Source organism: Poecilia mexicana, unplaced genomic scaffold (assembly GCF_051168715.1).
Source record: "Poecilia mexicana isolate PSO_F unplaced genomic scaffold, ASM5116871v1 scaffold_18, whole genome shotgun sequence".
Taxonomy (NCBI): Eukaryota; Metazoa; Chordata; class Actinopteri; order Cyprinodontiformes; family Poeciliidae; genus Poecilia; species Poecilia mexicana.
In genome coordinates this window covers 26406788-26539682 of record NW_028263387.1, presented here as the reverse complement: position 1 = coordinate 26539682, position 132895 = coordinate 26406788, and the positions used below count along the sequence as shown (strand labels likewise).

The 132895-nt window shown below is 43.1% G+C and overlaps 8 protein-coding genes and 2 pseudogenes across 8 annotated transcripts; 4 read left to right on the top strand and 6 right to left on the bottom strand.

Moving 5' to 3' along the window:
* Positions 1-6042: 6042 nt before the first annotated feature.
* LOC148154375 (uncharacterized) lies at positions 6043-6904 on the bottom strand. The gene has a single exon (XM_088015933.1). The coding sequence runs from the start codon at positions 6901-6903 to the stop codon at positions 6043-6045; it is 861 nt and encodes a 286-aa protein (XP_087872059.1). The 5' UTR covers position 6904.
* A 4931-nt stretch (positions 6905-11835) lies between these two features.
* Positions 11836-12732, bottom strand: LOC148154374 (uncharacterized). The gene has a single exon (XM_088015836.1). The coding sequence runs from the start codon at positions 12730-12732 to the stop codon at positions 11836-11838; it is 897 nt and encodes a 298-aa protein (XP_087871962.1).
* Positions 12733-18174: 5442 nt separating this feature from the next.
* On the bottom strand, positions 18175-19073 carry LOC148154373 (uncharacterized; annotated as a pseudogene).
* Positions 19074-21908: 2835 nt separating this feature from the next.
* Positions 21909-22901, bottom strand: LOC148154372 (uncharacterized). Its single transcript, XM_088015215.1, has one exon. The coding sequence runs from the start codon at positions 22797-22799 to the stop codon at positions 21909-21911; it is 891 nt and encodes a 296-aa protein (XP_087871341.1). The 5' UTR covers positions 22800-22901.
* A 1715-nt stretch (positions 22902-24616) lies between these two features.
* On the top strand, positions 24617-46722 carry LOC106903912 (uncharacterized). Its single transcript, XM_088015787.1, has 20 exons — positions 24617-24959; positions 25466-25566; positions 26228-26297; positions 26378-26508; positions 26592-26680; positions 26872-26971; positions 28141-28184; positions 28516-28593; positions 29061-29257; positions 31593-31657; positions 31748-31854; positions 31975-32077; positions 32722-32821; positions 34914-34953; positions 35021-35072; positions 35200-35311; positions 37011-37094; positions 38615-38732; positions 39919-40009; positions 42901-46722. The coding sequence occupies exons 1-20, from the start codon at positions 24737-24739 to the stop codon at positions 42973-42975; spliced, it is 1980 nt and encodes a 659-aa protein (XP_087871913.1). The 5' UTR covers positions 24617-24736; the 3' UTR covers positions 42976-46722.
* A 2985-nt stretch (positions 46723-49707) lies between these two features.
* On the top strand, positions 49708-56212 carry lratb.1 (lecithin retinol acyltransferase b, tandem duplicate 1). The gene is made up of 2 exons (XM_014976806.2): positions 49708-51177; positions 55463-56212. Exons 1-2 carry the CDS (start codon positions 50611-50613, stop codon positions 55613-55615), a joined length of 720 nt encoding a protein of 239 aa, XP_014832292.2. The 5' UTR covers positions 49708-50610; the 3' UTR covers positions 55616-56212.
* Positions 56213-56467: 255 nt separating this feature from the next.
* On the top strand, positions 56468-61136 carry lratb.2 (lecithin retinol acyltransferase b, tandem duplicate 2). Its single transcript, XM_014976807.2, has 5 exons — positions 56468-58136; positions 58478-58583; positions 59055-59129; positions 59391-59543; positions 60531-61136. Exons 1-5 carry the CDS (start codon positions 57943-57945, stop codon positions 60684-60686), a joined length of 684 nt encoding a protein of 227 aa, XP_014832293.2. The 5' UTR covers positions 56468-57942; the 3' UTR covers positions 60687-61136.
* Positions 61137-63437: 2301 nt separating this feature from the next.
* On the top strand, positions 63438-77401 carry rbm46 (RNA binding motif protein 46). Its single transcript, XM_088015932.1, has 9 exons — positions 63438-63615; positions 64267-64447; positions 64524-64680; positions 65043-65172; positions 66006-66103; positions 66555-66915; positions 72128-72327; positions 72834-72936; positions 77139-77401. Exons 1-9 carry the CDS (start codon positions 63531-63533, stop codon positions 77390-77392), a joined length of 1569 nt encoding a protein of 522 aa, XP_087872058.1. The 5' UTR covers positions 63438-63530; the 3' UTR covers positions 77393-77401.
* Positions 77402-115565: 38164 nt separating this feature from the next.
* Positions 115566-118102, bottom strand: LOC148154371 (uncharacterized; annotated as a pseudogene).
* A 70-nt stretch (positions 118103-118172) lies between these two features.
* On the bottom strand, positions 118173-120663 carry LOC106910866 (uncharacterized). The gene is made up of 7 exons (XM_088015214.1): positions 119963-120663; positions 119575-119870; positions 119285-119463; positions 118847-119095; positions 118588-118773; positions 118448-118546; positions 118173-118346 (listed from the first exon to the last, which is right to left on the bottom strand). The coding sequence occupies exons 1-7, from the start codon at positions 120622-120624 to the stop codon at positions 118173-118175; spliced, it is 1845 nt and encodes a 614-aa protein (XP_087871340.1). The 5' UTR covers positions 120625-120663.
* Positions 120664-132895: the final 12232 nt, after the last annotated feature.

Below are 132895 nucleotides of genomic sequence, written 5' to 3'. Positions count from 1 at the left end.
AGGAAGCATAAAAACAGAGACAGAGATTCATTAAACTGGAAAAAGGTTTTAAAATGTGACTGTCAAAGGTCAAAGGTCATGAGAGAACTATCTGTACATAAAACCTTCCAGGAAACTGAAAAAACTGAATTATTTAGACTTTGATCAATAATAACTGGAACACGTGATAAACTGGATTTTATGATGACAAAATGTCCTGTAAAGTATTTATGGCTGGTTATTAGTTTTGTTCAGATTAACGTCATCGTGACTCTAAATCAGCCGTGGAGCATCCAGACCATCGGTTACATTTGTCTTCAACGCGCAGCAGCGATGTGGGAATCACATTCACCAGATTAAATGTAGCGTAAACAGCAGGTGAAACACATGAGCTTTGAAAAACGCAAACATTTACGTCCAGTTTGGTTTTCGTCGCTCAGGTCGGTGGAAAGCAGCTGCAGGATTCAGGTACGTTGTTTTTAAAAACTTTGTTTCTTTTCATTGTTCAGATTCTCAACACTTAATCATTTTCACTTATTTGTTTATTTTGCCAGTCGGTGGGAGGAACATAAACCCAAAAAATGAGGAAATGTGAGTTTGGTTCATTCAGTTGGTTTGTTTTTATCGCTGATAGTAATAAATTATTTAGCAGAATCAGCAACTTTTACAATCCAACAAGTTAATTTTATTTCTATTAAATATAATTTGTCTGGAGCTGTGAAATCACAGTTGTATTTCTCTTTTACAAATTAAAGCAAACATAATTCCTGGCACCTTTAGTGCATCTCTGGAGATTCTTTAGTTTTCTATGAAAACACCTTTTTGTTCTGTGTCATTATGGATGAATCGATCAGGAGCCACTGTGGAAAGTCTGATCATTTTAACCACATTTATTTTCATTTTCTCAAACTGTGCAGTTAAATGGTGGAAAACAGATTTTCTCTTTATGCTGAGCTGCAGGTTTGCACAGTTTGAACTAATTAATCTCAGATTAACTCATAATAAACGGTTTTCATTCCCTTTTCCCAGATGTTAACCACCAGGAGCTGGGAAGCGTCTTTAACTCGCCCTGCTGGGACTTTCCGCCGGATCCAGACGGCCTTCACCGCCGTCAGCCTCGCTCTTCTTCTGCCTCTCTTCGTCACCGTGGTAACGCTGGGCTGCCGGCGGCGGCCGGATGTTTCTTGCTGCTTCCCGTCCCTCTTCCTGTCCCACTGCCCGTCTCACTTCCCGTCCCTCTTCCTGTCCCACTTCCTGTCCCACTGCCCGTCTCACTGCCCGTCTCACTTCCCGTCCCTCTTCCCGTCCCTCTTCCTGTCCCACTTCCTGTCCCACTGCCCGTCTCACTTCCCGTCCCTCTTCCTGTCCCCTCGGTGTCTTCTTGTCGCTGCACAGCTTGAATTTTATAAAACGTTTTGAAGAAGTGAAACTTTGTTTAAAATGATTCAAACTTTTGCACATTTGGGTTGAAAATTACTTTTATTCAACAAAACTGATTAAATGAAATGAAACACTCGTCACTCAAAACGTTAAAACAACACAAAAGGTGAATAAAAAGAGATTTTTTTCATTCACTGTGGGATTAATAAAATTTTCTTTTAGTTTTTATTTAATTTTTTAATGATGTGGAATCATTTATACCCTTCTTAATAATCAGTGTTAGATATTTTATTGTAATTATAGAAATCAAAGCCTTCATAAAACCTCTAAGCAGCTTTCTGAATATTTTCTGAGATTTTAACGATGTATCTTTGGTGAGCCTCTTTGCCATCACCCTAATCTCCAGCTTCTTCCACACATTCTAAATAAATACATTTATATTTAGGTCTGTAAAATTAAAAGATTACTTTCAGCATAAATCTGCAGGCATATTACATCACAGCTCATCAGGTCAGGATGAGTTTTGGCTACAGACTGAAAAATAAGAATTTAAGCCCAGAGAGAAAAACCACAACCAAAGCAGAAACAAATCAGGTGAAGCAAAGGGAGCGAGTTTCTGCAGGTGTTTCTGTTTCCATAAGAGGAAGGAAAAATGACTGACATGTTTTTGCATTTTACATTTGCATCAGACAGCAGCAGAGTCGCATTCCCTCCTTTTACATAATGTCAGAGCTTTATGTAATAAATCACAACATGAGGAAAAAAACACACTTTGTTTTTTATTCCTTATTATTATTAGATGTGTGGAAAAAAATGTCATGAGACTTTATTCAAAGTTGATGCTGATCAAGAGAGGCTGCAACTTCTGACATTTTAAATTTTACGACACAAAGCAAAAATAAATAAATACACTTCAAATACATCACCAAACCCCATATATATGAGTAAATGGACAGAAAAATGGATAATAATAAAAATAAGACAAGTAAAATATTATATTGACTATATATATAGTTGGACCAAAACACAGAATAAATAGTGAGAGTTTAGTGTAAAGGTCATGGGGTCGCTTGGTTTTCATTTGGGTTTCTGTTTTGATCGTTTCCTTAATTTTGTCCTAAAGGTCTTGCCATATTGGTTCTCTGTGTTCATTATTGCTATTAAGGTGTTGCCATACTCATTCATCGTTTGTGTTCAGGTTTTTAGTTCAGGTTTTTAGTTCATTCTTGCGTTCTGCTCCAGTTCTTTTAGTTGCGTCTTTTTCACCTGATTTGTGGTTAATTAGTTAATTTGTGTTTATTAGTTTTCCTCACTTTCCTGTTTGTTTTCTCTCAGCTGTTCCACATCTCCCCTGATTAGTCCGTTTGACTTCCTGACCAACATCAGGACTCCAAGGACAATCCCAAATAATATTCATAAGACATTTAAAACAGTTTGGATTAGTTGTTCACAGCTGAGTGCATGTATAGATAAATATTTAAATTAGTAACTCTTTAATGTTCCTATTCAGCTTCTTCTTCTGCGTCACTCAAATGATCATCTCTGGATCCAGTTAGAAAAACTGAATTTCACTTTTTCTCTGTTGACCTGTGGTTTTGTGCATGTCGTGTTAATGCAGCCGATAAAATAATGTGGAGGTAAATTGTTATGTTAGAGCCTGAATGTCTGACCAGAGCTGCTGTTGATGCTGTTATTCTCAGAGACACACCAGACTACAGCTGAAAACGACTTTATGTTTGTAATGAGGCATTTTGAATCATCCAGACTCGTTGGTCTGCTTACCGCAGGACAGTTTTCCTGCTCTGTGCAAAAACAGGAATGGGAGAACCAGACTGCTGGGAGCCGTCAGCCATATTCCCAAATCGATGAAGATGCAGAGACCCTGTCGGTCAGTAGTTTCAAAATCTACGAGGCCCAACCAGAACAGGAGGCCGACGGAGCGTAAAATCAGGGCGCCTGTGATCGCCATGATCATTTGGAAAGCTCTCTTCTTGGACTGGTCGACGTTTTGCTTCTTACCGCCTTCCTGGCCCGGGCCGGGCCGAACCAGAGCGCGGAGGACCAACACGCAGCAGAGAAGCATACCGAATATCGCCACACCGAGAAGGGAAAACATCGGCACAAGAGGATAATCAGGGTAATACTGCCAAGCCACGACCATACCGCCGCAGGAAAGCAGCCAGACGACAGCGGAGCTGATGTTCCTGATTCGCACCCGAACCGCGTCTCTCACATGCATGTATGCGATGGGGTGAACCACGGCCAGGTGGCGCTCCAGGCAGGTCAGCAGGTGAAACAGAACCAGGCCGTCCATCGGAAGGGCAGAGAAAACCACACCCAGCATCAGCGCCAGCTCTCCGGTGAAAAGATGCCCTATCGTATACACGACGGTGCCAACGACGCCGAAGAGCTCCATGGCCATCATGTTGTAGGTGAAGAAGTCGGTGCTGCTCATCGCCGTCGCTGCAGGCGAGGAGCGCTGGCGCCGCCATCGCTGGAAACCCAGGAAGAGGATCAGAGCGAAGAGCGGGCCGAGGATGAAGATGACGAACACGGTGTAGAGGCCGAAGACGACGCTGCTGCCCACCGACAGCTGGCACAGCACGTACAGGGAGTCGGAGGCATTAGCGAGGGAAACTCCAAAGGAAACCATGATCTGTCAACGGAAAACCAGAGGAAACAAACCTGATGATCTCCGAGTCGGAAACGTATCACGTTTTATGCTGATGATGTTCATGTTTTCAGTGAAAGCCTGTTGGTTCTTTACATGAACTTGGGCCGAATGTATTTAACAGAACCGGTTTTACACAGTCAGAGTAACAAGCAAACCAGTTTTAATGTTTCCATGTTGAAATAATATGATCTTCAACCAAGTTTTACAGATTCAGCCAATTTAATCTTCTCAGTCGATGTTAAACTGACCAATGAAACAAAACGTAAAACTGCTTTCATCTTTACAGTCAAAGTGACCAAAAACTGATTTTTCTGCTTATTTACTCTGAAGTTTTAATTTCCTGAGAACAAGTCTGACTATTTCCACAAACTCAGAACAATACTTTCTGAAAATAAACACTTCTGTCCATTTCTTGTTAAAATGTTTCATCCTTTACATCATGATGTTAAACCTGCTTTAAGTACCTTTACAGACGATTCCTCTGCGTATTCAAATTGATGACGGCTGGTTCCCGGTTCCTCCTGACAGTGACTGATGAGCCTCCTGTCAGGACGCGTCATGTTAACACGCCGCTGTCTGGACTAAAACAAACATCTTTGCATGTTTGCAACAACAAAACACAAACCTGAGCCCAGGGTTCGTCGGAGCTGAAAGGACGGCTCGCTGCGGCTCCTTTTGTTGTTTTAGTTTCCATTACATGTTATGACAGACAGAGTCTGAACATCAGCAGGGAAATGAGACACACATTCAACAAACTTCTCATTTTTTCTTACCAACCCATTAAAAATGTGAAAAAAAAATGTAAAACTAAAAGCGAAGATGGATTTTGTTAAACCTTTTCTGTCATTTGGTTTGAAAGAGATTCTGTTAAATGTGAAAATGATGCCATGTTCTCATGTTTCTGGCAGATTTTATTTCATTTTTAAAAACATTCTTTATGCTATGAACATGATTCCCAAGGCCTTTAGAGACCAAGAGGCCCACAGCATCACACATCCTCCACCAGGTGATTTTGTTTCAGACTAGATGTGACTGATCAGAGTGTTTAGTGTCTGAACTTATTAAATGTTTGTCCTAATTGACACTATATGTCTGTACAGACATATAGTGTCAAATGTCCCGTTTGATTCGGACGGATCTGGTGGTTTTCTAACTCCAGTGAGGCGCCGACGTCCGGCTGCTGAAATGACATTTAGATTGAGGTTTAGGAAACACATCTCTGATCTGGACAAGTTCATTCCTGTTTATATCAAGTTTTACATGATTTTGTTTCTTTATTGTTCATTTTTATTTTCATATTTGACCTAAAACTGTGGCTCATAATCAGACTCTGGTACATTGATTGAGCCTGAGTGAAGACAGGAGACTGTGAAATGGCCGGAGCTCTGCCAGCAGCAGGTTCTGCAAAGTTGATGTTGTTTCATTAAATTTGGCTTAATTTCATCTTTATGACCACAGTTGGGTACTAACTTTTTGTTTTTGAAAAAATCTACTTTCAGGAGTATTTTTACTAAATTTCAAGTAATTTTAATGTGAAGTTTTTCTGCTCTTGAATTAAATTTCTGTATTTTCTACCCACTGAATGAAAATCAAACATATTTTAACCAGAAGTTCCCCAGACACACACCTGCAGGTTCTGTTTAAGTTTCATCAATTTTTTGCTGAAAATGATTTTGAAAAAAATATTTTTGCATTACTTATTAATAAGAAACAATTTGGTCCAACTTTTCCACTTAACTTTATATTTTTGTCTGTCGCATTATGTAATTTTTAAGTGTTAAATGATTGATATTCTGATCAGTTAATTGATCTTTTAACAAACTTTTTCACTTTTGCTTGAGTAAAAACATGTTGAAGTCTTTCTATAACTTTTGCATATTTTGCCCACCTCTCATTCGGACTTTTTTAAAATCCAGTTTAGATTCTATGATCGATTAATTTCTGTTAACTGATTACTGGAGGTGTATTTTTGTGTTAAAACCCTCAGTGATTCTTTCTCCATCAGTTCTTCACTCCGGTGGTTTGATTCTGCTGCATGTCAGTTTTCCTGCCCTGTGCAGAAACAGCAGCGGTAGAACCAGACTGCTGGGAACCGTGAGCCACAGTCCTGAGTCCATCACCACGCACAGATCCCCTCGCTCCATCGGAACCAGCTCACTCAGACCCAGACACACGGCCAGGCCGCCGACCCGCAGCAGCAGAGCGCCTGTTATGGCCAGTATCATGTGGAAAGCCTTGTGCTTTGACTGGTCCGTCTGCTGCTCTCCGGGTTTTGACCCAGTCAGAGTCCAAAGAACAGACAGGGAGAAAAACACCATTGCAGCAACGCAGAGGCCCAGCACAGAGAAGAAGGGGATTGTGGGAAATGTAGGATTGTACCACGCTGTGACTCCTGCCCAGCCGAAGCCCAGCAGCCAAACACAAACGGAGCTGAAGTTTCTGACTCTGAGTCCGAGTGATTCTCTGAGGCGCAGATAGGTGACGGGGTGAACGACCGCCAGGTGGCGCTCCATGCTGGTCAGGACGTGAAACAGGGTCTGCGCCGGTAACGTGACGCTGAACAAATACAAGCCCAGCATGAAGGTGGTGAAGCTGTTGATGTACAGGCTGAAGGTGTTGAGCGCCGATCCCAGCACAGAGAAAACCTCCAGGACGATCATGTTGTGGGTGAAGAAGTCGGTGTGGCTCATCCTGAGGCGACGCCTCCATCGCTGGAAGCCCAGGCAGAGGATGAGGATGTAGAGCGGCAGCAGGAGGAAGATGCTGAGGAGGGAGAACATGGTGTTGGTGGCTCTGCTCCCTGTGGAGTTCATGCAGGCCAAATAAACCAGAACAACAGAGGAGCTGGAGGAAGACGAGTTGGTAGACATGACCTGCAGAAAACAACAGGAGGAGGAACTTCAGTTTCTCTGCTTGAGGATTTTGCAGCATGTTTTGTTGGACAGATGAACTAATAAATATCTTTGCCTGGTTTTGATGCATCACTTTCTAAGGCTGATCACTAATTAAGGTTAGCAGGTCTGAGCAGCAGACATTCAGATATCAGGATGATTTCCACGTCTGTCACTTCAGCTGTAGGGAAACAAAGATTTACTCTCCTGTCTGTTTCATTTCATCAGTTTCTTACTGTACGTCGTTCTGAGGCCACATCAGTTAGTTAGTGGTTTGTAAATACAATTCTGGAAAAAACTAAGAGTCCACTGCACTGAAAACCTCCTGTTATTCCTCCAAACATTGATTCCTGAACTATTCCTAAGTTAAAACATTAGTCTTGTTGTTTCTAAATGAATATTAACTTGTTTTCTTTACATTATTTGAGGTCTGAAAGCTCTGCATTGTTTTCAATGTTTTGACCATTTCTCATTTTCTGCAAATAAATACTAAATTTGTGTTTGTAATTTCGGGGACATGTTGGTAGTTCAAAAACAGAACAATGTTCATTTTACTCAAACATGAACCTATAAAAAGTAAAATCAGAAAAACTATTGCATTATTTCTACTGCACATTTCTCAGTAAACATGAAATAAGACAAAACTAACTTGTAACTTACTTTACAGCAAGATACAGGAGATTGTTTTAATTTCTCACCATTGATGATGAAGTGTCTCCATTGGCAGATCATTTCACATTAAGACGTTTTTCTCATGTTTTAAGTGGAATAATCTGCTAGTGATATTAGTAAGACTTATGAAATGTCTTTGCATCATGACTTGATTTTTTAAGGTCTTTTTTTGCTAAAGAACAATTTTAGAATGGGTTAATGCACTGAAATGGAAAATAAATGTTTTAACAAAACAATGATTTTATTTTCTGGATTTTTCAGAAACGATTGAACCTAAACCAGAATGTATTGAAATAAAATCACATCACACATTTCAAATTAACTTCAACTAAACATTTGGTGCTACTGGTTTAAACTACAAATAAAACTCTGAAATGTTTAAAAACAAGATTTATCTAAACCAACCATGTTGGATCTATTTTCATGAATGTAGAGGAGAACATGAAAAGGTCCGACCGTCTCTGCAGGAGCTTCCTGTTTCCTCTGCTCCTCACACACTCCGACTCCCAGCAGGTTGAGTTCAAACTTTTTCTCCTCTAACAGCTGGAAATGTGCAGAACAGCATTTTGCATGTTATAAAAACCATGAGTGATGAGAGCGACCCGAGTCAGATCAGTTTGTTCAGCTGCATGAAACATGTTCACAACAAACCCATAACTTTACATCAGAGGCTCAGGAAAACCAAACCAAAGTGACCGGTCCATTCATAATTATTCATGTTACAGAATGAAGTTAATTACTGAACAATAAAACTGTTTGTAAGAAACTAATAACATTTAGAAAACAACATTTGTCTCCTTTGTTTTCCTGACATTCCAACATTGTCATCTATAAGTTAAGTATTGAAGTTGATTCTGTATCCATATTTATTTTGTATCGATATGATTTAATTTATTTCTCACCACTAGATGGTGCTGTGTCTGTTTGTTTCTCCTTTTCTATTTTCTTCATCCTTCAGCATGTCTCTGGTCCGATGTGAACCTGGGCGCTGACCGTGGTTCTGATCAGAGAGATCCAGTTTGGTACAAAAGTATCACAGTCTGGTCATATAGACTTTATGTTTTCTAATAATGTGTTTGAATGTTTTTTAGCTCCAGTTTGAAAGTGTTTGTTGTTTTAGTGTAATCTAAAAACAGAGTAAAAGTAGAACTACTTCAACATATGTTTACTCAAGTAAAAGCAGAAAGTAGCCGTCCAAGAAATCACACAGTAAGAGTAAAACAGTGTTTTGCAGAAAGGCGGCTCAAGTAAATGACAGAATCAGATGGACCAAAGTGTAAATTTATGTAGAAATGTTGGTATTTCAAAGACCAAAATGAAAATAATTCATAATAAAAGAAATTCAAGAATATCAAGCAAAATAAATATTTTTTCCAAAACCAGTTTATTTCAGAATAATCCAGATGTAATTCAGTGAAGCTACACACAATACGAAGTAAAAGTATTGATACTTCATAATAAAATGATTCAAACAAAGGTAAAAGTACAGTGTAGCAAAAATACTAGCACCTTTTATGTATCCAAACATTTAAGAAAGTTACTCAATTAAATGTAGTAAATTACTATCCCACTTTGTCTAATCTCTGTTATCACACAGGTATTACATAGAACAGGTGTAGAAACGCTACAGCGAGTTAACAGGGCAGAACTGGAGGGAGGGAAACTACCAGCTCTCAGATAATGAACATAGAACTATTCCATCTAGATTAAATATTCACCAAATTTTCTCTGTGACCATCAACAGAGAACCTATATTACCTGTGAGTATGAGGGACAAAATCAGTCTAAAAACACAAACCGTGACGCAGATCTGTGTGTAGCTGCAAAACAAAATTATTCATCGGTTTCTGTTAACCTGAAAAATGTCTAACAGGATGAAGAAATCAGAAACTTAATTAAATATGGGCAGGCGATGTCGTATGGAACTGGTTTCAGCTGCATCTAGCTACATCCTGCTGCATCCTGCAGCATTCTGCTGCATCCAGCTACATGCTGCAGCATCCTGCTGCATCCAGCTACATGCTGCAGCATCCTGCTGCATCCAGCTACATGCTGCAGCATCCTGCAGCATCCTGCAGCATCCTGTTGCATCCTGCTGCATCCTGCAGCATCCTGCTGCATCCAGCTACATGCTGCAGCATCCTGCTGCATCCATCTACATCCTACTGCATCCTGCAGCATCCAGCTGCATCCAGCTACATGCTGCAGCATCCTGCTGCATCCAGCTACATGCTGCAGCATCCTGCAGCATCCTGCAGCATCCTGTTGCATCCTACTGCATCCTGCAGCATCCTGCAGCATCCTGTTGCATCCTGCTGCATCCTGCAGCATCCTGCAGCATCCAGCTACATGCTGCAGCATCCTGCAGCATCCTGCTGCATCCATCTACATCCTACTGCATCCTGCAGCATCCAGCTGCATCCAGCTACATGCTGCAGCATCCTGCTGCATCCAGCTACATGCTGCAGCATCCTGCAGCATCCAGCTACATCCTACTGCATCCTGCAGCATCCTGCAGCATCCTGTTGCATCCTGCTGCATCCTGCAGCATCCTGCAGCATCCAGCTACATCCTACTGCATCCTGCAGCATCCTACTGCATCCTGCAGCATCCTGTTGCATCCTGCTGCATCCTGCAGCATCCTGCAGCATCCTGCAGCATCCAGCTACATCCTACTGCATCCTGCAGCATCCTACTGCATCCTGCAGCATCCTGTTGCATCCTGCTGCATCCTGCAGCATCCTGCAGCATCCAGCTACATCCTACTGCATCCTGCAGCATCCTACTGCATCCTGCAGCATCCTGTTGCATCCTGCTGCATCCTGCAGCATCCTGCAGCATCCAGCTACATCCTACTGCATCCTGCAGCATCCTGTTGCATCCTGCTGCATCCTGCAGCATCCTGCAGCATCCAGCTACACTCTAAAAAGAAAAAAGTTGAACCAACTTAATTGAATTGCTTCTGTAGGTAACAAGCAATTCAATTAAGTTTATCCAACTAAATTTATTAAGTTTAACCAATTCAATATATTATAATCACCCAACTCAATTTGTTAAGTCAGTCTTACTCAAATCATTTAGTTTACTTCAAAAATGGTAAATAAACTTAAATAGCACTTTTGACCACTGAAAGCACATATTAACACATGTATTTAATGCTCAGATTGGTTGGCAACTTGAGATTAAGTACCCAGGGGACACATTAACATACGGCAGGAGGAAGCTGGAGTCGAACCGTCAACCTTCCGATTACAAGGCAACTGCTCTATCCACAGAGCCACAGTCGCTTACTGGGAATGTGTCCCTGTAAGTGTAAGAGTCATTGTGTCAGACGTGGGACACTGAATTATTTCAAGTAAAGTCAAAGTGAAAAAGGTCATTTAAGGAAAAGATTTGTGTATTTAGATGACACTGTAAAAAGATTATTTAAATTTAGTTTGGAACTTCTTAAAAGTTTGAGTTGACTTTCTGTAGAATTAAATCAAAGAGATTTTAAATGTTTATTAGAACAAAATAAATGATTTGAGTAAGAATGACTTAAATTTGTCATGTTAAACCCCCTTATGAATTAAGTTATAAAAACTTAGCAAATTGAGTTGGAAGAACTTAGTGAATTGAGTTGGATGATCATAATAAATTGAGTTGGTCAGACTTAGGATACAAAACTGGCGTTGAACTCAATTGTTTTAAGTAAAGTCAAAGTGAAAAGTTCCTTCAGGTTAAAGATTTGTAAGTTTTGAGTTAAATGAACACAAAAAAGTAAGTTGTCATAGCAAAAGCAAAAGAATTAAGTTAAATTAATGTAAATAAGTCCATAAGATGAACTACAGCCAAAAACACTTTTTAGAGTGTACATCCTACTGCATCCTGCAGCATCCTGCTGCATCCTGCTGCATCCACCACTTCTGATGTGAATCCCAGAAGTCTGAGCTGCTGCTTGGCAGGGAAAAAGTTTCCCCAAAGAGCAACAAACCACCAAAATTTGGAGCACAGTGTCATCTACAGAGCTAATCCAAGAATCCACAAACAGAATCAAACCCAGTTATTCTGGACCAATAAGGAAGCATCAAACTAAGATTCCTGAAACAGTTTTAAACAATCCACCATTCAGCAAAACCAATCCACACATGAGAAAGATTTGACGCTGCATTTGTTTGGGTTGTTCGTTCCCTTTTCTTCTAAAATGCTCAGAAACAGTTTGAGTCGAGTTCTGCTGTTCTGTTTCTTCTCGTCCTGAAACTACAACTTTCCTGCTCTGTGCAGAAACAGCAGCGGTAAAACCAGGTTGCTGGGCACCAGCAGCCAAACCCCCGAGTCCATCAGTGCACACAGATATTCTGTATCAGCTGAAATTAAATTCTTAACCCCTACGGAAAGCAGAATACCCAGCATCCTCAGGGCCAGAGTGACGGTTATGGCTAAAATCATGTTGAAGGCTCTTTTCTTTGATTGGTCGGTGTTCTGCTGGTTCCCTCTAGCGCCCCCTGGCTTTGGACGCCTCAGGAAATGCAGGACAGACAGACAGCAGAACAACGTAACAATCAGGCAAATGGCCAAACAAGGCAGCAGCACGTCTGTTGGGAAGTTCGGTAGATACATTGTCATTGAAGCAGACAACCCAGAACCCATCAGCCACACGGCCGCCGTGCTGATGTTCCTGACTCTCACTTTGACCGCCTCCCTCAGGTTCATGTAGGCGATGGCATGAACCACGGCCGCGTAGCGCTCCACGCAGGTCAGGACGTGGAAAATGGTCTGACTGGGAATAACGAAGCCTAACAGATACGCTCCCGTCAGGAACGTTATCTGAGATTCCAGGTGGCTTCCCAAAATGACCAAAGCTGATCCGAAGACATCAAAAATCCCAGCGATCATCATCTGGTAGGTGAAGAAGTCGGAGTGGCTGATTGCTGCGCCTGCAGCAGCTGATGGCTGACGCCGCCATCGCTGGAAACCCAGGCAGAGGATGGAGACGTAGAGCGGGAGGAGCAGCAGGTTGGTGACGGCGTACGCCGCGTAGATGACCTTGAATCCTACAGAAACCTTACATCCTGGCAAAAAGTGACTGACGGAGACGTTGGACATGTTGAAGAGAGGAGAGACGACAGAAGGGACAGACATAAACCTGAGGGACATGGTCTGCAAAAAAATGAGAAAATAAACAGAAATTAAACAACAAGAATATGGAAAACAGTTTTAATCAACAGTAAAAACGTTTATCAGCCTCCAGGTTTGGTCCAAACCCAACAGAAAACTGGTTTGTATTCTGAAAACACTGAGAATTAAAAGTTAGTGACACAAATATGAATGTTACATAATAATAACTGTTGGTTATAAAGCTAAACAACTGCTTGGCGGGTCTGGTGACCTTCAGGTGTCGGGGAAAATTTACCTCATAAACAAAGCTGAACAGGAGAAACCGAGAGCAGCTTCACAGCTTCGTTTTAACCAACAATTCACATGTTTCATGAGTTTATTTTGAAAGAAACTAATTGGGAATAATATTTTTTTGCCTGAATTTTGTTATTATTATAAATTAATTTCCTATTTGTCTCTAAAACACCAACATTTTCATATAACTTTATATTTTGGTTATATAAAGTTCCCTCAGGATATTCGTATCCTGAAGGAACTTTTCATATGCTTTACTTTTTAAAAAAATTAAATTAAAGTACTTAATGACTTCCTGTTTCCACGGGTTGTTAATGTTTAACACAGGAAGGTCACCTTTCTTTTATTCTGGCCACATGACGTACAAGGACACTGGTTTAGCCGCCAAACAGGAAGGTTTGGCGGCTAAACCTTCCTGTTTGATAATATTTGGTAAAAATGTGACTCAAGATTTGAGTCACATTTTTACCAAATATTGTTTTACATCAGTGACGATGTGGTGAAGTAAAGCTGCTCTTACTCCGTCCACTGTTGTATTAGTACATATTTTCTTGAAACAAGAACATTAAAAATATAACAGTAATGAAATGATGAACAAATTTAAGTGTAATCTCAGGATGTCGTGTTTCTTACTGAAGCAAATTCATTAAAGCTGCTCCAGATAAAAGTCTAAAATACTGAAAATGTTGAAAATGATCACTGTTTTGCAGTTGCCTTCTGCATCTTCACATATTTCTGTTACCATGATGTTGCTGTAAAGTTGATTTAAAAAAAAAAAACATAAATCTGCACCAACATGATATGTGTTGGAATAGCTATAAAGAAGCTTTCATACATATATTGTTATAAAATAAACCCACAGCCGTCCCAAAACGGCTACATTATTTTCTCTAATGGAACTAAATGCATCCAGATCAGTTAAAACACTCAACATTTGATCACTTTCAGTCAAATTTAACTACAGATTATCAATAAACAGAAATAGAAAATGATAAAACTGTCTTTAGATGATTAAATGTTTCAGACCTACCCTGCACTAAACCGTCCAATCAGATAAAAACGCTTCTCTGCTCCGTCTGGCTTGGAGTCGTTTCCCTCCCAACATTTATTGCCTACCGATCTGCGTATCGGTGTATGAATGTGTGAGTGTGAATGGGTGAATGTGACTCTAGTGTGAAGCGCTTTGAGTGGTCAAAATGACTGGAAAAGTGCTACGTAAGTTCAGTTCAGTCCATTTACCATTGATAAAACAGGTTGAAAAAAATCCTGGTTTTACTTGACATGAAAACCACAAATGGCCAACCACTCAGCTGAGGTCTGAGTTTCTGAAGAGATGATTTGAATATGGAGCAGAATCTCCCAACGACCCGATTTCATTTCTGCTAATGTCAGAAACGTCATTCCACCTCCTGATTTAGTCTGGTTAGATTCAGATCTGGACCAGTTGGAGTTGATTTTTACTCGTCTCGGCCCAGACTGAGCTGGAAGCTGCTGATGGCCAAAACATTTCGTTTGTCAAAGTGAAGAAGGTGAAACGTGTGAAGCAGCTTCAGAGGATTATTGATGATGGATTTGTGTTTGTGCAAAACGTACAAGACCTTTGCATGTTCCAGTCATCTAATGGACAGAGACAGATTGACCTGCTTCTGATGCTATGAACTGATATTATTGTTATTCAAGAGTTAATTTCTGGACAGAAAAGGGATTAAAACTCAGAAAAGTCTTGACAATCTGCATAATATTTAATAAAGATCCTGGCATGTAAAGATCTGCAGGACGCTGCAGGGAACGAGTCTGTGGATACGATTGGCTGTGCTGGTTGCTGAGCAACCACATGAAGTTATGATCTTTTAAGGCTGCAGTTTGATAAACAAAACTGCTGACATCATGTTGACTGACGAGGAGAAGGCAAAGCTAATGGCTAACAGGGATGTGATGAATGTTAGGCAGCTGGTTTAGCTAATGAGGCTGAATGAGGACAACCTGAAGGCCTGAGAGCCTAACTTTACTCTGAAGTTAGAAGTTGTTATAAGTTTTAATCCTGTAAGAGGAGGGGCTGTTTGACGGGTTTGATCAATTTCATTTTGCACGTTTTTTCCTTTTTCATCCAGATAACAGAATAATGTTTCACATTCTTCCAAAATGTCTCCTGCATTGTGGTCGTTTTCCAGCTCAGCTAGATTTACGCTTCCATTAAAGCTCACAGAAAGTTTTTAAAACACTTTTTAAACAAGTTTTGAAGTTTCTGCAAGGAGCAGGAAAGCGACCTCAAAGTAAACTTGAGTAATGGATGCTAACATGCGGATATTTGATAAGTGTTAAGAAGTAATCAAGGCAGTTTGTCATCCATGTTGGCTTTATTTTAAAAGAAAAATACTAAACACAAAACATAGGCTGTTTCAGTCCAGCATTTATCCACCTCTCACTTCTGACCACTAACATTTTATTAGTAAAGTAGGATTCATCTTCCATTCATCTGCATTTTAATCTTTGCTTAATCATCTGTTACAGACAAACCTGATATTATTTCTATGTTCATGCATAATTGTACAGCAATAACTCAGATTCCAGTAATTAGACGTGACTCCAGGTCTGAAGTTTCATTCCTGACAGGTTAGCTTCCCATTCCTGTGCAGAAACAGCAGCGGTAGAACCAGACTGCTTGGCAAACAGAACCAGAACCCGGATAGAAAGATTGCACAGTGATTTTCTACTCTGTGGTTTGGGTGCAGAATGGCCATGGATGCGCTCTGCCCAGAAATCCTCAGCACCAGCGCGACGGTTATGGCCAGGATGGTGTGGAACGCCCTCCATTTTGTCTGATCCGTCTTCATTCCCGACGTGGTCAGGACACAGAAGACAGCCAGGCTGCAGAAACTCATAGTCATGATGATGAAGGCGAAGATGGAGAAGTACACTGTGGTGGGGAAGTGAGGGTAAAACACGGGAACCAAAGCAAACATCACGAAGCTCAGCAGACAGCCAACAGCAATGCAGACGTTTCTGACTCTGGTTCCCTGTGACTTCTTCAGCTTCATGTAGGTAATGGGGTGAACCACAGCCAGATAGCGCTCTATGCAGGTCAGACAGTGAAACACAGTCTGTGCAGGAGCAATAAAGGAGATAAGGTGATAACCAAACACCATGTTGGCTGTTCTGCAGGTTCCAACGCCAAAACTGAAAGATAAAAACCCAAAAGAAGAGAGGGTCTCTGCTGCACCCATCCAGTAGGTGAAGACGTCGGTGTGGCTGTTCTGTCCTGCAGCCGGCCTGTTGGAGCACCATCTCTGGAAACCCATCCAGAAGATGAAGAGGTGCAGAGGGAGGATGAGGAGGTTGGTGAGGGTGTAGCAGTAGTAATGGATGACATGGTTGATGTCGCTGAAGCAGGAGAAGGTGACAGGATGGAGGGAGGCGTTGAAGGAGCAGAAGGTGCTGGAAGAGGAGTTGGTCAGCATGGCGGAGGGAAAGAAGACGTTTCCACCCTGGAGATACAATAACAGACGAGTTCTACTGACCCTTTGCACGTGACGTCACGCTGATCACAAACAGATCAGGATGAAAACCAAACTGGTCATTTTACTGCATAACTTTCAAAGCAGAAAGATGCGGCGCGATGGACAGCAGCCGTCAATCTCGGTGTGACCGCGGTAAGATTAACCTGTCTGTCACTAGAGGACCCAAATTTGGGTCCTCTAGTGACAGGGGTGTCAAACTCCAGTCCTCAAGGGCCGCTGTCCTGCAACTTTTAGATGTGCCTCTGCTGCACCACACCTGAAAAGAATAATTAGGTCATTAGCAAGGCTCAGGAGAACCGATCTACACAGGGAGGAGGTAATTAAGCCATTTCATTCCACTGTTTTTTACCTGTGGCACATCTAAACACTGCAGGACAGCAGAGGACTGGAGTTTGACACCCCTGTATTGTGAATGAAAACCTGAGACCAACAGGTTAATGTTCATATACTTTATGGACACGTATGAAGATGATATCAAATATCGCATTATGGAGAAGGCAGCGTCTGACCATTGGTAACCATGGAAACAACGCCGCACCGTCATGTAGCCTAGCATGTATGGGGGAAAAACTGGTTAGCATCTCTTTTGTTCGGTTTTAATGCTGCTCGGGTCTAAGGGGAAACACTGTTTATGACATATTAATATAAACCATGTGGCGTGAATTCAGGCAAAGTCTGTAATTTGATCGACACGTCAGAGGGAGGAGGTTCGGGTCGGTTTCTAAGCTAACTGTTTCCAACTTTAGTAAATCCCTCCGGCTATGAGCCCCAACCAGGTGACAAATTAGCTTTAATAAACTGACAAAAACAACGTAGGAAAACAATTTCAGTCTCTGTTCAACACTCGCATCCCTCACTTCCGACGTCCATCATGGCGCCTCGAAGTGACGTAGTTGCAAAAGGTCAATATTTTTAAAATGCATTTTGCCAGGAGGAAGTGGTTTCAGTTGGGAGAAAGAAAACTCTTGGTAATTTTGAAAGAAAAGTCCTGCCGTCCTGTGCATTGTATAATTAAACAGACTGACCTGGTGAGCCTGTTTGGTTTCTTGCTGCTGGCTGAGATCAGCAGGCGTCTCTGTTGAATAACTTGGTTAAGTTCATCTGAGGGTTTTAACTAGTGGGAGGGAAACTGACGAGCTGACAGCTTATTTGCATCATGCAAACTTTGTGATTTATTGTAACTTTTTTGTTTTTTTCCATGAATCATAAAAAGCGCTGGTGAATTATGAATTTGATTTATTGTCTGTTTCTGGACTTTATTTCATATCAACCTGTCAGGATGTTTGCTGTACAAACTGCTGTATATATGACATGAAAAGTGACCTTTTCTCTGAACTACAGCTTCATAAAGATTTACTTCCACAGTTTTTAGGTTTATCTTTACATTTACATCTTTACAATAACTCTGAAGTTATTGATATGCAGTCACAGTCAAACAAGACATCATAATGTGTTCATGTTAAAATCAGATTGAGCTAGCAGCCTCATTTATCACAGCTAGGATATTTTAGCAACGGCAGAAAATCATAACAAATGTGAACAAAGCTTTAGGTCTTGCCTAAATGAGTCTCTTTTTAAGCTCTTGTTTTGTTACATCATCTAAAATGATCGAAGTATTGACAGTATTGGTAAGAATCGATCTGCTGTTTCAGTATCAATCCGGACCTCACTACGGTCCATTCTTCCAGTTCCTCCTGAAACATGGCAGCTTCCCGGCCTTGTGCAGAAACAGCAGAGGTAAAACCAAACTGCTGGGGACCGTCAGCCACAGCCCCGAATCCAGAAACGTGCATAGATGTTCTGGATCTATTGAAATCATATCACTGAGGCCGAAAGACACAAGATATCCAACTATTCTCAGCAGCAGGGTCAGAGTTATGGCCAGTATCATGTTGAAGGCCCTGAGCTTTGACTGGTCCGCTCGCTCCCTCGGCCCTGGCCGCCTCAGAAAGCGAAGCACAGCCAGGCAGCAGAATGTGGTGATGAGGAAGCAGACGGCCAGGAAGGGCAGCAGAGGGGCCGCTGGGAAGTCAGGCAGGTACAGCTTCAGTAAACCCAACCACCCGAAGCACAGCAGCCAGACGGACGCCGTGCTGACGTTTCTGACCCTGACTTTGATGGATTCGCTCCACTGGACGGACTTGACGGCATCAACGATGGCCAGGTAGCGCTCCACACAGGTCAGGACATGGAAGGAGCTCTGGCCAGGAAAAATGACGCAGAACAGAAACATCCCCAACAGGACCATTGGCTCACTCTCCATGTGGGTTCCCACAACATAAACCACGGAGTCCAGAACGCCAGTGACCTCCACGGCTGCCATCTGGAAGGTGAAGAAGTCGGAGTGGCCTGATGGCGCCAGGCGCTGACGCCTCCTCTGCTGGAAACCCAAGAAGAGGACGAAGGCGTAGAGCGGGAGGAAGGAGACGCTGATGACGGTGTAGGTGGTGTAGATGGCCAAGCTCTCAGGAGAGTTCAGGCACACGCGTGGAAATCCTCAGCGGAGGAGTTGGAGGAGGCGAAGAGCCGAGGAACCACTGAGTGGAACGACGAAGAGTTGATGGACATCGCATCTGGAGGAAAAATTAAAAACATGGAAGGATTTAATTCGCTGTGGAAACAAAAAACTGCTAGGAAATATCAAAGTGTTTGGGACTTAAACCAAATTCCTGCCTGGACAACCTTTATAATTTGATAAGTTTCTAATTGTTTACAAACCCAGAAGATTCCCTTGAGTCATAAAATAACTTTAATTACCATCAGAAACATGTTTATGACAAAGATGCATCAAAATCTACAATATAAGGATCATCCTAAGAAAAAGGAAATAATAAAATTAAGAGAAAAACATCCATATTATGAGAATAAAGTCACAATATTTTGATAATAAATTAAAAATGTTACAAGAACAAAGTCGTGCAAGAATAAAATCATAATATTAACAGAATAAAGTTGAAATATTACTATAATAAGGTCACAAAATTTGAGAATAAAGTGAGAATAAAGTTGTAATATTTACCTTATTCTTGTAACATTGTGACTTTATTCTTGTACGATTTTATTGTGGTGATTTTATTTTTACCATCTTAGCGTAGCTCTAATAATAAACAGCTCTAACTGTATAAGGAGTCTGGACTGGTCAGACTGTGTTTTAGGAATATCTCATATTTTCCATCCCCATAATGAAAGCAGCAGATTAAAACATTTAAACTTTGACTGAAGTCACTTCATGCAGCTCAGTTCGTCCACAATTTTAATCAAATTTACTTCCATTCTGATCCGTTCAGACAAAACAAAATCAGTTCAGTTTAATCCAATAATCTTCATTTGTTTAAAAGTCAGTAGAAACATCTGGAACACCTGAACGTTTCTACCATGTAAATGAATAAAAACACAAAAAACTTCATCTATAAGAGACAAATCTCACCAGCAGCGTTTCTTTCAAACAGATGAAGCTTCAGAAGGTTTTAGTGGCGTCTGGTTGTTTAAAACATAAATGTTATTTGCATGTTAGAAAATGACTGATGAGCCACTATTTAAATGTGTTGGCGTTAAAACCCACGACCACCAGTTCCCACTTTGTGTTCCAACATGGCCGCTCCTCGTATTGACAGTAAGCTGCAGTGGAAACATGTTTGTTTCATAAAACACAGATGTAAGACTGGATTCTTGGGCACCAAATCGTTTCAAGACAAAACAAAAATCATGCAGGAGGAAAAGTAAAGAAATTAATCTGGACTTTCTCACCTTATTACTGTTGAAATTTTAGGAGTTTTGCCACAAAACTGCTAACATATTCAGATAATTCTGGATGTTTGCATCTGGAAACAGACTCCATCTGATGAATGGATGTTTCTGGAGAACTGCAGTCCAACGAAGTTTCTCTCATCGGAATAATTATCAGTTTTCAGCTACTCTAGATATGAACTCACAACAAAGAATCTGGTAATTACTACATACATTTATGGATCCATGTCATTGTTAAAGTTGGATCTTGTCATTTTTTAAAAATAAAACAATAAATCTTATTGTGTTTAGACCTGCAGTGTGTAATATTCTGATGATTTAAGTGATAAATCCTGTTTAACCTTCTTGTGTCCATGCACATCTCCGTATGTTTCTCTCCAAATTAACATGTCAGTTCATGTGATTTCATGTCTGAGTTTATCATCAGTAACCATCAGCCTGCAGGTGATTTATCAGAGTTATCCATCAGGTGCCAAATAAAGCACAATCAACAGAAACAAGCTGCTGTTTTTATTCATTTGTTTAATTAATGAGTTAAACAAATGAAGCCGCTCCAGTTTGCATGCAGGAGAATTAATTGTTCTGTGAGTTTGTTTTCTCATCGTTCATTTTATTTTCATAATGGCTTCTTTAAAAACAAGTGGGCTTTAACTTTACATTTAACCTGTCATTCACAGGTTGTCAGAGAGGTCCTCTCGCGAATGACAGGTTAATAGTTGCATTTCAAGGTTTTTCTAAATGTATGAAGCTGTTTTCAAAACACAACATGATTTTATTTTTTTTAATGACAGATCAACACAGAGTAACACGTCACTGTAAAGTTGGAAAAGAGTGCATTTTTTAAAAATGCTAATAAAAAATCTGGAAAGTGCTGCGTCATGTTGCAATGCACACATTTCGCCAGAAGATGGCACTGTGGTTTTAAATTAAATTTTCTTTGAGACTTAACTGTAATTTTTATTCTTTTATACTTGTGTTTAAAATGGACCATTCTGAAAATTAGACTTTTTCATTTACTTATGGATATAAAGAGTTTTATCTATGAAAGATTGGAGGAAGAAAGAAAAAAATGAGGAAAAGCATCAGAGCCAAGTCAAAGCTCCTGATTTTACTTAAAAGCTATTGATGCTGTAGCACAGCTGGCTGCAGCAGACAATTAGAAAATTAGACCAATATCTTTTTTTTATCATTTGTTTTTGATAGAACATAATTCCACATCTTCTTGTGTACAGATTGTGTTAACACTGCAGTGCAACTATCTCTTACAGAAGTTAGAAAAGTGAAATGAACATAATTTGAAGGAAACCCTATTAGGGACAAACAACTACTACAAATCAAGGTGGAAATAATGCAACATTTGTTTACATTAAACAAGAAGCAAACAAAACAATTCAGCATTTACTAATTAAAACAGACTCATTTAGTTCATCAAACCACCTCATTAGAAAACCTTTTCCTGTGTCGTTGTTTATCTGTGCTGTTAGTTTGTGTTTTCACATCACTAATGTAAGGCTGACAGTGACTCGTTAAAAACAAATAATGATCAGGTGTCGTTTTTTTCATAGTAGAAGCTAATTTTAGCACTGTTGCACAGCTAAGTCTAAAAGGACATTAGAAAAGTAAAAGCTGACATCCAGAACATTTCATCCCACTGCTCTAGTTTATACAGCTGGTTAGTTTTCCCGCTCTGTGCAGAAACAGGAGCGGCAGAACCAGACTACTGGGAAAGGTCAGGAAGATTCCTGAATCCAGGAATCCGCACAACCTCCTGGGATCCAGAAAGAGCACATGTTTTAACCCAAAACCCACCAGAAGCCCAGCAAATCTCAGCACTAGAGTGACGGTTATGGCCAGGATCATGTAAAAAGCTCTCTGTTTGGTTTGGTCAGCCTGTCTGTTTTGATCTGTCGCTGGGTGAGTTAGAGCCCAGAGAACAGAACAGCAGAAGAAAACCATCACACTTATGGTGAGAACTAAAATAAGGAAAAAAGGAACAGAGGGAAAGTCTGGCAAGTTCAACTGTAGCACCCTCACCCATCCCAAGCACAGCAGACAAACCGAAGCGCTGCTGATGACTCTAATTTTGACCCTGTGGGTTTCCTTACTGTGCATGTAGGCAATGGGGTGAACAACAGCGAGGTAGCGGTCAGCGCAGGTCAGCACATGTAAAAATGTTTGTCCTGGTAAAATGATACAGAATAAATATACACCCAGAAAGAGAATCTGACTTTCACTGTAAAAGCTTGACGTAAAAATGACAGATCCAATAACGCAAATGATCTCTAGGATCATCATCTTGAGGGTAAAGAAGTCGGAGGGGCTCAGTGTCGCCCCGGCAGAGTGCTGATGTCTCCAACGCTGGATCTCCATGTAGAGAATGAAGACGTAGAGAGGGAGGAGGAGCAGAGAGTTGATGCTGCTGTAAACCATGAATATCACTCTTGTGGCCACTGAGTGCCGACAGGCCATGAAAAAGGGAACGTCAGAGGAGTTGGAGGTTGAGGAGACAGGAAGGACATTAAGAGACAACGAAGCGTTGACAGACATGGCCTAGGAAGAAGAGCAGAAACCAAAAACAGTCGCTAATGAATTCTCCTTTATGTCTGTAACATATCCATATCATCACATTTGCAGATGATAGTTTGATTTCTGCCAGTGTTGCATAAAATTACATTAATTTCCACTCAAAAATCTGAGTCTCCTCAAAAATATATATAATCTATAACTTTGAGACTAATAAGTCTCAAAGTTTAATCATTGTTTGTAAAGAGTAATTGTGTTATTGACCACATTGTCAGGCAATACAGGAAGGAATGACAGGAATATATAATGGAAATGCTTCTTTTCTGCCACACAACAGCCCATCTGCAACAGAACAGCTGGAAAAACGAGGACTAAGACGTTGCAATGGCCCAGTCAAAGTCCATATCTGAAATGTTTTGATATGGACAAATGTCAGAGTAAAGGAGACATTTGTCTCTGAGCAGAACAAATGTCTGCAAACCTGAAGACATGTTGGAAAATTGGCTGTAATTCAATATAATGAGTTGTTGTGATAATTGGAATATTAACGTTGAGCAATTTGGACTTCAGATAAAAAGATCCCTCAGTCATTTAAGCAAAGACTGTTATCGAAACTAAGACAATTAACTGAAATAGATCACTCTGATTACCACAAACATGTCAAATAACTAATCAAATCCATAAATAATTCAGGATATTCTGGACAAAATGATTTTCAGTATTGTGTGAAAAAGTAAAACCTGAGAAGAGCATAGAAATGTACCTGTTAGTTTGGATCTTTCCTCTCGTTTTTCTCCTGAATGTCTCGTCTTTCTGGTTCTGACTGTCAGAGAATTGGACCATGACTCTATATGTATCGGTGACGCCGGTGTGACTAAAACCAACAAACCAAACCGATCAAATGTTTTCGTGTAACTGAATCCCGGTGGGCAGTCATTAGAGTTCTCAGCTGTCATTTAGTATGAAATGGAGACGTAAACGCGTATGAAGTTTCTCGTTCTGAACCCAGTATGTATGCAAAGACAGCAAATGAAGCTGTGGTGTAGTATGGCATGTCAATGCAAACACAATCTAAAGCATCTACGGGACAACAAAGATGAGGACGGAAAAACTGCAAACCAAATCTGAACAAAATGTCTCCTGGTTTGTTTCTGTACATTTACCCAAAAACAAAAACCCTGAAACAAAACATAGCTACAGCAGTTCAAGCGCTCTAATGGTGTCTCAGGGCTAAAGTGGATGTTTGATATTGATGATATTACAAACATATAAAAGTTTACACTCGCACTTTAATGAAAAAAAAATAGAAATACAAAAATATTCCAAATTAAGTGTAAAAATAAGTAAATAAATGCAACATAAAAATAACTGGAATATATAGAAATTACAACTTTTCAGAAATAAACTAAATCTTTATATTAAAGAATGAAAGAAAAAAGAAAATGAAAAAGAAAGAAGGAAAGAAACAAAGGAAGAAAGAAAGAAGGAGAAAATTACAGCATATTAATAATTATGCTTTTAATATGATTTCTAATTAAATAAATAAAAATTAAGAAATAAAGTTGGGATTTTTTAAAAATAGATAAACGAGGGAAAGTAATTAAAACATTTTAACATTTATTTATTTTGTATTTAAGCAAACATAAATAATTAATTTAAAACAGTAGAAAAAATAGCAACAATTATATGTTTTGTGATAATACATTGAATGAAACTCTCTCTGTTATGAGGTTTTAAGTCCATAACCGTTTAAAAATTAATAATTAATAATCTCCTGATTAAAAAGGTCAGAAATATTGAAATCATATTAATCTGCTCGAGAGCGGAACCTTCGTGGTGCGTTTCCAATGGGACTGTTTTTGTTGACGCACCAGCGCACCTTGAACTCGTAGTGAGGCAGAAGTTTGGACTTTTCTCCTCTGTTTTCCCGTCTCATGCTAAACTAAGCCGTTTTCTGAAGCATGTCTGGGCTTCCTCGGTTCCTCCGCTTTTCGCCCTCAAACTCGGAGCGGATATGGCGCAGAGGAAGCGCAGAGAAGTGCGTCAGTTTGTCTTCCAGAGCCAACTTTCTGCGCCCCGGTGTAGCCCATCCGGACAGCAGGGGCGGGTCCAGGTGGTACAGCAGCTGCAAGCCGGTCCGGATCGGCTGCGCCTCCGGGTTCTGGGGGGACACGGCCACGTCAGGTAAGAACTGGGGGGATTTTCCACCAGCGGAGGGTTCGGTGCTGCGGAACCGCTCAGCTGAGGGGCATTTCCGGTTGATTTATAAACTACAACCTGCTTTCTAATGGGTTCACAGAGCTCCAGAATAACGGGCTCCTTAAGGATGCTTTCTGGTTTTCCGATGCCTTGCAGAAATATCCACACCCTTAAGCACCGTGGTTTAATAAAACTTTATGTGGCAAACTAATTTACTTTGACTAGGCCACCATATTGTAGCTTCCCATCAGCTCTGATTTCCTGTAAAGGGTGCAATTTGTTTTCCTCCAAGTAAAATCAGGCTAACCTCTTGTTGCCATGGCAACAGAGGCTTTGAACCTGACACACTTACCAGTCTTCAAACTGCTCCTTTTTCTTGGTCCCTGTGAAGCATTTAAAAAAAAAACACACACACACAGCTGGAGCCAGAATGGAACGTCCAGCGGTTCTGACCCAATGACCCGCTGACCGGTCTCTGGTTCTGTTTTCAGCCCCTCAGCTGATCTACGGCGGACAGCTGGACTTCCTGGTGTTCGACTACCTCAGTGAGATCACCATGTCTCTGCTCACCGCCGCCAGAACCAAGATGCCTGTGAGTCTCACCTGTCCAACACTCACACCTGACTCTGTACAGCAAACCAGACAAGCACACAAATACTAGTTTTATTATTAATAATATTAATGATGTGTGTATTTTCATTCATTTCTAAATGTTGATACTATAGATTTAATTAAAATGTATTTATTTACAGATTTACTTTGTTTTTCTTGAACAGTTGTTAAAGATATTTATTTATTTTTTATTTTGTTTTGTCATTTCTGTATTATAATCTCAAAATTTTGACATTAAAAAGTCAGTTTAAGTTTAGAGATAGAAAGTCAATTTCAACATTCAAAGTTATAAGTTTGAGATACAGTCATAGTTATGAGAGTCAATTATTTGATTGAAAGTCATAATTTTGAAATTCTAAGTAATAATTAAATTCAGTCATAATTTTAAAATGTAAATTCATAATTTTGATTTTCTGATTCATAATTATGACTTTTATTGCCACTTCAAAAACTTTAAATTATAACTTCCTGTGGGGATTTTACTAGTTTTTCATGGCAGTAATGAGCTGCTATACTGAGGTGTGTAAAAATATTAGTTTTCATCAGTGAATCAGATCATGATTTTCATCTGCAGTTGCAGCTCGGCGCCTGCAGGTGGTGCTGTTTTCCCTGCTTTAAGGCTCGTTCTCTCCTTCCTGCAGAACCTGGGTTACGCTCCGGACTTCGTCCAGGTGGCTCTGGCTCCGTTCATCAACGACATCCACAGGAAAGGTGAGTCTGCCACCCAGCAGCAGCGGCAGCCGCCCTCCGTCTCCATGGCAACGGCCAACGCAGGCCTCTCTGCTCGTCAGGTATCCGTGTCGTCAGCAACGCGGGCGGAGTGAACCCGCTGGCCTGCGCCGAGGCCATACAGGAAGTCGTGAAAAAGGCGGGGCTGGACCTGAAGGTTGCCGTGGTGACCGGTGATGACCTCATGCCCAGCGTACGACCCCTCCTCTGATCTGACTACATGACCTCAGAGGTTTAAGTTGATCTGAGCTGATTTCCTCCTCTGGTTTCCTGCAGAGGAGCCTCCTGTCTGAAGTAAAGATGGCCGACGGTGGCGGCAGGCGGCCGCTGCCCAAAACGCTGCACAGCATGAACGCCTACCTGGGGTACGAACATGCAGATAATACAGATATAGAGATAAAATTATGTCTTAAAGCAAGAAAACCTTTACTTCGGTCTATTGATGTATTTTATTTATAGAATATATTATTTTTGAATAGAAAGCCAATCGGCACAAAACCATAAATACCTTGAATTTACCGTAAATATCCTAATGTGATTCCCTTCCTGTGCTCAGGGCCGAGCCGATCCGCCGCTGCCTGGACCTGGGAGCCGACGTCGTGGTAACGGGGCGCTGCGTGGACAGCGCCGTGGCTCTGGGGCCGCTCCTGCACACGGTACAGCTGACTGCCAGCATCTGCTGCTGCTGCTGTTGAGGGGCTTAAACCTACAAATAGAGGGTTTCTGCAGATTTTTAGCACAGAAAGCAACTAAAGAAACCTGCATCATGAAAACCGTATGCAGAAAAATCCCAGGGCGGGATTTGAACCCAGGACCTGCTTGCTGCTCGGCAACAGTGCTGACAACTACTCCAAGTTTCCAGCACTGAACTCCACTTGTAGTGCACCTTTCTTTCATTACTACATCTCATGTTGTAGCAGAGCATAGTATATCATAGCATTCTGTAGTACATTGTAGCATAACGTGCTGTAGCATAGCATATTATAACATTTACTACATAGCATTATTTAGAATAAATTTAATTTAATTTTATAACTTAGCATAGAATAAGAAAATGTCCCTAATCATACCCTAGCATAGTTTAGCATACCCTAGCATAGTTTAGCATACCCTAGCAAAGTTTAGCATAGCTTAGCATATCGTAGCATAGCTTAGCATACTCTATAATAGCTTAGCATAGCTTAGCATATCCTAGCATAGCTTAGCATACCCTATAATAGCTTAGCATAGTTTAGCATACCCTAGCATAGTTTAGCATATCTTAGCATACCCTAGCATAGCTTAGCATACCCTAGCATAGTTTAGCATAGCTTAGCATAGCTTGGTACACCGTAGCACAGCAAACATAGCAGGACATAATGTAACATAACAGTGTTACAAACATAGCATAGCATGACTGTGTATATCAAAGCTCAACAAATCCTGACAGACTGTGGCATAGCAGAACAGAAATACACACAAATGTAACATAAACCTTTTTTTTCTTTGATTCTATGTTATATGAAGCAAAGGAAACTGATTTTTTTCTTTTTAATGAAAATGTAGTTTTTGAAAGGTCTTTGTAGGGATTTGAAATCTGAGAATATTCTTCCATATTTGGCCTTTCACTGAAAATTTTAAAAACTGAAAAGCTTTTGGTGCTAAAAATGTAGACTTAAATGACTCAGATGTTTTTCCAAAGAGTGGTTTCAAGTTGGCTCTGAACTATTTGTGGCTAAAGATTTATGTTGATGAGCTAAAATTGTTTGGTTTCCGTCGCAGGACATTATGATTGTTTTAATCTGTATTTTGTTCACATGCGACTTAAAATCTGTTTCTGTTGCAGTTTGGTTGGAAGAGAGACGATTACGACTTGCTTGCAGCAGGAAGGTAAAAAAAACACAAACACACCAAAAAACCCAGCAGAATTTAAAAATAAATTCTTTCTTTGTAAGTTTTCATTTCTTGCTGTATAAATGCAGGTGTTTTTTTGTGTAGCTTAGAGCAACGAACAAAGAATATCAGACCAAAAACCATCTTATTCTCACATAAATGTTGCGTAATAATTTTTTTTTCAGAATAACATCTAGAAATTTTAACTCATTAGACTGGTGGAAAAAAATAAATTTCAATAAAACCATAAAGTAAATGCTGAACCACAGAAACATTTCATCAGAATGTATTTTTATTGTTTCTGAAGCTCTCGCTGTTCGTGTTTCAGCCTTGCAGGTCATCTGATCGAGTGTGGAGCTCAGAGCACCGGAGGGATCTTCACCGACTGGCACCAAGTCCCCGACTGGTGAGTTTCAGCGGATTAAAAACCTGATTTTCATTCATCCATCTCCAATGTTCAACCCTCAGACCTGAACAGGTTAACAGGTTGGTATGCTAGCTCCTGCTAACCATCTGAATCTGGAAGCACTTGCTCTATTTACCCAACCAAATATTTTTGTACCTACAGATATTCTCATCTTGTGAGAAGAAAAACGGTTACTAGCCGTTGGCTTGATTCTCACTTATTATTTGAGTAAATTTGAGAGCCTGCTGGTTGATTAAGTGTTGTTTGACTTCAATTAGCTGCTATGGTTCCTGTAAGTAGTCAATAGTCTGATTAGCTTTTAGCCTGACTCAGTTAGCCTGTCTCTTTTAATCTGTTAGCCTAGCTTGTCTAATGGAAACCTGTTTCCATTAGAATAATTATGGTGTTTTGAGGAATCTTGTTTCCAGTTTGGCCCTTTGGTCACAGCTGCTCTGCTCCCCTCTCAGGGACAACATGGGCTTCCCGGTGGTCGAATGTTCCTCTGACGGATCCTTCGTTCTCTCCAAGCCTCCAAAAACCGGCGGCCTGGTTTCCTTCGGAACCGTCGCCGAGCAGCTGGTGTACGAGATCGGCGACCCGCGGAGATACCTGCTGCCGGACGTCATCTGTGATTTCAGCCAGGTGGCGATCCAGGAACTACCCGGTACCCACACACACACACACACACACACACACACACACACACACACACACACACAGTCCTGAGGACATGACCACAGTTTGAACTGCTGACTGTTTTCATAACCCTGAAATACTCCTAAACAAATGCATCTGGAGCTTCGTTTGGGCCCCTGACTGAACCCTTCACCCTCCTATGAACCTCCATTAAACTCTCTATCAGCTATCAGTCACAGATTTTCCTTTTATAAACCTAAACATGGATCCATCAGCCCCTGCCTGAACCTTTGGGCAGCAGCGTCTAACCTTCCCTTGAACCCCAGAAACCTTCTGCTGAGCTCCTCCTCGCTGATAAAACGCCTCATTTTCTGCCTGTTGGGTCATTAATTCAGGACTTTCTTGATTGATAGAGAGAAACTTCACTACTGTTGCCAGATTTCTGAAATTCCACCCTCAGGTCTCCCTCCCTCTGCTCAGCCTGAGTAAATAAGAGCTGTGTGTGCATTTTGGTTTCAGTACATCCAGAATATTTCGCACATGTATGTCAATGACCTTGTTACATCTGGGTTAGGAGAGACGAGGGAACAGAGTCAGCAGATAAAAAACATGTTTTTTTAAAGAAATCTGTTCATTTTGTCCCTCAAAAGCAACAAAGTGCTGATGTCTGAGTTTATACAGAGGAAAAATGTCCTGAAAGCTCAAAAGTCACAGAAGAAGTCTTCATTTCATGTCTGTAAATCAAAGTGGAACAGTGTTGCCCCGAAATAAAAACATCTTAATATATAACCTGAAATGATAATATTAGTCTATTAGTTCATTGTTTTCGTTCCTCCTTATGTGAAACGTGGCACTGTTTTGTAAATGTGACTGGCCACAATAAAACCATGAACAAGTCGATTCAGGGCGTTTTGACTCATTTACAGATTCTGAAAATAAGTTTCCAATCATTGAAAATACATAGAAATCTAAACATTCTTTACTACAAGTGTTGTGTGCACTTATAATGTTTTAGGGCTGTTTGTAATTTAGAATATGAGTTGCTTTGGCAGAAATAAACATTTTCTTTCATATTGCAATGTAATTTTATTTTAGGTGTTAAGATGCAGTTAGTCAGCGTGGGGCGCAGCGCTGCTCACCGCCTCGTCGCAGTCATATTGTACTCAGCACAGGTGTAACCTGCATGCTATGTATCTTAATAATGTTCAAAAACAAGAGTTCTGCAACTCACCCTGAGAAACTTTCAGCCAGTATCTGCAGATTTTCTTTCTCAGTCTTATTCATTTATCCATTATTATTAACACAACACTTTAAGCTAACTGTAGCTTTGCACTTTAAGTTCACGTCACAGCAAATGAACAGTTGTTTACATGCAGTACATGGCGGACCAGTGGGGGCGCCCACGGACCACCGCTGGTCCGGCGACCACAGTTTGAGAAACACTGATCTAGAAGGTAAAGGATAATTAAAGGTGGGAAGGATTTCCCTGCAGATGATGTCAACAAGGCATTGGAATCATTATTTAGTCACTAAGATTAGAAAAGACTGTGAACTAGAAGGTAGTTGCACTAAAGCTGAAGCGCTAATCATAAACAACAGCTAAGCTAATGCTAAAGCGCTATGTCAGCACGGTATTTAATGGAAGCTAAAGCTAAACCGCTAACTTCAGTTCAAGCAGACTACAATCCTCAAGCACCAATTTCATTCAACATGTAAAGTTTTCATTTGACTTCACAGTTATGCAGTTCTTTGTTTGCTTTATTAAATCAAATTCTAATAATAATAATCCATAATTTTGGCAAGAAAAACAACATGAAACCTAAACTATCTGTACATCTTTTCCTCTTAAGAGCCAAACCGTCAGAATGAGCCGTTAAGGTTTGAGCTACGATGGGAACTTCCAGCTGCTGCTGAAAAATGTAAATATTTCAGTCTGATTGAACCTCGCTGAACTCTCAGAGCCCGTTTGACCACCAGCCGACCCGTCTCAGTTTATCTCTGAACATTAACAAGGCGGGTTGGGGAACCCAGGACGGGTCAGTCTGCAGCTCGGTTCAAACCGCGGTGAGCAACAGGCTGCAGGAGGGAACCGGAGGAGAGGCGGCGTCCAGAAACAGGGAGGAGAAAACGAGTTCCTGCACAACGAAGAGCCACGACGGTCCAGATAGCACAGAGGACACCGAATAAAAAAAATGATTTAAAATGGACAGACAAAGAAATAGGTTTATTAAAATGTTAAATAATAACAAAATAATAAAAAAATTATAAGAAATGTTTAGAAAATAAAAAAAATACATAAAACATATTAAGAAATAGTTTATATAGACCTTTTGCTGCCTCAGTGATGTTAAGTCGTGTTTCAGGTGCAGACGGAGGGGCCGTCAGAGTCACCGGCGCCAGAGGTTTGGCCCCCTCTCCTGACTACAAGGTAAATCAGCAGCGTCACCAGCAGAGGGCGCCGCCAGGAGAAGGGCCTCCATAGGAAAGGGTTAACGGTGATGTCGTTGCTGGCGTCCAGGTGTGTGCCACCTACATGGACGGGTTCAGAGCGACGGCGGTGTGTCCGGTGGGAGGGCCCAGAGCGGCCGAGAAGGCCCGGCGCACCGCAGACAGCATCATCAAACGGTGCGAGGAGCAGAACCGACCCAGCTGGGATGATTCCTCTCACTTTATTAATGTGTTTTCAGTCTGCTGAGCACAGAAATCATCAGTGACTGAATTTAATCGTTTGTTTTGTTCGTTCAGGACCAGGAGGATGTTTCAGCAGATGGGACTGCAGGATTTTAACTCGGTTAACGTTCAGGTTCTGGGAGCTGAAGACACTTACGGCCCAAACGCTCGCAGAAAAGTAAGAACAAAACGGAACCTGATATTCTGCAGGGTCAGGTCCGGTAACGGATTAGACCACTGATTTCCTGATTTTTATCATTTTTCTCTTTCTACCAAAAACTTGATAATGATGAAAGTTTTCAGTCTGGTTCTCTGGTCTCAACCAGCTTTTATTTTGAAGGTTAACTTTGTTTACAGAAACTTCATAATTAAGTTTATGTGTCATTTCTGTTGTTTTATTTGTTTCAGATATTTGAAATATCTTCCAGTTCCAGTGTTAAATGTTCATTAGAATTTAAAGTTTATTCTTCTTTGAGAATATGTTTTTGCATCACTATGTGATTACTGTATTATCGTTTATAACTTTGACAATTTATCGTCTCTTTTCTACCAACATATTTGTTCCATAACTGATTTAAAGATGAATCTGTTCTGTTCCTCCTTTGCTGCGTCTCGCTGTTGGACCAACTGGGTCAGGGTCAGAGCTAAGCCTGTTTCAAGCCTCTGAACTCCCTCTGTGTCTCTCTTGTTCTCCATTCGCCACAGACGCTGCTGTGAGCCTCGGCTGCCCTGCGTGGAGCCTCCTGCAGAGGCCGAGCTCAGAGCGGAGCCGCCGCCAGCCTGCAGCGGTTAAACCTGACTCTGGTCTGTGTCTGTGTTCAGGACTCCAGGGAGGCCGTGGTCTGGATGGCCGTCCACCACAAGCAGAAGAAAGCTCTGGAGGTCTTCTCCAGGGAGGTGGCTCCTGCAGGAACAGGCATGGGTAGGAGAAGCGCTCCACGCACAGAGCAACTGCAGATAAACACCAAATGTTACCGAGTATTTTGGTCGAGTTTCTGGTGCAAATGTCTTAGCACATTTGAAATAAGACAGAACTTTTCATCAAGACATAGGAGCTTGTTTTAAGTCAATGATTCCTTAATACTGATGAAGAAAAAACTAGATTATTTCACTCATAACTTTGGGGAACATGTCTCTTTATAAGTTAAGCAATCTGACAGTGGATCTAGTTTTTTATGTCAATATTATTGACTTAAACTCCAATATCTCGCAGAAAAGCAACTTAGTTTTTTTCTTAAAGGGAGATGGAGCCATTTTACAGCACAGTCTAACTACGCCAACTTCAGTTGTTATAAAAACGCTATCTATGTCAAATATGCCTTTGTAATTTAACGCCTTGAAATTGGGCCTCTGTCTCTTTAAAAACTCCTGCTCTGTCTGAAGCTCAGCCTTCATTACCACCTTAACAATGTTTTTATCACTGAGAAGTCGCTCCTGTGATGAGCTCAGCAGTTCCAGCAGGTGTTTGCTAATTGCTGCTGCTAGTCTGAAGGAGCTGAGTGTGTGAGCAACAGAGGAGGAGCTGCTCTGTGAGACTGAAGCTCTGAGGAGGAGCTTCGTCCTGAGGGCGGGGCTAGGTCCACCCAGGTGTTTTTACAGTTGAATGGTTGCCATGGAGATTAGAGGATTTCTCAAACATGCGTGAAAGAATCAAAGCAACACTCCAGGTATATTTATGATGAGGGAATAACATTACAACATGATGCAAACCTGAAAAAAGTCGATTTTACCTGGTACTGCCCCTTTAATTCATGTGTCCTAAGATATTTGCACCAGAAACGGGACCATAGAGATGTTAAAGTTTATCATTTCTGCAGCATGAAACCCTGATTTAACTGATTATGTGAGGAACAGACTCATCTTAACTCTAGTGAATTTAAGCATAACCTATAGTTTGTGTTTCTGGCCAATGACGTGACGTAGAACTGAATCACATGTCTCTGTCGGTCCGTCCCGTTGTCATGACGATCCTCCGGCGATGTGGTGGCTCTGAGGATCCTTTCTCTGATAAATTCTGTAATTAATCCGGTGAAATCTGATAAAAATCCCGTAAAGTTCAGATGCGAGTCGATGTTTGCGTCTTTTCTGTGACATTTTCCCCTGATGTTTCCTCAGCAGTGAAGGACAGGCTTCCCTAGTCCAACTGTTCCTCTGGAGGAAAGTTCAGGTGATGGGTTGTGTTTTAATTTGTCTCCTTAAACTGAGATTCATCAAACTGGGACGTCCAGTTTGATGTGTTTTATATTTTGGCTGTCGTCATTATGAAAAGTCCTAAATAAAGTTAAAAACCAGCATCAGAAACCGTCATGTTGGCTTCAGGAAGACGAGTTAGATGAAAGGTTGCCGCTCTGTTCACGTCCCTCTGTATTTATTGACACTCTTAAATTAATCTTTTATTGCAGCAGTATCATATCACACTGAGAAAAATTCTAACTTAAATTGGAGCAGAGGAGCGACGTGAGACTTCAAAATGGGAAAGACAGGCTGACCTGCAGTACCAGGTGTTACCAGCAGAGGCGCCACTAAAAGTAACGTCTGTCATGTAAAAATAACAAATCCTTCTGAAGTGTGACCTACACAATGTTCCCCATCAGACTGTACAGCTGATTATGTAATTGTGTTTATGAAGCAGAGTGCTGCTTTTATTTATAAAGCAGATAAACTGACCAATAGGAAGGCTCCTCAGCCTCCTTATCATTAATCTGCAGCAGAGTGAAAACATCACGATGTGAACCAAAGTTCATTCAGACGTTTCTGGATGTTTCTGTGCAGTCGGTGAAGTCACGCTGCCGTTAATTAACCGTCGTTGGTGTTTGGAGGCCAGTAACCAGACGGAGGTTTACTGAACTGGGTCTTCCTCGGCTGGCTGCAGATAGCAGAGGTTACGACCTCCTGAGCCGCGTTCGGGTCGGACCTTTTCAACTCGGAGTGAACCCTGCCTGACTCCGGCCGGTTCCGACTCTCATCTGATGGCCTGAAATCTTGTTTCTCTGTTTCTCTATAAAACCCTGCAGCTCCTGGACTCACCGGCATCGTGGGCGGACGACCCAGAGTGTGAGTTACTCCCTGTTTCACGTTAAACTGAGAGAGTCGACGTGTTTAAGGCTGTTTATGCTCGCAGGTCTCCAGTCCTGAAACCGTTTTTCTTCCTACATCCCAAATCCCAGATAAAGGTCAGTTTGTCTCTGACAGCCTGATCTTGTCAGGCGTTCCTGAGTTTATGGAAAAACCAACACAACATGTCTCAGGTTAACTCTCCAGGTGTAATGTACTGTCACCTGAAGCTCCAACATTCAACAGGTCAACATCCACGTTGCTGGAGAACTGGTAGAGTCACTTACCGAACCGGACTCACCTGAGCAGGTGCAGGATGAAGCTCCTCCCACCTCTCATCAGGACCCGCCGGACACAGGTAACCCAGTAACTCCTGATTGGATCTGATGTTTATTTGGTCGAATCACCAGCCTGTCCAAGTTCATAGTGACCAGAACCTCTGGTTCTGATTGGTTGATCAGTTTATAGGAAGTTACTGAGGCAACAAGAACTCCTGTTAGTTTATTTTATCACTAATATCCTGGTCATTTTTTCTTGTGGGTTTCTGGGAAAGAGTCTTTTTGTTCCTCTTTCAAGCCTTTAAAAAGAGGCCGCCATTTTTAATGACGTCCAGAAAGAGGCCGCCATTTTTAATGACGTCCAGAAAGAGGCCGCCATTTTTAATGACGTCCAGAAAGAGGCCGCCATTTTTAATGACGTCCAGAGATATAAAGGCATTAAGATCCAATGCAGCTGCTGATGTTTCCACACTGCATAGAGATGATGCTGTGATGTAAAGTCATCCAGGATGTCTGAGTAAGAACATCAGGTCTTTGTAATGTTGAGGTCATGACCTTTGGTCATTACCATCAAAGGGTAAGGGGGTAAGGTCTTGGTAATGTCCAGATAAGATCTAGATAAGCCATGTTTGCCATGTTTTTTAATTTCTCATTTAGTCCTTGGTAATATCTTGGTAAGACCTTGATAAGATTGTGGTAAAGTCTGTGATGTTTTTGTAAAGTCTGTGATGTTTTTGTAAAGTCTGTGATGTTTTTGTAAAGTCTGTGATGTTTTTGTAAAGTCTCTGTAAGATCTTAGTCATGACTTTGTCCTGGTTTTTTGGACACATTAGCAAGACAAAGCAATAGACCTTGTTTTAATTTTATTATTATTATTATTATTATCATGAATTGCTTGGTAAAGTCTTTCATGTTTATCCAGATTGTTTTATATGGATGATGAAGATAAACTACAGTATTTGTTTCAGTATCAGTTGTTAGTGATTATTGTGTGAAACTATTGAGTTATTAGTTTAACTTCACCGTCAGGATTAGCGTCAGTATTGAAGTATTTGTTGAATAGGCAGTTGATTTATTTTAGTTCCATCTAACTATAAAATCCTGAAGACATGTTGAAATAATTTTAAGTATTTAAGCAGGATGTCAGACTGGAGCTGTTCAGCCCTTCAGAGACATTCAGGATTCTCTTTGTGTGTTTTTACCTCTGGGAACAGAACAAGTGTTGCTGGTTCTGACCCAGTCGCTCTCTTCAGTCGCGGTTTTGTTCTGCAGATTCCCAGCAGAACTTCAGACTGTTAAGAAGCTGCTCTTCTTTACAAAACCAAACAGTTAAAGCTCTGCAGCACCGACCACCTCTGCATGCAGACTGCAGTCTTATTGGTGTTTATATTTTCATGCATGCATTCGTTTTCAGATATGCATGGCGTGGAAGTGAACAGGAGCTACGGAGCTACTTCCATAAAACATGAAGTATCTCCAGTTAAAGTGATTTTAAAGGACAAACATGCTACTGGAAAGGTTACAGGTTTCCTAATTGATTACAGATGTCTTTGTGCTCTCATTGTTTTTTCACCCATTTCATGAATTCTTGACATTCTTAGCAACTTTTTACGAGCTTTCATGGTTTGTTGAGAGCCTTCAACTTGAGCTGAATGGGTTGCATTAGGACAGAGCGGACCACTGGCAGGAAACAAACAGCTAACAGGCTGGATGTGTGTTTGCCTCTGTTTTACCACAAGTTTCTGGGCCAAACACGCAGGTCTTTCTGGTTCCTTTCAGACCTGCCCAGCGGACCACACACCTACCGGCTGGAGGACCTGGCATTCACACGCAGCGGGGACAAAGGAGACTCGGCAAACATCGGTGAGAACTTGTAAACCTCAGCGCTGCATTTAAATGGAGCCAAAGACCCAGAAGCAGAAAGCTGAGAACTCCTCAGCTTTTAGCGTTCAGCGAGCCACATGGAGGGCAGGGGAGGCCACCACTCATGAAATGTTGGTTAAATTTGATCTTTTATATGCATTCATGTTCTGATCTTTATTACTATAACATGATAAAATAAATACAGCAGTTTAATCCAGGCTGTCCCACTCTGCACCAGTATGCCAGCGTTTATATGCACGTGACGTCACGCTCTTCAAAACTCCGCCCACTCCGCCATGACGGACAACAAAACAACCAGTTCAGCCTCATATCACTTTGTTTAGTTGATTTCACTTAAAAATGGTCACAAACAGACACAACACTTTTTACAAGGAAAGAAGATTAACGTTCATATGACCGCTATAAAGAAGTAGGATTACATAATGTTACATTATGGAGAAGTCTAACCGTTGGTAACCATGGAGACGATGCTGCACAGCATCCCGTCTTTTGTTTTGAATGCTGCTCCACTGTAAGAAGAAACGCCGTTGATGACATATTAATGTAAATCATGTGACACGTCAGGAGGTTCTGGTCGGGTTCTGAGCTAGCTGGTTCAAGCTGTAGTAAATCCGTCTGTGAGCCCCAACCAGGTAGTTACATTCACAGATAAATTATTATTAATAAACTGGCAAAACAACTTAGGAAAACAGTTTCAGCCTCTGATCAACACTCCTCCCCTCCCTCACCTCCATCGTGGCGCCCCGAGTGATTCAGTAAAGGGTTAATATCAGTTTGCTCCAGTTTATGCTGGTTAAACCCATCTATCCCAGTCTATCCCAGTCTGTACCAGTCTGTCCCAGTCTATCCCAGTCTGTCCCAGTCTATCCCAGTCTGTCCCAGTCTGTCCCAGTCTATCCCAGTCTGTCCCAGTCTATCCCAGTCTGTACCAGTCTATCCCAGTCTGTACCAGTCTGTCCCAGTCTGTACCAGTCTGTCCCAGTCTATCCCAGTCTGTCCCAGTCTGTCCCAGTCTATCCCAGTCTGTCCCAGTCTATCCCAGTCTGTCCCAGTCTATCCCAGTCTGTACCAGTCTGTCCCAGTCTGTACCAGTCTGTCCCAGTCTATCCCAGTCTGTCCCAGTCTGTCCCAGTCTATCCCAGTCTGTCCCAGTCTATCCCAGTCTATCCCAGTCTGTCCCAGTCTATCCCAGTCTATCCCAGTCTGTCCCAGTCTATCCCAGTCTATCCCAGTCTGTCCCAGTCTATCCCAGTCTGTCCCAGTCTGTACCAGTTTACAACCAAACAAACTGAATCATACTAATCTATACCAGTTTATACTGGGTGGATAGTCTATTCCTGTTGTTTTGTCGTCTGCACCACTTTATTGGCCCAAAGCACAAACATCTCCATCTGGTCGGGTGGTTGAGATAAAGTGTAGAAGTGAGGATGCTGTTAACCTTAGTTCAGCATAAAACCTGAGAAGATGAGTCTAAAATGAATCCTCTCGTGTCTCTGTAGGAGTGATCGCTCGCCATCCTCTCTACTTCCCTTACCTGAAGAAACACCTGACTTCTTCTGTGGTGGAGGACTACTTCTCTCACCTGATCGAGCCTGTAGTGCAGAACGCCGTCACACGGTGAGTGCAGAGGGTCGGATCAGGACCAGGCTGAGTCGTTAATGCAGAGAACTCAGCATGGACCATAAAACACACTTCAGCTCTCCAGGTTCTTTGTTCCTGAGTGAAGTCAGGGCTGAATATTTAAACAAACTGGTTCCTGGCCCAGAAAAATGTTTCAACACAAACACAGGTGGGGTCGGGTTGGTAGATCTACTTTATATCTGTGACAAAATTAAAAACGATTTAATCCCACTAATGACACATCGGGCCGTCCTGGAGACAGAACCAGGAACCAGGAATCAAAACAACAGGAAAACTTCTGCTGAAACCAAGAAGCAGCAGAAACACCAAAGTGATCCTCCTTCCACTGGCAGATTATTTCACCTGTAATCCTCCCATGTTATAAGAGTCGTACTGTTTCATCAGTATTAAGCTGTTATTGACTTAAAACAAGCTGGCATATTGTGCTGAAATGATGCTTGTAAGTTTTGCCTTGTTTGAAGTGAACCAAGACATTTGCAATAGAAACTTGACCAAAAATATTTGGTGAGGTTTTGTATTTTTCAGGGTTCTCAGGGTTCTGTTTTTAAATCAGATTAATAATCAGCATCAGAGATCTGTTTACTGTTACTCCAGATGTTTTTGGTGACTCTTCATCATTCCGATGCCGATCGATGCTTTTGATCAGCAGCTCTTTGTTTCCGTCTCTGTGTGTTAGTTGGACAAACAACATGTTGTTCTTTTAAAGTTACATTCACAAAAATGAGAACCAGATTATAACTTTCTGGTGTTTGAACTTCCAGAGTTAATGAGTGTTTAATCTGGAGCGCAGCCTCAGAACACGGTGTGGTTCTGATTAGCCCAATAAAGCCTTTCAGGCTGTAAATCCGACTGACCAGCGCCTCCTTTCACACCTCTGGCCGCCCCCCCGCCGCCACAGACGCTTCGTTAGCGCGCCTGCTGCTCGTTAGCGCTGCAGGCGGCCTCACCTTTAAACGCTTACAGACACACACCGCTCTGTTTCTGGAGGTCGCAGTTCACCGCCGTGCACAGACACACGTGTTGCACTGTAGTCGTGATTCAGCCGTTCATTCATCACACATGAACTTCTGGTAAGTCCCACAGCAGGTCCAAGAAAAACACGCCCAGGCATGAGGGCATGAGCCAGGCTCTGGTTCTCACTGGTGGGGGTTTGTGGTTCCAGATACACTCTGCCGGGGATCCACGGCCTCAACTTTGTCCTGACGAGTTCCCTGGGAGGGGGAGGGGTGGCCTCGCTCCGCAGCGACCCCCAGGTGACACACACACACACACACACACACACACACACACACACACACACACACTCTGTCAGAGCTTCCTCTGCTCACTTCACAAAGTGACCCGGGTATCAAACCTTTACCTGAAGTTTTCCCTCCAAACCTGCAGACAGACAGCAGCTTTCTGCTTGTTCAGCTGTTTTCGGACCCGTTTCCGTTTCCTGTCCTTGTTTTCACCACCTCTCCTCTCACATCAAAGGTTAAACGTGTCCAGACACCTGAAGATCCACTCAGCAGTGAGGAATGTCAGGGAGCTGCAGCTAAAGCAACAAGTAGAAAACCTGTTACAGAAAAAGCCACAGTCATTTACACTCTGGCTTTTCTACTGAACCTTTAAAATCTTATTAGTGACTAAAACCTTAAAGGGTTGAACAGGTTAGGACAGGTCTGTGGTCTACACAAAACGTCTTCATTACATTTTTGCACATCATTCTTGGAGGATGAGATTTTAGTCAACTCTGTTTAGAATTAGCTGTTTTTAGGGCCTCTGTCACTTTAAATCCAAATAAGTTGCTGCTGGCCACGCCCCTCTAACTCAACGTTTAGTCGCATGCAAAAATGGAGACAAACAGATGTGCAATTATATAACCGTACATCTTTGAAAAGCAGAAGTAGAGCCTCCTGCACAACCAATAAGAATGCAGCAAGTGGTTTCCAGATGCTAAGTCAACAACAAAACACTTGTCTTTTCCAGCAGCCATTATAACCAGCTGACCAAACATGCTGGAGCTCAACTTGGGTTGCTAGGTAACGGGCTGGGCTTCTGGGGTTGCTAGGTAACAGGGCAGTGCCTTCTGATTTGTGACGTTTTTGAAACGGTCCATTTTTCAGACACCAAAAGGTTTTTTGTCAGAAACTGGTTGGGTGATTATTTTAAACGCTTGCTTTGTTTTTAGAAGCATTAAAAACCCAAATGGTACAAAAATCCAGCAAAATGTTTAATTTAATCTCAAATTTCAACGTCCTGAAACTTGGTTCTCTCTAACGGAGCAAGAAAAGTTATTTTATCAATTAATAACTTCAACATAAATGCAGGAACAAGACTGAGGTTTTATTATGTTCCATTAAATTTAATGTCAAACTTTTAATTGTTGGTTTTCAGTTGATGGAAAATGACTCTGAAACACGGAATAATAAAAGCTGAGTTTTATCACCTGTAAAAGCTTTGAAGTCTTGTCTGTTTGGTGTTTCTTTACCTTCAGTTATTCCAACAAAATCAAATTCAGAAACACTTTATTGATCCCAAAGGCAAATTATTGACTTTACCTCCCTTAACTGGCATGTTGAGACACAATCTCCATTTACATTTTATGAGCTACATTTATTGTTTTACAACGAAATGTTCAACCCAAAGTGAAACTTTGACTGAAACACTCATTTAGTTTTATTTAAGCAGCTTCAGTTTTACGTCTCAGACATCAAAATGTTTCTGCAGGACTCGGCGTTCCCAGTCACATCGCCCTGGTGGAGTTTAAACCAGTGACTGCTGGTTCTGCTCTTTATCACATTACTTCCTGTTTTAGCAGAAGAAAGTTGATTTGCCGAGGATTTTGAGACAGTAGCTGCATTGAAACGTGAAATGTTCTGCATTTGGTGGCTGTTTCTGTTTCAGTCTCGTATGGAAGGAAAAACGTGGTAACAGTTTATTAGCAGGTTTATGTCCAATTCAGCTCAGATGCTGACAAACACTCAGCGTTCCTGAATGTTGTTTCACTTTGCTGAATGCCACAGTAATAAGAAAAGGATGTTGTTTTCCTTTTGTTTGTGCCTTCAATGTCAGACGTTGACATGGACTTTGATGAATCAGCCTTTAAACAATTAGTGGAGTCCAGATGAGGATGTTGTGGCTCAGCAGCTCCATTTGAGTTAAATAAGGCCAAACCTGTGGAGGTTTTGCAAGGCATTATGGGAAAATCAGCCGAGATATCAGAAAAGAGAGTTCTGGACACCCATAAGTCTGGTTCCTCCGTGTTATTACCAGTTCATGTGTTCATATAAGCAGCTTGAGCAGGAACTGTTCTGGTTCTGTGTCAGAGATGAACAGAAACAGAACAAAAGACCCCGAGAGACGCTGCTGACGGGCCGTTCAGGGAGGAAGAAGCCACGACTCCCAAAGCAACATTAAAACAATCAATCATGTTTGTTTGTGTTGCTTCAGCAACAAGGCAGTTCAAAGTGGTTCAGATCATAAAAACAGGAAAATAAAGTCATAAAACTGAGAAACAGAAACAAACATTTCATTTTGTCAAGTCATCAAAATCGTCAAAACATGTCAGACGTGTTGGTCAGTGTTTCGTTCATTACGGATCAAAAGCAACACTAGCAGGCAGGGTTTTAGTCTAGACTGAAAGGAACTCTGTGTTTCGGCTGCTTTACAGTTTTCTGGAGGTTGGTCCAGATTTGTGGTGCATAGAAGCTGAAAATCCTGATTACAGTTTGGAAATGAACTCAGGAACAAAGATTTCAGTTTTTGGAGACGTCCTGCAGTTCGACGAATCTAAAACTGACGTTTCCGTAAAAATTGGGCGCAACAAGATGAGGTCATACCAAATCTATCAATGTTTAAACATCATGTCTCTAAAGCTCTGGTAAACCTTTATGACAGTGGAGTTAGTGGAGCACTATGGGTAAAATATGAGACAGTGTTATAAAGAATCTGGAGTCTGAAGAAGAACGTGTGACTCTGCAGTCTACATGATTTCTCTGTAACTTTAACTGGTGCAGATTAAATCTGAAGCTGATTTTTATTGAGATGTAATAAAATGAATGGAAACGTGCCGATACACACAGATCAGACAGCCAAACACACACACTGCGAAGTGTTGCTTGGGTTCCCACGCTGAGAGCTTGTTGTTTGGTCTTCCCAGGGAAAAGCCTACGGACAGATGCTGCTGGACCTGAGGCTGAAGGGACTACCAGACCTGAAGTCCCTGGTGGACTGAACGGACTGAACGTCCCACTGAGAGACACCAAGGTGGACACAAACATTTTACCTCAACAGGAACACAAATGATCATTTAACCTTCAGATCGACTGAAATACAAAAACTATTGTTTATAGCATGAAATTTGGCACAGACTCACCAGACTTTGGTCCACAGAGGAAACCAGAGAAAAACTCTGCTGACGTATGGAGTCAGGTTGGCTTTGGATGACCGTTGTTCATGTTGGACGGCTCAGTTTCATGGCAAATTATTCCTGTATTTGAACCACAGGTAAAGTCAGGCTCTGAAACTTTAGGGCCAAATTCACAAAGTTCAAAATATGTGAGTTTCTTTTTGCCTTGTTGAAATTAGGGAGTAAACGAAAGCTTTAAAATAAATTAACTTCACTGTCAAAAGAACTGAAGCGTCTAAAACCAAACCCAGCATTAATTTAGATTATTTTATTACCACTGAGCTGCAGTTATTTCCCACCGGAGCAAACATTAAATCTGATCAAAGGCAGCCATTGTTTCTGGTGGAAAAAATCAAACTGTCATCAGCGTAAGTGATAATTCACTCAGAATCAGCATGGAGGATTGAAATGCTGTGGGAATTCACAGGATACACAAGATCCTGATTATTACAAACATATTGATCCAGAAGATGCTGATAAATCAGGTAAACCTCTGCAAACTGAAGATAATAGCATGTTTAGCTAATCCTGATCTCCAAGATCAAGATCAAGTCCAGATCTCCACATTTATCAAATCATTTTTTTAAATAAGCTTTGTTCTGTCAGAGCAGCTGATGAAGATGATATGTGGAATATTTTAGACCTCAGCTGGTCATTGTGTGTCGGCCTTACGCCTCATCCATCTGTGCAACACGATTCAGTAACTTTATCTACCGTTTCTGCTTTTACTCATAGCTGCCAACCTCTTATGTTTACATTAGTTATCATCATACAACTTTAATATTTTAAAAGCAGAAACTGTAAAAAGCAACAAGTTATTGGACAGTAAGTGATGCTGTGAAGGAAGCATCAGTCTCTGTCGGATGTTTCTAAGCTGGAGACTGATTGTTGCTAAAGAACAAAGAAAAACAGAAACGGTTTAACTTTTCTGCACCCTCAGTCTTGGGTTTAGCTGCCTTCTTAGCCATGCTTTGCCTCGGGGGAGCTGACCTTTGACCTGAGCACTGGAGAGTTTTGGTTTGGGTTTCCTCGTAAGATGCTCCAGGCAGATATCAGAGGTGGCGCTCTCATCCGACAGGAACGTCGGCGTCTGGTTCACCTCGACCCGACCCGGCTCTGATGTTCAGGAGGAATGCGAGGCTCTCTCTCTCCACCGCCAGACTCGGCCGCGCTCCGTCTCTGTTGTCATAATTGCAACCAGACTGAAGCTGGGAGTCGGAGTCTCTCTGCAGTTTAAACTGAATCATCTCCCAAAACGTCTTTCTCCAAAGTTTCCTCCGTTTCCAGGGAACCTCTTCAGCTACCGTCCTGTTTACCTCTCACCAAAACACTCCAAGAACCAGAAAATGTGAAACATACACACACTTTGTTTCTTTTTTTAGAAAGTTAGGTGACTAACAGAAAAGAAGCCACATTGAGCAGCCTCCCTGAAACAATAAATAAACACGGCTCAGTAAACAGACTATCAAAGGCCTCGTCTGACAGTGGAACATAATAAATATCGACCCATCAAACTCTACAGACAGGATTCAGAGGCGGCTGTAAATCAGGACTCAGGGGAAAGTTCAGATCTTTGTTTCAGAGCAACAAGACATGCAGAGCTGGGTGTCACAGTAAAATCTTTAAGTGCTTGTTCTCATAAAACCACAGCCGTCACCACTCTGCATTCGAAAGCGCCTCATGACTAAAACTGGTCTGGATTCACATCTGTCCCACGTTTTCCTTCCCAGGAACAACAAGGCGTTCCACGGATCTGCTGATTGGTTATTTGCTCTCCTCGTTTTGTCATAATAAACTTTCCCCAGAGCCGGGATCTGGGTCGGGTCTCCAGTAATCCCAAACATCTCCGCCGTCAGTCGTCAGCGACACACTTTGACCCTGCCCACGTGTGTGTGTGTGTGTGTGTGTGTGTGTGTGTGTGTGTGTGTGTGTGTGTGTGTGTGTGTGTGTGTGTGTGTGTGTGTCATCCCGTTCTCTCTCAGATCTGAAACACCTCAAGGGAATTTCTTCAGAACTGGCCCAAGCTTTTAACTGGAACAATAAATCTCTGTAACTCAGTCGTCTCAAAAAGAAACCAGAAAATTATGTAAATTTAAACTTGACAGGTGAAGACAATAAACAAAAGCAGTGAATTCAAGCAAATATTGAAAAAGATCTTTTGCAATGTGGCGTAATTGTATCTCTGTTCTTGAAATGATCCCATATGTCACTGTAAAATTTAAGATCCTTTTTGTAATTTTATGGTTTTGAATAACATTTACGTCAGTGTTTCTGACAGAAAAAAAAACAAGGTCCAAGAATGGAGCCCTGTGGAACACCATAAATATTTACCAAAATTAAGAGCTGCAGACAAACACAGAACAAGAGTCATACTGAAATAATCCACCTTTTATAAACTTATAAACACACATTTTCTTTAGTTATTTATATTTCCTACATCTTATGAATCAGGGTTTCATTTCTGAATTTATTAAAAAGAGCAAAACTTTGAATATACAGAAGAATTTTCAATCCAAGTCAGAAATGCGTTTTGTTTCTCAAAGGGAAATTAAATCCTGTCTTAAGTATCAGAGTCATTTTGATGGTGATGCTGTGGGAGAAACTCCAGTAGCAGTCAGTGCTGAAGCGGCTCTGTAGAGGCCTCTGACTGAAGACTTTTGCTGAACAACAGTCAGATAATCGTTAAGCTAACAGCTCCAAATCCAGGCAGCGCTGCTAATCAATCCACCTCATTTGGAGAAAAAAAACGCTACCTCGTTGCCATGGTTACGCATTCAGAAGTAAACAGGACAAAAATCCTCCTTAATAATCGCCTAAACATTCAGCAACTCAACCAAAACGACGGCGAGCAGAAGACCAGAAACAGGAGAAGTCAGATCTCCAACATGTTGCCACCAGGAGCAACGCAGTTTACATCCAGAGCAACGATTTTATTGATTACAGATTGGAAAGTCTCCCTAAAAACAGTTCAGCTTTGGGTTTTGTCTGTGCCAAACTTCATGACGATCCAGGCAGTTACGACACATCCCAGGTGCTAATCACTGACTCTTATAAAGAAGTGCTGTTAAAAAGATTTAAAAATAATTTACGGTACTGTTGACAGAGGCTGGTTGTGTAACTGATCGTTATATCTTACAGTATTTAGAACGAATATAATTTCCAGGTTTCAGGACCGTTGGAGACCTGATCCCTGTGGAACACCAGAGACATTTTATTATTTTAATGAGATTTAATGAAACTGGACGAAACGTTTCCTTTTTTCCACATGAACTCAAACGACTGCCAGCACTTTACTCAGCATGAGGCCTTCAGAGGAACCGATTTCTGTCAGTGAAACTGACAAACGAGTGATTTTATAGTTTAACCTCATAATTTAACATCATGTGATGATTACATGTGAAATCTAAGCAGCATTTAACGAAAATCGGATTCACACTCCTGCCTTTTTTTATTTAATCAATGTAGAAATTTTGTTCACAGCTTTTGATTGTTTAAATGCCTTTAATACATGATGTATGAAAGTGATTTTGTAGATAAACTGATTAAATTAAAGATGTTATTACCAAAACTAAAGTTTCTTCTTCCTTGTCTTGAACCTTTTTTATTAAATCTGAATCATGTTTTGAACATAAAGCTGCTTCCTGCAGATTGTTCAGGTTATCCAGCTGATCGTCTTTAGCTGGTTTCTGCAGACAAACGTAACAATAATCCATTCATTCCGACTTTGAACAGGATTCCTGCCAACTTGCTCTGCTTATCGCCAGAAGTATTCGATGCTAGAAGCTTCCTTTAGTGGCGGCTGATTAATGGCCGTCAGAAAAGGCTAACTGGGGATTTAGCTCCCAGATTCCTGGACAGAAATGTGTGGGATGTGCTAAAGGAACGGTTTGCTCCACTGTGAACTCGGCCATTGTTTTATCGGCTAGTTTTACAGCAGCATGTCTGATTTGGTTTGCAAACAAAAGAGCCAGACACTCAGATTAATCAAACTTTTCTGTCACGCCGTCATGGCTGAGAAAAGGAGATAAATTACGTCTGGTCGCTCGTTTATCTTCCCTCTTTGTCCTCATTTCAGCCCCTTTGTGTCCAAACCTAAAACAGCCTCCAGGTTTTATTTGTCACTTTGCTCACCAAAGTTTGACGCCATGAAAAGGATTGAAGAACAATTCAAGCTGTCTGAACAAATGAAGGTAAAACTCATTTATTGTCCTCTAGTTTCTAATGATTTACTCCTTATAGTTTCTACATGTCAGAGTTTAATTAGCCTTCAGAAGCTTTTTGTGAAAACTTAGGAATTCACAATGGAAACCTCACAGCCACATTTATTTTATTCTTTATTTTTAATGTTTTACGACATTTTAACATAAGAATTGTATAAAATATCAAATCCAGGTTTAGCTGTGAAGACATTTAAACGTAAATCGTCCATAAATTCAGATTATTGGACCCCAAACTGTTTCTGGTTGAGTGTTTTTCTGTGGACCCTAACTCCAAATTGTTCAGCTGTTACACATATTTTCTTAAATTGAAAATATTCTAAAGAAAATGCAGCTTTAGAAATGAAATGTTACTTCACAGCTGTTTGGCATCTGCAAACAGACTCGGGCTGCTACAAATAACACCAAAAAACATCAACGCTCTTCACTACTGGCCACAAACTTTCTAAGAACTGTGAAGGAAACATTTATCTGTTTAGAGCTCCAAAAACCAAACATGCTCACATGAAATGATGCAGATGAAACAAAACTAATTACAAAAGCAGATAAAAGCGATTTAGTCGGATATTTTCTTAGTTTCCTGACCGCAAAAAACAAAATCTTGCCGAATATTTTTGGTCTAGTTTAGTAACTTAAAAGTAACTTTAAAGTTAATTTATGGGTAAAATGTCTTGCTATAAGTTAAATAATCTGCCAGGGAAACTACAGCTGTACTTTTTCATCAATATTAAGGAATTATTGATTTAAAACATTCCCTGTATTTTGCTGAAACGTTGCTTGTATTTTAGTTTTGTCTTATTTGAAGTTTGCTGAAACTTAGAAACTGGACCAGAGTGTTTTTGCAGTGCAGCAGGTCGTGTTAAATCCTGAAACCTGATCCGTCCTGAAGTGAGAGGATCAGCTGCGGTCTGAGGCGTCACTCGGCTCCTTTCACCTCTTCACAGCCGCTCAGTCGGGGTCACATCAACACAACCATTCAGCATTTCAGATCTCATCTCTCCTCACTCATTCAGCTCCAGTCAGAGGGGCGGAGTCTCACCGCAGGAGTCCCGGTCCGTTTCCATAATCTTCCCCTAATCCTTCGAAATCCCCTCCTGCCATTCGGAGGAAGACGGAAGAAAAGCTTTGGTAACAAAAATGAGAAGTGAATCACAAGTAGCTTTTAGCTAATCAGACGGTTTAACCCATCATGAGCATGAAACCGCAATTTAAAACACAAAGCTTGGTTTGTTCTCCTCTCTGGGGCTGAATCAGAAAAAAACCAGGATCAGCTGGAAACAGTGCATTTCCTTCAAACCCAGATTCAGACATGAAGGCAGGTTTCACTGTTTCCATCCACACAGAGAGAGACGTGTGCTGGAAGGTCCAACATTTACTTGTTTTACATTATTTAAGCCTCACAGGGTTTGTCTGAAATAACATCCAATTTTTTTTCCTCAGCAATTACAAACTATTTCAGTAACCTTGATATCAAAATGAGGCTAACGTTTGAGGGACTCCTTCAGAAGTGTAAGCATCACATCTGTTTGCTGTAGATTTGATTTTTTTTGTCGTTTGTAACAGATTTTAAGTTTCCTCTGCCCTGACCAACCATCAGTGTGTTCCTGTTCCAGCAGGTGGTCTGGTTTCCTGCTGCTGGAGCTCAAATGCTTCAACGTTGCTTTTCTAGAACCAGAACAAAATGTCGGCTGGGTATTTTTTCTGTTTTTGTAAATCTTAGGATGACTGTATGTAATAAAAACAGCTAAGATCAGCAGTTTATGATCCACTTAAATCCTTTCCTCCTTATTCTGATGCTCCATTTGAGCTGTCGAGTTCCTGCAATGTGATTGGCTGATTTGTGCATGACAATAAAAATGTGTGACGTTTATTTACAGGAAAAGGGATTAATGGAAACTTTAACATCAGACTGTTTAGTAGATTTTATCTTTGTGGTTACCAGAAACAGCCCTGTGATGTCATCACTGAATCATTCCTTTTACTGAATCTTCCAACTCGGTTCAGTTCATTTAATCAGTTCACAGGATCGGCCGTTCATTAAACAAGTTTGTTCCAGTCTGTTTCCGTCGTATTCCAGGACACAGTGTGAAGCCAGAAGGCGGGGTCAGAGGTCATTATGAGGTGTGAACGGCCTCTTTAGGATGGATGGTCCAGGATGTTCCAGGTGTGAACAGGAACTGGGCCTGACCCGGTTCCCACAGAGCTGCTGACGACTCGGCGTCAACAACATTTGCTGCTGTGACTTACGGCTCAGAAACGTTTGGTTGGCATCAGGCTGCAAGCCGAGGCGTTTCTGTTACAACCTTAGCAAACCACAGCAGCACCGGGTTCATGGAAGGTCAACCTACGGGAGCCCAAAGGAGCCAAACAGAACCAGAACCGACTGAAACACAATCAGCTAAACTCTTTATTACTGTAGCATTCCTGATCTGCTTTCACTGCAGATCAAATCAATTATTTATCCTGTTTTCATCTCTCAGTTTTTATGATTGTTGATTCCAGAAAAGCTTTGGAGACACATTGAGGTGGATTTTAAAGACGTGGAGCAGGAGCCGAACATTAAGACGGATAAAACCTGCTGCATTCAGGCCCCGCCCACACAGACACCATGAAGGCGTTTGGTAACTTAAACTGGAAATCCACAGACGCCATTTTAACCAGAAATTATTTTTAAAAATGTCTGAAAAGTAGAAAAAGTTCAAAACTCCAGTTTCATGTTTCAGTGTCGACATGCGAGCCGCGTTTTTAAAACGACATCGCTGCTCCATCTCTGTCTGCGTCCTTCTGTGGCTGAGTTACAGCGCCACCAACTGGCCTGGCAGACATACAACAGCGTTTTCTGCGGTGCTGCATCCTGTTTTTAATTTTCTCTTTATCGTTTACAAAATTTACCTTGTTCACCTCCGTGTGGGCGGAGCCTCAGAGCGGGTCTAAAGTTCATGTTTGTCAGAATCTCATTGTTTTCTCCTGGTCTGATGTGAAACGATGGATGATGGATGGATGGATGGATGGATGATGGATGGATGGATGGATGATGGATGGAGGGATAAACAGATCGGGAGGTTGTGGGTTAACTGATTTAACTGGTTTATTTGGGTAAACTGGTCTCCAGTATCTCATCTCCTCCCTCTCTGTGACACACATGGGGCGCGCTCCTCTCCCGCACGCCCCCGCAGTAAAAGCGGGCTTCCCGCGGGGAGCCGCTCAGACTCGGAGCTAGACGGACCCGCATCCTGCCGCCGCCATGCTGGACAGCCTCACCTTCCTCCTGGAGCGCCTCTTCCTCCTCGCCCACATCAAGCTGTCCAGCCTGCTGCCCCCGCAGCTGGCCCGCAGCTGTGACCGGGAGGACCCGCTCCCGCAGCCCCCCGCAGCAGCATCTGCAGCGGCAGCCCCGCACAGGTTCCAGCGCGGGGACCTGCTGGAGGTCCCCCGAACCCTCTTCACGCACTTCGGGATCTACCTGGGCGACAACCGGGTGGCGCACCTGATCCCGGACATCCTGCCGGTGCTGAGCTCCGACAGCCGGCAGATCCAGCTGATGGTGACCAACAGCCGGCTGCTGCTCGGCGTGCTGTCCAAGCGCGCCAGCATCCGGGTGGACTCGGTGGAGGACTTCGCGTACGGAGCCGGGATCCTGCTGAACGCCATGGACCGGGCGGTGCCGCACAGCCCGCTGCCCGGGGAGGAGGTGGCCCGGCGGGCCGAGCGGCTGGTCGGCGGGGTGTCCTACAGCCTGCTGTGGAACAACTGCGAGCACTTCGTCACCTACTGCCGCTACGGGGCCGCGCAGAGCCTGCAGACCGACCAGGTGAGCTGCCCTTTGACCCCACACACCCACACGCATTCACCAAAATACCATCTGCATCGAAAGACAGCAAAAGTGATGGTTTAAATACACTAATTCGACCTAATTTTATTAATTAGTATGGAAAGCCATTGCTGCCAAAAACCACTATTTGTCTAACATAGAAATAACTGATAAATAGCCATCTTTAAAATAAAAATAAAAATAAACATATTATTGTCTAAAATGCTCTCCCGTAGCAGAGGAAGCTAAAGCTACACCTCTTGAGGAGTTTATAATCTCACCAATAATAATAATAATATCTACATGCAACATGTAGATATTATTGTACAGTTTTCTATATTGTTTTTTTTTTGTCTGTATACTCCAGTTAATGATTAATTGATTTCTAAATTAGCTGACAGTTATTTCAATAATTTATTAATCCAGTTAATCATTTCAGCCATAACACACACACTAATTTTTATGGATTTATTTGGGTTTCATGTTTTGAGTAGAAGGTGACTCTGTCTTTGTATGACCTGAACATGATTGACTCTCTGCAGACACAAAAAGCCGTGTAATGATCAGATAAAATCTCTTTGTGGCGCTTCGTGTTTGTGTTTTGCACCATGTTGACAGAGATCATGCATCAAACAGTCTGACGCCTGGAACCAAACCCAGCATGGTCCAGACCTCGACCCACTAAACCACCGTCGCGCCTAAAACATTTCCTCGTAATCTTTTATAGCCTCTTTAAAAGTTAAATCATGAATTCTACATAACTTGTTTATGCTGATATTTATTGTTAATGGCTTGCCATACTGACCTGCTGCTGAAAGTCTGCAGAAGTTTCCTGCACACAGGAATCCGTGTGTTTTATTGGACATAACGTCCTGCAGCAGGAGGCCACATGTGTTCACGCATGTTTGACTTTGCAGCCTCATAAAACACTGAAGGTTTTAGTGAAACAACTTTATCCTGACTCACTCTGCATGCAGCACAGCAGACCTTAACAACGAGGCCTCCTCTTTTTTATTTACACTTTTCCATCATTCAGACGTGTAACCTGCCATTCATCAACGGGACCCAACACTTTGTTGTGATGATTCAGATTTTACTCTTTCAGCTGGCGGTGGATCTCTGCTGGATTTAACTCTTTAATCTGCTGATTTGTTCATTGTTTTGCACACAAAGCTGCAGCTTTGGGCTGAAATGCAACAGCAGAACATCTCTGCACCCTGTTTGCTCTGGATGAACTCAAAGATGCTAGAAGAGGGAATCTGCTCACTGGAACCAAGACTAATATGACATTCATATGGGGATATTTAATGCATTAGATTGTAAACAAGGGCAAACTATGAAGTGCAACATTTATTTATTTACTTATATTAAAATACATGGTTTGTCCTTCATGATGTCCTTCTTTGAATGTGTCTCTCATTTTTAGCTCCAAAGTAATAAAATATCGGATCCTGCATTAAAAAATAAACTGCAAAAACACAAAATCTTACCAAGTAAATCTGGTTTAGTTTCTATTACAAATATCTCAGTTCAGTTGAAATAAAATATTTGAGCAGTAATTCCTTAATATTGATGAAAAACTTCTGATTTCACTGACAGATTATTTCCCTAGTAAGAAGACATTTTCCCATCTTATAAATTAAATAATTTACTGGTGAAGCTATAACTTTTTCATCAATATTCAAGAATTATTGATTTAAAAAAAGCTTTTATTTCTTCCTGAATAGTTACGTCTGCACTAGTTTTGTCTTATTTCTACCGCACTAAGATATTTGGACTAGAAACTAAACTAAAAGTACTTGGTTTTTGGAGTGAACATATTGCAGCATACTAACCAAGCTATTTTTTTTATATAGATGCTGATGTGATTAATTTCCTCCATCTTATCATCTCATACAATCTTTCCTGAAAAATCTCTGCCTGATAAATTGAACTACTTTAACTTTAACTTTAATTTGTGAGTGGATCAGTGAAATGATGCAGGAATGCTGTGCCTTGGCTCCATGTGAAGGATAAACCTCGCTGTGAACTGCTCCTCCGGAGAACTGAACTGTTCAGGATGGAAATAATGGCTCATGGAGGTTTAGCAGCCAATCAGCACATCCGTCCTCCTCCGTTGGAGCCGGGTTTACACGGAGCAGGAAAATCTGGGTCGCTCCTCGGAAAAGTCCTGAGAACAAGAGCCGCATTCAGACCTGAGCCGCCTGCCAGCAGCAGAGAGTCACTCAGTCTGCGCTGAGGATGCTGATGATGATGGACGACAGCCGTACCGGCCCTTTAAACCAGCTCCTCGGGGCCCAGGACCACGCCTCTCTGCGGTCAGTCCAGGACGTGTTTCACCGACATGACAGCAGGAGACTTCTTCAGCTGGACTGGGATAAATTCACTCATCTCTGCTGCTCTAAATCAAATGAAGGTTCATTTTTCACATCCTGTTTGAGCCTTTATTACTCAGCCTAATACTGAGGTTAAATAGGAATTTCACTGACTACGACGGTTTTGAAGGTACTGAAAAGTTTTCAGCCCCCGAACCCATAAATAAAAAATATATTAAAATAAATAAATAAACTTCTAAAAGATGTCTTAGTCATTGCAGGTCATTCAATGACTCTTTGGTGTTTTGAGGAATCTGGATAGTTTAATCATTACAGTGGACCCCCCCTGTTCCACAGCTGCAAATAATTGAATTCTTAAATATTCAAAAATGCTTTTAATGGCCTATTTTAATAGTTCAAACATCAAATTTACCTTAATGAGCATTAATATGCACAATGGAAAACATCTTAGCTTCACCACAGAAGCTAACAGCTACAGACTTCCTTATCTCTGCTCTGCAGCCAATCAGAGTCAAGTAAACTAAATGACTCTCCTGGATTGGCTGCTTAAAGCTACTAGCATAGCATCAGGTTGTTTTCTTGATCTCTGAAACTTCCAGACACAAAGAGTTTAGTTTTATCGTCCAGGTGAATAAAGATGATAAATAATTACCTTTTTGCTGCTTTGTGCCTACAACACACACTGTCAGTTTCACACAATCAAACTTTACATCTGATGTCAGATCGTTGGTGCATTATTTACATTTAGAAAACAAACCTGAGCTAAAACTCAACCTGATCAGACCTCTGTGAGCAGAGTGGCAGCATGCTGACCCCTGGTAGCAGAGGGCAATCCAACCTGATGTTTACTTAACGCTGGGGCCCTCTGAGGCCCCTTTAAGAGCTCCTGTTGGCCCTCGGCCCCCATTCCTTAAACCTTTACAGGCTTCTCTCCGAGGCGGCACACAGGTCAGATGTTTGGCTTGGAAATTACAGGAAGTGAAACTTGAAACAGGGAAAAGTCTGTCAGCAGCAGCAGGAGGGAAACCACAGTCTGCCTTTTATTAAGGCTGTAATTAGCATTTCAAATGTCATTTACTTACAAATATGGGAATAATTTGTAGCGTTTCTAAAACCTCTGTGGGGTTTTTGTGTTGCTGGTGTTTCTGCATTGTTCCGTGTGTCTGGAGTCAACGCTACGCAGAGCAGCAAAAACCTGGCAAACATATTCATTCCCTCTTGAATTAGTTCTCATGTCTTAAACTCACAGTTCAATATATTTTATTATTTTTTATGTTATTGACCAAATCTGATTAGTTCCTACCAGCTGAAGAAATGCAAACCCCTTAACATGACACTGCCACTACCATGTTTCACTGGGGGAGAAAATACATGGACATTTTGTGATTTCAGTGTGAAAAAATGTGAAAGGCAGTTTGAAGCAAAAATATCTGTTCAATACAAGAGGAAAAGCAACGTGTTATATAAAGTCCAAAAGTGTCAGAAGTGTGAAATCTATTTGTTCAAACTGTGGTCTTTGGTTTTCCTATAAAGAAGATAAATATTTAGGCACTGCATTAGTAAAAACAGGTTTCTGAACATTTATGAACTTTAGTTAAATGTGGATTAGAAAAGCCGGTTTTCAACCAAAATCAGTTCAGCACTGTTTGTTTCCTCTGCAGGTTTTTTTTTTTTTTTTTCATAGATGAAGGTTTTTCCTGTAAATATTTTACAACCACAAACTTTCTGCTTTTTTGCTGAGATTTCATGTGAGAATTTGTCCATTTTTGCAGGAAATATGACCTTTTATGAGGAGCAGAAAGGTGAAGGTGTGTCTAGATGAGCAAAGTAGACGAATGTGGTTCCATAATTATCAAAATGAAAATGCAGCCCACACTTTTCAGATCTGTATAAGTTGATGGTTATGTGTTTAATGTGAACGGTTTTTCTGTTCTCTGTGTCTTTCTCAGTTCTGTGAGTGGCTGAAGTCTCTGATCCGGGACCAGCGCAGCGTGGTTCTGGCCGGCCTGCTGGGCCTCCTGTCCATGGCGTGTTTGGGCGTATCTGCCGGCACCGCCCTGCCCTCCGCCCTCATCCCCTTCACCCTGTGGATGGCCAGCTAAGAGGCAACAAACCCAGAGACTCTGTTCATCTGGCCTTTAACTAGACCGTTTGGGTTTTAGGAGCAGACGGAAACTGTCGCCTCGTCTGATTGATCTGGAAGTAAAAATGTTTTCTGCTAGTTTGGACACATCTCACTTTGATATTATGTTTTTTTTCTGTTATTGTTTTTATTTTCTCTCCTGCTGAATAGAAACTTCATTTGATGATTATCAGCCAATCAGAAGACAGAAAGGAACCAAAACGGCCAATTGAACATTTTAGTTCAGATTTTAAAGATTCTGAACTAAAGTTTTAGTTAAATCTCACATTAACTCTGTTTTGTTTCTAATTTTTATCTTTTACAGGTGAATCTGTTTAAACATTTGGTTTTTCCCTCCAGTTTGCTCTTGTTTGATAAAGTTTGGCTCCATTTCTACGCAGCATGTCAGGAATCTGTTTGGTTTTTTGTTGTTTTTGTTTTTGTAACCTGGTGAAGATGTAAATATCTGTAAATATCCTTCTGGACCTGATTGTTTCCTAACAGTCACAAACTTTTTTACCGTTTTATAACTTGTTATATTGTGTTTTAATGTGTAAATAAAGGAAATAGAAGAAGAGCAGATGTGTGTTTTTTTCTCATTTGTTACATTTATTATAACAAATTTACTCATCTTTGATTTTCATTCTATAAATCTTTAACTTATTTTCACTTACATATTAAAATATGAAAATGTCTTCAAAATTATCACTAAGATGATTAAAGGAAAGTCATTAAAATAAATTAAAAAGCTGTCAGGACTTTTCTTTCCAAGTTGTTTGACTGAAAATTGCTTGACGTTTTTTTTTTTCTCCATTGAACTCATTTTAGTTTAGCTGCTCTGCTGTTATCAGAGTTTGGTTGCTGTAATGTCATGAAAGATTATTTCCTCTGGCTGCTGAGAAAAGTGGAAACAGTTGTTGACCTGCCAGATTCAATCAAATGAAACTAAAAGCAGATTTTCTTCAGATCAAATATTCCTTTACTTCCCTGTGTGAGAAGAAATGAATGGAAACTATTTTAATCCGCTGTGTTTATTAATTCTGTTCTCTTATTTATGTTTATTGGTTCTGTAGGTCTTTGGTCGCCTGTTGACTTTTGTTCACCAGAATACGTTTGAGCTTTAAATAAACATGATGACATCAGTAAGGTTATTATTATGTAAGCAAAATAGATTAAAAATAAACTTTATAAACAATTAAAAACGGACAAAAGCTCATCTGTGTATAATAATGAAGTAAGTTCTTACATTATTTATTTGGCCTGATTCTTTTCGTTGGGCTCCTTGGAGCCTGCCGCCCCCTGCTGGCTGAGAAGGAGGATGGAGACCCAGAGCAGGGTTGGGTCAGTGATGAAGACGTCCCGTTCTTCATCTGCAGAGCCTGAAACGCTGGCAGCCCAAAACAGCTTCAGATCTCCAGGATCTCCATAAAGGTTATTAGTTTCTTTGTGGGAATCATTGACCATTGAGCATTTGTGAGGTCAGACACTGATGTTGGACCAGAAAACTTGTAGTTTCTAATTCCTAACTGAAGTGTTTTTGTTCTCCTTCTGCACCTGTTTTTGTTCATTATGTCTTTTATGTGTATTTTCTGACTTCATTCCAGCCATTTTTATGGTTCTCATCTTGCTTTACGTTTTTAATTGTTAAACACTTTTTGCTTTATCTTATTTTTAATTGTTTTTTTCTACCCTTACAAAATCCCATGAAATTTACATGTAAGGCTATTTTTCACCTGTTAGCAGATTTTGCATGTTTTATTGTTTCACGTCTGTTTGCTCGTTTTGCTAGTGCTTCTGGTTGCCATGGAGACCTGGCTCACCTTGTTCCAGGTGTTACGGTGTCATATAGATCTATCTGGAATAATTTTAAAACATTTGTTGCAGAGGTAACTTTACCAGCAGGATGTGGTTATTCCGCAGGGGGAACAAAAGTTTTGGCACTTATTGCTTTTTTTTTTTTTTAATCTTTTTTTTGTTGGTGTTTTTTCCTTTTCAGTGGATGAATCTTGTACATTATTTAGTTTTTGTCAGTTTGTTTCTGATTTTCTATGGCATTAGTTTGAAAGTTATCTGTGAAGTGCTTTATGTGCTGTTTATATCACTAAGGTCTGATCAGTTTTTATCCTGTTTTATCTTTGTGACCCCAGGCAGTCAGAGCTGAGACCTCTGAAGGTCAAGCAAACAGCGCCCCCTGTCTGCGGTGAATTCCTCTGATTTCCGCTCAGAATCAGACTCTAATCTCCTCTCTGCTCCTCCCACCGGCTGGATAAAACCTCCAGTTTCACTGCGACCCGCGTCTCCGGCACCATGTTTCCGCTGCGGCTCCTCGCTTTGATCTTCGTCTCCTCGGCAACAGCTGACCCTTCACCCGAGGAGAAGGAGGAGGAGGAGGATGATGAGGAGAAGAAGAACAGGTATGACCTGATGTTCAGGAGGGGAGACCTGCTGGAAGTTCCCCGGACTCTCTTCACTCATTTTGGGATTTACCTGGGAGGAGGCAGGTGAGTCTGACGCTGCGCCCTGATTGGTCAGGAGGTAAAAATGGGGAATTTGAATATTTCTAGTTTTTGTCACGTTACTTGTGTGACGTCATTCTGCCCTTCAGACATATTCTTCTCTATTCCTCTTTCTAATCTTACATTTCTCTCTTTCTACCATTTTCTTTACTTTCTTGATTTGTCTTTTCTATAATTTACTTTTAACTTTTTTGTTCTGTTTCTTCACTTTCTTTTTTAAATTTTCCTGTCAATCCATTTTTTGTTCATTTTTAACATTTATTTTTCATTCCTTTAACTTGTCTGTCTGTTATTTTATTTATTTTTATCTCCATTTTCCCCTCCAGAGTGGCTCATTTCATCCCTGACATCATGCCCGTTGTCTCCACTAACCAGCTTCGGATCAAACAGATGGTCACCAACACCAGACTCATACTGGGAGTACTGGCTAAGGTGACATGGACTCTTTTCCTCCTTGTCCTTCATTATTTTCTGAAGTATCTATGAGAGTGAACAGAGATTTTTAAAATAGTATCATCATTCACAGCAACACTGGCAGCATTAAACCTTTCCCTTGTTTAAAGTTCATCTTGCAGTTTCCCTTGTGACCTGTGGGTGGCAGTGTTGCTCTGCAGTTACAGTGTAAAACAAAAACACTCCTACAGCTTAGCATCTATTTCATGAACACATCAGCCTGTTTTATTGTGTTTGGACCCCATTAGGCCCTTAAATATGATTTAATTTGCTGTCCTCGTTATGTGAGACTCTTTGTCAAAATCAATTGGTTTTGCATAGATTGATCTGGTGGACCCGACCAGACCAGAACAGATGACATCAGTCGCGTTAGCTGCTAACTCTTATAGCAATGTCTTGTAATGTCTTTAAGTTAAGGAGGACTTGAGTCTAACTTGTTCTCGTGTGCAGTGTGGCAGCGTGAGGGTGGACTCAGTGGAAGACTTCGCCTTCGGAGCCGATATAATCATCAACCCCATGGACAAGGTGATCCTGGTTCAACTTCCTGATTCAGTATTTAAAGCTCTGAAGTCAGTCATACAGTAGAAAACAGAGGGTTTATGTTAGTTATCCATGAATCCAGCTGACTGACTGACTGACTGGACATAAACCAAGGGTATTTAAAGGTACGAGGAGTTCTGGTTCTGGGTTTGCTCCGGAGTCTGTTCCACGTTGGATTATTCCTGGAATGAATCTGGAGGTTTCTTGATGGTATTAATCCAGGTTTTACGTGTGTTCTCCCCTCAGATGTGCAGCTGTGCAGCGCTGCAGGGGGAGGAGGTGGCCCGGCGGGCCGAGAAGCTGCTGGGAGACGTGGCCTACAGCCTGCTGTGGTACAACTGCGAACACTTCGTCATGTACTGCCGATACGGCACCGTCATGAGCTTCCAGACCTTCCAGGTGACGCTACAAAGGAAACCCTCACAGTACAGTCCAAATTCAGCCATTCTCCGACTGGGAATTACAAACCCAGATGGAGAATAAAAGCGACTCGGTTTTGTGGGTTCTCAGGTTTTCCAGCAACACTTTAACCTTCAGCTGCAACCTTTGCTCCCGGTGGCAGATTAACAGCGATCACCGATCAGACCAGCGTCTTTCTCTGGTTGGGTTAAGCTTTGCATTGCAGCAACCGCTCGTCTATGAAAGCTTCATTGTTTCAGCAGATTTTCTGTGTGATTAGGAGGTTGAGAGTTGAGAAGGAATTAAGAAGGAGCCAACCAGGCTGCATGGAGCTGGAGAACAGGGGTTGAAACTGCATCAGTGGAGCTGCAGGCAGGCTGCAGAGAAGGAAAATCACATCAGGATTACACAAACATTCATTTAGTGGATGTCAGGAACATAATGTTCAAAGCTGCTGCAATCACAGAGGATAATCTTCACACCATAGGAACGACTGCTGACATCAAGAAACAGACTCTCTTGGTTTTCTTTGAGTGTCGCTGGAGAACTTCATTAACTTCATCAACTTCCTTCATTAGCTTGGTTTCTATCCAACTGTCATGTCGTGAAAAAGGGGGGAAATGACAATCAGACGTGTTTCTATCAGCAGGTTGGAGAAAATCTAAATAATCAACGGAATCATCTCAGCGTCGGATCCAGCATGGTGCAATGTCGCCATCTAGTGGCTGTTTCTATATAGCGTGGATTTATGTGATACAATTTTGCATTTAAATGCAGACTTGAGCTGTTTATTATTATTCCTCCCTCCAGGAATAACATCCTATTTCACTTTAAATTTGTACTTTAGTTCAATGAGTTAAAGAAGTTTAAGTGACAACAGAACCAAACATAAGAAAAGATGGAATGAAGAAAAACAGTCGGATCATAGAAAACCGCAGAGGAAAGCAAAATGGCGGCTCTGACGGTTCTCTGGTTTGTCTCCATCAGTTCTGTAAGACGATGAGGAAGCTGCTGCTGAGTCGAGGCGTCGCCAAGGTTACGGCAGTGCTGGTTGCTTGTCTGCTGGTCTACCTGCGGGTTATGGACACCTGGACGGTCCTGTTGGCGGTTCTGCTGCCTTTCCTCCTCTGGATGGCCTCCTGATTGGACACACTGACCCGGAACCTGACCCGAATCCTCAGAGATGATTTACTTTGACCTGCAATCCAATCTGAAGCTTAAATTAGACTTGATTGTTTTCACCACTGAATCTTTCATTGTTTTTGATTTATAATAGATATCAAGGATATCCTGTTAAATAAAAGTTTATTTATTTAAATTTGTTCAGTATTTAGACGTCTCAACAGATGGATTTTGCCAGAACATTCTCATAAATCCACCTTCTTCGTATTGCACTCATTCTAAATGTTGTTTCATACACCATTCCTTTTAATTGATTTATTCTTGAGAGATAAACATCCTCCATTCATCTCTTGCTCTCTCAATCACATAATACAAAACTACAATTGAACAAAATTGTTCCATCTTTATGTGCAAAAAAAGGTTTATTAACTTAACATTTTAGTCCCCTCATGTTTTTGTTAAAATTTTTTATTTGGTGTAAGATATTAAATTTATCTTCTTGTTCCTCTTTCAGTTAATGTAAGTATTTAACAGATTAAATAATTTCTTCTTTTTTTAGTTTTATATAGTGGCACTTTAAGTTTATTTTAGTTTTACTTTGTTTATTTTTTTGTTCAAAGGGAAAATAATTCAGTAAATAATTACCTAATTAAAAATGTTTCTATTATTATTTGCACATCTCCTGGATCTCGCGATCCACACTATGAAGCTAATTTAATTTAACTTACAGTCAAATTAGTTGTTGGAGTTCTACGTAAAAGAACAGGTGTAAAGCAAATGAAAAAAAAAATATTTTATTTTATTTTCGCACCCATCTGATGCCGTCTTCCGCACTGAAAAGCTCATCTCTGATTGGCTAAACGTAAGTCGCGTAAGGCTCCGCTTCCTCGAACGGCTCTGAACTGCTCTCCCCGTTGCCAGGCAACCTTCCTTCTCTTCCCGGCGAAGTTTTGACCAAAGACCGGAGCTCTGCTCGTCTCTCCTGAGGTTTTATTACCGCAAAAAAAGGCGAATAATTCACTCAGAGGGGAAAATGCCACAGCACAGAGGCGGTGAGAGATTAATTTAAGTAGTTTGCTACAGTTTTAGAAAATAATTTGACTTGCTTAACAAACTTAAATTTTCGGAACGTCACATCTTTATATTGATGAGCCGCTAGCATGTTTAGCTAACTTTTAATGGCTGTTTATGTCAGTTTAGCTGGTGAAAATGTTGCTTAATTGACGATAAAGATACTGAAAGTTTATTTAATTGTGATGAAAAAAAATTATTTGAACTTTTTCTATTTTAGCTCTCACTACTGGTTTAAATCAGCTCTACACTGGCTGTGAAATATTTAGGAAAATGAATAATTTGACCATATCATCATTATTAGGCATTTTTCCCAATTGCAAGCTGGATAAATTTTAATGAGTTTAAGCATAGCAGTTGATATTTCTTGTATAATTAGGGAGGATGTGGCCTAAAAAGGTTAACACCCTGTATTGAGGTGTGTGTTATTATTAGGAGCGTCTAAACTGGAGCAACACTAAAACACAGATTGTTCAAAGACTTAATGGATGAAGTGAGAGTAACTCTTATTAGACCAGAAGAGTGGTCCCGTGGGTTGATCAGTAACTGGCTCAGAGCTTCACTTTGGGTCTGATGCCAACGAGGTGGAGGTGGGGTACTGGTACGGGCTGGTATGATTAAAGAAGAACTGGTCGGACCTCTTCAGGTTGAAGATGGGGTCAAAATTAACTCCAGACCCTTCTGAAGATGCAGATGGGGTCAAAATTAACTCCAGACCCTTCTGCCAGTTTTTAGACACTTTCTTCCATCATTGGTTCAGGGAGAAGTGTCCATTTTTCAAACAATTCCTCCTCTTGCTAGAAAATAAACGTGTGAAAGAAGTAAAACTGATAGCATGGGCCTTTCCTCACCTGAACTGAACCCAATTAAAAGTGGTGGGCGGGTCGTAAACGGGAGATTTCCAGTGAAGGAAACCAGTCCAGCTCTCTGAACAGACTGGGAGGCTGGAGCTGACAAACTCTGAATGGAGACATGGTTACTTTCTGAATGGAAGCCAATCGCTGTTATTGAAAGAAGGGCGGCCATATTGGTCACTGATTGTTTTGTTTTTTTAATGTCAGAAATGTTTATATGAAAGTTTTGAGTTGATTTTAATTGAAAAATGATGAAAATGCCAATGAGATGTGAAAATGTGTGTTTTTCTTTTACTTGCCCAATATTTGCTCACATAGAGATATTTACCTAAGAAAGCTAAAACTTCACTGTTACTTTCTTAAACCTTCATGTTTGAGGTTTATTAATATTTTTAGATTAACTAAGAAAACTCCAGGTGGTGAGTAGTAATATAATAATAATAATAATAATAATAATAATAGTATTATTTTAACCCTATTACAAGCTCTGTAAAAATCATTGTTATATTTTTATCAAACAGCCTCCCTTAGTTTGGCCAGTGAAACCAGAACTGAATTTTTCTGCAATGAAAAATCCAACTGGTGATTTATGAAAACATTACTAAGTTTGTAAAAGCACAAACATGTTGATTGAATGTATTTTTGGATTTCTGTAAATGATCTAAGTTAATTTCAACAAGAAGAGGTTGAACTGTATTCATCTGTACTCCAGGTCATTGTGAAGAGTTCTTGTCTTTTTCTCGTAATGATTTAGACTTTCTTATAACATTTGACATGACAGTCAGGCTGTCCTGCATCAGGTGAGCTGCAGAATGCTAACCGCGGTGCTTCTCATTGGACAGACGGGGACAGGTCGTCCGACGAGGACCTGGACGGGGACTCTGGGGACGTGGACCTGCCGGCGAACAGAGACGACTTCAGGGTATCGTGTGCGAAGGAGATGGCTCTGCTGGCTCTGATGGAGAAGACGGGATACAACATGGTGCAGGAAAACGGCCAGAGGAAGTACGGCGGCCCGCCGCCAGGTAAACCAGAGTCCAAACAGGAAATAAAACACAATGAGCTTAAAGCTTCACTCTACAGCGCTGACGTTTCCAACATTTTCTCACCGTACAACAACAAACTTTAATTCATTTTATTGGGATTTCAAAACAAAGTTTTCAGTTTTCCAAAATAATAAATCAGAATTTTTTTATCATGACAAGAAATTTATGATGATAAATGATGAGATTAAACGGCACAGCGGAAGTCCAGCAGTCTGTGGTGTCACTTTTAAATTTTAACGTATTTCTAATGTATAAAATTAAGTGGTTTTATGAAAAATCAGCAGAATGAGTTGAATTTTTATCTGATTGTCAGAAAATTTGATTAATCATCAGAATAATTGATCATCGCCAACATTTTTGATTAATCGTCGGAATATTAAATCATTCCTCAGAATATTTGAGTAATAATCAGAGTAATTGATTAGCTATCTGAATATTAGAAGAATAGTCAGAATATTTGATTAATTGCATAACCAATTACCAGAAATAGTCGTCAGTGGCAGCTCTCCAGACTAGCAGGGTGCTGCAGGTTTGTATCTATTTAATATTGGGTATTTTAGTGACCTCTGCACATTTTACTGGTCCGTTATCCGTGGTAGATGAGCCTCTGACCCTGGTTGTGCGGTGCAGGTTGGGAGGGGCCGGCGCCGCCGCGGGGCTGCGAGGTCTTCGTGGGGAAGATCCCCAGGGACATGTTCGAGGACGAGCTGGTGCCGCTGTTCGAGAAGGCTGGCAAGATCTACGAGTTCCGCCTCATGATGGAGTTCAGCGGAGAGAACCGCGGCTACGCCTTCGTCATGTACACCAACAGGTGGCGCTCTGTGACTGCGTCGGTCCGCCCTGTTAGCTGAGCAGGTTAATGAATGACGCTGTCGGTTCTGGTCCAGAGAAGCGGCTCAGCGGGCCATCCAGATGCTGGACAACTGCGAGGTCCGACCCGGGAAGTTCATCGGCGTCTGCGTGAGTCTGGACAACTGCCGCCTCTTCATCGGCTCCATCCCCAAAGACAAGAAGAAGGAGGAGATCATGGAGGAGATGAAGAAGGTGGGGAACACACCGTTAGTTTACTCTCAATTCAAACTAAATGTGTTGAGCTACTCATGGACCTGCGGTATTTCTTTAAATCCTCCTCCTGTCATAGTGTTAAAATGACAGTAAAAACTTTCATCCAACCTGAATGCGAACGATCAGCCAATCAGAGGCTCACCTGTCCAGGTTGTTTCATGTCCTGCTGCTTCTCTCCTGTCAGTCCAGCTGATCTCAGAGCAGCTGCTGTCCTGTGTCTGGATTTAAAGTGACAGCTTGTCCTCATGAGTCAGAGTGTGTGTGCGTGTTTGTGTGTGTGTGCGTGTGTGTGTGTGTGTGTGTGTGTGTGTGTGTGTGTGTGTGTGTGTGTGTGCTCCCAGGTGACGGATGGCGTGGTGGATGTCATCGTCTACCCCAGCTCCATGGATAAGAGCCGCAACCGAGGCTTCGCCTTCGTGGAGTACGAGTCCCACAAGGCGGCCGCCATGGCCCGCAGGACGCTCATACCCGGTACCGTCTCCACACTGCTGCCTCTGTCACTTCCTGTCTGCGTCCAGCAGGGGGAGGCACAGCACAGCGACACACTGTTGTGATCTGCTCTTTAAGAACAGGATGATGAAGCAGGTGAGTCATGGAGTTTGAGGTCAGTCTGAGTTAAAGAAGCCGTCCTGATCCAGAGGGAATCTACTTCCCGTTACATTGTCTTCTCCAGTTAGTGAGGAGAAACTCAGAATTCCTGGTGTCAGTGAATGCAGCGCAGTAAGGAGTTTATGAAAAGGTCAAATCCATAAATCAGATCCTGACGGTTCTCAGCATCAGCGCTGTAGAACCTGAATAAACACTTAAATTAACGTCCAGACAGGCTGTAAAACAATATAATATAATCTAAAGTAAACCACAGAGCTTTATGTTTACATTTACTATATGAACAATAACTCCTCAGGGTTTGATACATCAGGATGTAATAAATGGATCTGAAATGATCAAAAACAACAGAAGAAACTTGAAGCCAACATGAGGGACTGATGTGCTAAAAAAGTAAGTACACCCCATCATCCAACAGCTTATTGTTTCTCATCTGACTTGGATCATTGTGAAGAACCTTTGGGGCAAACTGGGTTTGGGTTCAACACCAGTATGGACCAATCTGGATCCAGTTTAAGCTGAACTTCTCCTGGACTGAAGCCCCGCCCACACCACAACGCTTCCAGAAAAACCTTTTTAATCTGATTTATTTGACTTTTATTCTGGAAAACAGCTGAGAAACACCAGAGCAGCTCCTTGTTTCCACTGTCAGAGATCGTTGTGTTCTGGTAGTGAACTGGTTCTGGTTGTTCCTGCAGGAACCTTCCAGCTGTGGGGCCACTCCATCCAGGTGGACTGGGCGGAGCCGGAGAAGGATGTGGATGAGGAGGTGATGCAGCGCGTCCGGGTCCTCTACGTACGTACAGCTGTTCGTTTCCGCCTGCTGACATGACGGCAATGTTGGGATTAATTAGAGAAAAATCACCATAAATTCAGATATTTTACAGAGTTTTTAAAGGTAAGTAAAATCATTAAACTCCATAATTGTCCTGGCCCGCGTGCCGGTGGGGAGTGTTTTACGCTCCAGATCAGAGCTGTGTTTAGGCTGAAGATCCCGACCGGAGAGCCTCCCACAGCTCCTGCTGTTGGAAATGTTCCTCAGATGAGCTTTAAGTGGAAAACAATTAGAGGCCTGGAGACGCGAGTCATTGATTTTCCTCTGTGAGCAGCTCAGTGGGGTGACGCGTCTCCCTACAGTCAAATTAACACACCCACAGGCTGACAGTCATTACAGAGAACACCAGGAGTGGTTCTGAAGTGTGACCCCCACCTGTTGCCTGCCAACCCCGTCTGTCCTCCTGCTGCAGGTGCGTAACCTGATGATGGACACGACGGAGGAAACGCTCCACCGGGAGTTCTCCAGCTTCAAGCCCGGCTCCGTGGAGCGCGTCAAGAAGCTCACCGACTACGCCTTCATCCACTACCGCAGCCGCAGCGACGCCATCGCCGCCCTCACCCTGATGAACGGCGCGCAGATCGACGGCGCCACCGTGGAGGTCACCCTGGCCAAGCCGGCCGGCATCAAGGACGGGAGCGCCGCCGGGCGGAGGTACAACACCAGGGGTTACCTGGGAAACACGGCCGCGGGGGGCGTCGGCGACGGCCGCTGCTCGCTCAGAGCCACGCCCCTGCAGACCCGCCTGGGAAACCCCTATTACAACGGAGGAGGTGAGGACGGCATGAACAGAACCTGAAATACCAGAGACACGATTAGATTTTACATCTGCTTTAAACACATGAAGGCTGTTGGTGTCGCTTCGTTCCTCTGTGTTGTTCAAACTCTTTTCATTTTATCAAACACCTGTTCACCTCTACAGCGGAGCCCCGCCCCCATGCCTAGTCAAAGTTCAGCATTTTAACATTTTCTCTGCAACCTGATGCCAAATTATTCACTGGAAATCCACCTAATCGATGATTGTTTTTCATAGATTACATCTAAAATGCAGCTTGGGAAACTGAAACACTTAGAAGCCATGTTACAGGCTGGCCAATCCAGGAGCTGCATTTATTGTGCTTAGTGCTGATTGGCTGAGCCACCAAAAGCAGAGATCGCAATGCTAGCTTCTGCAGCTTTAAGACAGATTCCTTTTTTAACTTCTCAAACAGCCCCACTTTTAAACTTTATTTTATTTCCTAAAACTGCTTTTATGTCAGATATAAACAAACCAGGATGGATTTGATCTTTTAGTTTGAGGAGTTGAATTCTCTGACTTGAGATTCTGACCTTTGTGTTTCTGAGCAGCCAGGGCCTCTTACCAAGCTAAACACCCCAGGCTTCCCTTCAGCCTGACCACACGGACGTCCATGTTTCCTCTCCTGAGAGCCCAGTCGTGCTCCGCGTTGCTTCTCCGATATTAAAACCTTCTTCACCCTCAAGGTGTCTCTGCAGAGACGTCCTCAAACGTCCACTTTGTCTTTAAGTGCAGGCTGTGGTTTTCAGGATAAAGGTTACAAACACTCTGTATTAATCCAACTGTGAAGCTGCGTTCCTTTTCCACGACGCCTGCAGATATTTCCTGTAAATAAAAGTTTTAAAATGACCTCTCCCACAAACGAGCCATAAATGATTCATGGCAGGATGTGGGTAGAGCACATATAGCAGGAAGGAGAGATGGAATAGTGATGAGTGATTATGAAAACACTGAAACAAAAGATCCTTTTTCCAATAAATCTGGTCTGCAGCTCGTTGCAAGTGGAACTCAGCAACTCCAGAATGAGAAAAACAACAATCAGGAAAATGTATTTATTGTTCACAGCAGGGGAGCAAAGGCTGAGCGATGGATTCATCGAGTTTACAGAAGGCATGATGAGAGCCAAGAGACCTGCTGAAATCTGTGTTCAGAAAACCTTCAGTTTAGGTGGTCTGATGGTTACTGGTTTAGTTACTGGTTTAGTTGGTCTGATGGTTACTGGTTTAGTTGGTCTGATGGTTACTGGTTTAGTTGGTCTGATGGTTACTGGTTTAGTTACTGGTTTAGTTGGTCTGATGGTTACTGGTTTAGTTGGTCTGATGGTTACTGGTTTAGTTGGTCTGATGGTTACTGGTTTAGTTACTGGTTTAGTTGGTCTGATGGTTACTGGTTTAGTTGGTTTGATGGTTACTGGTTTAGTTGGTTTGATGGTTACTGGTTTAGTTGGTCTGATGGTTACTGGTTTAGTTGGTTTGATGGTTACTGGTTTAGTTGGTCTGATGGTTACTGGTTTAGTTACTGGTTTAGTTACTGGTTTAGTTGATCTGATGGTTACTGGTTTAGGTGGTCTGATGGTTACTGGTTTAGTTGGTCTGATGGTTACTGGTTTAGTTACTGGTTTAGTTACTGGTTTAGTTGATCTGATGGTTACTGGTTTAGGTGGTCTGATGGTTACTGGTTTAGTTGGTTTGATGGTTACTGGTTTAGTTGGTCTGATGGTTACTGGTTTAGTTGGTTTGATGGTTACTGGTTTAGTTGGTCTGATGGTTACTGGTTTAGTTGGTTTGATGGTTACTGGTTTAGTTGGTCTGATGGTTACTGGTTTAGTTACTGGTTTAGTTGATCTGATGGTTACTGGTTTAGTTACTGGTTTAGTTGATCTGATGGTTACTGGTTTAGTTACTGGTTTAGTTGATCTGATGGTTACTGGTTTAGTTGGTCTGATGGTTACTGGTTTAGTTGGTTTGATGGTTACTGGTTTAGTTGGTCTGATGGTTACTGGTTTAGTTACTGGTTTAGTTGATCTGATGGTTACTGGTTTAGGTGGTCTGATGGTTACTGGTTTAGTTGGTCTGATGGTTACTGGTTTAGTTGGTTTGATGGTTACTGGTTTAGTTGGTCTGATGGTTACTGGTTTAGTTGGTTTGATGGTTACTGGTTTAGTTGGTTTGATGGTTACTGGTTTAGTTGGTCTGATGGTTACTGGTTTAGTTACTGGTTTAGTTGATCTGATGGTTACTGGTTTAGTTACTGGTTTAGTTGATCTGATGGTTACTGGTTTAGTTGGTCTGATGGTTACTGGTTTAGTTGGTTTGATGGTTACTGGTTTAGTTGGTCTGATGGTTACTGGTTTAGTTGGTTTGATGGTTACTGGTTTAGTTGGTTTGATGGTTACTGGTTTAGGTGGTCTGATGGTTACTGGTTTAGTTGGTCTGATGGTTACTGGTTTAGTTGGTCTGATGGTTGTTCAGTCAGTTGGTTGAACCGTTAGGTGGGTCTGCAGCTGATTTTGATGCTGGTCAGTTTAGATTATTGGTTGGTGGTCTGGCCGATGTTTCAGTCAGTGGGTTTGTTGATTGGTTGGTCAGACGTTTGGTCAATTGATTAGTTGATTTTAGAGAGTTTAAACCACAGCACAGTTAGAGTTGAATGGAAAACCCTTAAAGGAAAAGTCCCTTTACTTTCATTGCTGTAGCTGAAACCAAGTCAGACACAGGAAGCCGTTTAAATTCACCAAAACATCTGATCAGTTGTGAGGCAGAGCAGGAGCAGAAAAAATCTAAATAAAACCAACTTAGTGATGCTGAAGCCGCCTGGAAGCGAGGGAGTGAATGGAGTTATATTTAATTAAAGTGAGTTCAGCTTGTTCACATTTAGTTAAAGCAGGAAGTGAACCTGAGCTCCAGACTTTACTGCAGAGGTTGATTCAGCTTGAAGCTTTAAATATTCCCAGTCTGACGGTTTTACTTCCAAGCTCAAGGCGCTCCACAAATCATGGAGCCAAACATAAACAAACAACATGGCTGCCAGGGCAGGAAGTGAGTGAGTATTTGCTTAATCTGCTCTAAACAATGACAGGGAGAGCCTGTCTCACTCATTACACACGTGAACCCGTCCACGTCTGGTTGTCCTGGAGATGAGCCCTCTATGGGGAGCAACGAGGGACATAATTACCCAAACAACTTCAAAGCGTTTCTCAAACAAACACGCATCATGTGTTGCACAACAACTTGAACACTAATTAGTTTCATAAATAAGACCAAAGCAGAGAGCAGCATTCATTTCCATCTAATCAGGACCATTAAGGTGTTTTACACTGATGGGGCTGATCAGCAGCACTTAGTTATGTTTTGTCTCCTAACCGCTAATAGTGATAATTCAGGATGTCAGGTTCAGTTACCAGAGAGCATTGTGGGTAATCTGGGCTGCTGAGCTAAGGTTTTCTGGGTAAAACCCTCTGAAGAGGAAGTCAGTCACTCCATCATGGTGCCTTAATGAAGAGACGAGATGAGATGATGAAGAGCATCGTTAATCAGAGGAGCTGTAGCTTCAACACACGCTTAGCCTCAACAGGGATCAGAGAGTTAACAACGTCACAAACATCAGGACAGGAACATGAAGCCTCTTCCCTTCACTCAGGGCCTTTCAGGGGCCTGGCGCCTTTTATATTTTCTACCAGAAAAAAGACATTAAAATATTATTTATAGCTGTTTAGCATCCAAATTGCTCTGGTCTCGTTGAGATGATTAGAAAGATTGTAAATGTGTTCTGCAGCTTTATTGCTTTAAGCTGTCGGACATAAAAGCCAGTCATAACAAGGGCAGCGACATAATATTCACTGATGCTCATATCATCACTGGCGGAGCACAGAGCGTCCAGGTTACAGTGAGTCAGGTGATTCAGCGGGTCGGTTCTGGTACCAGTTCATCCCAGTTCCCCTCCCACTGCCGCTACAGCAGCTCCAGCTGAGCTTCTCCTCACTTTACAAAATACAAAACAAAATGTCTGGATTGTTTGAGAACAGCATGGAGGAAATGATGAAATGTTGCAACAAGCTGCAGGCTCTGGGTTTAATGATCGGCCCGGTGCAGAATCGGGTCGTCAGGCTCTCAGTGAGGCTTTATGACACGGAAATGAGACATTCTGGACAATAACACACACATTCAGCTGCTGCTTGTTAGAAAGCTCTGCTCTGTTTTTGTTGGTTTTTGCAAATTGTCTCGAGGTGATGTGGAACATAAATAAACTGAACTAAAACAACCTGCTAGCTCTCCATCTGACATTAACTTACATTTTTATCCTAAAATGATTTCACAACAAGCGTTCAGACCAGTTTATTCTCATCTTCATGGTGTCGGCGTTCGTTTAAATGCTCTGTTAGGAGCTGATGTGATATCACACCAAGTAATTTAAAATATTACTCTGTTTACTTTTAAAACTCTCCGTAGCATCATATTTTACTGTCTATCAAAACACAATAAAACAAGATAAAATTGGATAAAACTTAAAAAAATACTGGATTCAACTGGATAAGATTGGATAAAGCTGGATATAATTTGATAAAATAGAGTAAAACAGAGAACCTCTATTATCATCTATCCAGCCTTCTTGTTGTCTGCCAACGTTTCCATGGAAACCAGTATCCTCCAGTCTGACTCCGTTTTGAAGATGTACAGGAATCAGTTTAGTGTGACCTGGATGTTTTACTAAAACAAAACAAAATGTAGGAAAAGGTCAGACTGTTGAGTCAGCAGTCTGCCGTTCAGAGCCGAACAGTCAGGAAAGGGAAAAAATGTTTTATAGTTTCTGATCGTTCACTCTGATGCAATTAGTTAAAAATAACAAAATTACTTTATGACACAACTGCTTTATGTTGAGCCATAAAGTAAAGAAAGGCAGCTCTGCCCCTCCCCTCTGTGTCACTGCACACTGCCAGTTAGCTGGCTGAAGGAAGACTACTAGATTTGTTAAATTCTTACATGAACATTTTGATCATGTGAACCGTTTTGTTCTCACACCTTCAAGATTTCGTCCATCAGAATGTTTTTTATCTAGAACCTGTGTGTGTGTGTGTGTGTGTGTGTGTGTGTGTGTGTGTGTGTGTGTGCGCGCGTGTGTGTGTGTGTGCGTGTGTGTGTGTGTGTGTGTGTGTGTGTGTGTGTGTGTGTGTGTGTGTGTGTGTGGTTCAGAGGACCCAGAGCGCTTCATGTTCCCCCTGCTGCCCTGCACCCCCCTGACGCCCATCAGTCTGCTCGCCCTGAAGCAGAGCCAGATCGGCTCGGCCGTCAGCCTGCTGGAGTACCACTGCCACAAGAACTGCTGGTCTCCACCCGAGTACCACCTGTACTCCACCCCGGGTCAGGACGGGAAGCTGCTGCTCATCTACAAGGTCCACACACACACACACACACACACACACACACACACACACACACACACACTGAGCTGGTAGCGTCTCTCACACCTTGATATTTACTCAGCAGCCTGTAGTTCAGGATTTGACCCACTTACTGAAGAGCCAGCATCTTGAACTGAACCGTATCTTTAATGATCAGCTGTTCTGAAGCATCGGGGCCCAGAGAGCAGCTGTTCAGCGCTGTGAAACGGAAACATCTGGTTTGGCTTCACCTGCTTCACCTGCGGCTGCTCAGAGCCTCAGGAAGCTTCACTTTTACAGAAACAAGCAGCAGCAGCAGAACCTGACAGCACCGACCTTCACAACAGAAACCCCAGGCCATATTCTTCATTCCTCTCTCTCTCTGTGTGTGTGTGTGTGTGTGTGTGTGTCTGTGTGTGTGTGTGTGTGTGTGTGTGTGTGTGTGTGTGTGTGTGTGTGTGTGTGTGTGTGTGTGTGTGTGTGTGTGTGTCTGTGTGTGTGTGTGTGTGTGTGTGTAGGTGGTGCTGCCGTCCACGCGAGCCACCTACATCCCTGATAAGCTGTGTGTGCTGCTGGACGACGCCAAGGAGCTGGCTGCCCAGACCACGCTGTGGAACCTGGGTAACGTCTCACTCACACCGCAGTCTCCATGTTGGGCTACTGACATGGAGCCGCTTGATTGGCTGGGAAATCTGAGGCTCAGAGACACAAACAGGAAGGAAATATAAATATTCAATAGGGAAGACAGAAGCATTTCTTTACTGAGCCAGTTTTAGTCCTGTTTATATTAGTTTTAAAGAGAAAGTGGAATAAAAAAGAAATGAAATTATATAGATTGTGTTCAGTCAGAGGCTTCTACAGTTACGCTGTAATACAGACTGCTATAGGAGCCTCTTCCTGTCCACAGTCATCAGTGTCTACAACAACTCTGAATAATATGACATTTAATTTTCATCTGGGATCAATAGAGTAGTTCTGAATTGAACTGATCTCTGCTTTCATCAAACATTTCTTCCTGATTTGATCAAAACAACAGAAATGTTTAAAATGACAGACTTCAGTCCCATCATTCCTCAGCTGAGCTGTTTCTTCTGAGGTTTGGATCAGAGTTGATCAGTGAGTCACGGCCGGCTGATGGAGCTGATTCCAGTCTGCAGCTGTGTTGGACGTAACTCTGGCTGCTCTCCACGTGTCACTTCCTCCAGTTTGTTAAAAGGCCAGCAGGGCGTGGCACCGGCTCTCTAATGTATGCAGAGATATGCAGCCTGTGTCTGACAGCAGCTGCATGATTTATGGATGGAGCAGAGCATCGTCAACGGTGACCCTTTAGTTTTTATGATGAGGTGATAACAACCTGCAACTCACTGCTGATGGAGGTTCAGCTGCTGATGGAGGTTCAGCTGCTGCTGGAGGTTCAGCTGCTGATGGAGGTTCAGCTGCTGATGGAGGTTCAGCTGCTGCTGATGGAGGTTCAGCTGCTGATGGAGGTTCAGCTGCTGATGGAGGTTCAGCTGCTGCTGGAGGTTCAGCTGCTGATGGAGGTTCAGCTGCTGATGGAGGTTCAGCTGCTGATGGAGGTTCAGCTGCTGATGGAGGTTCAGCTGCTGATGGAGGTTCAGCTGCTGATGGAGGTTCAGCTGCTGATGGAGGTTCAGCTGCTGCTGGAGGTTCAGCTGCTGATGGAGGTTCAGCTGCTGCTGGAGGTTCAGCTGCTGCTGATGGAGGTTCAGCTGCTGATGGAGGTTCAGCTGCTGCTGGAGGTTCAGCTGCTGCTGGAGGTTCAGCTGCTGATGGAGGTTCAGCTGCTGATGGAGGTTCAGCTGCTGATGGAGGTTCAGCTGCTGATGGAGGTTCAGCTGCTGCTGATGGAGGTTCAGCTGCTGCTGATGGAGGTTCAGCTGCTGATGGAGGTTCAGCTGCTGATGGAGGTTCAGCTGCTGATGGAGGTTCAGCTGCTGCTGATGGAGGTTCAGCTGCTGCTGATGGAGGTTCAGCTGCTGCTGGAGGTTCAGCTGCTGCTGATGGAGGTTCAGCTGCTGATGGAGGTTCAGCTGCTGCTGGAGGTTCAGCTGCTGCTGGAGGTTCAGCTGCTGCTGGAGGTTCAGCTGCTGATGGAGGTTCAGCTGCTGATGGAGGTTCAGCTGCTGATGGAGGTTCAGCTGCTGATGGAGGTTCAGCTGCTGCTGATGGAGGTTCAGCTGCTGCTGATGGAGGTTCAGCTGCTGATGGAGGTTCAGCTGCTGCTGATGGAGGTTCAGCTGCTGATGGAGGTTCAGCTGCTGCTGATGGAGGTTCAGCTGCTGATGGAGGTTCAGCTGCTGCTGCTGGAGGTTCAGCTGCTGCTGGAGGTTCAGCTGCTGCTGATGGAGGTTCAGCTGCTGATGGAGGTTCAGCTGCTGATGGAGGTTCAGCTGCTGATGGAGGTTCAGCTGCTGATGGAGGTTCAGCTGCTGCTGATGGAGGTTCAGCTGCTGCTGGAGGTTCAGCTGCTGCTGATGGAGGTTCAGCTGCTGATGGAGGTTCAGCTGCTGCTGGAGGTTCAGCTGCTGCTGGAGGTTCAGCTGCTGATGGAGGTTCAGCTGCTGCTGATGGAGGTTCAGCTGCTGATGGAGGTTCAGCTGCTGCTGGAGGTTCAGCTGCTGCTGGAGGTTCAGCTGCTGCTGGAGGTTCAGCTGCTGATGGAGGTTCAGCTGCTGATGGAGGTTCAGCTGCTGATGGAGGTTCAGCTGCTGATGGAGGTTCAGCTGCTGATGGAGGTTCAGCTGCTGCTGATGGAGGTTCAGCTGCTGCTGATGGAGGTTCAGCTGCTGATGGAGGTTCAGCTGCTGATGGAGGTTCAGCTGCTGCTGATGGAGGTTCAGCTGCTGATGGAGGTTCAGCTGCTGATGGAGGTTCAGCTGCTGCTGATGGAGGTTCAGCTGCTGCTGCTGGAGGTTCAGCTGCTGCTGGAGGTTCAGCTGCTGCTGGAGGTTCAGCTGCTGATGGAGGTTCAGCTGCTGATGGAGGTTCAGCTGCTGCTGATGGAGGTTCAGCTGCTGATGGAGGTTCAGCTGCTGATGGAGGTTCAGCTGCTGATGGAGGTTCAGCTGCTGATGGAGGTTCAGCCTCCATCATCTGTTTAGGTCCCAGCAGCTCAGACCGGAACATTGATTTACCAAGTCACACAGCAAATCATCTGAACCCTGAAGGAGCGACGAGGCTGGAAGAGAAAACCTTGATAGTCTGGAGAGCAGGCTGACAGAGCGGCCATGTTGGCGGCCAGTGGAGCGGCTGCAGCTCTGATTCAGACGAAAACTCTGACAACCGGAGCCAGTTAGATATTCCAAATTTTTTAATGATTCATTTTAAATATTCCAGACTTTTCAATGATCGTCTCCTGGAACCTGGGGAACCTTTCAGACGTCCAGTGTTGCTTCTTTAGCTAGTTTAGTTTACAAACTGGCCTGAACTTGTCTGCTGTTTTGGGTTAAGTTGGTTTCTGTTTGGAGGCAGCATCTGTTTGGGTTTCTGTGGTAACCGTTGGTAACCGTTGGTAACCAGTGTTTCTTCCTATCCGCCAGCTCTGAGCATTAAGAACCAAAATTACTTTTGAAAGATTTTCTCATGAAACTTTGCATTCAGTTCAATAATCCAAATGACATTTTCCATTTCACTGAAACTTTGGCTTTTCTGCAAGTCAAAGCTAATTCACCATCAAAGCAGCTTGTAGCAAAATGTCAGTATGGATTTAAAACGTCTTCAGTCAGGCCTGCAACTTGTTCGACTTTTATGGTTTAGTTAGTGTTGGGACAGAATTAAAATGTTTAATTGAAGTAATGGCATTGTCTTTAATTATTTGAATTGTAACCAAAAACTATATTATAGATTTTTTTTAAATGTTAAAACTAAGCTAAGTTCTTTTGTCAACAAAATGCGCAACATTTTTAGTTCAAAAATCTTTTTTTCTGTTTTTTCTTTCTGAACCAGCAGGTCTGAAATGTGAGGTTCAGGTTTGGTCAGATCTTAGATTTTTATTTCTTTGCATCTTTCTATGAATAAATCAGACTTTGGCGTTTCTGCGCTGGAGCCGGACCGGTCCATTAATCCAGAACCAATGAAGTTCAGACATCAGCATGAAATGGAAACCGAGACAAAGAGGAACAATGGGTCAGAGCTGGAGAAAGCTGCTCCAATCTAAAGAGTTTAGAGAATTCTGGACCAGAACCCGGCAACCAGAACCAGCTTAATTACAGGGGAGGGAAGTGAGGAGAGCAGCAGGAGTTTCATCCAGGGGGGGATTTTTTATCAAACTCTCAGACTGCATGAATGTTTTATCCCCTCTGCTCCACAGGAGCCTGAATATCTTTGGTTCTGATAAAAAATGTCCTTATCGGGTTTATTTTAAATAAATTTATTTCTGCTTCATCTCCTCTCCTTGATGTCTTCATGACTGAATCCTCCTGCTGCAGAAGAAGAGGAATCTCTCATGAGGAAAATGGTTTCATCTGGATTTTGTTCCCACTAAACTGTTTGTTTCCCTTCCTTTTATTATTGTCAGGTTGATTTAAAGTTCTTTACATCATAAAAACTTTGAGCAAAACAAATCAGATATGTTGATCAATGTTTCATTTACCTATAATCAAAGGTAAATCTAACAGTCTTGATTTAAAGGAACTCAGGGTTTCAGCTGTTTTTCGGTTTTCTGGAAGTTGATCATTCCATGCTAATTGATTAGAAGTTGTTAATCTGGTGAACCTCAGATGATTTAAACTTGCTGCAGTAACGATGTGAAGTTTTGTCCAGAACGTTGCGTCTCATTCCCAACCTCCTGTGTTTCCGTCCAGATTCGTCCATCCTGACCGGAGCTTCCTTTGACTCTCCCAGCAGCCTCTCTCCTCCGCTCGCCATGTCGCCGTCCGACTGCAGTCCCAGCCTCCTGAGCTGCGGCGGCCGCACCTTCACGCCCTGCCTGCCCGCTCCTCCTCCTCCTCCGCCGTCGCCCTTCCCCATCTCCCCCCTGCCCTCTCTCTCCGCCTTCTCCCCCGCTGCGTCCCAAGCCCAGCGGCTCTACTTCAACTCCCAGTCTCCGTTCTACTGACGGTGAGGCTGAAACTCACCGCACTTCACTCATCTCACCTCAGGCTGATGTGTTTCCACGTGTAAAACACGGAAACCAGAGATTATTTATGTTAAGCTACATTCACACAGCAGGTATTTATGCTCAGTCATACCAAGATTAGGGCCACTGATGAAAAAAAGAAATTCAGACATTTTTTATTCAGAATTCTGACTTTTGATCTCAGAAGATTAAATTCAGAATTCTGAGAAAAAAGTTAACATTCTGTAGAGGAGCCTCACTCATCATGAGCCTCACTCATCATGAGTCTCACTCATCATGAGTCTCACTCATGATGAGCCTCACTCATCATGAGCCTCACTCATGATGAGCCTCACTCATCATGAGCCTCACTCATCATGAGTCTCACTCATCATGAGTCTCACTCATCATGAGTCTCACTCATCATGAGTCTCACTCATGATGAGCCTCACTCATCATGAGCCTCACTCATCATGAGTCTCACTCATCATGAGTCTCACTCATCATGAGTCTCACTCATCATGAGTCTCACTCATGATGAGCCTCACTCATCATGAGCCTCACTCATGATGAGTGAGGCTCATGATGAGGCCCTCAAACCGCATGAGTTTTTATGCAGTTTGAGACTGTTAAATAACAGTCCAAAGGCTGACTGATGATGGTCAGTTTATCTCTTGGGTTTGAAGCCAGTTTGTCCTTCACTCTGCTGCCATGGAAACCTTCTTTTCTTACCTCTGTTTGACAGAATGTGTAGAAAAGTGTTTGTTTTTGTTTTTTCCTGATTGCAGGGAATCGTTTGTCGCCCAGGGAGCGAGCTGCGTCGCCGGAGGAAGAGGAGGGTGAGGAAGGCAGGCAGGGATTTGTCCACGCAGGTTTCCAGCCGCTCACTCTCTTCTCTCCGTCTGATAATCTGAGTTAGCGCAACGGTTCTCTGGTTTTCCTGACGTTTGTCAGATCTCAGAACGTCCTCTCCTCTTCCCGTCTCTCTGTCCTCGTCTCCTCATCACATCCCACCGAGTCCAGAACCGGCCTCACCCCGGTCCGATCTGACCTCCTGCCCTCAGGTCCGGTTACATTAACAGCAGCAGAGCGCGTCTTCCTCCACAGATTCAACTTCTGAAGCCTTTCAGGAAATGTTGGCGTTGATGTCGGCGCGCTGAGCTAATGACTCAGACGGAGCGGGGGTAACATGGCCGCCTCCTTTCCGCTTCCTGTCATCCTCCAGAGATGCTCTCAGCAGCTGGAAACACATTCAGCTGCTGACCCCGTTCACGTAAACCTGAGTGATCCAACAAAACTCATTTCATGATTTTTAAGGTTTAAAAACTTTAAAAAGGCTTAAAAAAGCAGATTTAATAATTATAAATAGACTGCAGTGTTTAAATGTCAAACAGGAATAAAACTGTTTATTTTGAAGCCATAGAAACTAATCAGGTTTGTTTATGTTTTCTCTGCAGATTCAGATAAAATATGGAAATAATTCACCGTTAATATTCACTGTGTTTACCAGACATGGTGACATTTTCCAAAAATTTCAACTCAATAAAATCTAGCCGATCCATGGAAAGCCATTTTAGTCACTAATAATGATATAATAGTAATAACACAACATGGCTGTAAAAACGATTCTAAAGTACAATAATAAAGTAAATATGAACACATGCATAAAGTTAATAACTCAATGAAAGTAAAAATAAACATTTTCTTACCTTAGGCCAACGTTTTTCACTTCCATTGGTTTAAAAAGAGCAGAAGAGGAATATTATTACATTTTATATGCACCTTTTTCAAAATACAGTTTTGATTTTTGTTTTAATTATTAAGACTACTTATTTAAAATGTCTTTTTTTGTTTTTGAAATTTTAGATTTAGACGACTTATTTTAAGGTTTATTTATCAATAAGTTCATTAATTTATTTTCTCAGATCTTCCACTTTCAAATTTTATACTTTATTTTTATTTCATTTATTTCAGGAGATAATGATTTTTTGTTTAATTTTTTGTTTTTCAAATGACTTTTATTGATGCTTGGAAACAAAATACTTAATATTTCTAAAACATTTTTTAAATTGGAATTTTATTTTGAAATGCTTAATTTATTAACATGAAGTCATTAAGTGCATTTCAGGAGTTAAACTTTGATTAAGTATTTTCAGGATTAAATAAGTTTGTCTTTATGAAATCTCCATTTAAACGTTTTGCTTTATGATTATGTTCAAATGGCTTGTTTTGTATTTAGTATAATGGCCAAAATGGCTTTCCATACGGGGCGTAGATGCGTTTCGACTCATTTATTTTCAGGCAGATTTCAGGACATTCCTGCGTTTGTAGCGAAGCCGGTTTTAACATTCTGAGTTATAAGGAAGACAAATCGTGCCGCTGTTTTTCTAACCTGACATTAGTGAGTGAGAGGAGATGATGATGATGATGAGGAGGAGGAAAAGTTTCTGCACAGAAGACGAGAGGACCGTCTGAACGAACTCAAGTTTCACTCAGAGCAAACGGACCAGCTTCCTGCTGCAGCTGTTTGTGGCTCTGAATGTGTTTTATTGTTCTGAGTTTTATTGTTTTGGCTCAAATGTTTTATTCTCATTGATCCGTTCAGGCTGAGCAGCTCAGAAATGTTCCTTATTTTTATTCTTTTTTTTTGTTCCCCGACACAGAAAGTCGATATTCATGTTCGTTTCACTGGTGGTTTGTTTGACGTTGTTGGAGTTAATTTAGTGTGTAATCTGCAGCCAAACAGCCATTTTGAATCTGAGTTTGTCCCAACGCTGTGAATGAACAACCACAAATATATGTTTTTAATCTGACTTTCAAATCGCCTTGATTATCAGAACAGTCTAAACCTGAGCAAAGAAATGTTTATTTAACAGTCCAAAGACTAAAGGGAAATCACAAATCAGGCGCGCAGCTCTGGAGTTTGAAAAGTCTGTGCAAAGTAAATTATTCATTTGTGTGAAGGTCACCCTATTTATTGAAACAGATAAAATATGAAGTGTTTTCAGCTGCTGTGAAACAAATGAAGGCTTTGATTGCTGATGATCAATCTAGCTGAAGATGAAATGTTTTGTGCTTAAATGTCGAAACGGTTTCATTGCTCCGGCCAAAACAAACAGACGCTGGTGAGAGTCTTTAAATAAAACTCATTTATTTACGGAACATTTTAAGCTTCTCCAGTCTGTTCGCACCACAACGCCTCCACGTCTGCATCAGAACTGAAGTATGTTGGAAATTATTTTTATTCCTGCCTCTTTGGAGCAACACTGCTGTTTTTAAATGTGTTTAAAATAAAGCTGACCTTGACGTCTGAAGCTGCTGATGAACATTCAGGTTAATTAACAAATTCTGACTATGAAAGATGGAAATATTTCATTTTTATCTTATATGTGGGTTCTATATAACTTAAATTGAAATCAGACTTTAGCTGTTGAGCTCGGTGTTACTCACATGGAGCCTCAGGGTTTTTGTTTCACTGTGTAAACCTATAGATGAATGAACTATTCACCAAGACAGTTTAACTGTTGGATAAGGTGTCTTCAATACTTGAAGGCCTACAACATCTCTAAACTTTAACTTCTTTAATTAGCTAAGATCAGTACAGCTTATTCATTATAAAAGTAAACTAACATCCAATACTGACTTGAGCTTTTCATTGATTATATGTTTTGTTGTGGTTTCTCGTTTTGTTTTCTTTCTTTCTGCAGGTTTTTCTGTCCTTCTTTTCTCGTTCTTTTCCTTCTCTGTCCATCACGTTTGAATTGAACCCAGAGTAACTTCTGGTAAAGTTTCATTCATTGAGCATCATGTCGTCGTGGAAGTGATGACTCGGCTCCTTCAGCCTCTTTGATTTGTGGATTATTTTCTGTATTCAGCAGCATTAGCAGTGAAAACGCCGTCATGGTCCGTCGGGGTAATTATGTGTCAGAGAATAAAAGTTTAATGAGTCGTCTGCCATTTTGATGTAATGAACATTGGGCCCTGCTGTTCTGAAGGTCGGCGTTATAAAACCCAGGAAGTGGCTTCCTGTCGGCGTTTGAACGCTGTTTGGACAGAAACAACTCGCAGCCTCCTCTCTGCTGCACATTTGCATTTGTCCTCCTCTAAACGTCTCTTTATCTCCCTCCTTCCCTCCGTCTCTCTTCGTCCTTGGCTTTAGTTTCCATTCCTGCCGCTTCACACTCAGAGCTCTGCTGCTTTGTTTTCTCCAGGACTGTTGTTGTTTTAACTCACATTAGAGTCGTTTTTCCTTTGTGCCGCTCAGGAATACGAGCTGCTCTGTAAGAGGATGAAACGGCTCAAATCCCCACAGAACAAACTAAATGCGTAATGAGAAAAAACTGGACTTCTCATGTTTGTAATAAACATTTTTTCCCAAAAGTTTTTTCTCTAAGTTCTGCATTAGAAAAATGAAGGCAGTCAGAGGTTAATGAGCTGTACTCAGAAGGATCAGTAATTGGTCGTCGGTCATTAATGTGGCCTGACCTCCAATCAGCTCCACATTTGGGTCGTTGCTGCTTCATGATCCAAACATTTTCATGATGATACCGTAGGATTTGACTAGGCCACATGTGTTAGAAAGGTGAAGGGTCAGTGATGATTCTATTACTGATTACTCGGAGGCTTCTGTGTTGTCTTCTTAAGTGGTTGTCGGTGCAGCGCCCCCACAGGCCAGGAGGGGAACAGGTTGGTTCATGTGACAAATGCTGTAATTCTGTTCCTTAATGGAGCTGAATCTACCGAACTGTCAGGTGTGAAAACAGCCTTAGATGAATCTGTTCAGTGAACATAGTTTTAGAAATCCAGGGAAACATTTTTATATTTTTTTCCTCCTTTATCACCAAATCCTTTCATTGTCTTCCGTCCTGTTTTCATGGTGAACTTACCTGGATGTCGTTTCAGATGTTCAAACCGAGAATTTATAAATTGAAGCCCATTTTATTTTTTTAATCTTTTCAGTTATACTTTGTGCCTGTTCCTTCCTGAAATAAGAAGTGTTCAAAAGTTGTAAAGCAGAATTTAATCCGACATTCATTCCCATCATGCATCTGCTCCTTTGTTTCGTTTTGGATCCTTGAGTGAATAACGAGGTTTTTAGTTTTGCACCAGCTGAGCCTAAAACTAGAGAAAGGAGGAGGAGCTGCAGAACAGATGAAAGCAAAAAAGAGAGAGGCAAAAAGATGAAGGGGAGGAGGATGAGAGGGAGAGTAATATTTGCGGGGGGTAAAAAGTCAGGGTGAGCTGTTTGCTTGTCAGCAGGAGACTCTGTGCATCAGTTAATGTTTCATTTTGTGCGTCTGCAGCAGAACTCCTAATTCTTCCTCTGATTTTAAACCATGAGACGCTTTGCTGCTCGGTCAGCCCAGAAACCTGAGCCTGGCTCCTCGTCCTCAGTCCGCTGTGTTTTTATCAGCGCTGGGAGTTCATCTGACAGTCAGGCACCTCTGTGGACGCCTCGGCTCGCTCTGCCATCTGCTTTCATTTCTTTTTAAGTAGATTACAATACCTGAAGGTCTTCATTTTCAAACCAAATGCAGATATTTTCACCACCAAACACAGAGTGGCCTTCATTTGAATAGCGCTTTATCAAGTCCAAGGACTTAAATCTACAGTCATTCATTCATTCATATGATGGTGCTGAGCTACATTGTAGCCACAGCTGGCTAACAGACTGTCGTTGAGTTTTTCCCAAAAACACGACGGAGATGCACCTGACTAGTGGCAGGACAGACAGTGAAAGGAAACCCAGTCTGAATACTGCAGACCAGGATATTAGCATAGTAGCTAACACTTAGTAATGCAGATGCTAAAACTTTCAGCCCCTTCATGTATGGCGCCCTGGGCAACCTCCACTTCTACTGCCTCCAGCAGCTGTTTATGAAATACCAGTTTCTTAAAATTTCCTGGTTTTGCATAAATAAATGTACTAAATGTAGAAAAGAGGAGAACTGGAGATCAGGTTCTGTTTGCTAACAGTTAGCAGTTGTACCTTCTCAACACTCGAGGGTCCCTGTCCATGTATAAAAGCAATAAAAAACTTGCTCAGGGTTCAACTGACTGACATATATATTTTAAAAACAAGATATTTGTGCACCCTCTTTCATGTTAGCGCCCTGTGCAACCGCCCACATGGCCCATATTAAAAACCACCAATGCAAGTGGGACTAGCTTCACTTTAGCATAACATATTCAGTTTTAATGCCACAAACTGTCATTGTGCCTCCAGTAAAACCTGTTTCTGTCCTCAGAACTGCCTGAATTTCCTCATGATATGATTCAAAATGGCGTCAGACGTATTTTTATGAGGTTTTGGTTCATGTTAGCCTGATAGCATCTCTCTGCTGCTGCAGGTTTGTTTGTTCTGAGACCTGGTGACTGTGGAGGATGTTGGACTGCAGGTGTATCTCATAAAGAAGCTCTGAGCTGCAGATTAAAATGATATTTTTAACGGTTTCTGTTGGCTCTCCAGGGGAGTTTCTGCCAGAACCGCGGTGGGACCGTTGGACCAGAACTCCATGCTCTGCAGACTGTAAATATATGGAAATGGGAACGCTTTAAAAGCCTTTTCTCCTCGGCACTGTTTTACTGGCAACCGAACCGGGAATTTAATGAGCTCCTCTGGAATGTCAGCTCCATTTATCCACATCTGAACTTTGAGCTTAGGCTCCAACAGAACCGTCCAGAACCAACGAGTCCCACAGGACCGGGTCGAGCTCGTGAAGCTGCACTGTAGAGCAGATTTACATTAGAAGCAATTTATTTTAGCTGCTGTGAATGTGGGACGGCCCCAGGAGACCCAGGCGTCCATGGAGAGCCGGGCTTTGGTTCTGATCTACGTGTTCAGCCGGAGGCTTTGAAGTCCAGCCCAGCAGGACTCCACGTTGGATCTCCACAGAACTTCCTGCGTGTGTGTGTGTGTGTGTGTGTGTGTGGGGGTGTGTGTGTGTGTGTGTGTGTGTGTGTGCATGAACACGGGGCCTCCTGCGGTGTGAGGACAGACTCCTCGTCCTTCTCTGCGGGTTTATTCTGCGGCGCCGGCTCACTGTAAATGAGAGAAATTAGTTTTTGTCGTCTCCGCGCTCCGGGAAACAGATGCGGTCATTAAAAGGCTCTTTTGTTTGGTTTCAGTTTCGATTGGACTGTCTGCAGAGGGAAACCCAGACTGATTCCTCCTCAGGTTCATCCCTCGCCTGCTGCTTTGCACATTCCTGCCAGCCTTTAATCAAATGTTCTGCAGGCATCAGATGCATGATGGGTCGTCGCAGAGAGCGCTGGAGAAGTTCACTACTCAGCAGGCTGAAGGAGGAAAACATGCAGCCATCATCACTTTGCAGCAAACTGCTGCTGACAGTCATGCAGCTGATGGGGAAGTTTTCTGATTCAGCTGCAGAATGAAGGATTCAGGGCATCTATGGTGGTCCACAACGTCCAGAACCGTCTCTCCATGGGGATGGAAATGGGCCGGATCATGAAGCGAGACTTTAATCAGGTGGAATTGCTCTTGGTTTTGTTGCAGTTTCAGCTGAACATCTTTTGAGCTGCTTCTTTGTTAAACATGAAAATCACATGTGGTGAAACTCCAGGGTTGGAGAGACGGTGAGCCGGGCTTTGGTTCTGACCTCCATCAACCTGAAGTAGAGCCTCCGCTGCTCCACACCGACAGGAATCTGATCAGAATGCCTCCTGATTGCCTCTCTGAGAGTTTTCCAGACATTTCCCACTGGGAGGAGATCCAGAGCTCACTGGAGGGATTTTAGATCCTGTCTGAACTCGGACCATAGATGGACGAACCTCTCATCTGTCTGACTTCACACTGAAGCCCTACTTCCTGTTTTCGATGTTGGAATAAGTTTTATTTACTGGCTGATTTCTCCAAAACGACTCAGCAGTTCTTCATATGAAGTTTCTTCATTTCAGTGCAGCAGTTGGTAAGGTGTCTGTTTCTGCAGGACAAACAGTGAAGCCAAAGCGATCCACTGCCTCCCACTCAGCATGTGGAAGGTGAAAAATGTTTCCTGTCGAGTAAATTTATGCAAAAACAAGTAAAATCCTTATAGAGATGCATTACTGGGACTGAAGGCAGCAGGAGCGAACAGGACAGAAGCCCTGAGCGTCTCTGATCTCTCCGTCCTTCCTGCTGCGGCGCTGAGACGTCCTGCGCCTGTTTGAGGAGCAACTCTCCAGAACTGATGTCTCTGCTTGCGGAGCAACTCCTCCCATCGCCCAGAGAGACGGATGGCAGCCGGGGGACGTCTGGTACCACCGAGCCGTTTATGACCCGACTGCACTGGGTGGAAACTGAGACTAACACTGCTATACAAAATAAAAACAGTTGGGTAAAACTAAATTCAGTGATTACCCCACTAATTTAAGTCGGTTAATTTGGAAAGTTTTGCTTGATTGGTTTTACTAAACACAGTTGAAGCTGAAGGATGTAATTTTAGTAAAAATCTAATTTTTTTTACATTTTTGTTAAAATTGTCAGCTTGTTGACAGTTTGTTATGAGAGATAATCTGTAAAAAGCTTGATCTCCTCCATCTCCACCCTGAGCCGTCTGAAGAAATGCAACAAGAACAACGAATCCGAGCCAGGAGGAGGGCTTTAGCGCTGTCAATCAACCTCATAAGCATGCTGCTAAATGTGCTAATGGTGGGGAAACAACAGGAAATCTATGTATCTACCTCTGTCGTCATCTGTGACTATGCTAACTACCTTTAATGGGAGGGTGAGCAGCAAACAAATGGCCTTGATTGACAGCAGGAAGACCCTCCTCCTGGCTCTGATTGGCTGTTATATTTAGCACTGGAAGAAGGCAGAAGAGCTGGATTATTTCACAGATTATCTGTCTTAAAGCAAACTGTCATCACATTGTGAGCACGCCTGTCACAATTAGCAATACATTAATTAGTTGCATAATAAATTAAAGAGAGCTTAACAGATTTATCTTTTCTCTCTTTTCTTTCTTTCTACCAAAATGTAAAGTCTTCAGTCTGGTGTTTTGGTTTCATTTAGCCCTCTTTCTAGAGAGACTAAATAATTCATTTTATTTGTTGTTGCTGTTTTGTTTATTTATTTTGGATATTTAACATTTCTTCCAGTTCCAGGTCCGTTAGAAGTTAAAGTTTATTGATTTTTGACAATGTGTTTTTTGCATTATTATGCTGTTAGTTGAAAATGGTCTCAAAACATCAATATTATTGCAATAACTTCTGGAACAATTTATCTTCCAGCAAAATGTATTATTATGACAAGTCTATGGTGACATCAAATGTGTAAAGTTTGTTTTTTGTTTTCTTTTTAATGAAAGTTACATACTGCATCTGTACTGAGGAACCACGGATGAGTCTCTCGCTTGCCATTTGCAGCGGCGCTGCAGGCTTTCTGCAGGTCGGTCAGCCATTATAACGGTTTGTGTTGTGACTTACACTTATTTGTTGTTAAGTATAATTTGCATGGTAAGTGACTGATTCACAATTATTTGTTAAGCATAATTTAATGATTTATTACTAATTGAATTTAACATGATTACAAAAGCTGAAGCGAAACATTTAAGCGATTTTGTCGGAGAGAGGAAGTCTTTTATTTTGAAGAATGCTTAACAGGATCTAGTTCGGTATTTGTCTTGCTTCTGTTGATTCTGGTTGCTAGGTAACGAACAGCCGTTGCTAGGTAACGAACAGCCGTTGCCGGTAGCTTCGCCGTTTTCTCCTCAATAAAAACTGAACAGAAATGTTCAGTAAAAGACGTCCGAGCTCCGCGTTGATTGAAGAAGCTTTTACTCCGTAACAGTTTGCTTTGACTAACGTTTCTAAACTGATTAATCACAAGGGTATAAATAATTTACAAGACCGTTTTATTTAAATGGGACAGAAAGAATCAGATAAACTTCTTGGTTGAACAAAAAAATATTTAAAATATACAAGTTTATCTCTGTTTTTGTCAAACGTTTTAAACTTTTTTGGCCAGGTTTTCAGCTTTAAATTCGGGATTTAAAAAAATCTGTAAACGCCTCATTGTTGGACTGAATCGTTTTTTTTGTTGTTGTTTTTTTACTTCCATCGTTTAAAGAAATAAAACCTCTCGTCCTGAAATGAATTTTTATTATAACGAAGATGAAAAGAGAGAGAAAAAATATCAGCTCAAATTAAAGACGGAGACCAAATACTTTTACATATTTATTAACCATATTTCCACATTTTCAATTTCTTACGCAAAAATAATCCTAATTGAACAATATTCGTCATTCCTCCCGTAAACCGGGCATAATGGATGCATATTAAGGCATTCACCGGTTCGTCGGGGTTCTGTTCAGATCAGAACCCTGGCGGTTCGGATGTTTAGATCCTGTTTAAAATAATATTTTTAGATTATAAATCTTTCTCAATATTTGCAGGACTTCTTCATAAAGCCGCCGGTTCTATTAAAGCGGCTTTAACGTGTTTACGGACAAATCGTCCACTTGCGTAGTTTGACGTCACATCATAAGTGCTGCGTGTCTGATGCCTGTGACGTATGAACGGACGTCATACGTCAGGGTATGTATTTGCTCGTTCTGTTTCTCTAACCACTTCGCACTCGGTTTTCGCAGAGCCTGGATCACTTTTTGTTGAACAGAAATCTGGACCTTTCTCCTCCACTATATACATATAGAGATATTATGGCCAGTAAAATTAGTTTTCAAGATACAGTCACCGTCAGCACCCTGAGAGGTTTGATCCACCCCCTGTTCATCAACCTGACCTGGATGGAGTGGATGCGTCTGTCTACTGGAGACCCAACACGGAGCACCACCCGCGTTCTGGCCCAGATTTTGGAAGAGATCTTGGAACTTTTTACATCAAACGTTCTGGATTCTCTCCCAAAGGACAAACGCTCCACTGAAGCCATCGAGGCGATTGTTGGGAACAAGGTGCCTGAAGCGTTTGCAAGAGATGCAAAGGTCTATGGAGACTTCAGTTCTGAACACACTGAGAACTTAAACAAATTCATCGTAGAATACGTGGTCGGTAGAGTCAGCTCCACCTCAGACTCCAACGATCCTACGAGAAGTCTCCTTGTGAATGATATGGTTGAGGAAACCAAAATCATAATAAAAGACCTTCACATCAGACTGCACGCTTCTGAAGAATCCAAGAGCGTTAAGAGGACTTCCTTCTTCTCAACGCTCAAAGATCTTCCAGGGAAGATCAGAGGATTCTTCACCAAATTCTCTCGCAGACATTCGGCAAAGGTTGCTCCAATGCCAGAAAATCTGCAAACTTCTTCCACTGGAAAGATGCTGACCCTGGGCAGCGAGGTGGAAGAAAAGAGAAAGTCTGCAGGACATTCTGGCATCACACTGGAGCCATACTGTGAACCTGCCGTTGAAGAAAGTCCCGAAGCGAGACCGCAAAATCCCTGCATGGCATTCTTCGATCATCCAGGGTCAACTGAAGGTCTGGAGGGAGAGGAATCAGAACAGGAGCCAAGTTTTGATGAAATCTCTCCGGTGGAGCCTTTCGATTCTCCAGATGACCTATCTGATGTTGTCGATCCAGAATACTGTCTCCCCAAAGATGTGCAGGTTTTAAACCCGAAGCAAACTTTTGGGGTAGACTTTGTTCTTCCAGGACAAGTATTAGATTGGGAAAAGGACGAATTTGAACCGGAGCTATGGTTTGAAGAAACCCCTCCTGACGAGGGGCTTTTTATAATAGCACATCCGGGGGCACAGGAGTTCAGGCTGTATCCAAAGCGCATTGTCTTTTCATCTACTTTGTCTCCTATTAAGGAAGTTTCAGAGAATTCCTCTGATTCATCTGGCATCTCAATGTCTGATGGACAGTGAGAAGTCAGCTTCCTCAGTGGAAACAAAGGAAGACGAAAAAGATTCATTGTCTTTGTTGATACACTGCCTGATTGCCCAGGCCATTAAACCTTCAGGTTTTCACTTGTCTCTTGAGGACGTTGGTACCATTTTTAAACGGTTCTCAGAGAAAGTTTGGGATGAAGTTCAGGGGGAAGACATTGATGGTGACCCAGAAACAGGCTCAGTTCACAGCCTCCCCACGTGTGCAGCCTTGACTCTTGGCTGACTCTTGGCTGGCTCTTGCAGTCAGCTAAGAGGAGACCGCCCTGGATGGAACTGAGTCATCTGAAGCATCCGTGGTTGAGGAACTCTTCAGTGGAGATTATGCAGGAGATGAAGCATCATCAGGTTCTGGTGCAAATGCAAAATCTCCAGCAGAAATCCCTGAAGAGACGACTCCCACTGAGGCTGAATCAGAAGAACATGTTCCAGAGGCCGGTAGCACAGAGGGAGGAGGCGACGAGGAGCTTTGCCTCGGAGGAGGCGAAGAGGAGCTTCAGGGAGGAGGCGACGAGGAGCTTTGCCTCGGAGGAGGCGAAGAGGAGCTTCAGGGAGGAGGCGACGAGGAGCTTCGCCTCGGAGGAGGCGAAGAGGAGCTTCAGGGAGGAGGCAGCAAGGAGCTTCAGGGAGGAGGCGACGAGGAGCTTCAGGGAGGAGGCGACGAGGAGCTTCAGGGAGGAGGCGAAGAAGAGCTTCAGGGAGGAGGCAACAAGGAGCTTCAGGGAGGAGGTGAAGAGGAGCTTCAGGGAGGAGGCGACGAGGAGCCGCAGGGAGGAGGTGAAGAGGAGCTTCGCCTCGGAGGTGGCGAAGAGGAGCTTCAGGGAGGAGGCGACGAGGAGCTTTGCCTCGGAGGAGGCGAAGAGGAGTCGCAGGGAGGAGGCGACGAGGAGCCACAGGGAGGAGGTGATGAGGAGCTTCAGGGAGGAGGCGACGAGGAGCTCCGCCTCGGAGGAGGCGAAGAGGAGCTTCAGGGAGGAGGTGACGAGGAGCTTCAGGGAGGAGGCGACGAGGAGCCGCAGGGAGGAGGCGAAGAGGAGCTTCGCCTCGGAGGAGGCGAAGAGGAGCTTCAGGGAGGAGGTGACGAGGAGCTTCAGGGAGGAGGCGACGAGGAGCCGCAGGGAGGAGGCGAAGAGGAGCTTCGCCTCGGAGGAGGCGAAGAGGAGCTTCAGGGAGGAGGTGACGAGGAGCTTCGCCTCGGAGGAGGCGAAGAGGAGTCGCAGGGAGGAGGCGATGAGGAGCCACAGGGAGGAGGCAACGAGGAGCTTCAGGGACGAGGAGCTTCGCCTCGGAGGAGGCGAAGAGGAGCTTCAGGGAGGCGACGAGGAGTCATTTACTGGGGCAGTCTGTCGGCCAGGTGTTAATCTGGCCGCCTGAAACCCCATGACCGTGGGGACAGCAGCGGCTGTAGGGGAGCTGGCAGCGGCTGAATGTTCACCCTAACCAGGGCGCCACCCAACGCCCCCAATTACAATTTTTGAGAAATTTACAAAAAGAAGTTACCTACTTAGTGAATGATGAGTGTGTGGGTTTCTCTCCGGGTGCTCCGGGTTTTTCCCAAAAACAGAAATATGTTCAGTAGACCCAGCGTCCATGTTGGGTTCATTGATGTTTCAACAGCAATGAGTGAGTGTGTGTTTTAGCATTTTTGTCTGTGTATTCATTTGATTAGTAGATTTTGATTAGTAGATTTTGTAAAATGTACACAGAAATCCTTCTCTTTAATATTCTGAGTGAATGCTGAGTGTTTTGTTTGTTCCCTTTTTCTTATATTGGTTTTCTCTGGGCACTCCAGACTTCCCTTTGTGAAGACTGTGCAACAGACCTCTGTCAGAACCAAAATAGTTCTGGTTATGGTCAGGTGTTAGCATCACAATAAAAACCAGAACATTTTGGAAGAAATTTAAAAGAGGCCTGCCACAGCGTTTTGACAGCTTCTGTTCTAAAGCTGAAAATGTGTCACATTGGTAAGGTCAAGAAAAAAAATAGATCAATATAATCATTATTATATTGACTAACATGTACTAACTTCATTCAATGTCCTAGCATTAGTGTTTAAACTAAAGTTAGCTAAAATGCTATGGTTAGGTTGAATGCTGTCAGTAGCATGGTATCACCAGCACTTTGACCTACATTGACTTGCTTCATTTATTGTGATAAACATAGCTAATAAATAAAAGATGAGCAAAAAATGCTTTTTAGCTACTAGGCTAATGTTAACATGAGGGCTATCATTAGCAAATTGAATTACTAGCATGTTGATACTACCACTAGGATGAGGGTTATCGCTAGCATGTTGACTAACTCAAAATTTTAGGCACAAAGCTAATGTTAGCATGAGAGCAGTCACTAACATTTAGAGCAAATAGCATGTTGATGCTAGTAGTAGGATGTGAGTTATCAGCAGCATGTTGGCTAATAAAAATTACTCCATTGTGTGCTATAGTGTAAACTACAATTAGCCAAAATACTAAGCCTAGCTTAAATTCTGCCAGTAGCATGTGTGATGTCACCAGCATGTTAATTTACATTGACTTAATCCATTCAGCATGATAAACATAACTAATAAATAAAAAATTATATAAAATGCTTATTTTTGTACAAGGCTAATGTTAGCATGAGGGCTATCACTAATGTGTAGAGCGACTAGCATACTGACACTATCAGTAGGATGTGTGTTATCACCAGCATGCTGACAAACATGGTTTAATGTGAAAATTGCATTGTTAGTGTAAACGCTTTCAGTAGTATGTTGATTTACATTGAGTTACAACGCTCACTATGGTAAACATGGTTAATAAATGAAAACTCAGCAAAAATGCTTATTTTAGACATAAGGAAAATGTTAGCATGAGCGCCATCACTGGCATATCCAGTGACTCATGAGTGGCCAGCATTTTGATACTCCCAGTTGGTTGTTAGCGTGTCCACTAACATAAAATTACTCAACTCAATATGAAGACATTAGTGTGTAAGTTAAAATGAGCAAAAATGCCTTTTGGGGCATAGTTGTTTTTTTTTAAATCTATTAAGTTGCCATGGTAACTCAAAATGGCAATAGAAGTAAGTTTTTTTTTCTTTATTTCAAGCACATTACATTAAGTCTTGCAATTTTTAAAGTAGAAAGAAAAAAAACAAAAGTTAAATAAATATATACATAAATTGGTCAATTAAAATAATGTGTCATTTTTCTACTATTAGCAAAAAGTGTCAAAAATAAATACAAATACATACAATAATGGGTCATTTACAGCATCAGAAAAATAAAAGTAAGAAATGTACAGGGGAATCTGTTGAGATAACGTTAAATTCCTCAAGAAGAGTTAATGTTTTTACAAGTTTCTTAATATTAAAGTAAAGTTTTTCAACAGAGGCAGTGTACGTTTTTAAATCAGTTTCTTTAAAATTATTAAAAAAGGGAATGATATTATGTCATCATGTGGACATAATATTTTACAAGGATTATTGATTTATGTATATTTAATGTAAAGAAAAGCTTGAATTGTTAAAGTATCCTCCAGATGACCTATCTGGTGTTGCAAGTGATGCACAGGCAGAAAAATCCTGTACTACCAATATCTGTGGATCACAGATGAAGCGAGTTTTTGGAACGTTTCTATGGCAAGACCTCGTTTATTCTGACACACATTTTCAAATAAAGAAAAAATACATAAATAAAATACAATTACAATATAATTCAAATTCTGTCAACAACATCCGGAATCTTTATAAATAAAATAAATGCACAAACAAAATAAACATCATAACACGTTTTCAATTCAGGAAAAGAAAACAAATACAATTATAATACAATTCAGTCAACATTTGGAGTCCTCATAATGTATGAAAATAAAACATGCACAAATAAAACAGCATAATAACAAAAAGTGAAGAAAATCTGATCCTGAGTTACCATGACCAAACTGAGAAAAATATGTCATCTACAAACAGTAACTACCAACGTTTGGCCGTTTCAACCGTTTTACTAACGTCTGCTAGCTATAACTGTCTCAGCAGTTATAAAGGAGATTAAGTTTGTTGCATAAAAATACAGATTTATGAGAAAAAAATACTATACCAAACATTACCCAAATACCAATATGGCAATGATCCCTAAATACAAATATAACAGGGACTAATTAAGTAATTGAAACAAATCCGAAATCACAAAGACTCCAACAACAACAATCTTACGACGCAGATCAAAACCCAGTACAAATTTGTCCAAATCATACACGTAAGTTACACAAAACACTACAAAACTACTCTCAATATATTTACAGAACATTTTAAAGAAGCTGTTTTTATGGGCTTATAAGCAGCAACAAGTTTAATGTACTTAAGTACATTTATCGTGTATTTGTACTTTACTTAAGTAGATTTAATAATGGATACTTTCTACTTTTACTCCACTACATTTTACAGTAAGTATCTGTACTTTCTACTTCACTACATTTCTACAAAACTGTCCGTTACTCGTTACATCGTTGCGCTTTTTTTCCGTTAAAATGTGAAGTTCAGGGTTTTAAGGTGGCGCCGTAAAATCCAAGCAATAACGTGACTTAGTGTTTGTTGTCACCCATCGCCTCCACCTTTACTCGTACGCGGAACTCCAGACATGCGCAGTGGTTTCCTCTGAGCGGGAGAAGATGTCTGTCTGATCGTCAGTAATATAATAGCGCTGCATAAATCATAAGATATGGCGACATGTAAAATCAGCAGGGCTTCGCTTTCAAGGACGGTGGGGACTTAGTCCAACTTTTAGCGTCACTTGGAAGGAAAGCTTAAAGAAAGGTAAGATCTGTGGATAGAGCCGTACTTTGCTCTTGTAATGCTGTGCGTGCGTACACTGCAGTAGCTTTTATTTTATTTAATTTTCATATATATATATATATATATATATATATATATATATATATATATATATATATAATTGGCGAATAAATTAAACAACAACGTAAGAACGCAGCATGCTCATGCTCTTTGTTTTCGTCTCCTGTCATGGCGGAAGACGTTGCAGCAGGAGGGAGGATGAAAACAGTCACCTCCTTCTGTTTTATTCTTCCTTATAGACCCTTTTCACAGTGACGTCAGACAATGGCCGCCATAACTCAAACCTGGGTATCTTTACTTCGGGTGTGATTTTGCCTTGGGAACCAAGCTGAAAAATTCCCGCATTCTCATAATCTTAAGGATATAATAAAAGGTAAGTTTAATAATAACAGCATTTAAGTGTTAGATAGCTGTTATTAATCATTGTAAATTCACCATTCTCTAACTGTGTATAAAATAAACAGCCTCCGATCGGAGAGTAAACCACCTAGCAGCAGCTTTAGCCACATTTAGGAAAAAATATACTCTGTCAGTGCTGTAACGTTTAGAGGTTCACTTTCTGTATTTTATAAAACAGTGTTTACGTGTTAGATAACCGTTATTAGTCATTGTCAATTTACCATTCTCCAACCAGCCTCCGATCATGAGTAAACCAGCTAGCAGCAGCTTTAGCCACAGTTAGGAAACATATCCACCGCCGCCTGTCAGTGATGTAACGTTTAGAGGTTCATTTTCTGTATTAATGGAAAATAAAGGACATAAAAATAACTTTAATCTGATTACTGGATTTGAAATACGAGCTCGTTAGATTATTCGTTACCGGAAAAAGTGGTCCGATTAGAGGAAGGCATTACAAAGCAGCGGCGGCACCGGACATCTCTGCTTATAACAAACAAACCCCTATTTTATGGGATGAGTGGCAACTCCAGTCTATAATTTAAGAATCTGATCAAGATTAGAGCCTAAAACGTTATAGTTCAAAAACAGTAAAAAGTTCTGGTTAAGGAACAGTTATGTCACGTAGTTAGCTAGCTAACAAAATTCACTAATGCTAAGCTAACGGTTACGCAAAACAAAAATACCTACCTTCATAGTCAAACAGGTATTGTTCGGCGAATAATTTCTAGCCTTTGTCTAATTTTGATTTTGTTGTCAGAGAAAATTGGTTTGCAAATCGTGATCTATCTTCCAATCTTATTTTAGGCAAATGTTTTAGAGACTGTGTAAACTCCATGCTCCGGTGTTCTGTCTGATCAACATATGCTGTCAGATATATACATATATATAAATATCTATATCTCTCTTTCTATATATATGTCTCTATATAGATATATATAGATATATATGTGTCCATTTTACATATATATATATATATATATATATATATATATATATATATATATATATATATATATATATGAAATAGACAACTTTATCGTTACTTACTATGTACACCGGAACTAAGGATACACAGCTTCGAGCCAAAACGGAGGTTGTGTGACGTCATGTGAAAAGGGTCTATTGCGCCACGGACAGTGTTCATAGTTGAGCGTTGTTTACTGTTAATTACTATATTTAATGGTGCAGACAGTTGTGGTTTCTGACACTGGCAATGTGGGCAATCGCCCAGGGCGTTATCTTTTTTAGGGATGCCAGGAGACCTCTGCGGATTGTAGCACAGAGATGAAAGCAAAACAGAATGAAGAAGAGTTTGAATTGATACTGGTTAAATTTATTTCACCTCTAAGTTTTTAATATCTAGGTGTTTTTATGGGAATGTGGATCTTTCAGATCAATTAGAGAAGCAATTTTGATAGGTGCACAATTTTATTGTGTCATGTAGCGCAGGGCGCTGGTCTTAGTCTTGACTTGTTCTTGGGTTCGGTGGTCTAGACTACAACTCTGCTACGTGGCTGCTTGGTTGACCGAAATACCATGTTAGATGAAAAACAAAAAAAATAAAAATAAAATAAAAATAAATAAAACGGAACCAAAATGCAGACAGTGTTTCACCGGGGGGCCTAAAGTGAGGAGCCCCGCTGTCTCTCTTTTTCCCCAAACAGTCCCGCTGGGGTTGTTTGGAGAAAAAGATGGCGGTCGTTCCTTCATTCACTGAAGCTGTTCGCGTTTACATGTAAGTAATGTGAAGCTGGTGAAAACTGTCCCCTCCAAAATGTAAAGTGACAAGTTAATTTGGCTCTGATTTCGCAATCACATGCTTAGACGTTAAAAAACAGTGATTTCTGTCTTAATCGCAGTTAGCCAGATTTTAGCTCTAACGGCCGTCTTAGAGATGGTTACGTGAATCTGAGCTCCGTTCCCTGATCCAACGGTGGTTTCCTGACATGTGTTGTTATCTGTTAGAAGAAAGAGTGCTTAATATGTAGAAGTTACTACCAGCTACATGTAATCAGTTTCAAATATTTATTATAGATGTTACAACGTTCCCCTACTGTGTAATCGATTTCACTGCACAGTCAGCTATAATTATTCAAAGCCTATTAGAACTCAATTTGGTCATCTAAATACGTCCATGTTAAATTATATAACCAATAACATGATTAATTATTTCATAATTATTACACTTCAAAGAAATGATTACCCTTAAATTGTGTCTGACTTGAGAAATTGTTTTTTTGTGTGTAAATCTGGGAGATTTAAACTTATTGTTGAATTGTTTTGATTTAACCCTTTGATGCTGTTCACTGTATGCTATGTGGTTGTTTTAGAGCAACAGAAGGACACGGGCATGATTGCACGAAGGAATGTTCATTGTATGATTTTGTGATTTCAAGAATTTGTAATAATCTTTTTTACTATTTCTCAACCCACTACACGCAATAAGCAATACATTAATTAGTCGCATAGTAAATTAATGCTAATTCTGTCATTAATTAAATGAACTCATTATGCAAATTAAATGAATGATGCTTAAGAAACAGCACATCAGACCAAATCAAAACTTCCTTCAGTTTCTCGTTGTACCAAAGTTGAGCGAGGTGAGAACTAAAAGTCAGAGTTAGGCAACATTTCCTCATTATTCCAGTACGATCGCTCACGTCTCTGTTGTCCCGGATAAACCAGCAGCCTCTTGGCTCCGGGGTCCGTGACACGCCGTTTATCAAACCCAGCGCTCCTCAACAGATTTATTTTATCTGCTGACAGCAGCTGGAAGCGGCAGCCACACAGCATACAAACGTCTGATGAGGAAACAACAAGAATGGTGAAACGCCACCAGGACGCAGGCGGAGCTGGGTTAGCATCCTGCAGAGATATGACCTGCTACTTCCTGTTAGCTCAGCAGAGATGAAAGCCAACCTGGCGCTCCGCACTAATCAGGTGAACCAACCCGACTCCTGCTGCTGACCGCACAGCCGGACGCTGAAAGGAACAACTTAAGGCCGGGCTGTCCGAAGCTTTGGGCCAAAATCATGGAGTCAAAATACTCAAAAAATGTAAAAATAACTTTAAAAATGAATCAAACAGATACAGTATTTTTTTTGGTCGGAAATGAAGGTCATTCATCATAGATCCAAAACTGCAAAAAGATTTTGCACATTTTGTTTATTGAAATAAAGGCATTTAGTTTTCAGATTGTTTTGTCATCAAACAAATGAATCATTGGCTATAAGAGCAGGATTTGGTCACGTTCTTTCAAAAAGCTTACTATATAAAGTCTAATTAAAAAAACTGACTGGAAAGACGACATTCTACTTTTATTAAAACTTGGTTATGAAAACACAAATATTTTGTGTCGTACTTAACATATTCCATTGTAAGAAAATGATGAAGGTAATAATTTTACCCTGATTAGTAAATTAAAAGTCTCCATCTGCATCAGCCTCATGTACTGGACAGGACAAAAATCAGTTGAAGGGCCACGAATGGCCCCCGGGCCGCACATTGGACACCACTGCCTTAACGAATCTTAATGAAAATGTTTTTATTTACATTCAGAAAGGCAACAAACTGAAGAGACTGGGCATTATATTCCTGAATGAACAGAAGTTAAATAACTAAAAAGCTTTAGAGTAAAAACTAAACATAGGTTATGGTTTATGTCGTAGTTAAATAATGTGTTTAATGAAAAGTAAAGTTTTTCAGAACCTCTAAAACTTAATGCAGAGCCTTTTTTTAGTTTTCCAGACTGAATGAAATGATTTATTGATGTTACTCTGACGCCTTTGCTGATGTTTAATCTTTTGTTTTATCACAGCATCTCCATAAATCATCTCAGGCTAACATGCTAACAGTCTCTGACTGCTCATGGCTTCATTTCCTGTTGGTGGCGGCGCAGCGTCAGCCAGTCACCGCCATGTTGCCGCTGCTCCCTCCAAACCCGTCAGACTGTGGCCGGAGCGTCCTGAGGAGAGTTCAGCGTGTCTGGAGGTCAGGGAGTCCTCTCGCCTCTCAAGTTGACAGAGTTTCCACTCCATTAAGCAGGTGTCAAACCGTCCACAGTCACACCTCCTGCTGTCCCCAGGAGTCACCTGGACGGCTGCTGAGTGTCCTCCACTCACCCAGCGCAGGATTACAGCCGCGCCGCTGCTCCGGTGACCGGCCCTCTGCAGCAATCCGCCAACACTGTCCACCTTTTACCAGCAAATCTCTGGAAAATTAGTCAGCTGTGTGTCAGAACGGCACAGGTGAGTCTGATGAGTGTGAAAGACTCAGCAGGACAACAAAAATACATTCAGTTTGAAACGAAATGCTTGATTACAATAACATTTTATTAGAAACAAGCTTTAATTAAATCCTTTAAAAGGACATCACTATGTAAAATTGACTTTTTTGAGCTTTTATTTTAATTTCTCATCAAAAACATTGTTGCTTTGATTCTTTCATGCATGTTTCTGAAATCCTTTAATCTCCATAGCAACCAATCAGCTATGCAAAACGCCTGGTTGGCCCTAGCCCCGCCTACAAGACGCAGCTCCTCCTCAGAGCTGTAGTTTTCAAGTTTGAGTTTCTGCCTTACAGAGCAGCTCCTTTCCCACTCCTTCAGACTAGCCAGCAGCAATTAGCAAACAGCTCCTGTAGTTTTTAAAGAGACAGAGGCCTGATTTACAGGCATAAATTACAAAGTCAAATTTCTTTTAAATCATGTTTTTATAACAACTGAAAATAACAGTTACGTATAAAATGCCACAATGTGACACACACTTGGCCACGCCCCTCCATCTACCTTGGCTCCGCCCACTCCGTAGGAAAGCTTAAACATTTTTCAGGGAACTGGCGATGCTTTTGCAGACACTTTAAGTCAGCTGTTCAGGGAGCCAATGTTTAAGAGGTGATGTGAGCTCAAACTGCGGCGCTACAGTTAGCTTACCAAACGATTGTGAAGATAATATTGAATAAATGGCTTAGAACCGAGTCACTAAAAATAAAGCCTGAAGATTCCAGTGGAAAGTTTCTCAGGGCTCGTCGCAGAACTTTTGTTTTTCAACATTATTACCAAACATCGCATGACAAAAGCATGCAGATCTAAGTCTGAGGCTGTGCTTAGAGCAATATGAGCAGCGCTGCGCCCCACGCTGACTAACTGCATCTTAACACCTAAAACTAAATTATTTTCGTTGGGTTATCTACTGGCTGAAAGAAAACATTTGTTTTTGCCACAGCAAATCAAGTCTGTTGACCCAACACTTGTAGTAAAGAATGTTTTTGATTTCCATGTGTTTTCTATTATTGGAAAGCTTAGAATCGATACTTTCACAATATGTAAATAAAACGCCCCAAATAGACATATTCATGGTCAGTCTCATTTACAAAACACCGCCACCCTTCACATCAGGAAAAACAAAGACGATGAGTTAAGAGACTAATACTTTCATTCCAGGTTATATTGAGATGTTGTGTTGGGGGACATCAAATGAAGTCGTCCTCAGTCTGAAACAGTTTGAGAAACGCTGACCTAAAAGATCAGCCTCCCATTCTGCTTTCAGAAACGTGCAGCCTGGATGTTTGGTCGCTATCAGCAGGATTTTTAGTCGTTCCGTTTCTGTTTGGCTGATTTCAGGGGAATAAAACTCAGTCTTTCACCTCATTACGCTCTCTGAAGCTTTGATGATGCTGCCATGATCCATCACGTCAGACTGAAGTGCTGAGCTGGAAATAATTTCATGAGATGCAGCTGAGGTGGCTGAGATTGATGCGGTGATAAACGGGCGAGGAGCCGTCATGAAGACCCGTTTGGACGGTTGGCGGTTCTGAGGGATTCTGTCAGACTCGTCTGACAGGAAATTGTTTCTCCTGTAACTTCTATTTGTCGGCCTAAATAGCTCCTACCTTGTATTGGAGCAAGGTTAGCAGAACCCGGAGGAGCTGTTAGCTGTTTCCAAACTGAACCTCAGTCCCTCAGGAGTGCTTAGGTTCTGATATCTGGATGTCAGACATGTTTTTAAGCTGCACAGCTGATGAATCAGGGCTGTGATCTCTGAAGCTTACCGGTTTTCTCCTGTGTAATGTAAATTTCCATCATGTAGACTTTGATGCATTTACAGGAGCTCAGAAACGCCGGCGGCAGCCGCAGGATTTGTATTCAGGTTGGCCGCTGCTGTAATTCAGAGGCAGAGCTACAAGGTCAGCAGAAACAAATCATAAAAAGTCTGAAATGTTTCAAAACCTGAAATGAGACTCGGGTCTCACAGAAACCTGGTTCTGAACCTGTTAAACTTTTTCATTTCACAAAGTCGTGACTTGGCAGCTGCATTGACCTTAAAAAGTCACAGCTTTGTTGGGAAAGACTTTGATTTTTCAAAATGAACAACAAAATTGTCATCTTTCAAAAAAACCCTCAAAGCTTTGTCTTATTTTCTGACTGATTTGTCATTAAAAACAAAACAACGAAATGTGTCCTCCAGCTACTGTCGTCTCGGAGCAGTTTTTTTTTCCTTTCATTGACATGCTAAACTTTTATTTACTGTTTCATTTATATAAAGTCCCTTCTGGCCCAGTGGCTCCATGAACTATCTTAGTGGGGCTAACAAATTTTAGGTTCTTTTGGCCTCAAGTTTCTTTCATTTGGGGCCAAAAGAACCCACAAGTGCAGATAAACAAAATAGAAACGGGTATAAGATCAAACCGACATGGCAGGAAACAAAAGGATCTGACAACAAAAGAAGGAAATTAACTCACACCTGCTAGGAAGGTGATTAGTGACATGGAAAGGATGTGAGAACAATTAATATCATATGGTTCAGAAAATGACAAAAATGAGCACATAGGGATCTAAACAGGACTCAAAGGGATCTACTGTAGACTAAAATAAAGATCGAAACACTTACCAATGAACAGCATATCAGAAAAATCAAATAATCTCAAAATGAAGACGTGAACAATTAATGTAAAACATGACAAAACAAAAATAACCATTACCCAAAGATAATCTTATTTCTGAAAGACATCACACTTTATTTTAATTTCTTGGAGGAAAGGACTGATAAATGCGAGCAGCATGCTTGCGGAACCTTTGTTTGTGGGCGAGTGTAACGCCGGACTGGAATGCAGACGCAAACTGGATGACGAAAGCTACACGAGGACTAAAGCTACCGCTGCGCTTTGTCCGTTTTTCTTCAGGTTAGTGGTCAACCAAACGATCAGAAATGTTCCCTCAAAATGTAGTTAAACTGTGCGGATGTTAGAAAAAGAGTCGTAATGTGATTTATAATCAGTTTTTACGTTAAAACGAGTCTGTTTCACTCCGCCGCTCTCGGCGGCGTAGTACACGCTGGTAGAGGTGGGTCAGGTTTGCCCTGTGTATTGTCTTAAAGGCATGTCGCCACGTTAAACTGATTGGTCTCCAGCTATGTGTTTTATACAATGTGATAACTAAAGAAATTACTGCTGAGAAAAAGTATTTTGGAAAGCATGTTCATTTGCTTAAGGTTAATTGTTTAAGATAAGGTTTGCTGATATGCTTAAGTGCTTAAACGTTACAATTCAGCAAATTAATATTGAGCACAGTCTGAACCTAATGTTATTTACAATATGTCTATATAATTTATGTATTTAATGTTTGATTTATATTAAAGCCCTCTTGGTGACAGCTTTAGATGTTATGAACAGATTGAAGACATTTTAAAACACTCCTGTTTCAGTTATTAGCGGTTGAAGTATAGGAATCAGAGCTCAGGGAAACGTTTGTATGCAATAAGCTTTTGCAAATTAATGAGACGCAAACTTGATGACAAATGCTAAACGTGCTCATTTCTGCTTTTAATGTATTTTTGTAGACTTATCACTTTGTTACCATGGTAACAGTCCTGGGACATGTAACATAAAGAATGAAGAAACATTGCTATAGACGCCTGTTTGCTGCCTTCACTGGTGGTGAATTAGAAACAGAGAACTTATCTCACTGTCCTTTTTACATTTCTTTGTAATTTCCAGTTTTGATGTCTGCTGACAGAAACTAATCAAATCATCGATCGACTTCGGGTTGAAAGCTCATCCGACTCAGACATCAGCCGATGACTCGGATGTTTCTCTTTTGTTCATTCATCTGGTAAAGCTCAGACTAAACACTTCGTCCTGTCACCTTTGCATGTTTTTCACATGCTTCACCTGAACTGCGTGATCAGGGTTGAAGTAACAACCCAGAACTGGCCTTTCCTCTGGGTCTCTAACATCCTTGTTTCAGAGTTTCTAATTGGTGCTGATTGGAAATGGAGGCAGCTGGCCAGTGTCTCCAGAATGACATCAGATCCAGCTGAAGACGCACCATTCCTTCTGTCTCCTTGCCTCTTTCTCCCTCTCCTCTAAACGCAATTTTAAGTTATCCCATGCGTTGCTTCCCTTTAATTTGCTATGGTTTCAGAGCCAGACCACAACAAATGGGGGGCTCGTTCATATTTGAGTGAGTTTTTTCTTTGTTAGTTGATAAGCATTGTTAGTTAGTCTAACTGGGAAGTTAGTGTGGGAATCTTGAGTTTAGTTTTGGGGAAATGGTTTTTCTTTTTCTCCTCTTTTTTCTCTGGTTTGGGGTTAGTTGTTTGCTTTCATTTCATCTGATGAGTCCAGTGTTGATTGTTGACAGGTTTGTGCAGCTAAGAATGGCTGATCTGAACCGGTTCCCCTGTAGGCCTCAGCGTGTCTCCCCTTTGGGATTCATGTGCTCAGACACAGTAGTGTGAGATCATACGGTTGGAGCAGTTGTCTCGGGGGCACAGCCATAGAGTTGGGGGGGTTGCCGGTTTTCTGGTCGCCTTTTCCACTCTACTGGTATTTAGTGCATAAGTACCCACCGTCCCTGATCTCTGAAGACTAGGGTTGAGCTAGCTAGTTTCTGATAGGCAGTTAGAGGGGAGGTTCAGGTTGGTTGTTCGGTGTTGCACAGATTGTCAGCAATTTACTTTAAACTTTGAAACACTGTTGTGATTAAGAATGTCTGTTGGAGACGTTAATAAATCTCCATCAGCAGAATTTCTGGAGCTAATTGTACCATTTCTAGAGAACGATTAGTAAAAATAGCTGAGCACTATAAAATAAGTGTTGGTGACAAACGATTGAAAGAAAATGTTAAAGCAATTTTAAGGGAGAATTTCCTGTAGTCAGTCAGTCTTAACTCCCCTCAGATGGTTATTATTCCTGATGTTTTTGTCTGCCTCCTGCATTGGTTTGCATTTTCTCTGGCTTTTATCAGTTTCTTTTGACAGAAATACTCTTGATTCTGATTTGTCGGGAGATGGATGTTGAATTTCAACCAAAGATAAAGTCTTGATATGAATCTTTTCAAATCAATAAAGTTCTCCAGGCTTTCATCATCTTTACTTTCCCCTGTGGGAGTTTTCACTCCCTCCCTGAGTCAAGGTGTCCTTGACGGAGTCGGATAAACAGGATTGGGCAGCTGCAGCCAGCTCCCTGAAGCCAAAGTGTCCGCCTGAATCCAGTCACCGTTTCCTCGATAAACAAATCCAAACACAGAGGGAGAGTAGCCATCCTCAGGTGACAACCTTTAACTCTGCTCACCTTCACACAGTCTTTTACTGCAGCAGATATTGGATCCACCCGAGCGTCGACAGTTCCCAGAACACCAGACTAGACATCGCTGACGACGATCTCTCAATTACCGCCGCTGTCTGTTTGCTCGTCACACAGTCACACAGTGCCGGAGCGAACACAGAAACACAGCGGAGACACAGAGTGCCGGAACAGCTCCTGATTCAATCCTGGGGTGGATATAAGCTCCTTTTCTCCAACACAAACAGCCCAACCCAGGCATGTACAAGCAGATGCAAATCCACACTAACAGCAGCTGGAGGAGAGCTGCAGAGGAGGCTGGGTGAATACCCAGAGCAGCAGACAGTCCGGCGCTGAACTTTACCGGACACTTACCACAACAACATAATGACCGGACCTCCCGAGGAGCGGCATAGGTGGGTTAAAAAGGCCCCCATGGGCCCCGTCAAAATGAAGAGGCTTCTCCACATCAGGAAAGCTGCTGGATAATGAGGCCGCTGGTCTCACACCGGGCTGGAGGTGTGAGGTCATCCGGTCACATGGAACCAGAACTGAAAGGTTTCCTCTTCATTAACAGTGAAAAGGGAAACATTTCCTGGGTTTCTATGGAGATCCGGGTGGATTCGGAGACGACTACCAGGCTGTTCACCTGCTGCAAGAAATGAATGCCCATCTGACGCCAGAGTTTGATGAGTTTTATACAACCAAAGCTTAGGCTTTAGGACTTTTGGGAGATGTTAAACCAGAATATTCAGATGAATTCAGAGTTTTGTCTCCACATGAAATGTGCAGTGTGCCTCTCACTGCTGTAGGACTTTAAAATGCTCAGTCACTCCCATTGAAGCTGGAAACACATGGCCTGTTTACCTTCTACATAACCGAATGCAGATATGGAAATGTCCGTTTTTGGCTCCCAAAATTTCTACCATGTAAAATTTCATTCTAAATGGCAAAATGAAGTTTTTCCATTTATGATTCATTTCAGTCCTAATCCCTTTTGGTTTGAGAGAACCGGCAGAAGCTGTGGGCTTCTCTGGCTCTCTGAGGACCAGGAAATGCTTGGAAACAGCCTTTTTTTCTGAGCCCCAAGGTGAATACCAAATTGATTTGTATTCCCTTTGCTTTGCCAATGTGTTAAGGTGACGTATTTTTCTCTACTGTCACCACATGCTTGCTCTGGAGGAAGGATTGCTGTAGAGTCAGTGACTCGATGGAAGTCGCCTCCTTAGGCTTCCTTCTCCTTTTCTTTGTGCCTCCTTCAAGGAGAAGATCAAACAGAGGAGGTTATGATGGGATCGGATCGCAGCAGCAGCTTCATTAAACCCAATAAGCTGCCGCCGTTTCCTCAGACTTTATCATCCTCCTGTCCTCCTGAATCTCCCGCTGCCTGTGATTAATTTTTAAACAGATTTTTGTTTCAGTTTTGTCGCCTCGTTGATGCAAAGTGCTCGGCTTCAGATCCACAGAATGACTGGCGACGGGAGTCTCTACGTTTGAAGATTGATCCTCAAGAGTTTCCATACTTTTTCATTCAGATTTGTGTGTCCTTTGGGCAAGTTTATATCAGAAAGCATTGAACTAAAGCTGCTCAATGGTGTCATCAGTACTGTAAATAATGGATTAGGTGATGAGGATAGAGCAAGAGAGAAGGTACGCGTCTTATTTTGTTGGTTTTTAGTCTTTCAGCCAGTCGTTTGGATGACATATTAACAGGTTTCTACTTTTGAAAACTCTTCCATCAAACAAACACTGAACTTCCAGACCCTTTGATTTTCATATTAATTTATCATCATATAAAACAGGAAGTCATCGCCTCCCTGACATTACAAAGCAGGCTGATTATGTTTGTTTCGGCCGCTGGAGTCTTCTACTCTTTTCTTTCCAGCTTTGCACTTTTAATCAAATATTAATAATTCTTCTGAGACAACACAGACTTTTCTTTTGATTCACAACAGGATTCCTTCTTGAAGCTCAATCTTTAGGAATCTGAACCAACTTCAAGTGGCTGTGAATACTTTCTCGAAGCACAGAAACACATCAAGTTCATACATTATACTGCCAAAAGTGTTTGGCAGTGAAAAGATCAGAATCAGGTGTTTCAATCACTTTGACGGCCGCAGCTGAATGAAGTGAATCACTGAGGCGTGCAGGCTGTTTTTACAAACATTAGTGAAAGAATGTTTATCTCTCAGGATCTCAGTGATTCCAGCGTTGAACTGTGACAGGATGCCACCTGTGCGACAAATCCAGTTGTGAAATTTCCTCGCTCCTAAATATTCCACAGTGGGCTGTATTATAAGAAAATGGAAGTGTTTGGGAACGACAGCAGCTCATCCACTAAGCGGTCGGCCATGTAAAATGATGGAGCGGGATCAGCGGATGATGAGTGCGAAGAGGTCGCCAACTTTCTTCAGTCACTGCAGTCCTTCAAACTTCATGAGGCCTTCAAATTAGCTCAGGAACAGGGAGCTTCATGGAATGGGTTTCCATGGTGACCAGCTGCATCCCAGCCATACATCACCAAGTGCAATGCAAAGCATTGGATGCAGGGTTTCCCTCAGTGTATTATAAGCCTGGCGGCCCGCCATGCTTTACTAGCCCCGCCGCCAGGCTAAGCGTTGCTCGTTTACGTTTCTAGGGGGGGAAAAATCAAAACTTTTTTTTTTTTTAAAGCCGGGCTGCAAGCGTCTCTTTTGCTCTTAGCATTTCACTAGCAGAGCAGATTTATTCCTTAAGGATGGGTTTATAATAAACAGGTTTATAGTTTATGCATTTAAACTCGACAGCGTTCGGTCCAATCACACCTCTGCGCTTTGCCTAGCGCTGCCGCTGCTTTACCTCAGCGGGATCGCGCGCCTTCTTTCACTCAAACTGGACTCAGGCTGACGTGTATGGATATTTACATAAACCTACTGTGAGGAATTATGATCCTTTGGAGAACTCTGGGTAAGAGTTTAAAACGCGCTGCGTTAGCTCTGGTTGCGCAGCTCCATGTGAACCGCAGGAATAACTTGTAGTGAATTCAGAGGTGCGTTGTGGACCGGTGAGAATGATTTATCTTTGTGAACGAACAATTATATGCGGCGTTTACATCTCAACACGCTGCCCAGCGTGTGGCTCTGTGTCTATCTTCCCTGTAAAGTTTATGTCTGTGGTCCCGGTTAGCCGGAGAGTTTGTGGATAACGAGCAGCGCTAACCTCATCATGCAGGTTCAGCCCGGTGAGGAGCTTTAACGCTCTCCTCGGAGTCACGCATCACGCTGATTTTATATTGTTTTAGTATTATTTTTCCGGTTACATGAAGCATCAAACCATATCAAATGCGTTGTCTTCTTAGAGTTAATACGCGCGGTCGCGCGCATATCTGAGAAACTCGTCCCATAAACTCGACCAACCAGAATAGTTTCTGTGACGCTTATTAAAAACTCAACAGACACGAAATGGAAGAGCTACTAAATCCACATAGCAGCATTGAATTAAATCTCCCGTTTGTTGCGCATCTCTGCGTAGTGCAGCAGATTACCTCATCACGCAGGGCTGGTCCAAGGCTGTATGAGGGCTGGAGCAGAATTTGACTTAGGGGCCCCTTTTGTTGCAAAAAATATCAGCACCTTTAACAGCTTCTGTGTTAGATTTAGTGAAATATGGGAGAAGGGAGCAGTGTAATTGGCCAGCCTAAAAAGCAATGTTATCATCGCAGTTTACTAATATGTGTAAATTCAAAGATTAAACTCACAGCATCAGATTGTTGCTATGGTAACAAAACAATAACTATGAATATTGTTCTTTGAAGTTTTACAAAGTAAACTTGCCGGCTTATTAAAATCTTGTATTTAAATGTTAAACAATTTAAAATTGTTTAATTTGCGTATGCCTAAACAACTGAATAAAATTTAACAGGATTGATAATGTCAATAAACAAGTGTTACATTTATGTATCTGTGGTGTTATAAATTATTAGCATTTATGGGGCCTTTGGAGGCCTGATGGAGCCACTGACTTAATTTGGATTAAACAGAAGTGCATATTTGTTGTTTTTAGACTAGTTGTGGGTTTAAATAGCATTTCACTGGACAGCTTTTCCCGTAACATATAATTACACAGTAATACTTTTACATTTCCTGTCAACTTAGCATCTTTTAATACAAAAACATGGTGGACCGCCGGTGCACCGTCGGTGGACTGCCTCGACGCCCCGACCACCGGGCTTAGCAAGTTTTCTGGGGGAAACCCTGGGATGCAGTGGTGTAAAACATGCCACCGTGGACTCTGTCAGTGGAGGCGCGTTCTCTGGAGTGATGAATTGCGCTTCTCCATCTGACAACCTGATGGAAGAGACTGGGTTTGACAGTTGCCAGGACAATGGTACGGGTCTGCCTGCATTGTGCCAAGTGTAAAGTTTGGTGGAGGGGGCATTATGGTGTGGGGTTGTTTTCAGGAGCTGGGCTAAAGGAACGCTGAATGCTTCAGACATTTTGGACACTTCCAGGCTCCCAACGTTGTGGGAACAGTTTGTTCCTTCCTCTTCTAACATGATCACAAAGCAAAAGTCCTTAAAGACATGGACGGAGAGTCTGGTGTGGATGAACTGGACTGGCCTGCACAGATTCCTGACCTCAACCCAACAGAACACCTTTTGGATGAATTAGAGCGGAGACTGTCCAACATCAGTGTGTGACCTCACTAATGCGCTTCTGGAGGAATGGTCAAAAATCCCCATATACACAACACAGCCTTCCAGGAGAAATGTAGCTGATCCAGCTGCAAACTGTGGACCGACGACACATTTAACCCTCTGAGGAACAGGATGCCACTGAAGCTCATATGTTAGTCGAGGCAGGTGAGCGAATACTTTTGGCAATATAGTATGTTTAATAAACCAGAGCCTCAGCGCCGGACATAATTGTGTTTTAATATAACAGATCTCCAACCAGGAAAGCGAATAAATTCTTTCTTGACCCGTTTTCTTCCCAAGGACAAAAAGAACAATCAAAGATTTAAATCAGGATGTAATTAAAGATTTCCTGTGGATGCCTTTGAGGTGTAATTTAGAGTTGAGTAAAGAATTTAAATCAGCTTTTATTCTCCACCACCTGCTAAAAAAAATCTCAACCAGTCAGGTTTTATTAACTTCTGTCCTGGATACTCAGAACTTCCTTAGCTTGACTGAGTGGACGGGTTGATTGTTTCTGGTGACAGATGACACCTGCCGGTTCTGGTCCGATCCATCTCAGATACAACGCAGCTGAATCTGATCGGCCGGCCGTGATAAAACGCTCCAGCGCCTTCCGTGGCATTTCTCAGGTGTCAGCCTCTCCACTTTGTTTTCTGTCACAAAACTCAGCAGAGACGAAAAGAGGAAAATGTCCCTCGCCGTTACCCAGGCGACCACAGCGGCACGGCGCCGTCCTCAGTCCGTTTCTGCAGGAAATATCCAGAAACCGTCTTCAGGTTACTTTGTAACCATGTTGGTTCTTTGAACTTATTTTCACAACAATGTTTATTGTTGTATGGAACCTCAACCAAAGTCGCACACTGAGTGGGTAAAAAACTACTCAACAATAACAGGATGTGGAGGTGAAATCTGAGCCACCGCCTTCACTTTACAGCCACAATCTGTGCTTATTACAGAGAAAACATTGCAGATGTGGCTCATTGTTGGGTAAAATGTATGTTAACATGGTAACCCTAAACTTTACAGACCTGAATTTAGTTTCATAATATTCCCGAGAAGCACAAAAGACTCTTAATCAATCAAATTTTATTTATATAGCACATTTCAGCAGCAGGGCATTTCAAAGTGCTTTACATAATTAAAATAAAAACATGTATTAAACAGTGAGAGAGATTTAAAAAACATAATTAAAACGTAAACAGTGAGAGAGAAATAAAAAGCTGTAGAACTTTAGTTGAGACGCCGTCAACTGGGACTCCAACCCTTTGGACTTTAGTCCAAATGCTGTTTGACAAGGACTCCAACCTCTTGGACTTTAATCCAAACGCCGTTTGACAAGGACTCTAACCATTCAGACTTTAGTCAAAATGCTGTTTGACAAGGACTCTAATCTTTTGGATTAGAACGCTGTTGACCCTCCTCTGGTCCTCCGACAGGTGATTTCTCGTCTTCAAAAATAAAAGAAAGTTTTCAACATTTCCTTGTTACGTCCCGTTTTCAAAATGCAAAACGTTAGATAATCACTTACGTAGGCGGCAATAGAGGTCCTAAAGTCGGTGACCGTCAGGGCGCCAGGCAAGCCCATCTCCGCCCATGCCTTCTGAACTGGCAACAGGAGATTTTTGAACCTCGTGTGGGTGTCGCTAAAGATGACGAGGTCGGTGGCGGGCTTCAGCCCTGCCCGGAGTGCAAGCCACCGCTCCAGCCACCCGAACTCCTCCGGGGTGAGGAACACCTTGGCAGAGCCAAAGGCCCTGTTGGTCTTGTGCTCCTTGACCTGTTGGGAGAGGGGGGAGGACTGGGGGGGGTTTGGTTCCTGCCATTCCCCAGCAGCGAGTGATGATCTGAGATGGCAGCAGGAACTCCGCATCATTCGACTTATGTTGATGAAGCCTTCGTCCTGCTCCTCGTCCCTGGTGCTCCACGGCTACCTCCGTCACCGTCATGTTTTGGAGGACGCCGGTCCTGTGTCCATAGACACAGGAGATGTACAGGCACAGGAGGCCAAAGAACTTCCTCGTGTTCTCCCTGGAGGGGTCCTCTTCCAGTTCGTCTGAAAAGAGGAAAAATTCAAGGAAATGCATTCAAAGGCCTGGACAGAGGAACGAGGTGAGACGCACACTCGAGATGACAAAAGTCACACCGAGGACCCGGGGGATCTCCTCTGTGCACCTCGCCCGGCACATCTGGAGGTAGCACTTGGGCAGGAGGTGCCGCAGCTTCGCCCTCTTTACATGAATCTGCCTCATCGCCACCCGTCTCCCCAGACCGGAGATGGATGACGATAGGGCACGGTGGACCGCCACCAAGGCCCTCTTGGTCATCCGCGAGGTTGGCAGCGGGGTGTCCTTGAAGAAGCCCACGAAGGGCTCCACCACCTCTGCTGGCCTCCTGGTTTGGCGGGAGGTCATCCTCCTTCTCCTCTGACGTAGATGTCTCCGGGCGGATGTCGGGCGGGGGGACGCCAGGCGGCGCCGCGGCCTGCTGCTGCTCCAGCTGCTGCTCCAGCTGCTGAAGACGAGAGAAAAAAAACAATACATTACAATACAATTACAATGCATTTTTAGGTGCTGCCATTTGCGAGCAAGCCTCCAACACCGACGCCAACACCACCGCTCCCTGAAACTGAAAAAGGACATCGATTAGGTTGTGCAAGATGGAAGGAGCCATCCGGCAGCAGCCGAGAGAGCTCCCGGATGGCAGGCCCCTGTTGCCCTCTGTGAAAACGACGAGGTCCGTAGTGGGCTGGAGCCCGGCGCGGACGACTAGCCACCGCTCGAGCCAGCTGAACTCCTCCGGGGTCAGGAACATCTTAGCCGAGCCAAAGGCTCTGTTCGTCTTGTGTTCCTTCACCTTTTGGTAGGGGAGAAGTGAGAGAGAGAGAGGGGGGTTGGGTTCCTGCCTTTCATTTCAAAACATCACTCGGTGCTGCCCGATGGCGGGCCATCCCAGGATGGCCCACCATCCGGCAGAACCGAATTACGATCCCAGATGGCAGCAGGATATCTGCATCCTTCCACTTACGTTAATGAGGAAGCCCTCATCTAGCTCCTCGTCCCTCGACATCCTTGCCTCGGCGACCTCCAGAACGGTCATGTTCTGGAGGACGCTGATCCTGTCCCCATACACACAAGATATGTACAGGGCGAGGAGCCCGAAGAACTTCCTCACAAGTTCCCCGGAGGAGTCCTTGTCCAGCTGGTCTGCAAAGAGGAGGAGCGAAAAAATTTCAAGGAAACCCATTCAAAGGACTGGAGACAGAAACACACACACACACACACACACAAGGTGACAAAAATTCTCACTCACCGAGCACACGAGGGATCACCTCCCGGCACCTGGTCCGGCAAGCGTGGAGGTGACGCTTTGGGACCAGGTGCCTCAGCTTGGCCCGCTTTATTTGTATTTGCCGTACCGCCACACGTCTCCCGAGCACGGAGACGGTGGCGGACAGCGCCCGGTGGACCGCGACCAAGGTCCTCTTCGACACCCGGGAGGTTGACCTTAAAAAAGGAGATAAACTCCATGACGTTCACCACGTATGGCTTTACTGTGGTGACCGCCTTCCCGTCCCTCCGCAGGTTTTCCGGCCATCTGCTCCGGGGAAGAGAAAAAAAAACGCTAAGTGGACGCCAAAAAACATTCGTCGGCGTACGTCGGAGAGGGCCTTACTCGTAAATGCGCCGGACGTTCTCGAGGATGGCCCAGGTCGCGGTCCACCTCCCGCCACCTGCCAGGAATGTGAGGAACTGGTGGATCCTGGCAATCTTGGATTTTTGGTTTTCAACCTGTTTCCTCCCGCCGGTGGAGCCCTTTAAATGGGCCCAATACAAGTCCATGTACTGGACTGCATAAAAGAGATTTCAGAAGGTAAGGTAAGATTTTGGCAAGCAGCAGGGACGGACGGATGGACGAACGAACGTGACTAACCGACTGCCGGCGGGAGGAAGCGGAAGGGAGCCAGGACTCCACCACCCTTTCTGGCTTCCTGGTTGGGCGGGAGCTCCTCCTCATCGTCCTCCTCCTCCGATGAGGACTCGGGGCGAACTGTGGGCGGGGGGACGCCAGGCTGTCCTGCGGCGTTCTGCGTCAGCTGCTGAAGACGAGAATAAGAAACAAAAAAAATAATAAAGAAAATGAATTCAGTGATTGAAAAAAATGCATTTTTAGGTGCTGCCATTTGTGAGGAGCAGGTCCTGCTGCGGGATGGTGAACATCCCGCAGCAGGACCTGCTCCTCGCAAATGGCATACTCCCCGCCCGCAGGAAGCACTGCTGCGAAAGGGCAGCAGGACAACTCGCAGCCGGAAGTCAGTCCTGTCCTGCTGGAAAGGAAAACACAGGTAGGTCACGTAGGTCGTTGACTTTGGGAATGAATGTTAAATACCTGTTCCAGGTAGTCTATCCGACGTTTTTTCTTCGCCAGAGTCTTGGTGTTGATCCTCGTTGTTCGTTGGAGCTCCACAACCTGGGCCTGCAGCGCCTTGCAATTGCCGCAGGTGGCCGGCGGAGAGCTGCACGAGGCCCCCTCCCTCGCGTCCTCCTCCTCGGGGTCGAGGTCGAGGGAGGAGATGACTAGCGGGTCGGGGTTGGTTGCTCGCAGCTCACGGAGCTGTTTCACTGTTAAATCCCTCTTCACCTGATCAATGACTTTGGTGAGCTCACCCTAGTTAGAGGACTCTCTCCCTAACCAGCCATCCGGGAGCATTTTGAGCCAACTTTGAAAAATCGTAGCGGCCGAACCGGACCTCGTGGGGCCGCGGGACCCGGGGCGCCCGAAAGAGCCCGACCTCGAGTACTCCATTCCAACCAGACCCGATTTTTAGCGAGCAAGGCGGACGCATGGCGGCCGCCCAAAAATCGCAAAGTCCCTCAAAAACACTTAACTTGTTCCGAGTGCTGCCTTATGGCGGCTCAAACAGCACTTACAGGCAACAGACACCAGGTGGCGCAGGACTTTCAGGCGCGTGGCTCCCTGCTGCGCAGTGGCTGACGTTCCCGAACGGCAGGGACGCCTCCCGGTGGCGAATGCTGCCGAAACCCTCGGGGACGCAGCCCGGTGTCGCCCCGACGCCATCTGGCAGCAGCACCTCATGCCTCCGAGTGTCTGTCGGTTCCCCCCGCACTCATAAACCCTACTAAGCGCCGCCGTCTTTATCTCTGTTTGCAAAGTGGTCCAGTAGCCGCGCTCCCACCCGGGACGCCCGGGTTCGCGGCCCGCTTGCACAGGGAACCCTTTATGTTCACAATCTTGGAAAGGCTCGATGGCTGATATAAGGCAGAACCACCTGGTGCTTTTGCATGTCTACATTACTTGCTATGAGGTCATAAGCGCTATGAGCCAAGGCAACCCACATGGCTCCTGTAGTTTAGCGATTCAGCCGCCCGCTCTCCGCCCCAGAGACCCGGGTACGGTTCCCGCTGGCTGAAGAAGCCTTTTATTTATTTTTTTAATTTTTTTTAGCTCAAAATGTTGCCAATCATGTGGCTCTGATAGTTTAGGGGTTGTTTTGGACCTCCGATTCAATGATTGTGGAACTGCGAAGAGTGTAACGGTTCCTGTCCTGTTCGTTTTCATTCATGACATACAGTGGCACAACATGGTGCTGCTCCGTGTCTACATTACTTGCTATGAGGTCATAAGCACTATGAGCCAAGGAAACCCGTATGGCTTGAGTAATCTTGTGGTTAATCTACTGCGGCGCCCCCCCCCTAGCGACCGGGGTACGATTCCCACAAGCTGCTCAGGCCTTTTCTATCTTTTTTGGCCAACGATAGACATAAGGAGGCGCTTCGGACATAGGGAAGCGTCTAGACATCCGGACATCCTTTTCAATGGGGCCTTTGCCGTTCGGGACCCCCGTCTTCTCGAGGGCTTCACGGGGGCTCCCGGGCTCCGTCCGGAACGCCGCCGGGTTCTGCGCCTCCGGAGCGCCCCGGGGAATAAACGAAACCGGCCGGAACCTTCTCTGAAGCCCGCATGGCTCGGGAGGCCCTGCGCCATAAAGGACCGTACACTCGTGATCCCCAATGGCAGTATACCTATTACAAGTGTGAGACACTTAAGTGGACATGGCTCAAATAGTTTGGTGACTTATTTTTGCTCTTTTGGAAGCACGGATGCAAGCAGAACTGTTGCACAGCCGACTAAAATGCAAAAAACGTACATGGCTCCAGCAGTCGAAAGGTTAAAGGTGCCACACTTGCAGTGATGGCCATTGCAATGGCGGCCATTCCCCGGCAGCCGGTCATGCTGCAGGATGGCGGCCATTCCCCAGCAGCCAGTCGTGCTGCAGGATGGCGGCCATTCCCCAGCAGGACCAGCTGCTGGGGAATGACTGCCATCCTGAAGCAGGGGTGGCTGCTTCAGGATGGCCGGCATTCCCCAGCAGACATTCATGCTGAGGAATGGCTGCCATCCTGAAGCATGACTGGCTGCTGGGGAATTGCCGCCATCCTGCAGCAGCAAGTGATGTTTTGAAATGGCTGACATATTCAATAACAGAATGAAGAACAACAACAAAGTCCAATAAAACAACATTATGAACTTTATTAAACACACACACTGAAAATATATAAACTATGTATATACAAAAAATAAATAGAAAGTGCTCAGAAAATGTACTATAAAACACACTAAAACCCTAAAAACTATTTACAAGAAAATTGAACCAAATTAACTATTAAAAACACACTGAAAATATATAAACTATGTACAAAAAAATGTAAAATGCTAAGAAAATGTACTATAAAACACACTCAAACCCTAAAAACTATTTACAACAAAATTGAACTTTAACTTTAAATATAAAAATTATGTACAGATGAGGGGAAAAAAAAGAGTGGGGGTGGGGGTGTCGCTACTTCTTGCGACTGACTTTGCGGGACCGCAACGTCAGGGGCCTGGGGCTTGTCCGTCTCCTCCTGGGGGTTGTTGATGGGGGGAAGAAGGAGCTTATGCTCCCGTGCCTGATGGGAAGAGATCTCAGGTTGGAGGGGCCAGGTCGTTCCTCCGCGGGTGGCTCTGGGTCCGCCGGGGACTCGGTGGCGGGCTCTGGGTCCGCCGGGGGCTCGGCGGCGGGCTCTGGGTCCGCAGGGGGCTCGGTGGCGGGCTCTGGGTCCGCAGGGGGCTCGGCGGCGGACCGTTCCCTCGGAGTCGGATATTTGGTGTGCTGTGCTCTGAAACGTGAAAAGGAGGTTTCAAACGTGAGCAGATTGGAGGAAGAAGTAATCGCACACCGTTTGGGAGAAGATGTGAAAGCTGCAGAACGGCATGCTAGGATGGCCTGCCATTCTGCAGCTGTCACAGCTGCTGCACCATGCCTTCGAAACAGGTAAGTTACACTGGCAAGTGGAGGAGAGATGAAAACCCACCCTCGTCCTCTTTCTGGGAGAGTGGAGCTCCTCCTCCTCCTCCCGCTGCTGCTGCTGCTCTGCCGCCGCTCTCTGAAATGAGAAAAAAAAACAACATTGAGTAGGGTGTGCGACATGGAAGGAGCCATCCGGCAGTTTCCTCGGCTGCTGCCGGATGGCGTAGAGGCAGCTAAGTGACGCGCAGGTAAGTTCAGGAGAGATGAAAAAACCCCACCTTCTTTGTTGTTTCCACCTCCTCCTCATAATGGTCAAGGGCAATTACCCGCTGAAACCCATGCTGGGGATCCTCTTCCTCCTCCTCCTCCTTGACCTGCAGCTCCTCCACAACCGACCCCTGAAATGGAAAAAGGACATCGATTAGGTTGTGCGAGATGGAAGGTTCCATCCGGCAGCAGCCGAGGAAGGTGCAGGATGGCAGGCCGCAGGGGCCTGCCATCCGGCAGTTTACTCGACTGCTGCCGGATGGCTTCTTTGAGTTAGGTAAGTGAGGCAGGCAGGTAAGTCGAGGGGAAACGTGAAAACCCACCTTTTGGCCGGAGCGGGAATCCCTCCACCTGTGGCCCGGGTCTGTCAGCTTGTCGAAAGTGCCACGGATGGCGGCGACCTGTGAGCAATTCGGGTCCATTGCATATTTTTCCGCGGTGCTTATGTCATGACACATGACAGTACTTATCACCCGCCTCTGGTCGGGCGGGAGGTGATCCCTCGCCTTTTGAAAAAAAGTAAAAGTTGTCAACATTTCCTTCTTACGTACCGTTATTAAATGCAAAACGTCAGACGATCACTTACGTAGGTTGCTATTGAGGTCCGGATGTCTAGCACGGTCGGGGTGCCGGGCAAGCCCAGGTCCGACCATGCCCTCTGCATGGGCAACAGGAGCTTTTCATACCTCGTGTTGCCCTCATTGAAGATGAGCAGGTACGTTTTGGGCTTTAGCCCGGCACGGACAATGAGCCATCGCTCCAGCCAGCTGAACTCCTGCGGGGTGAGGAACACTTTAGCCGAGCTGAAGGCTCGGTTCGTCTTGTGTTCCTTCACCTGTTGGCAGGGGAGAGAGAGAGAGACAGAAAGACGGGGGGTGGTTTGGTTCCTGCCTGCCATTTCAAAACATCACTCGGTGCTGCCGGATGGCACACCATACGGAAGCAGGACCGTCTGCTGCCGGATGGCAGCAGAGAGTCTGCATTCCTTCCACTTACGTTAATGAGGAAGCCCTCATCTAGCTCCTCGTCCCTGGATGTCCTTGCCTCGGCGACCTCCATAACGGTCATGTTCTGGAGGACGCTGATCCTGTGCCCATATACACAAGAGATGTACAGGGCGAGGAGCCCGAAGAACTTCCTCACAAGTTCCCCGGAGGAGTCCTTGTCCAGCTGGTCTGCAAAGAGGAGGAGGAGGAAAAAAAATTCAAGGAAACCCATTCAAAGGACTGGAGACAGGAACACACACACACACAAGGTGAAAAAAATTCTCACTCACCGAGCACGCGAGGGATCTCCTCCCGGCACCTGTTCCAGCAAGCGCGGAGGTGGCGCTTGGGGACCAGGTGCCTGAGTTTGGCCCGCTTGATCTGAATTTGGCGCACCGCCACACGTCTCCCGAGCGCGGAGATGGTGGCGGACAGCGCCCTGTGGACTGCGACCAGGGTCCTCTGACACCCAGGAGGTCGACGGGGGCGTGTCCTTGAAAAAGGAGATAAACTCCATCACATTGACCACGTACGCCTTTACCGTGGTCACCGCCCTCCCGTCCCTCCGCAGGTTTTCCGGCCATCTGCTCCGGGGGAAGAAAAAACGGTAAGTGGACGCCAAAAAACATTCGTACGTCGGAGAGGGCCTTACTCGTAAATGCGCCGGACATTTTCAAGGACAGCCCAGGTCGCGGTCCACCTCCTGCCATTTGCAAGGAAGGTAAGAAAGTGGTGGATCCTGGCAACCTTGGACCTTTGATTCTCTGCTTGCTTCTTCCCGCCGGTAGAGCCCTTCAGATGGGCCCAATACAACTCCATGTACTGGACTGCATAAAACAAGAGATTTCAGAAGGTAAGGTAAGATTTTGGCAAGCAGAAGGGACGGACGGATGGACGAACGTGACTAACCCACTGCCGGCGGGAGGAAGCGGAAGGGAGCCAGGACTCCACCACCTTTTCTGGCCTCCTGGTTCGGCGGGAGGTCCTCGTCGTCCTCCTCCTCCGATGAGGACTCCGGCCTAATCGTGGGCGGGGGGACGCCAGGCTGTCCCGCGGCCTGCTGTGTCAGCTGCAGCTGCTGAAGACGAGAATAATAAACGATAAAAAATAATAAAGAAAATGAATTCAGTCATTGAAAAAAATGCATTTTTAGGTGCTGCCATTTGCGAATGGCAGCACCTTTGATTCTCTGCTTGCTTCTTCCCGCCGGTAGAGCCCTTCAGATGGGCCCAATACGGGGCCTGCCATCCGGCAGCTTCCTCGGCTGCTGCCGGATGGCTTCGAGGAGGCAGGTAAGTCGAGGACACGTGAAAACCCACCCTTTGGCTGGAGGAGGACGAGTTCCATCTCCTCCCTGGGTCCGTAAGCGCGTCGAAAGTTTGGCGGATGGCTGCGAGTTGGCTGCATGACCTATCCACCCCGTAGAATTTCTCCGCGGTGGAGATGTCATGGCACATGATGCCACTGATTATTGTGCGCTCCTCCGGCGGCAGGTGATCCCTAGCCTTCGAAAATACAGGACAGCTTTCAACATTTCCTTGTTACATACCGTTTTCAAAAGGTTAGATGATCACTTACGTATGTGGCAATAGAAGTTCGTATGTCCGTGACTGTTGGTGTGCTGGGCAAGCCCAATTCGGACCACGCACACCGGACGGACGACAGCAGGTTTCTGAAGGGCCTGTCGCCGTCCGCAAAGATGAGAAGGTCCGTGGCGGGGTCAAGCCCGGCACGCACGGCGAGCCACCGCTCGATCCACCCGAACTCCTCCGGGGTCAGGAAGACTTGAGCCGAGCCAAAGGCTCGGTTCGTCTTGTGTTTCTTGACCTTTTGGGGGGAAGAGACAGAGAGAGAGAGGGGAGGGTTGGGTTGCTGCCTGCCATTCCACTGCAGGAGTCGCTGCTGCCGGATGGCGGGCATCCGGGAGCAGGACTGTATGCTTCCGGATGGCTGCCATCCCGGAGCAGCGAGTAATGAGCCCGGATGGCAGCAGGAACTCTGCATCCTTCGACTTACGTTTATGAGGAAGCCCTGGTCGAGCTCCTCGTCCCTGTTGCTCCTGGCCTCGGCGACCTCCTGAACCGTCATATTCTGGAGGACGCCGGTGTGGTGTCCGTAGACAGAGCAGATATACAGGGAGAGGAGCCCAAAGAACCTCCTCATGATGTCCCCGGAGGAGTCCTCCTCCAGCTGGTCTGAAAAGAAGAGGAAAAAACAAATTCAAGGTAACCCGTTCAAAGGCCTGGAAACAGGAACAAGACACACACACACACACACTCGCGCGAGGTGACACAATTCTCACTCACCCAGCACACGAGGGATCACCTCCCGGCACCTGGTCCGGCAAGCGCGGAGGTGACGCTTCGGGACCAGGTGCCTTAGCTTCGCGCGCTTGACTTGTATTTGCTGGACAGCGACCCGCCTCCCCAGCGCAGAGACCGTGGCAGACAGCGCCCTGTGAACGGCGACGAGAGTGTGCTTCAACACCCGGGAGGTGCGCGGGGGGGTTTCGCGGAAGAAGGTGATGAACTCCATAGAGTTCACCACGTATGCTTTGATGGTGGTCACCGCTTTTCCCTCCCTGCGCAGGTGTTCTGGCCATCTGCTCCGGGAAAAAGAAAAAAAAAAGGGTAAGAGTTCAACGAGAGGACGCATGAAAAAACATTCGCCGGCGTACGTCGGAGAGGGACTTACTCGTAGATCCTCCGCACATTGTCTAGCGCCGTCCACGTCACGGTGAGCCGCCTGCCATTGGCCAAGAACTTGAGGAAGTGGTGGATCCTGGCCAGCTTGGATTTCTGATTCTCCACTTGCTTCCTCCCGCCGGTGCAGCCTTTCAAGTGACTCCAGTACAACTCCATGTACTGGACTGCATAAAAGACATTCGAGAAGGAAAGGTAAGATTTTGGCAAGAAGGGACGGACGGACGGACGTGACTGACCGACTGCCGGCGGGAGGTAGCGGAATGAGGCCAGGCATCCACCACTTTTCCTCACACTGGCCTGCTGGTTCGGCGGGAGGTCGTCCTGCTCGTCCTCGTCCTGGTCTGACGCGCTCTCCGGGCGGATCGCGGGCAGGGATACGCCAGGGAGGGCCGCGGCCTGCTGCTGCAGCTGCTGAAGACGGGAAAACCAAAGAAAAAGACAAAAAATAATGAATTGACTGATTGAAAAAGGTTCATTTTTAGGTGCTGCCATTTGCGAGCAGCAGGCCCTGCTGCGGGATGTACACCATCCTGCAGCAGGACCGGCTGCTGGGGGATGGCTGACATTCGCAGGCAGCCAGTCATGCTGCAGGATGTTTTCGACAGGTAAGTAAGACAGGTAGGTGACTGCCATTGCCCGGCACCCGGTCATGCTGCAGGATGGCGGACATTCCCCAGCAGCCAGTCATGCTGGGGAATGGCCGCCATCCTGCGGCAGGACCGGCTGCTGGGGAATGGCTGACATTCGCAGGCAGCCAGTCATGATGCAGGATGACTGCCATTCCCCAGCAGACAGTCATGCTGGGGAATGGCCGCCATCCTGCGGCAGGACCGGCTGCTGGGGAATGGCTGACATTCGCAGGCAGCCAGTCATGATGCAGGATGACTGCCATTCCCCAGCAGACAGTCATGCTGGGGAATGGCCGCCATCCTGCGGCAGGACCCGCTGCTGCGGGAAGCCGGGCAGGTGGGGAGTCTGCCATTTGCGAGCAGCGGGTCCTGCTGCGAAAGGGCAGCAGGAGACGATCTCGCAGCCGGAAGTCAGTCCTGCTGGAAAGGAAAACACAGGTAGGTCACGTAGGTCGTTGACTGTGGGAATGAATGTTAAATACCTGTTCCAGGTACGCTATCCTGCGTTTTTTCTTTGCCACAGTCCTGGCGCTGATCCGACTTTGTCGCTGGAGCTCCACAACCTGGGCCTGCAGCACCTTACAATTGCCACAGGTGGCCGGCAGAGAGCTGCAGGAGGCCCCCTCCCTCGTGTCATCCTCCTCGGGGTCGAGGTCCAGGGAGATGACTGGCGGGTCAGGGTTGGTTGCCCGCAGCTCACGGAGCTGTTTCTCAGTTAAGTCCCTCTTGACCTTATCTATGACTTTTGCGAGCTCACCCGCCTTCATCTCAGGATGGCCCGTCTCTGACAGGTGCGTGTCCAGTCGAGACCGGGCGTACCCGCATCCTGGGATGGGGCAGGTGAGCCCTCTGATGTTCACTCTTCTGGAGCCCAGGTTGATGAGGATCTTCCTCTCATCCAGGTTACGGATGGAGTGGCGGGCTATTAGGTGTTTTCCAAGGTACCTGAATTTGTAGAGGCACAGAGGGCACTCTGCCAGCGACTTCGGTGGGCCATTTTCAAATTCTCTGTGGATAGAAAATTAAATGAAGATAAATAAAACTACAAAATAAATGGTAAGTATCACATGCGGAAACGTATGGGAAAGGGGTGTTAGCTCCAGGGTAGCTAGCTAGCTAGCTAGCACACGTGGCGGCCATTGTGCAGCAGACAGTCCAGATGCAGGATGCCCAACAGCTTGCTGGGCATCCTGCAGCAGACTGTCGTGCTGCAAGATGGAAATGCACCATCTGGGAGCAGACTGTCGTGCTGCCAGATGGAAATGCACCATCTGGGAGCAGACTGTCCTGCTGCCAGATGGAAATGCACCATCTGGGAGCAGACTGTCGTGCTGCAGGAAATCCACCATCTGGGAGCAGACTGTCGTGCTGCAAGATGGTAGAAATACAGCAGCACCAGCAACCTGCTGCAGGAAATCCACCATCTGGGAGCAGACTGTCGTGCTGCGAGATGGTAGAAATACAGCAGCACCAGCATCCTGCTGCAGGAAATCCACCATCTGGGAGCAGACTGTCGTGCTGCAAGATGGTAGAAATACAGCAGCACCAGCATCCTGCTGCAGGAAATCCACCATCTGGGAGCAGACTGTCGTGCTGCAGGAAATCCACCATCTGGGAGCAGACTGTCGTGCTGCAAGATGGTAGAAATACAGCAGCACCAGCAACCTGCTGCAGGAAATCCACCATCTGGGAGCAGACTGTCGTGCTGCAAGATGGTAGAAATACAGCAGCACCAGCATCCTGCTGCAGGAAATCCACCATCTGGGAGCAGACTGTCGTGCTGCAGGAAATCCACCATCTGGGAGCAGACTGTCGTGCTGCAAGATGGTAGAAATACAGCAGCACCAGCATCCTGCTGCAGGAAATCCACCATCTGGGAGCAGACTGTCGTGCTGCAAGATGGTAGAAATACAGCAGCACCAGCATCCTGCTGCAGGAAATCCACCATCTGGGAGCAGACTGTCGTGCTGGAGGAAATCCACCATCTGGGAGCAGACTGCCGTGCTGCAAGATGGTGGACATACAGCAGAACCAGCAGCCTGCTGCAGGAAATCCACCATCTTGCAGGAGACGGTCGTGCTGTAAGATGGTGGACATGCTAACAGCAGCTTCTTGCTGCTTGCAGGATGTCCACAATGCAGCTAGAAACATTTTCTAGCTGCTGTGGTGTGAAGAGCATTAACACCTCTTTAATCCAGGATAGCTTGCTACCACCACCGCCACGTGGCGAGCTAGCTAGCGGCCCCTACCCAACGTCTACATTACTTTATAATGTATAATTATAATTACCCGGCTCGGAGCAGCGAACCCGGGCAGAGGCTCAGACATTCGGTGGGACCCCTGGACGTCTCCTTATGGCTCGTGCCTCTGGTAAGGCAGCCATTTGGGAGCACCACCCCATGATTCCGTATGTTGGGGTCCGGTTGTACGGAATCCGGACCGCTCAAGGAGGTTCCGTACCCAGGGTTCCGTTACCGGGACCCCGCCTTCAGTGCCCTCGTTTTATCTCAAACTCATTGTTTCCATTTAAAGCAACTGGATTGTTTTTTTTTGTTTGTTTTTTTTAAACCTGCTCACAGTAAATCAGCCTGGAGCTCAGTTCCTCCTAAAACCTGCCTGGAAACGAACCCCATCGTCCCTGGAGACAATCCGTCATCTTTCGGCCAAAATCTCCTGGAGCTGCTATTTTATTATTTTCTCTCTGATCAGTGAATTTGTTTCATAGCTTTATTTATGTACTGAAAATAAAGCTTTAGGGGATTTTAAAAAGTCAAACTTCTGCATGAAATATTTTTACAGACTGTCTGATCAACCTAAATATCCATTTTCTCTTTGTGAATCTGTTAGTGCAGATCCTGGATTTACGGCCCAAACTGAGCCATCTCTTTGATTTTCTGTCAGAACCCGTCCGCCCCTCTGACTCGAAGCCTGCTGCTCTCTGAGATGACGGTGAAATAACGTCACATTATTCAGCTCCCTGCCCTGTGCAGGCTCATCAGTCTGCAGCAGCTGAATGGGCTGAGCCGTAAACCGCAGCACTGTCAGGAAAGGAGCTGCGTGATTTTCCTTGCAGGGAGAGGCGCAGCGCGGCCAATCAGGGAAATTATTCTACATGGTAATTCTGTTTGTTTCAGAGATGTGCCGCTGTTTCAGTTCCCTGACTACAAATAAAACGGTGTTGCTGTGTTTTCTACAGAGAACCAGAAACATTTACCTGGACATGCAGAGCTGCAGGCCATGCCTCTTGGCTGCGTCTCCATTACAAATTAGATTCTGCTAATGTAAAAAAAAAAAAAAAAGACACAATTACAATGTTTACAATGTTTGTTTTAATGATAAACAATTAAAATCACATGTGAATAAGTTCTACCTGTCCCATCATCCTACATTTACTTCCTGCCTTCTTTGTGGTTTGTGCCAGTAGTAACACCCAGTTGTTGACCATGTGACTCATGATGCAAAAAATTAACAATTTTGAAATGTTCCTCCATCCTGAGAATGGATATTTCCCCTCTTGCTAGGCCAGGATTTTGAAAATGATGTCACTATTCACAACAGAAATGTCAATGAAATGGTAAAAAAAAAAAAAAAAAAAAAAAGTCTTGTACCACTTCATGGTCTTGGTTCTGACGGAATAGTACTGGATCAGGGCATCTGACAAATCGACTCCTCCCATGAATTTATTATAGCCTTTCACAGAGTCAGGCACAGTAACGTCTTTCACTAGCCACTGCCCTGCCTCTTTGACTCTCCTCTGCTCTGTTTCTCCACTGTAAGCTCTGTGAAAGGTACTGCAGACTCTCACCTCCTTGTAGAAATTATCCACATATAAATGCTATCCCTTTACTAGAAGTCCAAACTCCATGAGGTCCATGACAGATGTGATGCTGAGGCCCTCATCTCGAACTGTGCCAGTCTCTCCCTGGTAGATGAAAAGACTCCATGTATACCCAGGCCTGAAATCTGCCAAAACACAGTTTATACCCAAACCTGGCAGGCTTGTTCCTCATAAATTGTTTGAATTCAATTTGGGCTTTACTGGCCACCATGCATTCGTCAATGCATATTTCTCTGCTTGGTTGACAGAGAGACTTGCAGGCAACTCATCATACATGGGTCTAATTTTGAACAGCCGATCATAAAGAGGTGTTCCCTTTTTTCCTCATTTTCATCGTCTTTTATGTTAGACAGGTGAAGGGACCAGAAGATGGAATCAAATCCGTCACGGGTCATGCAGTTTCGTGGAAAAGGAAAATTATACAGCCACTTTGTTTTCCAAAAGTCCTGAAGGGACTTAAACCAATCCAGTGGTGAAAATAATGATGGCTAAAATCATCATTATGATTTTAGCCATCATAATGATGGCTAAAATCATAATGATGATTTTATTATGTAGAAATCTACATTTGTAGAAATTTGTAGAATTTGTAGAAATCTCCACTGTCAAAGGTGACCATGTGAACTTTTTCCCAGCTCCAGGTAACCTTTCTGCATTTTTATCTTTGTTGAAGATTATATTTCGAATGGTGATTCCACTGAAGGAAAGCTGGAACAAGCTGAGGGGTGACCAGGTCTGTGTGGTGTCCATCTGGGGTCCTGCAGGTTTTTTTGGTGAAAATGTAGGACATTCTGGCTCATCTGCAGTTTGGCAAATGTCCTGGTCTTCGTCTTGGTGCACTGAGGAGTTACTTTGTGTCGTTTTCTTGCAGTCTTTGACGAACTTCTTTCTTTTTGGGGCTGGAGCCCTTCAGCTCAGGTTCAAGTTAGCTGTGGTTTTACATAGAACCAGGTTTGTTTGGGCCGCGTTTTATGCCCTGATAAATTAAATCATCATATCAAAACAGCCTCTTAACCCTTGTTTGTGCGAGGACTGAGGCAACTAATACAAGTTTTACATGTGTGGTCGGTTGGACCCCATTTCTAACCACAAGGGTTAAAGGCTAAAATACTTCTGATCATAAATTTTGGACTTTATATTTTCTGTATTTTACTTAAATGTTATTTTTTATTATTAATTAGTTCTTTTGCTGTGGTTCAGCCTGAAATCCAGGAAAATCTCATTAAACTGACCAAGTATCTACTTAGCTCATGCAGATATGCATCACGCTTCAGTAGTTCCAGGAAATTAGGTCTGTGGAGGAGCATGTTGGTTATCAGACAAGAGTCTAACAGACCGTTCTGCATTAATTATAGAAAAAAACCTGAATTAAAGTGAGAAAGCTGAGACGAGGACGCTGCGAATTGAGTCAGCAGTTAATGTTTCCCGTCTGACAACAGCCTGACGGCGCTCAGTTTCACCAGAAACCTTTGTTTGACATTCTCCTCATGGCATTTCTCGTTAGTAAAGGATGAGCAGGAATCCCGCGCAGGACGCTAACGAGGGACGACGTGCGGCAAAGGTTGAGGCGAAGGCTTCTCAGAACCGGACGCTGACGTCGGCGCAGACATGTGTGACCTCATGTTCATGGAAGGAAGGGAAAAAGTCTCAGAAATCACTTCAGTGTTTGTCCTCGTCGTTGTGCCCGCTCTGCTACGTCATTGGGTAACCTTTGTGGAGTAAACCGTCCTCTGATTGGCTGGTGGCAGTCAGGGAAAATGTCACAGTCGGATGTGGTTGGTGTGTCTCTGATGGAGTCACTTATGCCCCTGAGGACGGTTCAGTCAGGAAGTGAAGCCCTAAAGGCTTTCTTCATATTTTAAGTAGTATTTGGTCTGGATGAGGAGTTTAAAGTCCTTAAGTCTAAATTTTGAGAAGACGTTACTGCATCCTCTAAGTTTGTGTTTCACAAGGTTTTTGCACCAGCAGTCTGCAAAGCAAGCATCAACAATTCAACTCAAATCATAGAGCATCGATTCACAATAAATCTTTTCTCGACAAATTCAAAATCAAGTTGCCTACTTATAAAACATTACATCAAGTTTAGTTCACTATTCAGTTGAATGAGAACGGAAACCTGTAAAAGTCTCTTTAACAGGAAGAAACTTCAGCAGAAGCAGAACATTGAAATATATTACAGACTCAATAATTATAAAAAAATATCCAAAACCATTTTATAATAACCATGTTCCTCTTCAATGTACTGGGCTAAAGAGCCAACAAATAAATTATATTACAGATCAAATGGTTACAAACTAACTCATAACAAGACCAGAAAATCTATGGAAAAATAATTATAGTAATGATAATTGTAAATCACAACCAGACAGAATAATTACCATCTTCTTGCCAATGTACAACTATAAATTCTTCATCTGTATTACATAACTATAAATAAAAAAATAAAATAAAAACAGAAAAAATGGTAAGATAACAATAATAAGCTCCAGTAATGGTAATAGTAACACAGAAGAAACGAAGGAAAATCTCATATTTGTATTTATTTTTAAATTGGTTGATGTTTGGACATTGTTTTAGTTCCGTATTTAGTTTTTTTCCATTGTTTGACTCCAGATACAGTGAAATCTTTTCGTAGTTCAGATGCTACATATTCAGTGTTAAGTTGTACCAACCTTCCCTTTTGTAAAACATTTCCTGAAGATGTTTAGGTAACAGATTTTAACAGGTATTAAACATAAATTGTCCTGCAATTTTAATAAATTAGACTTGACAATAAAGGATTTGTATAAGAAAACTAGCATTGTGTTTTACTCTGATGGCTCTTTTTTTGCATTACTGTTAGTGGTTGTAAGTTGATTTATATGCATTGGGGAGCAATACACAGCTATGTATTGACATAACCATAATAAAGGATAATACCTGCAGTGATGACAAAGAAATGTCATGTAATTTCACAGTGTAACGCTCCGGACCACGTTTCCCCTGCATTGCTCTCCTCTGGGTATTTACATGCTGTCTTTGAGTCTTGACAGCAATTCTTATGTAAATAGTTCATAAAGTAAAGGTCACTCTGCTCTGAATGTCAGGTTGCGGCTCGTTGTTTGTTCAGGATGACAGTCAGGTTTCATGTCAGCAGGAAGGCGACATGAGGGCAGAACCCTCAACAAGCCCGGCGGGTCGCTGGGGTCAGCGCCGCCGCGCCGCCTCTTCAAGCCTGAAGCATATTAACCAGCTTAATGAATATAGATGAGGCTCTTAAAGCTCATGTAAATTCATGGCGGTGATTGTAGTCGTTCTTAACAGGTCAGGAGATCCGGCTGTGCAACGAGGCTCTGATGAACCTTTCAGCGTTGGAAACTACGGCTGCCAACCGTAAACCAGACAAACGGCAACAAATTCACTCCAAGGGTTTATTTAATGCAAATGTGGATTTTATTTGCACATGTAAAAGACCAACTTAGGTTGGCATTGGGAGAAAATCTGTAAACACAAAGTGGTTGGTCCTTGAAAATAACGGATAACTGACGTGGCGCTTCAGACGAAAGGCTTAAAACTTCCTGTTTGTCAGGTGGGATTTAAAGTGATTCACGGCGAAGCTTTTAATACCAACTGGAGGCGAGTCAGGACAGCAGCGATCAATACACCATCACAGGCAGCAGACAAGTGTTCAAGGTCCAAAGACGGTTTAATTACAATAAGGAATTTGAACAAGTTCCTGGAAATCGATGGATAGAAATATTGAAAACAACTCAGAGGGCCGTTTCACATTTACCTCCAAATATTTTAATGAACTCAAGAGTTTTGTGAATTCAAAGCACACCTGAAAGTTTATATCTGAATGACTGAAACAAAGAAATTTAGAGCCGACCATTGAGGATTTGAAATCCTCCAACGTGACAAAATTAAAACAATTCTGCAAAGAAGAATGAGTGAAATCCTGAAAAGACACGTCTCACATATATGTGAGCCATTTTTACACAGAAACCCAATAATACGATTAACCTCATTCTATTTGAATAAACAGCTTCACTGATCACTCGCCTCGGCATGCTGAAAGCTTAAAACTCAGCGAAACTGACAGCTTGAAATACGTTCTGATGATTTTCTGATTTTTCCAGCCTCACTTCAGAGATGAAACGTGTTAAATAAAACCACAGTGAATTCAAAGCTAAATCAGAAAAGCAAATGTTGAAAAACAAAAGTGAATTCCTCACAGTGACATCCACTGTTCAGAAAGTAGATGCATTAAAAGTGAGACACTAAATTGAAGAAACAAAACTTCATGTTTTACCTGTGTTAGACCTGTGTAACATGCTTATTTTTTCATTACATCCACAAATATTCATGGAAATGTCTGAAGAAAACCATTTAAAAAACGATTTGCTTAAACCCTAACAAAGTTCCTCCAGTCTGAAGTAACATCTGGGAGACCTGAAGCCACAGAAACAGGTTTTCTCAGCAGAACCTTCTCACCTTTCCTCGTGGTGCCTCGTTTCTCCACAGTCAGTTTAAAGCGATGCCTCAGTACGTTTGGGTGTCTCTTATCTTGGACCAGGTTTTGTGTCCTAACCTTTGGAAACAGGAACATTACACAATATCTAATGTTTAAGATGAATTCTTATACTCTGGCAGAAGTTGGTCAAATCGTTATGATTTCCCATTTAACTCGTATAAAGCTGAAGATATTGGATTCAGAGAAACCTTTCTCACTTAAGAGCCTTTATGGTTATGAGTACAATCAGTGGAGGTGATGTCTTCCTGCTCATGTCTAATGGAAATCAACTTCCAGTGGCTTTAACGTCGATGCAGCTTTCTGAAAAGGCAAATGAACAAAACAAGCTAAGAGCCAGACACAGCGGGTGTTTTATATCATCGCCTCCTGTTGCTCCCTGAGAGCCAGTGAAAAGCTGATTGAGCCTCTGAAATGAGCATCAAAGACCGGCTCATTGATTTTACTGCTCTTAACCATCATTATCAGCACCACGGCGTGGAGTCGATACCTGCGGCCCTCCTTCAAATAACCGCCGTGAGGGGCGCTATGCGCGCCGGCGTCAGGCCCTTCACTCATGTTTGCTGGCATCGACGGAGACGTTGATGGACGCCGGAGCAAAACGACGCCGCGCGTCATCGACGCGTTCTTAATCCTGGTTCCACGTCGCTCCTCCAGGAGACAAACACACTGCAGGAAGTCCCTCCAGCGCTAAGCCGCTTTTAACCCATGGATCAGGTCTAAAACCTCCCAACGCTCCACTGGGCCAACACATTACAGCGTCTGCAAAATGAGTGGAAACGGCGCCTGCAGACCACTGCAGGGAGAAAAGAGGAATTTAAAGCGATGCGAAGACGATGGAGTCCCATGTGATAAATCAAGACACAGGCAGATTAAGTGGACTGCTGACTTTGACTTTTCAGTGCAGCAGAGGCCAATACATCATGTTTATTTCATCATGGTCGTCCAGTGGATTTTATGTTTCATAAAACCTTTAATTAACTTTCAAGAGGTGCTAAAGGCCTCAGCCTTGATCAGACTGTAATTCAGCCGGTGAAACACGTATTTATTTGTCACCTCATTAACTTTGGGTCATTACTGACGGCCTGGAGATGTTAACCTCTGAGCCTTCGTTTAAGCTTCAGCTATAACTGTGGCAGAGATCCCTGGATATTTATCACGACCCTGTGTAGATAATCCCTGCTACACTAACAATAATCTGCTGGCTGAATTTAAATGGGTTAAGGAGGCACCAAAATGGTGCAACACCTGCTTAACCTCTGCACCATCCTTCAGTCTTTGCTACGCTAAAGAAGGTAAACAAAATAAATACTGTTGCCATTTCCAGTTTTACCGTATTATTGAAGTTTGCATCATGTGGCTGTCCTTTTAAGTCAATAATGACTTCAAACCATGTTTGACCAAACAAACCCTTTAATGTCAAAGTGGAAGCTGATTTTCACACACATGAACTAAACTGTTGTTGCTCCTCTGTTAATGGCAGAACCATCAGCAATGGTCGGATAATTTGAAGCTGACAAAAGTAACAGTACTAATAAAAATGTACTGTTTATTTAAAAAATGAAAATCAGACATTGTGTCATTTAAAGAAACAAAAACAAATGAACAGGCCTGGAGCAGTGAGATTATATCTGTAACTTCATATTTTCTTCCACAACATTTTGAGCCAATCGCTGCTTAGGGTCAAATTATGCTCAATCTTTTCCAGACGTACCATCGGTTATTATTTTCTTACAATGATTAGTTTTTAAAAATGTGATTAAACACAATGTCTGATTTTCTTTGGCTAATTTTCAGTAATTTTTCAAACTTATTTCTGTCCATTTGAAGTTATTTTAGTGGATATTTCAGTCATTAACAGGGTTATGAGGAGCATATAATAAATAATTATTCGGTTCCTTTATGCATTTCATGATTGTGCATATTAACTTATTACATCTTTGCTGTCTTGACTGTGAAAGGTGAACATAACTATGCAGCCAGTGACTGTAACTGGCAGTGATATAAATATTTACGGAATAAAAGCAATATTTGAAAAATACGTAAAATCAGACAGACTGTAATTGAATGACTTCGTTCAGCTCTTTGAGGTTAGATTCATGAAAAGTTGAGAAGATGATGACTCTTTTTGTTCCACACCTGGTTGTCTTGTTCATGCAGGTCACTGTCAGCTCCTGAACGGCTGAACCGGCTGCGTTTCTCTCCTGGAGGATTTCCATCACCATCCCATCACCATCCCATCATCATCCCATCATCACCCCATCATCATCCTGTTTGTCTAATGGCAGGTTACTGACAGGAGGCCTAACGAGCAGCAGCTAGACGTTTATGATTACGACCTGCCTGAAGCCAGCCAGCCTTCATCATGTCTGAACCCGGCTTCCTTCTACTGGATATTTATGATTTTAATCATTTAGACTAAATATTTTCCGACCTTCAGGCTTGAAAACAAACTTTTTAATCATGACCTCGTGACGCTGCCGATCCCCAGCTGTTGCATCTCAAACAGTGATTGCTGTCAGCCTGTTTTCTTGCATCTGACAAAACAAATTATTGGTGGCATTTACATGAAAATGTTTTCTCATCTATATTCAAATTACAGCCTAAAATGTGAAAATAAGAAATAATGAAGTTGTTGTGTTTGCATATGTGCAGGAGAAGCCAACATGTCTCACTGGCTTCAGTTCAAATGTAGATAAAGCAACATAGATGTACTAAACATGAGTTATGTACTGTCCAGAGTTTAGACCAGGCTGAAATGGGCTCTAGCCCAGGGCGCCAGGTTTTGGGGTGGCCCCAAAAGATTTTGGTTGTTCTTTTAATGAAATCATGCTTTGAAAACATTTTACTTTATTTAAAACTTACATCAGTTGAGGTGTTTTCATTTTGATACAGTTATATGAATTTTAACAATAATCCAGTGTTGATGTATTAGTAAAAACATCAAGATTTAAGTGTTAACTCCAAACCTTCTGGGTGTTCAGAGATTTAACATGTAGAAGTTTGATCGTTTTCACTTTGACCTCTGACCCTAAATGAAGGTTGGAGAGGAACGAAGCGGGCCCTGTGTGTGCAGACGGATCACTGATATCAGAACTGGACTCGCTCAGACTTCAGCAGGAGGAACATGCAGGCCTGCAGATCGCCGCGATGCGAGACATGGCTGCAGAGATGAAGGTTAATCCTGCAGAGCGTTTTCAGGCTCCCAGCTGGAGGCAAAAAGAAAAACACGAAGCTGCCGTTTGTCTCTTTAAAGGGCATCTAAATACAGACATGAGTAATCCATCCTGGTAGCCTGCAGGATTTATAGTTTACAGGGAAAGAAAGGAGAATCCAAGGAGCTTCGGAGCAGGAGATGCTGATGTCTGCAGAGGCTGGCTGCCTTTATACGGATCTGTCGGTAGGTAATCTGCTGCTGGTGATTTTAAACAACCAGCATCTCTGCAGAGAAACACGTCATACTGTCAAGTCTACAGTCACCTCAATAAACCCGTTTACTGACAGCAGCTGCTCAGAGGTCGGTACAGTCCAATCAATCAGGTTTTTTTATACATCACATTTCAGCTACAAGGCAGTTCAAAGTGCTTTACATCATAAAAACTCAAAAATACTTTAGAGCATTACATTTTGCTGTCATTACACATCAGATTATTGATTAATGTTTCATTGATTATTAATCAGATCAGCTCTAACCAGGTGGGTTTTTAGTCTAGATTTAAAGGAACTCAGTGTTTCGGCTGTTTTACAGTTTTCTGGAAGTTTGATTTGTGGTGCATAGAGGCTGAATGCTGCTTTTCCATGTTTGGTTCTGGTTCTGGATGCAGAGCAGAACCAGAACCTGAGAGGTCTGGAAGATGTTTAACAGAACATCAGATGTTTAAACCGTTCAGTGATTCATAAACTACCAGCAGAATTTAAAGCCTCTTCTCTCAGTGAAGGACAGTA

Bases quoted from the DNA above. Each gene is read 5' to 3' on its own strand.
- LOC148154375 (XM_088015933.1), bottom strand. From the start codon at position 6,903: ATGTCTACCAACTCGTCTTCCTCCAGCTCCTCTGTTGTTCTGGTTTAT.
- LOC148154374 (XM_088015836.1), bottom strand. From the start codon at position 12,732: ATGTCCCTCAGGTTTATGTCTGTCCCTTCTGTCGTCTCTCCTCTCTTC.
- LOC148154372 (XM_088015215.1), bottom strand. From the start codon at position 22,799: ATGTCTGTCAACGCTTCGTTGTCTCTTAATGTCCTTCCTGTCTCCTCA.
- LOC106903912 (XM_088015787.1), top strand. From the start codon at position 24,737: ATGTCTGGGCTTCCTCGGTTCCTCCGCTTTTCGCCCTCAAACTCGGAG. The intron at 31,855-31,974 runs GTGCGAGGAGCA...TTGTTCGTTCAG, and splicing joins GCAGACAGCATCATCAAACG to GACCAGGAGGATGTTTCAGC. The intron at 35,073-35,199 runs GTCAGTTTGTCT...AACATTCAACAG, and splicing joins ATCCCAAATCCCAGATAAAG to GTCAACATCCACGTTGCTGG.
- lratb.1 (XM_014976806.2), top strand. From the start codon at position 50,611: ATGCTGGACAGCCTCACCTTCCTCCTGGAGCGCCTCTTCCTCCTCGCC. The intron at 51,178-55,462 runs GTGAGCTGCCCT...TGTCTTTCTCAG, and splicing joins AGAGCCTGCAGACCGACCAG to TTCTGTGAGTGGCTGAAGTC.
- lratb.2 (XM_014976807.2), top strand. From the start codon at position 57,943: ATGTTTCCGCTGCGGCTCCTCGCTTTGATCTTCGTCTCCTCGGCAACA. The intron at 59,130-59,390 runs GTGATCCTGGTT...TTCTCCCCTCAG, and splicing joins TCATCAACCCCATGGACAAG to ATGTGCAGCTGTGCAGCGCT. The intron at 59,544-60,530 runs GTGACGCTACAA...TGTCTCCATCAG, and splicing joins TGAGCTTCCAGACCTTCCAG to TTCTGTAAGACGATGAGGAA.
- rbm46 (XM_088015932.1), top strand. From the start codon at position 63,531: ATGGCTCTGCTGGCTCTGATGGAGAAGACGGGATACAACATGGTGCAG. The intron at 65,173-66,005 runs GTACCGTCTCCA...TTGTTCCTGCAG, and splicing joins CCGCAGGACGCTCATACCCG to GAACCTTCCAGCTGTGGGGC. The intron at 66,104-66,554 runs GTACGTACAGCT...CTCCTGCTGCAG, and splicing joins AGCGCGTCCGGGTCCTCTAC to GTGCGTAACCTGATGATGGA.
- LOC106910866 (XM_088015214.1), bottom strand. From the start codon at position 120,624: ATGACCGGGTGCCGGGCAATGGCAGTCACCTACCTGTCTTACTTACCT. The intron at 119,464-119,574 runs GTGAGTGAGAAT...TCTTCTTTTCAG, and splicing joins GGTGATCCCTCGTGTGCTGG to ACCAGCTGGAGGAGGACTCC. The intron at 118,347-118,447 runs GTGCTGCCATTC...TCTCGTCTTCAG, and splicing joins AAGCAAGCAGAGAATCAAAG to CAGCTGCAGCTGACACAGCA.